At 56.2% G+C, this 116955-nt stretch overlaps 1 protein-coding gene across 1 annotated transcript; it reads right to left on the bottom strand.

Annotated features, from left to right (window-relative positions):
• Positions 1–1844: 1844 nt before the first annotated feature.
• ZFYVE28 (zinc finger FYVE-type containing 28) lies at positions 1845–113815 on the bottom strand (the record flags this gene model as incomplete). Its single annotated transcript, XM_082838349.1, has 13 exons — positions 1845–1976; positions 2552–2655; positions 4824–4928; positions 5973–6089; positions 7654–7787; positions 35969–37255; positions 44099–44200; positions 50355–50444; positions 52049–52138; positions 53266–53468; positions 54763–54900; positions 63341–63481; positions 113777–113815. 13 exons carry the CDS (start codon positions 113813–113815, stop codon positions 1845–1847), a joined length of 2682 nt encoding a protein of 893 aa, XP_082694475.1.
• Positions 113816–116955: the final 3140 nt, after the last annotated feature.

Here is a 116955-nt window from a genome sequence, read left to right on the forward strand (position 1 = left end):
TCCTGCAGGGGGCTGACTTCCTGAAGGCACTGCTGTCCAGCCAGTGACACAGGCACCGCCATCCACAGGAGTGGGAGGGACTCTGTCCAGGTGGGCAGGCCTGGTCTTGGGCAGCTAAGGACACAGGTCTCCCTGGATGCCGCTTCTCTTCTGCTCCCAAAGGACTCAGCGCTGCTCAGAGGAGCCCCTGGGCTCTGAAACACTTTCTCACCTACCAGAAAGAAAATGGGTGTGCTGGCCACTGGGGCCTCTTGCAGCCACGCCCCCATTCTCTGGCCTCCCAACGCCCACCTCAGAGGGACTGGACACCCAAGTCCCAAGGGAAGGCCCCATCACCTTGGCAACCCCAGCGTTTGGTCTGCCCTCCTGTATTCTCTCCAGGGCCCCAGGTGGGGTGTCCAAGAGCACTGTCCACCCCAATGCACACAGACGCCAGGGGTCTGAGCTGAAGACACACGAGGAGAGGAGCTGGGCAGGGTGGGCAGGCAGTGGGGAGGCTGGAGCCATCGCAGGCAGTGGGAGCTGGGGGTGGGGGGCGGCCACCCCTCTCCTGGGGGCTGGTGGGAAGTCAAGTCCTGCCCTTTGACTGTCCCAGGAGTCCAGAAGCCCCCAGCTTCCTAGAGGACAATGAACTTTAGCAAGAGTCCCGTCACCTGCCAGTTGGAGAAAAAGAAGTCCATCCATGTTCACATGAGGAATAAGAGTGTCTGCAATCCTTAAATAGATTTATGGAAATGGTTTTGAATTACAGCATTTAGAAAATAAAAATAATCTGCATACATAATATACCCTCCATTATATGCTTTTCTTCTCCCACAGAAGCTGTTTTTGTGCGTGTGTATTCCAGTGTCAAATAGTAATTGGATTTTATCCTATAAAAGAAGCAGTAGGTATGTCATCTCTCTAAAAATAAAACTGCAATCGTCATTGCAATGTGAAGCCTGAGATTTAAGCCTGAGGAGGTGTCTGTGCTGGGGCCCGGGGCCACTCTAGGGTCTGAGGAGGTGGGCCAGGGTCCCAGGGGTGCAGAGGGAAGGGGAAGTGGCAGCCAAGCTGGCAACATCCGGGGGTCCTCAGCCCCCTGGAGAGCCCTGGCCTCAGAAGCTGGGAAACCTCTGCCCGCCGCCTGACCCCGCCATCGGCTGGTGGACCAGGGTGGGCAGACCGCAGCAGGGGCGCGCCTGCTTGCCCAGAGGACCACCAGGCCTGCTTCTGCATGTCCCCTCTCCGACAAGCAATGAGACTCATGTTGCTGAGACAAGGTCCTGAGGGGAGCAGGGGGCGGGCAGCTGTGGGCTCAGGGCCCTGGAGAGAGAAAAGCCTAGTCTTTCTGGTTTGGCCAGCGTGTGGCGAAGCCCGGCGGTGCCCCAGGCCCCCCCACCCCCTGGCCCCCAGAGGTGTCCACCATCTCCCCAGACTCAGCCCCAGGGGCCGAGGCTGCCCTGAGCTCAGACACCATCCCTACTTTCCCCTTGCAGGGCGGACCTTCTGCTACGGTCCAGCCTCAAGGCCGCATCTCAGCAGGGCAGGGGGGCAGGCGGATGGGCGGGAGGAAAGCCCACCCTGCCCAGGCAGCCGCCTGGCACCCCCAGGTCCCCCCACTGGCTGAAGCTGACCTCCTGTTGGCCCCTGCGGCTGGCCTGGGGTCCCCACGGGTGCGGAGGCCAGGGCGGGTGGGGCGGAGGCCCTGGACGTTCTGGAAGTCAGGGCGGCCTGCAGCCCTGGCAGCGGTGATGGCGGCAGCTGGATGAAATGCGGTGAAGACCCTCCCGTGGCCGGAGGCCTCCTCCTCGGCACCTCCTCCCTGGCGTCCTTTGGGGCCCTCGCGGGCTTGGGGCACCGTGTCAGATGCCCGCCTTGTCGCTGTAGAAGGGCGTGACGTGGAACATGTAGCAGTGCGTGCACACGCGGACGGGCTTCACCTGCCCGTAGCGGGGCAGCGGTGCCGAGTGCGAAGAGCAGCGGGAGCAGAAGATCTGGAAGGCGAAGGGCGGGAGGCGGGGCCAGTGGGCTGGGCAGGGCTCCCAGCAGCCCCTGCGCCTCACCCCTTCCTGACCTTGGCCTCTCAGGGGCGCGCAGCAAGGACAGGATCGGAGACCCGGGTGCCGCCGGCCTTCCTACCCTTCCTCCCACCCAAAGCATCCCGGGCGTGCGCGGGTGGGTGTTTCCCGCCCCCCCCCCCTCCCGTGGGGCTGGAACCTTCAGGAAAACCTGGCGCAGGTCTTGGCCAGGAGGCCGGGCCGACGGAGGGGGTCCTGGCCCCATACCCAGGCTGCCGCAGGCTCCTACTCAGACCCTCCATCCCCTCCCCGTCCTCAGGTCTGAAGTGGCAGGGACTGGGCACTGCACCATCACACCCAGTGGGCGGAGTGCCTGGAGTCCACACCCTGTGCCAAGGCAGAGCAGGGCCCAGGGCTCAGGCGTGTCTGCACAAGGACCCCGGGGCATCGGTCCGGACTTCCGGACCTCGGCGCCACGTCTGTGCCGGCCCCTGGGATGCCCGCAGCGACAGCCCGAGGGGCCGCGGGACGACGTCGGCCGCCCCACCCACCTTCCCACAGCTCCGGCAGTGGTGCTTCCTGCGGATGACGGTGAAGGGGGCTTTGCACGCGGTGCAGAAGCCGCAGGCCTCGTCCGGGACCCACTCGGGCGGGTCTATGACAACGACAGGGGGGGACACGTCAGCCAGAGGGACCCGTGCGGTGGCGGCAGTGGGGACCGGTGACTGGGGTGGGGGTCGGAGGCTGGCGGCTGTGCAGGAGCCTCCGGTGGGGCAGCCTGCCCCCCACTCCCCCCCTCCGGTCCTCCCTGAGGCTCGGTACCGGCTGCGGTTTCAGGAAACTGACGGTGTCCGATGGACGGGTCAGTCTTTGCAGCTGTCGGCCGTGCTCATCGATCGGACCCCAGCTGCGGCCTGCACCTCGCCCCAGGACTCGGGGCACGGGCAGGGAGCGTCCACCCGGACAACCCTCTCCCGGCCGGCACCCAGCCTGGCAGGGCCCTTGGGCAAAAATGGGGGCTGGGAAATGAAGAAATCAGCCCCCTCTGTGGACCCCTCCGTCAATCAGTCCCGCCCACCCCAGCTCCAGGGCTGTTCTCAGGTTCCTGAGGAGAGGCGCCGAGGCTGGCCCTGGCCTCTTCCGACACCTGTGCAGCCTGGCAGCTGCCTGTGGGCCTGTCCCATGTCACTTCTCCAGGCGATCACGGGGGAAGCCTCTGGGCCTCTGCTCTGGAATTTGGGTGGGAGGGTGTGTGTCAGCGCTGGGAGAAGCCATCTTGCACGGGGGGACATGCCTTTCCCACCCCAGACATAAGATGCCCACTGCATACCAACCCCAAGCCCAGTTCAGCCGCCCAGAGGAAGAACGAACACCTGGATGGCTCCCTGGGGCCAGTGTGGGCTCAGGGGTCTCCCGTCCACTCTCACACAACCCCCAAGGGAACTCAGCAAGGCCGCCTGCCCACCAGAGACCGGGGTCTCCTCGCCTCCCTCTCGCCCCCTCTCCTCACCAACCTGCACCAGAGGACCTGCCCCCCACCCCCCGCCCCGCGCACAGAACCGCCCCTCCCCCCAACCCCTCCCACCCAGCTCTCCCGCTTCTGCTCTGGACCCCATCAGCTCACCCCCGACTGCAGGGAGATGGCTTCTCATGCTTGCCACCCTCCCCCGCCCCCGTGTGAAATCCTTGGCCGGCCCCAGTGACGCCCTGGACGGCGCCCGGCAGCTCCGGGGCCACGCCGGGCCACGAGGCCAGCTCCAACACACAAGTCGAGACCCCCGCCCGAGGAGGATGGTGAGGGTCCGGAGGACTTGCTGGGTCCAGGCCCTGCCCTGCGAGCCACTCCCAGGAGGGGGCTGGACTGGCGGCCCACGGGGGGACATGGCCCTGGCAGTGGACTGGGCCCCTCCAGACCTCACAGTTCACCACCTGCTCGCTCCTCGAGCAGGGGGTTCCGAGTTTCCGGCGGGCGTTCTAGTTATGGCCCTGTGTGCGATTTTCACAGGAGGGTAGAGAAGACCAGGGCTCAGGGCGTTTAGGAAGCAGGGAAGCTTGTGCGGCCGCCCCCAGGGGATCCCGGCCAAGGCAGCCCCACTGCACACCTGGGTCACCAGGCAGTGCGAGGGAGGCCCTGAGCCGGGACCAGCGGGGACCAGCGCCGCCGGCCTGGCACACCGGGGCCAGCCGCCTCCTCAGCTCCAGTCGCATTCGACACTCGTTCAGGCCCGTCTGCCGCTGCCCGTCTGAGCACCTCTCCAGGCCTCCGGCCCCTTCCAAAGGCCTTGGGCGGCCCCCTCCCCACAGATGTGTTGCCAGTGCCCCCAGCCCACCCTGAACGCTCCTTCCCTGACTGCCAAGCCACCGGGCCTGCAGCCGGCCGACCTCCAGGCTAACGGGGGAGCAGGCCGCTAGGGGAGGGCTTTCCTGCGGGGCAGGTGAACGCTGGGGGGTCGGCAGTGTGCCTGTGGCCTGGGACCAGCCACTTCCAGCTGCGGCCAACGGCCTGGACCCCGGCATCTCAGTGCTCCTCACGCCCTCCCTCTGCCCCCCAGGCTGAGATGTTCAGTAATGGGCCTGAGGTTAGGTGGCGGCAGCCCAGAGGACCTGTGCCCACCCTGGGAGCCCAGGAGGGAAGCTGGAGTAAGAGGCTGCACCCCCTGGGAAGCGGCACGTCTAGGTGTCTGGGGAAGGGCCCCCGCTGGAGGAGCGCTGCCCGCCCCGAGCCTGCAGTCCAGGGCAGAGCGGTGGAAACATCCAGACAGGGCTCCTGCTCTCCGCTCGGCACGCAGTGCATTGGCCCCCGGCTCCCGGGCCCTCACGCACCTTCCAAGTCTCCATCTCGGGTCTTCGCTGCGAGTTCGGAGGATGACAGGGTCTCCTGGCACAGAGCGCAGTCCTCCAAGGCCGCGCTCCGCAGGGTCTGGGTGACTAGAAGAGAGAGGGTGGCCGCTGGGGTCAATGGGCCACCACCTGTCCCTGGGAGGTGCCGCCAGCAGGGAGTAGCCCCCGAACAACCCCCAGTCCCGCGTGTGGAGTGGGTCACCGCAGCCCTCACCCACAGTCCCCGCAGGCTGGGTGCTGACCCCGCAGGGGGCCTTCCCATCCGAGTGCCCTCAGGTGTGCAGCTGGTCCTGCCTGTGGGCCCCCGGCCCCAGGGCCCACCGTCCTTGCTTGCAGAGCAGGAAGCCAGCCCCAGAAGGCAGCCCTGCCCAGAATCCCCTGGCCGATGGGGGCAGTGTGGTCCAGTGGTGTGGACCCTGGGGGGCACAGCTGGGTCGGCACACAGGACAGACTTCTCCTCCCTGTGGGTGAGGACGTGCCCTCCAGGGCTGGGCCGGCTGCCCCGTGTGTCCAGACGGTCTTGAGCAGAAGCGCCTATGATGAGAGGCCGCTCGCCCAGAATGGGAGCCTCAGCCCAGCAGAGGGTGGGCAAGCAGGGGTCGGGCCCCTTCCCCACGCTCGGACCCTGCCACCTCCTTCCAGGGAGCGAGGGGCCAAGCTCCCTGTGCCTTAGCATTCCCTGCCTGACACCTGCTCCCTCACCAAGTAACTCTGTTCTGCGTGCGCGTGTGTGTGCACGCGTGTGTGAGGCAGCTCACAGACGGCCACTCCCCCGAGCAGGGGACGCACGTCCCCTCCTTGGCTCTGGGCTGGCCCCTGGCTGCTCTGACAGATGGAGTTTGGTAGAAGTGACAGTGTACCGCTTCTGGGTCCCGTCTCCAGGCCCGTCAGCTGTTGGAAGTGGGGTGGCCTGGCTGGGGCGTGGGCACGTGGGGCTGTGACCCCCATGCGTCCCCAAGCCCACCTCTCGGGGTACCCAGGGCCTGTGCCCCTCTGCCCACAAAAGCCGGGTGGCGGTGCCGGGCCAGGTCTGGGGGTGCAGATTTCCGCAGGCCCCCCACATCGGGGGGGGGGGTGTGTGGGCACGACGGTCAGCCTAGGCCTCAGAGCCTGTCCCGAGCTGGCACTCACCCTTCTTTAGCTTTTCCTTGTCGTCCGTTTCCGGCTTGGTGGCCATGACCTGGAAGAGGGTCTTGAGAATACTTCTGAGGTCGCTGGCGTAGTTGGTCTGCAGCTGGTCGGCCACGCCTGGGGGAGGACGCCCGAGGAGGGGGGGTTAGGTCCTGGCAGCTGGTGAACCCAGCCGGGGCTCGTGGTCAGAGACCAACGTGTCCTCGGGTGAGTGGGCGCGAGAAGAGGCTGCCCCGCCCCCGTGACGCTCTTTTGGCAGAAGCAAAAGCTCAGGAGTCAAGGGGAGGTGGCGGAGGGGGGCAGAGTACCCAACAGCCCTCCCCCGGGGGCCAGTTATTCGCCTTCGTGCTCTTATCCTGGCCCCTCACTGAGGGACAACCCCAGAGCCCCCAGCTGTGCCCACCTGCGTGGCAGCACCTTCCCCTCACGGCCACCTCGACTGCGGGGATGCAGTGAGGTTCCACGTGGCTGGGGGGCCAAGGGTGGACCCTGCCCAGACATGGGGCCCAGCGCCGGCTCCTCGGCACCCCCTGCCAGCCGGCCCCCGCTGCCTGGCCGGACAAGGCTTCTCCCACCCTCACCTGCAGAGGTTTCCTCTGTCTCTCAATTAGGTGGACTCGGCCCTTCTCAGTGAAGAGCGCTGCTAGCTCTTCAGGGGCACAAGGGGCTGCCGTTAACAGCAAAGCCAGGGAGTGACCGTGCACATCCCAGCAGCACATGGGCGCCCCGGGACCCATCCCTGCGCTGATACCGTGGCTGGCACTTCTGGGGGCTTCCTTGCGTGCCAGCAGCTGTGTTGAGTACCAGCTGGCATGACGTTCCCCAGACCTCTAAACAAACCCGTGTAGTGGATTCCGGCAGATGTCTGAACCGAAGCTCAGAGTCACCCCGAGGTCCTCGTGCCCCTACCTGGCCTGGCTGGGGGCTGTGCCTGAGGGGCCCTCGGCAGTGCCGAGTGACCCTGGGCGATCATGATCCTGACTCTGCACTGTCCGCCAGTCCACAGGCTGCCCCGAGGCTGCCCCTCCCCCCGGGGGCCCGGGAGCGCCGCGGAAAATCCAGGCCAGGGGAGCTGGGCTGCAGGACGGGCACTGTGTGAACCCAGCTGCCCCGGGGAGGTGTCGGGGAAGGGCAGGCAGGAGGCCAGGAGGGTGAACTTCACTGCACACTTGTCATACTTTTAAAACATGAGAAAGCGGCAGCTATTCAGAACACACAAATCGAGGGAAAGCGCTGCTACGAAGACACCGCTTGTGCTCACTCCCCTCACTGAACTCCCCAGGGAGACAAAACAGTCATCGTCCTGTTGTCTGCCACCCCAAGAGAGGAAACATCAGTCGGGACAGGACGCACAATGAACTCTGACCTACACATTGAACAGAGCCTCCCTGTGTGAGCAGTGAGGGGCCACTGGGACCAGAATGGGGTCCTCCACCCCCCACGGGAGGGCCCGGCGAAGCACGATGCCCGCCTCTTTACCGGGCCGGGCTCATGGCGGGGCTCACAGGCGAAGGATGAAGTGATGCGCTGAGGAAGGCCCAAGGCAGGGCTGACACCCGAGCAGCCCAGCATCAGCGGGGAACCTCCCGCACCTGGGCCAGCCGCTCCGCTAAAGCACGCCCCCCCCCCCGCCCCTGTGTGTCCCCAAGCCCACGCCCCGCCCCAGGCCCAGAAGTGGCACCTGAAATGCAGACAAACAGGCGGTGGATGAGGTCGTGGCTGCCGTGGAACCGGGACCGGATCTTCTCTCTGATGGCCACGGGGCCTGCGTCCGGCCCCATCTCGTCTGAGGGGCAGGAGCCGGCCGTGAAGCCGCTGTGCAGAGAGGGAGACACAGGAGCGCAGGTGGAGGGACGAGGGAAGGCCAAATCTCTGCCCGGAGGCCCCCCGTTGCGGGAGCGCGCTGGGGCCAACGCCACGCGCTGCGCTCCTCCCGTGGGAGAGCCACCGCCCCTCCTCACACCCTCTGCAGGGGGCTGATGGGCTCCCAGAAGACGTGTCCACACCCTAACCCCTGCACCTGCCAGCAGGACCCGTTTGGAAGAAAAGTCTTTGCGGCTGCAGTCAAGGTAAGGATCTCGAGAGGAGACACCATGGTTTACCTGGTGGCCCTAATCTAAGGACAAGTGTCTTTGTGGGAGACGGGAGAGGAGACACAGACACACGGGGGAGGGGAGGAGGCGAAGTGGCCACGATACAGAGATCAGGGTGATGTGGCCACAAGCCTGGGGGTGCCCGGAGCCACCGGAAGCTGGAAGACGCAGGAAGGACCCTCCCTGAGAGCCTCCGGAGCGGGGGCAGCCCTGTCAGATTTCAGATTTCTGGCCTCCCGCCTGCGAGAGAAGAGATTTCTGTTATTTTAAGCCCCCAGGTCGTGGTGCTGTTTTACTAAGACTGTCCTTCGTCCCCACCATGCACTTCCCTTCCCACGGCCCAGGGGTCCTGCTGCAGGTGCTGCGAGCTCTGCTGTTCAGGGGTCACCCTGCGGCCCTAAGTAGTGGCCGCAGTTGAGCCTACACTGTTAGGGCGTCCACTGACCGTCCTGTTCTTAAATCATTTATCTCCCATCTTCTATTTCTGCCGTTTTGTCCCCCTTTCTGGGAAATTTTCCTCTTTTTTCTCCGACTTTCCCCTCGACATTTTTGCTACCAGGTTTTTAATTTCCTGCTCTCTCTGTTGTTTCATGGATGTGAAATATTTTATCTATCTAGAAACATTAATTATATTTTTTTTCTGATTTTTTTTTTTTTTTTGGCTGTGCCGCGAGGCACGCGGGATCTTAGTTCCCCGACCAGGGATTGAACCCGTGCCCCCTGCAGTGGAAGCGTGGAGTCTTAACCACTGGACCATCAGGGAAGTCCCTCATTATAATTTTTTAAAAGTTGCCTTTGGTGGTCTGCACTATCTCTGTTTCTGCTTTTCTGTGGGGGAGTTGGTTTTTTTCATGCCTGCCTCAAATGCAGAGACCCCTGTCACAGAGAGGCCCTGGCGTGGCCTCCTGGCATGGCGGAATAGCGGGCGCCCTCGCATCACTGGTGGGAGTGTAAACTGGTGGATGACTTTGGGGAGGTGCTCTGGCATCACCTCAGAGAAGCTGGCACACTCCTCAGCCCAGGGGCCGTGGTCGGCACACACCCAAGACCCTGCCCTGTGCAACTGCAGACGTGGCAGAACCTTCAGGGCCGTTCTGGAAGTTCCAGTAAAATCCACCAGTGATGGAGGAGGAGAATCCACTGTCATCTTGTCATGCTGTGGCCCGCCTGATCGTAGCGGGTGAGCAGCCCTGGCCCCTTGTGGACGTGGACGACCCTCGCCGACACGGCAGAGAGACGCGCACAGCCGCCCGATATCTCACTTAGGGGCACGTCCCTTGGTGTCAAACCATCAGGAAGCTCGGAGATGTGACGCGCCTGAGAATTCAGTGCAGGGGGCGCTGGGGCTGGAAAGGGCCCCAGACTGGCTTCATGGGCTCCCCCTGCTCAGACGAGTGCGCGTCTGACTGGCACACTCCAGCGACGTGCACATTGGTTTATAAGTAATATTTCTTTTAAAAAACTTTATTTATTTTATTTATTTATCTTCGGCTGCATTGGGTCTTCGTTGCTGCACGCGGGCCCCTCACCGCGGTGGCCTCTCTTGTTGCGGAGCACAAGCTCCAGGCGCACAGGCACCAGCAGCTGTGGCATGCGGGCTCAGCAGTTGTGGCTCGCAGGTCCCAGAGCGCAGGCTCAGCACCCGTGGCGCACGGGCCCAGCTGCTCCGCGCCATGTGGGATCCTCCCGGACCAGGGCTCGAACCCGTGTCCCCTGCCTTGGCACGCGGATTCCCAGCCACTGCGCCACCAGGGAAGTGCCCTTATCAGTACTATTTCACCAGAACGTGGAGGAGCGGTGGGAGGCTGAGGGCGAGGCTGGGACCCTCGTGATGATCTACAGCTCTGCCCTCCCAGACCCCCTGCCAGGTTTCCAGAGACGAAGCCCCTGACTTTCTGCCTGGGGGGTGTGGACTTGGCGGCCCCTGTCCTGGGAGCTGAGTAAAGAAGGGGGATGCAATATCACTGTCCGGGGTGTCAGCTTCCATCAACACTCCCGGTCTCCGTTCACAGCCTCACCCAAAAGACTGGGAAGCAGGAGCCCAAGCAAACGTTTACACACACTATTCGCAGCAGCGTTATTCACAAGAGCCCAAGGGGAAACAACCCAAGTGCCCATCAGCAGATGACGGATACACAAAACGTGGTCCCTCCATACGATGGAATATTATCCAGCCTTAAAACGGAAGAAAATTCTGACACCAGCTACCATATGGGTGCACCTGTAGGACATTAGGCCCAGTGACAGAAGCCGGTCACAAAAGGACAAACACCGTGTGACTCCGCTTACGTGAGGTCCCTGGAGGAGTCACATTCACAGAGACAGAAAGCAGATGGTGGGTGCCGGCTGCTGGGGAAGGGGGCTTGAGTGGGGACAGAGTTTCAGTCTGGGATGATGAAAAGTTCTGGAAATAAAGAGTGGTGGCAGTTATACCACATTGTGAATGTGTACAATGCCACTGAACTGTACACTTAAATATGGTTAAAATAGTAAAATTTATGTTAGATGTATTTTGCCAAAATTAAAAAGTAGGGGAAAAAAAGATTTAGGACAGGGGAGGGCAGAGGAAAGGGAACTGAAAAGGCTAAGTAGCGAAGAGAGCTGATGGATTTGGCATGAATACAACAGGTTAAGAGTGAATACATGCTAAAAACCATTAAATTATACACTTGTATAGTAGATATTTTTAATAATGAAAAAATTGAAGTATAGTTGATTTACAATGTTGTGTTAGTTTCGGGTGTACAGCAAAAATTAATCACTTTTCAAGGGTGAACTGCATGGTATATATACTATATATCAATACAGCAGTTACTGTTGAAGACCCAATTATATTAAGATAGAGTAGCAATAAACAAACTGAAAATGAAATTAAGAAACAACCCCATCTGCAATAGCATCCAAAAGATTTAAATATTTGGAATAAACTTAACAAAAAGGTGCAAGAGTGACACACGGAAAACTACAAAACGTCACTGAAATAAATTAGACCTAAATAAATGGAAAGACACCCTATGTTCATGGTTGAGGACTTAATCTCGTTAAGATGGCAATACTCCCCAAACTGGTCAGTAAGTTCAATGCAATCTGTATCAAGATAGCCGCCTTTTCTTTTTCCATGCAGAAGTTGACAAGCTGATCCTAAAATTCGTACGGAAACTCAAGGACTCAGAACAGCCAAAACAATCTTGAAAAAGAAACAAGCTGGAGGACTCACACTCATGACGTGGACTTTAGCATGAAACGCCAGTACATACGATTGAGGCACTGGCATAGGACACGTGACGACGGAAGAGAATTGCGAGTCCAGAGATAAACCCACACGTTTGTGGGCAACTGATTTTCCAAAGGGGTGCCAAGATCATCCAACGAGGAAAGAAGGCTCTTTTCAAAAGATGGTGCTGAGACAGAGAAAGACCGTCTCTCCAATAAGTGCTGCTGGGAAAACTGGAAGCTGCACGTAAAGGGATGAAATTAGAACGTTTTTTCACACCACATATAAAAATAAACTCAAAATGAATTAAAGACCTAAATGGAAGACTGGAAACTATAACACTCCTAGAAGAAGACACCGGCAGAACACTTTCTGACATAAGCCATAGCAATGTTTTTTTTGGATCTGTCTCCCAAGGCAAAGGAAACAAAAGCAAAAATAAACAAATGGGACCTAATTAAACTTAAAAGCTCTTGCAACAGCAAAGGAAACCATCGACCAAATGAAAAGATAACCTACTGCATGGGAGAAAATATTTGAAAAAGATATGACCAATAAGGGGTTAATATCCAAAATATATAAACAGCTCATACAACTCAATAAAAAAAATAAAAAAATAAACCAGATTAAAAAATGGGCAGAAGACCTGAATAGACATTTTTCCAAAGAATACATACAGATGAAAAGCACATGAAAAGATGCTCAACTTCGCTAATCATCAGAGAAATGCAAATCGAAACCATGAGATATCACCTCCCACCCATCAAATGACCATCATCAAAAAGACCAAAAATAACAAGTGTTGCTGAGGATGTCGACAAAAGGGAACCCTCCCACACTGTTGGTGGGAATGTAAATTGGTGCAGCCACTTTGGAAAACAGTATGGAAGGTCTCTCAAAAAACTAAGAATAGAATTACCATATGATCCAGCAATTCCACTCCTGGGTATATATCTAAAGAAAATGAAAACAGAAAAGATCCATGCACCCCAATGTCCATAGCAGCATTATTCACAATAGCCAAGACATGGAAGCAACCTAAATGCCCATCAACAGATGAATGGATAAAGAAGATGTGGTGTATACATACAATGGAATATTACTTAGCCATAAAAAAGAATGAAAATTTGTCAATTCCAACAACATGGATGGACGTGGACGGTATTATGCTAAGTGAAATTCGTCAGACAGAGAAAGACAAATACTATATGTTATCACTCACATGTAGAAATCTAAAAAAACAAACAAACAGATGAATATAACAAAACAGAAGGAGACTCACGGATATAGAGAACACACTAGTGGTCACCACTGGGGAGAGGGAAGGAGGGAGGGGCATGATAGGGGTAGGGGATTAAGAGGTACAAACTATTAAGTATAAAATAAATAAGCTACAAGGACATATTGTAACAGCACAGCGAATATAGCCAGTATTTTAGAATAACTTTAAATGGAGTATAATCATTAAAAATATTGAATTTCTATGTCATGCAACCTGAAACTAATACAATATTGTAAATCAATTATACTTCAATAAAAAATTTTTTTTCTGGGAGAACTGCATTTCCACACACAAAAGAATGAAGTTAGACCTTACCTTATACCATATACAAAAATTGACTCAAATAGATCAAAGGTCTGTATCTATTCTAAAATTCTTAAACTTAGAAAGAATTTTAAATTCTTTAAAAGAATTCTTAAAAATTCTTAGAAAAGAACAGGAATCTTTGTGGTCTTGGATTAGGAAACAGTTTCTTAGGTGTGAAACCAAAAACACAGCAACCAAAACCAAATATCTCATTCAGCAGTTCCTCAGACAGTATGACACAGCAGCTCCACCCTGAGGTATCTACCCAAGAGAACTGAAACACATATTCACACAAAAATTAAAATTAAAAACTTCTGTGCTTCAAAAGATACCTTCAAGAAAGTGAAAAACCCCACAGAATGTGAGAAAATTTTTGCAAATCATGTATCTGTCAAGGGTATAGTATCTGGAATACAGAAAACTCTTGCAACTCAACAATAAAAAAAATAAATAACCCAACTAAAGAATGGACAATGGATTTGAAAAGACATTTTTCCAAAGAAGATATACAAATGGCCAGTAAACACATGAAAAGATGCCATCATTAGTCATTTAGGAAATGCAAATTAAAATGATAATGTGCTATTTTATATCCATTACGATAACTGTAAGAGTTTAAAAAGGAAACAGAAAATAACAAGTGTGGGTGAAGATACGGAGAAATTGGAACCTTGTACATCCCTGGTGAGAATCTGAAATGCTACCGGAACTGTGGGAAACAGGTCAGCAGCTCCTCGTGCCGTAGGACCCAGCAATTCCACCTCAAGGTATCTACCCAAGAGAACTGAAACACAGATTCACACAAAAGTTTGTACGTGAATGTTCATACCTACTAGCCAAACATGGAAGCAACCCAGATGTCAGTCAACTGACAAACGGATAAACAAAATGTGGTCTAGCCACACCATGGGATTAATTTTTGGCCATAGAAAGTGTGGATAGGTGCTACAGTATGGATGAACCTCGAAAACATGTGACAGGCTATGTGACAGGGTATGTGACAGAATCCAGCTACAAAGGTCACTTATTGTATGATTCCATTTCTTTGAAAAGTCTAGAAAAGTCTAGGCAAACCCAAGAGACAGAAAGATTAATGGTTGCCAGTGGCGGAAGGGAGGGGAGGATGTTTGGGGTTTCTTTATGGGGTGATGAAAATGTTGAGATTAGATACCGGTGGCGGTTGCACAACTCTGTGAATATGCTGAAGACCACTGAATTGTACACTTTAAAAAGAATAAAAGGATGTTTTCCTTGTAATCATCTAGCGACTCATATTCAAGAAAGAGCTCAAGCTAAATGCCCGTCAATAGTGGGTGGATTCAGTAAATTAGCTCATACAGTTTCCACAAAGGACAGTTAATGATGCTGGAAATTCTAAAATATTAAATAAAAAGGTAGCATTTTAAAAATTAGAGCTATCATATGTACATAAATGAGATTTGGGGACATACAGTCAAGGCAAAGCATCAACATTACATTTATTTGCATAGTAGGACTACGGATTATTTTCTGAGCATCTTCTAAGATTATTACTTCTATGACCAGAAGAATAACTGTTAGGCTGAGGAGAGGCAGTGCCTACAGCAGGAGCCACTGCAGCCCTCCTGAGGCACAGAGTTTGTTTCTTAGTGGAGGGAAGGCATGCGCTGGGGCTCAGCCCCGCAGCCCCTGCCCCTCAGATAAAGCCCTGGAAGCGGGGAAGCCTTTCTGGACAAGGCGCTGCAGCTGGCAGGCAGCTCGCCTGCGAGAAACCAGAGGAAGGGCCCTGACTGTCAGCTGAGCGTTGAGAGCTACGAAGCCTGCGGTTCATGTTGTGCCTTAAAAGAGCAATGAACCCTCCCAGCAGACTGAGACCGAGGCTGGCCCACAGGTGGCGGGTGGGTCAGATGGCAACCATGGTCTCAACCCCAAGCCCTCAAGCCCTCTCCTGCTGCTCCGCAGAGTGGGGCGTGTGTGTGTGTGTGTGTGTGTGTGTGTGTGTGTGTGTGTGTGTGTGTGTGTGTGTGTGTGTGTGTTGGGGGCGGGTGTGGATGGAAAGAGCGCCAGAGGCTCCATGAAGAGCCTGGTCCTCGGCAGAAGAACCAGCAAGGTGCTGCCCACGGGCAACCCAGCTGGGCTTGGAAGGGCCACCGGGAACAAAAGAACAGAACACTGGGAGTGGGGCCTGGGACGTCACCTGGGGCCTGAGCTTGGGGCCCGGCTGGGTCAGCCCAGTCCTAGGGGCCACATAGATGGGCATTGTTTGGGCACCGGGGGCCCCAGGAACACTGCCCAGGGCCACCCTTTTGGAAGGGTGCTAGTCCTCCATGGGCAGCTGCTACACAGCAGGCTGGGAACACGGAAGAGGGTTCCAAGGATGAATCAGACCCTGTGTGTGGCCCCCAACAGCCCAGTCTAGTGGGGGAGCCACACGCTTTAACAAGACAGAGCTGAGAGGCCGGCTGGCGCCCAGTGATCCAGGTCTATGGTGAGGGCAGGAACAGTGAGGGTGAGACATGGCCAGAAGTTGAGACGCAGAGGAAAAGTGGGCGAGAGAGGCTAGGGTGAAGGCGTGAGGGGCGCCCACCTGCCAAGGGCTTCCTCTGCCTCACCAAGCAGTCTGAGCTCCTGTCACCAGCCGTATCTACCCAGGCACTCAACTTCAAATCTGCATGGTCACCTGGATGCCGAAAAATCCAGCACCTTCTGTGACCGATGCCCAACTGGATTCTGTTTCCTGCCACTCTCTTTTATTGAAGGCAGCACATATTCCCCGTAACAATTCCACTTAGGTTTGAATTACTAGGAAGTGTCAATTTTCTAGTAGCAAAAGACAATGCAATTCTAAAGTTACATTAATACCAAAGGTTTTGTCCAGCCTGTGTCTTTGGCCACGGTCCATAGTGGCAAACTTTCCAAAGGGCACCCTTGAAAGGCACACATGGAGAAGTATCTGATTCCATGGTCAGAGTAGAAAAAATGGCCTTTTGACAGGAAAAGGACTTTGTCATTTTGAAGTTCTAGGGGTCTGTGAAATAAGAGAGAATACAACTTGGAAAAACTAATAGCATCACAAGGTGTTTCTGGCTATGACATCACATGGATGAATCTGTGAGCCTCTGAAACCCTTTGTAAAGGCCTCAGTAAGAGAAAAACAAGGAGGAGCAAGACGGACTGATGGAATCCAGAAGGAAGGTTTATGCTTGGATGTGGGGACATGGAAAGTCTGGACATCTGCACAGCCACATACCAATTCTAATGAGCCAGCTTGGGCCCTGCTAGCTCCTCCTTACGAAATCCATCCATCCATCTATCCATCCATTTGTCCATCTATCTACCCAACCACCCACCCATTCATCTATCCATCGACCCATCCATCCATCCAACCATCTATCCAATCATCCATGTATCCATCTGTCCATCCATTGATCCATCCATCCATCCATCCATCCATCCATCCAACCATCTACCCAATCATCCATGTATCCATCCGTCCATCCATCCATCCATCCATCCAACCATCTACCCAATCATCCACGTATCCATCCGTCCATCCATCCATCCATCCATCCATCCATCCATCCATCCAACCATCTACCCAATCATCCACGTATCCATCTGTCCATCCATCAATCCATCCATCCATCCATCCATCCATCCATCCTTCCATCCTTCCATCCATCCATCCATCCATCCATCCACCCATCCACCCATCCACGTATCCATCTGTCCATCCATCAATCCATCCATCCATCCATCCACCCATCCATCCATCCATCCATCCACCCAACCATCTACCCAATCATCCATGTATCCATCTGTCCATCCATTGATCCATCCATCCATCCAACCATCTACCCAATCATCCACGTATCCATCTGTCCATCCATCCATCCATCCATCCATTCATCCATCCAACCATCTACCCAATCATCCATGTATCCATCTGTCCATCCATCCATCCATCCATCCATCCATCCATCCTAGTATGGTGAGGATTTAGCAGGGAGGTATGTGTGTGCTGATATGGGTCAAACTGTGTCTCCCCAAATTCATATGTTGAAGTGCTAACCCCCAGTACCTCAGAACGTGGCTTTATCGGGATATAGAGTCACCGCAGATGTAATTAGTTAAGATGAGGTCATTAGGGTGGGTCCTAATCCAATATGACTGGTGTTCTTCAAAAAATGAGAAATTTGGACACAGGTGCACACAGAGGGAGAATGACATGTAAAGAAAAGGCAGAGATCAGAGCTTAGCATCTACAAGCCAAGGGGCCCCAAGGATTGCCAGTATCCATCAGAAGTGAGAGGGCAGAGGCCTGGACAGATCCTCCCTCATGGCCTCAAAAGGAACCACCCTGCTGACACCCTGATCCAGGACTTCTGGCCTTCAGAACTGAGACAATCCATTTTTACGGTTTATCCCGCAGTTTGTAGTACTTTGTTACAGCAACCCTACAAACGAATACAAACGTGATGGCACAAAGCTGACAGGCCCAGGCTGCCCATGGGGCGTCAGCACAAATATCTTTGGGGCAGCAACTATGCTAATTTATTGTGAACAGACCAGATCTCCCTGCTTCCTCTACTCTCCAGCCACTTGCAAAGTCTTTCTTCTAGTGGTTTTAATGAGTGACTCTGCGTTTGGAAGGAAGACAACTTACTCCAGTGCAACCACCCCTTGGGGTGAGCACAGGCTGGGAGGGAGGGGGAGGAAGGATAAACCCCTCTCCCAAAGGAGACCACAGCACACGGCTCAGGTCCACAGAGGGAACAAGAGAACAAGAAATGACTGGGACCGGGAGGGCTGGCGCCGACCCAGGAAACAACCCAAAGGGGCTGTTTCAGTCTCTTCTCACCAAGGGATGGCCAACAGAAACACCAACAGCTCTAGACGGGAGCGCAGCCTGGCCGACGCCTGGCTGGTGAGACTGAGCTGAGAACCCATCTCGCCACACCGTACACCTGACCCACCGGCACTGTGAGATGATGAACGGCTGCTGTCAGAAGCCACTAAGTGTGTGGTAATTTGTTACGCAGCATGGCTGACTAACACAACTGGGCAGATGTTGTAACTGAGTGACCAAGTGGAGGCCGGCACCCTGAGTCAGGACTGAAAGCAAAATGAAACCGCTTTGGTGCAGAGAAGGCTGACCTGGCGGGTACGTCCAGTAACAGCTCCCGTCTTGGGAGGCTCGGGGCATCCCCGGGGCTCACCTGAGTCTGTGCAGGTCGCCACACCAGAGCCCAGGTCCTGTGGAGCAGCAGGAGGAAGTGTGGCCGCCACCCAGCACCTGTGCCTGACGCTCTTTGCTCAGCGTGAGGCTCCACAGGAGCCTGTGCAAGTGGACAGTAAGTGATGGGTCCCCCAGGCAGGGGCAGCCACATACACTGCCCAGTGAGACACCCTCTCAGCGCACTGCAGGCTGGTGCTGGGGGACGGGGGCTGGTCTCAGAGCCACCCCCACTGCTGACCAATGGCAGGCACAGGACTCTAGTGGCCACCACGCAAGCTAAACCCAGAGGGGCGCTCACATCCACAGGGAGACGCCCAGTCTCCACACGTGACACCATCTGCCGCGGCCCGTCCCCACCCCCGCCGAGGCAGGAGGCTGATGAGGGCTGCTGGGGGTCCAGGCAGCCTGGGGACTCTGGGGGTGCGGGCGTGTTCACCTCTGAGCAGGGCCTGAGGGTGGGGAAGGCCCAGGCAGCCTGGGGCTTCACTTCTGACCACAGACCTGGACTGAATGCCAGAGGGGGGAGCTGTTCAGAGGCCAGGCCCCAGGGCTGCTACAGAGCCCCTCCCGGTGCGGTGTGCACACGGGGCGGCCCCTGGCGGGGAGCCCAGCACCCAGAACCCGCCAGGCACAACTCCCCTGACCCTGTCAGGGGCTGCCACAGGAACTGCAGCTCCTACCAAGACCCCGCAGGCCCCGGATAGAAAACCTTCTCAACCAAAATTCAGACCATATCCCTCCTCCGCAGACACGTCTCACTCCCTGCTTCCCAGGTCACTTGGAGTAAAAGCCAGAAAGCCTTCCTGAGGCTCGAGGGGCCCGGCGTGCTCTGGACCTCTCTCTGTCAACCTCCTCTCCCACTCTATGCTTGTAGGCGCCTCCCAGCCGTGCCCCTTGCTGTCACAGACAAGACAAGCACGCTACGGCCATAGGGCATGGACATTACTAGGCCCAGAATGCATTTGTCTGGACACCCCCAGAGGCCCCCATTCTTTTGGTATCCATCCCAGCACCCTCTAACAGAGACGCTTTCCTTGGCCATCAACAGAACCTCCATTTCCTTCCCCCACCCTGCGTTACTGCTCCTGGGGTGCTTGTCTCCCTGACGCAGCACGCGTGTGCCGACTAGCAGTCTCACTCCGGAGAACGTGGGGCCGGCCACGCAGCGACTTCCGTCTGTCTGTTCACCGCTCTGCGCCCAGCATCAAAGACATTCCACCCCCCGCCCCGCGAACCTCCCAATCTGTATCCACTGAACACATGGCACAAATTCATTAGACACAGAGGAAGACTAGGTGCGGGCTGTCTGTGGGAATAAAGGCTTTCTCCTGGGATCGAGTGCTAAACGGATTCAGGAAAAAATCAACCCGCAGGGCCTCCTGAAACCTCACAGCTTTGGAGGTTCCTGTCTCTGCGTCCTCTTCCTCTCCTGCTGCATCCAGAAAATGTGTCTGACGGAACGACTCCTCGCGAGGGCCCCCCCACAAAAGATATGTCCACATCCAATTCCCACGACCTGTGACCGTGACCTTATTTGGAAAAAAGGCCTTTGCAGATGTAAGTAAATTAAGGATCTTGACATGAGATCACCCCAAATTATCTGGGTGGCCCTAAACCCAATGACAAGCATCCTGACAAGGGAAAGGGGAGAAGACAGAATCAGGGAGACTGCTGCGTGAGGAGGACGAAGAGACTGGGGTGATGCAGCCACGAGCCCAGGAGCCGCCGGAGACGCCAGGAGCCGGAAGAGGCGACGAAGGACCATCCCCTAGAGCTTCCAGCAGGGCTGCAGCCCAGCCCGCAGCTTGACCTCTGGGCCTCAGGACTGTGGGACTACACATCTCTGCTGTTGAAGCTGCCCAGTCTGTAGTGCCCTGTATGGGACCACAGGACACCAGTCCAGAGGGGAGGCTGTGGTCCAGTCCCGAGTCCACCTCTCATCCGCCGGGCAACCCAGGGGGTGACGTGGCCCAGACCCTGCTGCTCAGGCCCAGAACGGGCAGGAAAACCATCGCGGGTGGGCGCCGTGAGAACAAGGGCGACCACGTCTGAAGGGCGGGCGCATGGCGGACGCCTCGGTGCCCGAGCGCTGGTGGGGCAGCGTGAGGCCACAGTGAGGGGGCCCGAGGGACGGAAGCGTCCAAAGAAGCGGGCACACCGACGTAGTTCACAGACGGGGCACCTTCAGGGTTCTCTGGGAGGGAGACGGCCCTTCCCCGCCTGGGTCTTCCCTCAGCCGGTGGGCCCCGAACTGGCAAGGGGGTGGGGGCCGCTCAGACCCGTGATGACAGCCTCCCAGAAGATCACAGCTGCATCTTCCCCAGAGTTCCGAGCAGAGACCACAGGGCTCATGAGGACCACCCCGAGGTCTCACCCCCCCAGGAGCGACCCGATACGTATTCTGCCCAGACAAGCCCTGACTTCCATCTCATTTGAGGACCGGCTGCAACCTCGAGTTCACATATTCCAGTCCTGCCTACCTGTGACCAGACCTGGTTCTACGGTGGTTCTCAAACCCATTTCTAGAACACGTTGCGCTAGAGCTCATATTTTTAGAAGATATGATCTATTTGCATATTATCTGTGCATCCCTTTAAAAATGAATCCTGTCATGTTTTAAAAGTGAAAAGGTTTTTTCTGGCAGGGGGTGCCCACTCTGTGTGGCTTGCGGGATCTTAGTTCCCTGACCAGGGATCGAACCTGCGCCCCCTGCCATGGAAGGGCGGAGTCTTAACCACTGGACCGCCAGGGAAAGTACCAAAAAGGACTTTAAATGAAATCCCAGGTGTGTTACGTGCTAAAGAGAGACCGTCGTTATGGGAAAACATTGTAGCTTGTCAGGCTGGACCATCCACTTACTGTGCCCTCAGCCATCTCCTCCCCGCGGGCCAGCGCCATCTGTCCTGGGGAGGGCAGGGCAGCCAGGGGCCTGCACCACTGGGGTCCCCCACCAGCCCCCTGGGAGGCCCAGGGAAGGAGCCTGGCCCTCACTGGTCAGTCCCTGTGGCCACGGGGTGGGGGCCAGGACAGCGACATGCACACAGAGAGAAAGTGGGCAGGCCCCTAAGGGTGGAGGCCTGCACAGCCGTCGGGGCACGTGTGGGTGTGGGGACGAGTGTGACATGAGAGCACACACGCTCAGGCTCCCGTGACCACGGGAACAGCAGCGGTCTCCACGTGCCGCACTCATGCCCACCGGGGTCTGATTCACACGCTGTCCCTTGAGGGATGGTTTCGGGCCTCATCATTTTCTTCTATAAAATGGGAATAATTACACCCACGTGGCAAGGACTAGGGACAGTGCGTTGAAAGCGGACGTGCCTGGCCTAAGACAAATGCCCCGGAAGCTGCAGTACTTTCCCACTGGATTCCCACAAGACTGGAGATTAAGGAAACAGAGCATTGAGTCCACAGTCAAAACAACAACACAGGGTTTTAACGAGGCACCGTCACACACAGATCCGCACTGTGGGATCCCGCGGCGCTCGGGGTGCAGTCCACCCCCCTGCCTCACCTCCCCGGGGCCCTCACGGCTGCTGTTCCCATTCCACGAGGTCAGCAGGACCTCTGAGGGCCCCCAGGGAGATCACTGAAGGACAGCAAAGACTGCAGTTTGGTTCCAAATACTAAATGTAAACAAGACACTGAAAACCAGCTCATTTCCCGTTTCCTCTAGTTAAGCAGCACGACCACTGATGTCCCGTGAGATGAGCCGGTTGTAGGGAACAAGCATCCTTTGTGCTCTCCAGACTGTCCCCTGCCCACCTCTGTCTGAGCCCACAGGCTCCTGCCCTGCCCAGGCCCATCAGGGCTCCCATCTGGGGAGACAGAAGCAAGTATCGTGTCATCAGAATCCCACCAGTGCCTATGCCAGATGGGGGCAGTCACCAGGCAGCAGGGAGGGCTTCCTGGGGGAGGAAGCACGGCCTGGCAAGAGGCGTGACTCTACCGTCTGTAAGTCCATGAAGACCCCAGCCGGGGGCCACACGCGGGGCCCACAGTGCCCGAGGACTCCGCCTCCCCAGCCTTGGGCAGACCAACCCGGCGCCTGCCACCTGTAAGTTCCGACCTGGTTCTGCTGCCTGCTACCCCTGCAGAACCGGAACCCTCACGGCTCCCCGCCTCCCCGCCTCCCCACCACCTTCCTGGCGCACTGCTTGTCCACCGCACACACGCCCCGTAGCCCTGCCTGTACCCGGGTGGGGCATTTCTCGCAGATTCTGGCCTCAGGGCCCACTTCCCCACAGAGCTGCTGATCACAGCATCTGAGAAGTACCGGCCTACCTCCCCAGGGGCAAGGGCTTCTGCCCCCATCCCAGCCCCAGGGCCAGCGCCCAGGAAAACCAACCGGGAGCCTGGAAGAGGGCCTGGCGCTAAGGAGGTTAGGCCCCTGTCTGTGAAGTCAGGTGAGCACCTGCTATGGGGTTGGGGATGGGGGCACATGAGGCCCTAGCTGGGTGCACCTGCCCTCGATGGGCCCTGGGCTGGTGGCAGGGAGGGGAGGCCCTGCCGTGGGGAGGGCTCCCAGGGTGGGGCTGGGAAGTTAGGAGAGGTCAAACAGCTCAGGCTGAGGGCCTTCGGGCATCACTCCCCTGCTGTCTAGGCAAGAGAATGTAACCTCCCAGAACCTCAGTTTACTTGTCTGTAAAATGGGAAAACAGTAACCACCACCCACGGTCCTCTGGAGAAGGACTCACAGTGGGGGTGGGACGGTGGGTGCGCGAGTCTGCCTTGTGCTGTGTGGCCCTGGGTCTGTAACACGGGGCTAATCACAGCCTCTGCAAAGGGCCGGGGGTGCCAGCTGTGAGGCTCGGGGTGGGGGAGTGGCCTCAGGGCCACAGGCTCCCACCACCACCGTGGTCCAAGAGGCCAGCCCCAGAAGGTCATGCAGGAGCTGGGCATCAAGCAGGGCCCAGTCCAGGAGTGCCCGAGGTCTGCCCCAGGCTGGTCTGTGGGCACACGTCCCACTGTGACCACCTGGAGTCTCTGGTCATCACTACGGTGATCCAGAAGGAACGTTCCCTGCGACACTTGTGGGGAACAGCCAGGGAGCCGCAGCCAGCCCCTCGTCACCAGGGACACTCTGCAGAGCCCTGAGGGGCTGTGGAAGTTCTGGGAACCTGCGGCTTCGCCAGACAGAGGGGACAGACAGCAGACACCCTGCCTGATGCCTGCTGTCTTCACTGAGCCATCCTGGCCTGGCAACTGACTGATGGCATGGCCTCAGCCAGCAGGGTGGACCTGGGCTCCGTCAGAGCCACTTCCCCTGTCACAGGCCACAGGCTGTGCTCAGAGGAGGAAGGCCACCCAGGCTGGTCCCCCTGGAGTCCAGAGGCAGGGAGAGCCAGCGGCTCCCAGGTCCATCTCATCCGCCGGCCACAACCCCCAGAGGTGGGTCTGTGAAACAAGGGGCAGCTCCTCCTCCAGAGCTGGGGAGGGCCTGATGCAATGGTGCCGTGTGAGGGAGGGTGGCAGCCCCAGCAGGTGGCCTCCTGTGTTGCTATGGCGACCCCTCCATGGATCCCACAGCTGCCCTGGCAGGTCCTACGCGTCCACATCTGGACACACCTGGCACATCTGCCTCTTCCAGCTTTGTTCACTCATGAGGTTACAGTGTTGCCAGGGCTCAAGGGGGTGGGGGGTATAGCAGAGCTGGGCAGGGCCCCAAAGCAGCTGCTGACACCCACCACATATATCTAGTAAAGAAATTGAAATTGTAGTTAAAAACCTTTCCATAAAGAAAACTCCAGGCCCAGATGGCTTCACTGATGAATTCTAACTAATATTTAAGTCAGAAATAATACCACTTATACAAAAAGTCTTCTGGAAAATTGAATAAGCGGGAATGTTCCCCAACTCATGTGAGGATCTCAGCATTACTCTGATACCCAAACCTTAAAAGGACATTACAAAAAAAGAAAAGTACTGCCCAACATTCCTCACAATCAGATGCAAAGTCCTTAACAAAATTTTAGCAAATTGAAGCCAACAGTACATGAAAAGGATAATACCTAGTGACCAAGTAAGGTTCATCCCAGGAATGCAATGGCTTAACATCTGAATATCAACCAATGTAATTTATCACATTAACAGACTAAAAAATTAAAACTATACGACAATCCCAAAAGATGCAGAAAAAGTACTTGAGAAAAGTCCAGCAAACCGGGAATAGAAGAACTTCCTGAACCTGAAAAAGGGCATCTATGAACATCCTACAGCCAACATCACACTTAATGGTAGATACTGAATGCCTTCCCTCTGAGAACAGGAACAGGGCAAAAATGTCCTGTGTCAACTCTTCTGTTCAACGTTGTACTTGGAGGTCCTCCCCAGTGCAAAAATGCAAGAAAAGGAAGTAAAAGACATCTAATTAGAAAGGAGACATAAAACTGGCTTTATTCACAGATGACAACATCTGTGTAGAAAATCTGATGAAATCTTCATAAAAACTACCATATCTAATAAAGTGAGTTTAGGAAGGTTGCAGGAGATAAGATCAATATACAAGAATCAAGTATCTCTATATAAGCAATGAACAACTGGAAACTGAAATTATAAAGCAATACCATTTACAACAGCATCAAAAATATAAAATACTTAGGGATAAATCTGGCAAAAGATGTGCAAGACCTCAACAACACAAACTATAAAACTCTGCTGAGAGAAATTAAAGACCTAAATAAATGGAGAAATACACTGTGTTCATGAATTTGAAGATTCAGTATTACTAAAGTGTTAATTTTTCCCTAGTTGATCTATAGATTAAACACAATTCCAAGCAAAGTCCTAGCAGGCTTGTTTTTTTTTTATTTTTTATTTTTTTGGTAGAAATTGACAACCTGGTTCTAAAATTCATGTGAAATACAAAGGACCCAGAAGAGCCAAAACAACTTTGAAAAAACGGAACTAAGTTGTAGATTTATACTACCTGACTTTAAGGCTCATTTTAAAGCTACCATAATCAAGACAGTGTGATGTTGGTGTCAATATAGACAAACAGATCAATGGAACAGACTAGAAAATCCAGAAACATATGGTCAACTGATTTTTGACAAAGATGCAAAGGCAATTCAGTGGAGAAAGGGTAGTCTTCAACAAATGATACTGGAATAATTGGCTATCCTTATGCAAAAACAAAATAAAACTTTGATCCATACCTCACACCATATACAAAATTCACTCATAATGGATCATAAACCTAAAAGTATAAAACTTTTAGAAGAAACAGAGGAAAAATCTTTGTGACTTTAGGTTATGAAAATAACCCTTAGATAGGACTTCAAAATCACAATCCATGAAAGAAAAATGGATACATTGGACTTCCTCAAAATTAAGAAATTTTCCTCTTCAAAAGCTACTCTTAGAATGAAAAGACAAGCCATAGACTGGGAGAAGCGATCTGCAAATTATATATCTGATGAAGGACTTGTATACAGTATAAATAAAGAACTCTCAAAACTCAATAAGGACACAACACAATGAAAAGAAACAGCAAAAGATCTGAATAGACACTTCACCAACGAGTATAGGCCGATGGCAGGTGAACACATGAAAAGGTGCTCAATGTCATGAGTCCTTAAGGAAATGCACGTGAAAACTGCAATGAGACACTACTCACACCACTGGAACAGCTAAAGGTAAGAAGCCTGACCACGCTGAGGGCTGGCAAGGCTGTGGAGGAACCGGAACTCTCATACGCTGCAGTTCATCGTACGACAGTTATATTTCCATAAAGCTGTTTAAAACAACTTTAAGATACCAGACTGTGTTCTCACCGTGCTTACATGCTACCGCCTCGGATGCCGGACCTTCCTCCCAGAAAAACATCACTGCCCTGCTGCCCTCCAGAGCTCTCTGGGGTTCCCCACCCCTACCTCCTCTTGCCCCCTCTGCTCCTCTGGCACCTGGGCCCCTCTGTTCAGGTCTCAGTGAAGTCACTGCCAGGGCAGGTGCTCGCTGAAGGAGCCGCCTGCACCCAGCCGGCACTCTGCGTCTTAGGAGTCAAGTTTATCTTCTCCGGGACCAGGGGCCTTGAAGGCCGGCACTGGGTGGGATCGTGAGGTGGGGTGGGTACGCTGGGGGGCAGCCGGGCCAGGAGCTGTCCTGGGTGCTGGGCTCAGCGCCCCTGCACCTGCCTCTCCAGCCCAAAACAGTGGCTGCTGCCCCGGCCAAGCCGTCCTCCCGGCCCAGAACACAGCAGCTCAACACCCAGCTGTGAGTTAGTTAGAAAGACTCCAGGTGCTGGGGAGGCCCATCTAGGAGGAGGGCAGCACCCCTCCCAGGACCCCCAGACCCAGCCCTGCCCTCTGACCCCAAGCCGGTACTCAGCCTGGCTTCTCTCTCACCCCGCGGGAGCCCCATCATCTGATGACAGTCATTAGGCCTAATCTGTTTTTCAAGCGTCTCATTAATTCCAAGTTCTCCTCTATTTTTAAACCGCTCAGTCATTCTCGTTTTTCCTTCCTGGGGCAGGAGGTGGGTGGGAGACCCCGGGTCTCTGCGTGGCAGCTGGGACACCTGCCACGGGGACAACGGCTTGCGCCCACTGCCCGGCCCCAGAGAGGCTCTGGCGACACAGCCGCGATGTGTCCACCCCGACACCGGCTGGGGGCGGGGGTGGGGCAGGAGCTGGTGCCCAGGGTCACACAGCCACCAGGAAGGGGTTAGGGTTAGATCCAGCCCCACCCTGTCCCCGCATCCCGGAGGTGGTCCCCTGCGGAGCCCCCAGCGGCCCCCAGCAACGGGGCAGTCCTGAGTCTCGGCTCACTGAGCAGTCAGTCAGTCCAGGCCGTGCTCCGTCCCTGTCACTCCCATGCCTTGGTTCACAGCCCCTTTCCCTGGGGGGTGCCAGCTCAGGACGTGCGCCCCAGGACACCCCACACAGTGCTGACGGCCAGCACCAGAGGTCGTGGGTGTTGATCATACACTGGAAAAGGACGCACATCCTTCCAGGCCATGGAGGCTGGTGGACAGCACTGGCCCTGGGACAGGGCAGGGGCTGACCGGCCCCTGACGCCATCTGCTGGAGGGAAAGTGGATTCAGTGAAGTGCGGACAGAGCAGGTCAGAAGTGCAGCCCTGGGCCTCTGGGAACGTTTCCCAGTGACAGAGACTCGCTCACCACATGCTGCTCGAGGAAGCTCAGCCGTGCCAGTGCATCCGGCCTCCCCCCGGCTGGGCGGCAAGGCCGGGCTGAGGCCCACAGGCACTCGTGGTGCAGCCTGGAGGGACCCGGGAGGATCCCAGCAGCCCCTCCGTACAGGGAAGCAGGCAGTGGCCTTGGGGGGCCGGGGCCCTGCTCCAAGGAACAGAGGATGTGGCCTCCTCTCTGTAGCCCCAGCTGCTCGGGGCTGGACCCAGGGTATCCCCAGGTCCCTGGGGTCCCCACCCGGCAAAGCGCAGTGGAGCCTGCGTGGAAGCACCGGAGGGCCGCGGCTAGCAGGAAGGCGGGGCGTCCACCGGAGTCGGAGCCAGGCGGAAAAAGAGCAAAGTCGGCGAAGCACAGAGCTGTCGGCCCAGGACTAAGCGACGCTGCAACGTCTGCGACCACCCTGTCCAGCTGCCACCCCACCCGTGGGGAGTGAGAAAGCGGAGGTGAGGCCAGGAAGCAGTGAGACCGGTGATGGGGCAGCGACGCGGCTCAGGACTGGGAGCGGCGAAGGCTGAGGCAAGTCCCAGCCCCGAACAGCAGTGGTGAGTGAGGGCCAGGGTGGGGGCGACGCGGAGGAGCCGCAAGGCACGGAGGCACGCGCTAGCAAGAGGCCCTTGGCCCTCCTCAAGTGGCCGCCAGCCCACGGGCGCCCTTCCTCCCCTGGACCCCCTCCCGCTGCGTTCGCGCCGCAGGAACACACGCTCCAGTGCCGCCACCCCCCAGGCAGGCGAGGAAGCACCGCGCGTCGGAAAGGCCCCTCGAGGAGATGTCCCCAAGGTCCACCCTTTGCCATTACCACCACGCTCAGCAAGGAAGGAGCGCGTGGTCGGGGCACAGGTCACCAGTTTAAGGGCAGAAGCTCAGAGGCCTGTGCTCTTCCAGGTTCCTTTCATTCTAACCAAAACGACGGCCAGGGAGGCCCACCGAGTGGGGAGGCAAAGGCACCGCCAGCCGCGGAGCTGAGTAACACAGAGCAGGCCGAGCCCACCGCGGGCACAAGCGGTGACGGTTCCTGAGCCCTGAGCCAGGGCCCGGGGTGGGCCTGCCCATGCGTCACGATGGCCCTCGGGCCCGGCCCCCTGGCCCCCTCCAGTGGCCGGAGACAGCCTCAGAAGGGAAGCCGGCCCGGGCCTCTCACTACGCACCAGGGCAGAGCAGAGTTAACGGCAAAGAAGGAGACCCTGGGACACCAGGAGGCAGTGAGGGGAATGTCCCCCGGCACCGCAGACCCACCGGAGGGAAAGAGAGGCAGAGGACCCGAGTCTCTAGAATGCTCACGAATTTGATTACACAGAACATAACTGAAGACACGTCAACAAATGAGACCAAAGGGCAAATAACAACTTGGGGAAAGCGACCTGCAACAAAGACACCAGGCAGAAGGAACATTTCCAAGGCAGCGAGAAAGACACGAAAACCCAACTGGAAAACAGGCAAGAGACAGGCAGGGTCAATTTGCAGAAGAATCAGGAGGAAATGCTCAGGGACACCATCACCAGAGAAACACAAAGCAAAGCAGGGAACTCCACCTTGCTTCCCAGGTGAGTCAGTGCCGACAGTGCTGCGGGGAGGGGGGGATGCGGGGGTGTGGTGTGGGGGTGGGGGGTGGGGTGTGGGTGTGGGGTGTGGGGGTGTGGGGGTGTGGTGTGGGGTGTGGGGGTGGGTGTGGGGGTGTGGTGTGGGGTGTGGGGGTGGGTGTGGGGTGTGGGGTGTGGTGTGGGGGTGTGGGGGGTGGGGTGTGGGGTGTGGGGGTGTGGGGGTAGGGGTGGGGGTGTGGGGGTGGGGTGTGGGTGTGGGGTGTGGGGTGTGGGTGTGGGTGTGGGGTGTGGGGGTGTGGGGGTGTGGGTGTGGGTGTGGGGTGTGGGGGTGTGGGGGTGTGGTGTGGGGTGTGGTGTGGGGGTGTGGGGGGTGTGGTGTGGGGTGTGGGGGTGGGTGTGGGGGTGTGGGAGTGTGCTGTGGGGTGTGGGGTGTGGTGTGGGGGTGTGGGGGGTGGGGTGTGGGGTGTGGGGGTGGGGGTGGGTGTGGGGGGTGGGGGTGTGGGTGTGGGGGGTGGGGGTGGGGGGTGGGGTGTGGGGGTGTGGGGGTATGGGGTGGGGGTGGGGGGTGGGGGGTGGGGGTGTGGGGTGTGGGGTGTGGGTGTGTGGGGTGTGGGGGTGGGTGTGGGTGTGGGGGTGTGGGGTGTGGGGGTGGGGGGTGGGGGGTGGGGGGTGGGGGTGGGTGTGTGGGGGTGGGTGTGGGTGTGGGGTGTGGGTGTGGGTGTGGGTGTGGGGGTGGGGTGTGGGTGTGGGTGTGGGGTGTGGGGTGTGGTGTGGGGGTGTGGGGGGTGGGGTGTGGGGTGTGGGGGTGTGGGGTGTGGGGTGTGGGGTGTGGGGGTGGTGTGGGGGTGTGGGTGGGGTGGGGTGGGTGTGGGGTGTGGGGGTTGGGGGGTGTGTGTGGGGGTGGGGTGGGGGGTGGGGGGTGTGGGGGGGTGTGGGGGTGTGGGGGTGTGGGGCTGGGGGTGTGGGGTGTGGGGTGGGTGTGGGGTGTGGGGGTGGGTGTGGGGGTGTGGGGGTGTGGTGTGGGGGTGGGTGTGGGGTGTGGGGGTGTGGGGGTGGGTGTGGGGTGTGGGGGTGTGGGGTGTGGGGGTGTGGGGTGTGGGGGTGGGTGTGGGTGTGGGGGTGTGGGGTGTGGGGTGGGTGTGGGTGTGGGGGTGGGTGTGGGTGTGGGGGTGTGGGGTGTGGGGTGGGTGTGGGGTGTGGGGGTGGGTGTGGGTGTGGGGGTGTGGTGTGGGGGTGGGTGTGGGGTGTGGGGGTGTGGGGGTGTGGTGTGGGGTGGGTGTGGGGTGTGGGGGTGTGGGGGTGTGGTGTGGGGTGGGTGTGGGGTGTGGGGGTGTGGTGTGGGGTGGGTGTGGGGTGTGGGGGTGTGGGGGTGGGGGTGTGGGGTGTGGGGGTGGGGGTGTGGGGTGTGGGGGTGGGTGTGGGTGTGGGGGTGTGGGGTGTGGGGATGGGGGTGGGGTGTGGGGGTGTGGGGGGTGGGGTGTGGGGGTGTGGTTGTGGGGTGTGGGGTGTGGGGGTGGGGGTGGGGGTGTGGGTGGGTGTGGGGTGTGGGGGTGGGGTGTGGGGGTGTGGGGTGTGGGGTGTGGGGTGGGTGTGGGGGGTGTGGGGTGGGGTGTGGGGGTGGGGGGTGGGGGGTGGGGGTGTGGGGGTGTGGGGTGTGGGGGTGGGGGGTGGGGTGTGGGGGTGGGGGGGTGTGGTGTGGGGTGTGGGGGTGGGTGTGGGGTGTGGTGTGGGGGTGGGTTGTGGGGGTGGGGGGTGGGGGTGGGGGGTGGGGGTGTGGGGTGTGGGGTGTGGGGTGTGGGGTGTGGCGTGTGGGGGTGGGGTGGGGGTGTGGGGTGTGGTGTGGGGGTGTGGGGGGTGGGTTGTGGGGGTGGGGGGTGGGGGTGTGGGGTGTGGGGTGTGGGGGTGGGGTGGGGGTGTGGGGTGTGGGGGTGGGTGTGGGGTGTGGGGGTGTGGGGGTGGGTGTGGGGTGTGGGGTGTGGTGTGGGGGTGTGGGGGGTGGGGTGTGGGGTGGGTGTGGGGGTGGGTGGGGTGTGGGGTGGGTGTGGGGGTGGGTGTGGGGTGTGGGGGTGTGGTGTGGGGTGGGTGTGGGGTGTGGGGGTGTGGTGTGGGGGTGGGGGGTGGGGGTGTGGGGGTGTGGTGTGGGGGTGTGGGGTGGGGGTGTGGGGTGTGGGGTGTGGGGATGGGGGTGTGGGGTGTGGGGGTGGGTGTGGGTGTGGGGGTGTGGGGTGTGGGTGTGGGGGGTGGGGGGTGGGGGTGTGGGGGGTGGGGTGTGGGTGTGGGTGTGGGGGTGTGGGGTGTGGGGTGGGTGTGGGGTGTGGGTGTGGGGGGTGGGGGTGTGGGGGGTGGGGTGTGGGGTGGGTGTGGGGGGTGTGGGGTGGGGTGTGGGTGTGGGTGTGGGGTGTGTGGGGGTGTGGGGGTGTGGGGCTGGGGGTGTGTGGGTGTGGGGTGTGTGGGGGGTGTGGTGGTGGGGGGGTGGGGGGGTGGGGTGTGGGGTGTGTGGGGTGTGTGTGGGGTGTGTGGGTGTGGGGGCTGTGGTGGGGGTGTGGCAGGTGTGGGGTGTGGGGTGTGGTGGGGGTGTGGGGTGTGGTGGGGTTGTGGGGTGTGGGGGTGGGGTGTGTGTGGGGGTGGGGTGGGGTGTGGGGTGGGGGGTGTGGGGGTGGGGTGGGGGTGTGGGGGTGGGGTGTGGGTGTGTGGGTGTGTCGGGCGGGGGGGCGGTTTACCGCTGAGGAGGGGAGTGTGACGGCGAGGGTCATGCCTTTGTTGGGGCGACTCTACTCCTAAGGGTGGATTCCCAGAGACAGACACAAAACCGTAAGGAGAGGGACCACAAGGCTAATCGACAAAATATGGAAATGGGAAAACGTACAGCAAGTTAGCGTTAAGTCCTACGAATACTGTGTTTTAATGAATTTTGCAGATAAATGATCATTAAATAATATTCAGTGAAAAAAATAATAAAAGTGAAAAAAATAACAAAACTGCTCACCAGATTTGGAATGGTTTTTATTTCCTTCTTTTACTCTTCTTTATGTTTTCATAAGTTTCTACAATGAGTGGGGACCACAATTGTAATTAGAAAAAAGCAAGAGTCCGTGTTATTTTTTCAAGAAGGTTGGAAACTCACTTTACTAAAAGACCCAAGAGGGGGCGAGTTTCCGTCCTCCAGACAAGTGAGCTCTCCTGCCAGCCTCGAGAGTGTGGACAGTTCTGATTGATGAGGTGAGTCTAGGCAAAAAACAGGAAGCTTTTAAAAATGCTAAGTTTTCCCCAAAAAAGTTTAATCTTCAAGCACAGAAAAGGTAAGAAAGAAAAGATCTGAAGGACACTGGGTTCTGAAACATTCTGCCCACGACTGTGCTGGGGCGACGTCCCCTACCCCGGGCAACAGCACGGCTGGAACCGGCCTGCGTGCGGCTGAAGACAGGGCCTGGGGGAACGTGCAGGGCTCTTCCCGCCCGGGCCCCTGCTCCAGGACCCACCTCCGGCCTGCGCCGTACCCCCGGCAGCCCCGTCCTTCCACCCGGAGGCTGTGCGCCGCTTGTGTGGGAGGTGACACTCCAGGCGTCCTCGGGGAACGTGGCCCCAAAAGCAGACTCGTGGTCGCGGCTTGGAGCGTCCCCTTCATGGCACCCGACTCAAAGGTGGCACCGAGGTCTGAGGCTGCACCCGTCTGACTCACGCACGGGGCCACACACGCGGTCACTCCTACTCCCGCGCATGGCAGGGGCCACAGGGGGACCTGCTGGACAGGCGGCCTCATGGTCAGCTCAGGATGTTGGCTCGTCACGGCCGAGTGATGACCAAGCACGTCACCAGACAGACGGGCTCTCGCTCAGTCAGGTCAAGGGTGATGCCAGCCCCTTTAGGCACTTCGAGCCACGGCGGGTGCCAACCTCTCTGGCGTCCGTATCTCCGGCTGCCAGGGGCGGGGGGGTCACCTGCACCCGACACAAGCCTGGCTGTGTTCATGGGAGGCTGCGCACAGATGATACTAACAACGCCAACCAACGCCCGGGATCTCGCCGTCCGAGTTCCGGTGAACTTGCTGCCTGTGTGAGGCTGGTCTTCTGTGTCTGTCTGTTTCAACAGGCTGCTTTGGCCCCTCCATTCGTGTTAGGTCACGCTCTGCAAGGTTGGGCCGCCTCCCCCGCACCCTGCTCAGCCACCCAGGAACCCACGTGCGATGCGAAGGGATGACGCTCCCCATGTCTGCGCTGCCCGCGGAGGGCACGGGCGCCACCTGCTGACCTGATTCTCAGCTGCTCCTGGCGCGGTGCTGGGCCCCGGGCGCCGCTGTCCACGGTCCTGGCCCAAAGGCCTGGCTGCCCTGATCCCCCGGCCACGCTCAGACCCTCTGCACCTTGTGGAAATGCTTCCCTGGGAGATGGGAGCGTCTCCCGAGGCCTCCACGGAGGCTGTTTCCTTTTCTCAGCTCAGCTTCTGCATTTGTGCTAAGCCAGAGGAGGCCTGGGAAGCTGCCGGACTGACGTGAACAAGCAGTGTCCACGGCGGGACACGTCAGGAAAGCAGGAGGGGGTTCCAGACAGAGTAAGTGTTCACTGACTGTCACCTGGACACAGCAAGAAAAGGGGGGCAGGTCAAAAGCTGGAAAGTCCACGTATCTGGTCGAAGAATTTGTGATGGCTTCATACCAGCCTCGTAGGAAAATGATCCCCTTACCAATCAACTCTGGGCCACTGAGCTGGAGGCCCTGAGGGAGGAAGCCGCTCCTCAGGTTGTGGACAAGAATTCATTCCACTGGACATTATGATGTTGGGCTTGAACCTAAAAAATGGCCTCATCACAAAGAGCTGCTCATTGGGACTTCCCTGGTGGCCCAGTGGTTAAGAATCCACCTTCAAATGCAGGGGGCACAGGTTCGATCCCTGGTCAGGGAGCTAAGATCCCACACACCATGGGGCCACTAAGCCCGCATGCTGCAACTACTGAGCCTGCACGCTCTGGACCCACGTGCCACAACTAGAGAGAAGCCCACACACCGCAACGAAAGATCCTGCGTGCTGCAAGGAAGATGCCGCGTCCCGCAACTAAGACCCGACGCAGCCAAATAAATAAATAAATAAATATTTTTTAAAAAAATAGCTGCTCATCACAGCGCCGTCTGTAAGAGCAAGACTGGAAACAGCCACAAGGCAGGTGGCAGGGCCTGACTGCACGGTGGTCCAGCCACACAGTGCGGTCCCACGTGGCTGAAACTGACAGTGGAGACACCTCTAGAAACTGTCATGGACAGGCCACAGGCCTTCAGGCTAGCAGGTCAGGAAAGCAAGGCAGAGAAGGACGAGGTCCTCTGCCAAAGAATGGGAGCGGAAAACATGTGCCCGTGTGTGTGTCCGTGTGTGTGTGCCCGTCCGTCCGTGTGTGTGTGTCCGTGTGTGTTTCCGTGTGTGTGTGCCCGTGTGTGTTTCCGTGTGTGTGTGTACATCCTTGCTTCTACTTTTTAAATTGAAGGATAAATTATAAAAAATTGGAAAACTGTAACTTTAGCAGAGAAGGAGAATAAGGTAGAAAGACAGATTTCTCTAGATATATCTTATTTTGTAGATTTGGCCGGGAACCAGGCAAATTTTTCACATAATCATAAAGTTAAATTAAATGCAGATGGAAATCTCTGTACAGCTCATGGTAAATGGAACAAATTAACCTGCTGTGGGTAAGACTTGGGCACGACCTCAGACACAGAATGATTTCAAGTGAGTTGAAAGCAGCCACTCAGCTGTGTATTCTAGTGGGATGCGCCTGGAGATCAAAAGAACTTAAAAAAATCTCAGACGATGACAAGTATTTGCGAGGATGTGGAGAAACAGGAGCCTCGCACGTGACCAGGGAATGAGAACTGCCGGTGACAGCTCCTCAGCACGCAGAGGCACCGTGTGAAGCACTAATTCTCTTCCAGAGACACCCAAAGAACTGAAAACTCACAACCACACAAAAACCTGTACATAGATGTTCACAGCAGCATTACTCAATGATAACCAAGAAGTGGAAACGACACACCCGCCCATCGACAGATGAACCAAATGTGGTCCATCCGTACAGTGGAATATTATTCAGCCACAGAAAGGAAATCCTGACACCTGCATGAAGGTGGGTGAACCTTGAAAACGTGATGCTCAGCAAAAGAAGCCAGACACAAAAGGTCACATAACGAGGGATTCTACTTCTATGAAACGTCCATTCACGGAGCCAGAAAGTAGATTCGTGGCTGCGAGGGGCTGGGGGGTGCCTACAGAACCCACACAGAAAAGGCTGCGGCGGAGCCTCGGAGTTCAGCTCGAGAAGAAAGAGCGGCCCTGAACCCCACGGGCTCCCGGCCAGCCCCTGCCCACTGCTGGAGGAGCTGGCCACACGTCGCTCCAGGAAGAAGGCGGCAGTGGCTGCACAGGCCTGCAAGGCGTCTGCCCCTGCACCCAGATGGCCCCTCCCTGCTGACCTCTGTGCACAGCTCCCATGGCTGCGGGCAGGGGCCTGTCCAGCGTCCGGGCTGAGCCCCCTCCTCTCTCCATCCTCCCACCTCCCTTCACACACAGTGAAGCCAGGATGGGAGCCTGCGAGGCAGGGTCTGGTGAGAGGACAGCGCAACAGCCGCGTGTGAGGCCCCAAGGCTGAGCCCGGCTCCTCCTTTCCCACGTCCAGGATGGGGGTCGGGGGCATGTGGTGGGCACCGGGGCAGTGCTGGCTGAATCTGCTTCATTCAGGATAAGTCCCGGGTGTGGGGCGGGGGAGGAAGAGCTGCCGTGAGCCAGATGTGTAGGAGCCAGGGTGTCACAGCACCCTGCCCGCTCAGCTGCCTCTGGGGGAGATAACAGGGTCCTGGGGGCCCTGCCCGAGAATCTGCCCCAGGGTGGTCTCGGGATCCCACCGCTGCCCCCGGGGCAGGGCTGAGGGTCTCTGTGGCTAACCGCGGCCCACGGGAGCCACCACGCCGGTCAGGTGGGTGCTGGGGCCCAGCCCCGGCCGGTCCGCACACGCCGGCCACACCACAGCAGTGAAAAGGGGCGAACCGAGGGCCCGGAGCTGCGCCCACTCACCTGAAGGCGCCCGTCACGCCAGAAACGGGGCGGTCGGGGCTACGAGGGGCGCTTCTCGGTTGGATGTGGCAACTGGGTCCAGGAGGGCCTGACCAGCAGCTAAACCGACTAGAGGTGAGTCCAGGGGCCAGAGCGGCTCTTACCTGGAGCCCGGCAGGTGCTGGGCCTCCTCCCCGGCCGCCCCTCCACGCCGACTCTCCTCCCCGGCCTCCGAGGGCTGCCGGGCCTCAGCCTCCTTTTGCTCACTCGCTCCGCCGCCCCCTCCAGGCAGCCCGTCTGCCGCGTCCACCTGGGGCCCTGAGGTGTGTGCCAGGCACTTGTCGGAAGTGGGGGCTTTGGGCTCCTGCCCGCCGGGGGCGTCTTCGGAGGGCCCGGGGTCTGGGACGCCCAGCGCCGTGGGCAAGGCCTCCGGGGCAGGCCGGACCTCCAGCAGTCCCGCGGCCGAGCCCTTGGCGCAGGCCTTGGCGGAGCCCACGTAAGAGGAGCGGATGACGCTTCCCGAGCCGCACTTGCCGCGCAGGCTCTCCGCCGCGTCCTCCCTGCTGCCCGCACAGCCCCTGCAGCACACGCAGGAGTTCAGAAGGCTGTTGGCAGCCGTGGCGCTGAGTTTGTGGGGGCCGCCCTCCGTCCCCTCGGCCGCCGGCTCCCCCGGGGAGACGCCGTTTCCGAGGACTTCTGGGTTGGCGAGGGCAGAGTCCAGGAAGCCGGGCGACTTGGGGTTGAAGATGACCGTGGCCGAGAGCTTCATGCCCCCCGTCCGGTGGGCGATCAGCTCGGCCGTCTGGGCGTCCTCCGCACTCGCCTCCCAGCCATCCAGCTGCGGCTGGGAGTCCGGGCAGCTGCAGGAGCCAGGGCCCACGGCCCGCGTCTGGTCGCCCTGCACGCCGTTGCTGCCGCTCAGGTCCTCCGCCGTCTCGGCTGCGGCGGCTGCTCCGGCCCCCGCCCCTCGGCTCTCCCCGCCCCGCCCTCTCTCCTGGGGGCCGCCCGCCCGCCCACGCCGGCCGCCCGGGGGCTCTGCCGCCCCGTCCACATCCTCCATGAAGAACACCCTCCCCTCCTCTTCGTCGCTGCCCGGCGGCAGCCGTGGTCCGCCCGGGGATGCCTGCCCGAGGGCACCGCGCTCGGCGCCCGGCCCGTGCGCGGGGGACTGGCAGGCATTGGGCGGGGACAGGAGAGAGGACATCGCGTCCCCAGCCCTGTGCACCATGCGGCTGAGCTGCTCCAGCTCCTGGTCGTCGTCCTGCACGGAGCACGCCAGCTCCGCCTCTGCGTGCCTGGGCCCCGCCGGGCCGAGGGGTGCGGGCAGGGCGGGCTCCAGGGCAGGGGGCACCGGGGTGTCCGCCCGGATGGGGAACTCCACGTCTTGGGAAATACAGAGGTTCCGTTCCAGCGTGTGAAGCTCCTCCTCGGTCAGGGTCCGCAGCAAATCCCTACAAGCGTCAAGACAGAAAGGAAGAGCGTGGGTCCCAGAGGCCACACCAGCCCCCAGGCCGAGTGGGCTCGGCACCAGCAGGAGAGCAACACGGTGTCCACTGCCTGCAATTAACCTCCCACCATGTTGCTTCCTCCACCAAAAGAGGTGCGTCTCCAGGGGTCCCCCGGGCCGCAGGTCAGGACAACAGCCGTGTGGGTGGCTGACGGTGATTCTAGAATGTGCCCTTGCTTAAAAGTGAGACTCTGAACTCTCTTGCTGAAAACCCTGATTCTTCGTGATAATATGTTAATAAATTAATAAAATAAAATTGTATTAATAAAATTATAAATTATTCATCAATACATCAATTAATAAAAACTTTCAGGAGTGAAAGGATATATATTGGTTTATATATAGATTTTCATCCTTTGCTTCAACAAATATTACTGAGCACTGCCTATGTGCCAGGCCCTGGGTGACACAGGAAGACTGGCATGGTCCCTGCTGAGCAGGTTCCGTAGGAAGAGACAGATAATAAATATTTACGAGGGAAGACTGAAGTACAATAATGACCACGGCAGCCAAGGAAGGAGCCACCAGAAGGGGGCACAGCAGGGCGCCTTCCCTGGGGGGAGCGGCATTGAACCGACACCCAAGGTGGAGTGACTCTAATGACCACGACGGGGATGAGCCCAAAGTGGGTCCCACAGGCCGGTGTATGCTGCTCTCCGCCGGGAAGAGCTCAGGCCTGAGGTCTCAGCGCCTGGTTCAACATCCCAGTGCAGTCGGGGAAACACGTGGAAAGGTGCTCAGAACCGCTCAGCTGTGGGTCTTCATGAACTGAACACACCCTGCAAACAGCACCCAGATCAAGAAATACAGCGCTACCTGGGCTCCCCAGCGCCCCCCACGTGCCTTCCTGGTCACTCCTCGCCGTGACCACGATCCCGACTACCACAGCGGTGGTCTCCCCTGTTCTCCTTCTCTAGATAGACGGCAATCTGCGGTCTGCACGCCTCCGTGGCAGGCATGTTTGCCAGTGCTATGTTTGTGCAGAGGTGCCAGACGAAACACAGGACACCCAGTTAGACTGGAATTTCAGATAAACAGCAAATACTTTTTAGAGTAAGTATGTCCCAAATGGCCCCCACTGGGGACATATTTACACTAACAAAGTATTATCGTTTATCTGAAATCTAAATTTAATTGCACACTTTTTTTTAAACCTTTATGTGCAATTACATTTTATTTTTCCTATGCCTTTGGTTTTTTTTTTGTTGTTGTTTTTTTGGGTGCTCAGCTTGTGGGATCTTAGTTCCCCCTGACCAGGGATTGAACTTGCACCCTTGGCAGCCGAAGTGCAGAGTCCTAACCACTGGACCACCAGAGAACTCCCCTTAATCGCATATTCTGTTTCCCTGTGCCAGCTCTGACAACCCTCTCTGGTGAGATTCGCGGTCGTTGTAGATCACTCCGTCTCCTGGTGGAAACGCATCACAGTTCACCTCTGAAGCTGTCCCACCCCGGAGGGGCCCTGGCTGCCAGGGACCCACATCTTTGAGCCCCTGTCCTGGGGAGCATGGGGTGTGTTTCTGCAAGCACGCGTGCTGAGTGCTGGTGAGGGGTGTGTCCCCGCCGACAGCTCTGCATGCCCCACACCCTCATGGGCACTTGCACTTTTCCACTTCATCGTCTCTGGTGAGCGTGCAGTGGTATCTCGTCGTGGTTTTAAACTGCTCTATCCTGCTCGTTCAGGAGGTCGTGCACCCATTTATACGCTGACGGACCCTTAGCCTCTCAGAAGTGCCTGTTCAGGACTTTCACCCATTTTTTATTGGGTTAACTGTCTGTTTCTTACCGACAGGAGTTCTTTATGTATTGTGGATTTGAGTTCTTTATTGGATGTTGTGTCCAACTCTGCGGCCTTTTCACTCTCTCAAAGGTGTCTTTTGACAAACTGAGGTTTTAAATTCCAGTCAAGTTCGAAATGTCATTTTATTCTGTGATTAGTGCTTCTGTGCCCTGGTGAAGGAATCTTTGCCTACTCCGAGATCACAAAGATGTACTCGATGGTTCCCTCTGAAAGCGTTCTTTTACTTTTCACGTTTGTATCTGCAGTCTACCTAGAACTGACGTGTTCATAGGAGTGTATCACAGATCTTTGTCCTCACACGGATATTTGCTGATTCAGCGATTCATTGGAAAAAGCGAACCATTCTCCACTGTTGTGCTGTCACCTCTGTCATGAATCATGTGCTGGTCGCACCAGACCCTCTGTTCCGTTGAATGCCCCGTGCACTACCTCTCTGCCAGTACGACTACAGCTATACGGCAGGAAGTGTCTCCAGCTCTGCTCACGTTTTTAATGAAGCACACCCAGCAGAAAGGCACACATACGTTCACAAGCTCGGTCACACCAGCACTGTTTGGAAACTACCCAAAAACCATGAAGAGCAGAACATATAAATAATATTCTTCTCCTCTGTCCTTTTTCTCCAGCAATCTTTTTCTTCTTGGCTGTTCTAGGCCCCTTGCCTTTCTACAGGACTTTTAGAATTAGTTTGTCAATTTCTGCAAAAGAAAAAACCTCCTGGGATTTTGATTGAGGTTGCATTGAATTCATAGATTAATTTGAGAATCACTGATATCTTCTCAGTATTAAGTTTTCCACTCCCTGAATATGGAATAGCTATTTATTTAGGTCTTTAAAATTTTGTATCAAAAACATTTTGTAACTTTCGGTGGAGGTCTTAGACATCTCACATTTATGCTAATTAATATTTATTGACACCATTGTAGATGATATTTAAATTTTTTTATTGTGATAAAATACTTATAAAATTTACCATCTTAACCATTTTAAGTGACAGTTCAGTGGTATTAAGTACATTCATATGGTTGTGCAGCCGTCACCACCATCCACCCCTGTAACAATTTCATCTTGTAAAACTAAAACTCTGTCCTCATGAAACAATAACTCCCTGTTCTCCCCTCCCCCAGCCCCTGGCAACCACAGTTATGCCTTTTGTCTCTATGATTTTGAGGACTCCAGGGACCTCATGTAATCGGAATCGTACATTATCTGTCTTTTCGTGGCTGGCTTATTTCATTTAGCATGTCCACAAAGTTCATCCACATTGCAGCATGCGTCAGGATTTCCTTCCTTTTTAAGGCTGAATAATATCCCAGTGTATGGCTGGACCATGTTTTGCTTACCCATCCATCTGTCAGCAGCGGCTTCCATGTCTTAGCTATTGTGAACGATGATGCTATGAATACGAGTGTACAAATATCTCTTCAAGATGCTTCTTTCAATTCTTTTCGGTATAAACCCAGAAGTGGAACTGCCGGATCATACGGTAGTTCTATTTTAAGTTTTTGAGGAACCTCCACAGCAGCTGCACCATTTTACATTCCCACCAACAGTGCACAAGAGTTCCAATTTCTCCATATCCTCCCCAGCACTCGTTTTCTGTTTCTTTGATAGTAGCCTTCCTCGTGGGTGTGAGGTGGTGTCTCATTGTGGTTTTGATTTGCGTTTCCCTGACGATCGTGATGTTGAGCATCTTTTCACGTGCTGGTGGCCATTCACGTATCTTCTCTGGAGACACGTCTATTCAAGTCTTTTGCCCATGTGCATCAGATAGTTAGGCTTTTTGTTGTTGAGTTTTAGGAGTTCTCTATATAGTCTAGATACTAACCCCTCATCAGATATACGATACGCAGATATTTTCTCCCATTCTATGGGTTGCCTTTTTACTCTGTTGTAGTGTTTTTTGATGGACAAAATTTTGAAATTTTCACAAAGCTCAATTTGTCTATTTTTTTCTTCTGTTACCTGTGCCTTTGGTGTTACACCCAAGAAGTCACTGCCAAAATGCAATCTCATGAAGCTTTGTCCTATGTTTTCTTCTAAGAGTTTTATAGTTTTACCTCTTACATTTAGGTCCTTGATTTTGAGTTAATTCATATTTATATGGTGTTAGGTAAGGGTCCAACTTCATATGTGTGTGCATATGTGTGTATCTCTTATCAGATTAAGGAAATTCCCTTCTATTTCTAATTTGCTAAGAGATGTTTTCATCATAAAATAGGCATTAATCTTTCAAATTACTTTTCTGTAACTTTCAAAATGATTTGGTTTTTCTTCCTTTTTAAAAAATATAGAAAAACGGATTTTCAAATGTGAAACCATGATGTATATAATTTAAACTCCACAAGACAATTATTGTTTTGTACAGCGCAGATTCATTTATGTTCATTCACATCAGGGTCTTAAGTCTCTCCTGTGCTTCCACATTCCCATCTGAGATTTTTTTCCTTTGCAGGAATAATTCCAATTAGTTTTTCTTTATGTGCAATCTGCTCATAACCGATTTCTTCAGCTTCGTGTTTCTGAATAACCCACTATATCACCTGCCTTTTTTTTTTTTTTTCCCGGTACGCAGGCCTCTCACCGCTGTGGCCTCTCCCGTTGCGGAGCACAGGCTCCGGACGCGCAGGCTCAGCGGCCATGGCTCACGGGACCAGCCGCTCCGTGGCATGTGGGATCCTTCCGGACCGGGGCATGAACCCGTGTCCCCTGCATCGGCAGGCGGACTCTCAACCACTGCGCCACCAGGGAAGCCCCACCTGCACTTTTGAAGGATATTTTTCCTGGTTGTAAAATCCTGACTGGCAGCTATTTCCTTTCAGCACTTTATTATACTTTTAAAAATATTTACTTATTTATTTATTTTGGCTGCGCCAGGTTGTGGCACAAGGGGTCCTCGTTGCCACATGTGGGATCTTCGTTGCGGCATGTGGGATCTTCTTCTTAGTTGTGGCATAGGGGATCTTTAGTTGCAACATGGGGGATCTTTAGTTGTGGCGTGCGGGATCTTTAGTTGTGGCATGCATGCAGGACTTAGTTCCCCGACCAGGGATCGAACCCGGGTCCCCTGCATTGGGAGTGCGGAGTCCCAACCACTGAACCACCAGGGAAGTCCCGCTTTCAGCACTTTAAATATATATCATTTCATTGCCTCTGGCTTCCATCGTTTTTGAGAAGACAGCTGTTGATGTACACTCTTTTCAAAGTAATATGTCCTTTTCCGCTAGCTGTGTTTAAGCTTTTTTCTTTGTTTTCAGCAATTTTACTGTGATATACCCAGATGTGTCTGTGGAATCTGTGGACAGAGACTTTTCTTCAATTTTGGAAAATTCTTGGCCATTATTTCTTTGAATACTGCTTCTGCCCATTTTCTCCATTCCTTCCTTCTGATTCCAGTTATGTGCGTCAGCCTTTTGAGTACGTCACACGTCTCTGACGTTCTGGACTCTTTCCCTGCCCAAGTCCCCAGCATCTGGTGTCTCCCCCCTCCCCCTCCCCCTCCCCCCATGGCCACTCCCAGCCGTGGCCCAGGCCACACGCTTCCCTTCCTGGCCCAGCATCTCCATCCTCTCCCCTCCTTCCTTGTCTCCTCTCCCAGCCAGACACCCAGAGAGGGCAGGAGCCTCGGCCTCTGGGTCCAGGGTCAGGTCCTGCTAGAGACACTCAACTGTGGCTCGCCCACCCTGTGCCCACTGACCCTCCAAGGACCCCCCGGTCACTCCTCACTGGATTCAGAGCACGTTTGGCTCGCGATGGGGCAAAGGGCAGTTTAGAGCAGGCTTCTGGGGCTCGCGGCGCGTCGGCGAGCGAGCTGGCCCCCAGAAAGGACAGGCACCAGCAGAGGAAAGCCACCCTAGGCTGGGAAGTCCCGCCAGACCCAGGAAGGGCGTGGCAGGGGTCCACGGGGTCAGCCCTGGACCGACAGCCTGGGAAGGGGGCTTCTCGGAGACCAGGGACCGTGGTAGGAAAGACCTTGGCGTCTGAGGCCACGGGGCCAGGGAGGTGCTCAGAGGACATGCGGCCACAGCCCCCTGCTGTCCCATCCCCGCAGGAGCCGGGCCCTGTCAGCTCACAGAGGTCACCAGCAGTGAGGGCTCCACACAACCTGACGTGAGGTTTCTCAAGGGAAGGCTGAGGTCAGGGGTGCTGGCTGGAGGGCCGGCTGCTGAAGGGCAAGGGAAGCCCTCAGGGCAGAGCTCGGTTACCCAGGCCAGACGTCACAAGCCCACAGGACAGCACAGATGGTGCCAACGCCACCCAGGGATGGTCGGGGGGTGGGCAGGATGAGCCACAGCATGCGGGCATCCGCTGGTCACTCAAGAGAACTGAGCACTTCACCCCCTAAACTAGTCAAAGAACTAGTAACAGCCCCCAACCTGGGCGCCAGCCCCAGCCAATGTGCAGGGCATGGCCTGGCCCAGGGGGATGTCCTCCCCTCACAGGCTGCGTGGCCCTGGTCCGGCCCACACCACCCTGGTTTCAGGGCCTCGCCTGTAAGACAGGCCCCGTCTGTCTTGCGGGGCCACGGAGACGTTTCTGTGAGAAACCAGAAGAGGGCCTAGCTTCCAGGCCCTTAGCCAGGGCAGCCGCTGTCTTAGGACCGGACATCTGCGTAAAGGTCTTAACGCTACCGGCCAAGAACAAAGAACTTGTTCTGTGAGGGAGGAAGGGTGTGGGGTTAAAGGAGCTCCAAACAGTAGAAACCAGGAGCCGACGACAGAGACCAAGGTCCCAGCACCCCCGAGGTGGACAGAAGGTAAAGAATTAGCTCACACAGAAGTGTGAGGTTTACCACCCTCTGAAGCTCGGCAGGGACAAGCTACCCACCCTTGAGGTGTCCAGTAAAGGCAAAGCAAGACCAGCCTTGTCCAGAGGGGTCATTGCCAACCCCCAGGAGCAGTCACAGAAGGGACGGGGCTCAGAGGCAAACACCACCCTCCCCTCCCCTCCCCTCTCTCACCCCCCACCCCCCCACACCCCGCCAACCTGATTTTCCGCAGCAACGTGTGGAAGGGCCGGAAGAGCTCGGACATGTCCTCTGCCTTGCGGTCCAGGTTCAGGGGTCCATCCGCATAGACCACGAGGCCACTGCATCCAAGACAGAAAGCCAGCCTGACGTCAAGTCCTGCAGCCGCGTGGCCAGCCCAGACCACACCCCGCACATGCTTCCCCTCTGCGATCGAATCGTAAATAAGTTTAGAGAAAAGCAGTGAAAATTATGACCCAGATTTTATCCTCTTCCGAAGTTGATGAGCCTACGTCTGTTTGAAGGATCATAAAATAATGATAAAAATATGGCTGCACACCTCCCAGCCGCAATCAGCTAAATCAGCATCAAGGTTTGTTGCTAACATCTGCCTCCTTGAAAATGGAAACACTGGATTTGTGTTTAAATATACCACAAATGCAGAGGTTGGTGAGAACTGGCCCTGGAACCGTCTACTCCAAAAGGGAAACAGGAGTTGGAGGTGAAGCCCAGCCCCCCACCAGCGTGGAGCCCTGACCCCAGGGCTGGCCCCTGGGGGTGTGGGTCCCGCAGGAGCGCGGCGCAGACAGGGCGAGATTTTTCCAGACAGCGCCCCGCAGGCTGTCCTCCCAGCTCTCCCACCTCTCCCTCGTGCCGTCCACACGCCCCAGGTCCGGGGGCTGCCCAAGACTTTCCGACTCACACTGGCCACAGGCTCTCGAGGTTCCCGGCCCCGCCAGGCTGTGAATGTCGTGTCCCGGCCGCTGTCTCCAAAGCCCCCTTCCCCTCCCAGCACTCTGGCCCACGGTCAGGCACCCTTCAAGAGGGGGGCAGCCCCCTGTCACCCCTCAGGCAGGATGGACCCTCCTGCTGGGCGTCCCCGTGCCTCGAGAGGACCCCCTTCACTGGACTGGGCCCCACGGCCCATCTGACGCTGCCCAGATGCCAGCTCCGGGCGCCCCGACTCCGCGGCAGGGGGTCCCGTGTTCACCTCCGTAGCCACAGCCCCACCCATCTCCAGGCGCGTGACCATCATTCCAGACCCGTCTCTCGGAGAGAGGACCTATCCCTGAGGACCCTTCTCTGGATGCCTCCTGCACCTCTTGGGTGCCCAGGGACCGTCCACCCGTGAACACGGGCCTGTCCCCTCGCGGCCCCATGGAGCGTAGGTCGGCGCCTCGGGGGCTTGTCTGTGTAAATGAGGAGCCGCTGGCACGTCTCTGAGGACGAGCAGGACCTTATTTCAGGCCTCAGGGTCTGGCCGCCCATCCAGCTGGGAGCCCCCATTACTTCTGGAAAACACCCAGTTCAGTGAGAAAAACAAGGTTGAGCGAGGAGACTGTTTTCCCCTAAAAAAGGGCTGGTTTCATGGGCGAAAAGATTTCCTTTTTTTCTAAAAACAGGAAAAACACGGGCTGTGAGGCCCCCCGGGGCACACCTGGCCGTGACCAGCATGACCAGCGGCCTCCAGGCCCCGAGGAGAGACCAGCTCGAGGGCCTGTGTCCTGAGCCAGCGGAGGGCAGCGGGCACGGCCGGGCCTCCGTTCCTTCTGGGCTGCTTCACGGATCTTCCATGAGCTAACGGTCATGGTTCAAGTCACCGTGTTTGAGGGACGATTTCTCAAGGCAGAGCCTTAACTTGCTGGGTAAATGCGGTGGTCTCAGTGCAAAGGCAGAGTGAAAACAGGCAGAAGAAAGAGTTTGGGGAATCCTGGCCATCTCCTCTTTCAGAAAGCAGCGACGGGGGCAGGGAGGGACCCTGTCTCCTCTCCTGGGTCCTGGCGAGGCCTGGGCTGCCCCCCAGAGAGCAAGCAGGGTCCCTCCCGCCCAGCACGGCCTCCATGGAGCTGCGAGCCCCGGAACAGAATCCATTCAGCAGGAGAGGTCTGTGCACAAACCCCTAAAGCCACCGTGCCCACCCCCTTGGGTGGGAGACTGGGGGACCTAGGCCATTCCCGCGGCTCTGTCCAGCGGTGCTCGCACGCGCCGGAGCACCCAGGGTTCCCTCCCGCTCAGCAGCTCCGGGAAGTGACGCCAACCGCCAGGACAGGCAGAGAGGAGGTCGTGGGGCGGCCACGTTTCTGCGTCCCCATGACGGGGCACCCCTGCGGACAAGGGTGAGGCTGGTCTTCGTGTCCCAGGAGGAGCTCAGCAGACACCTGTTCCGTGTCCAGCTGGCCCGGGTGCTGATGCAACGGCCGGGGGTGGGAAGGGGAGATGGGGGGAACCAGGCCTGGAAACAAGCCATCAGAGGGAGAGCTTCACCCCACAGGGCTGGTGACCCGGGCATCGCGCCCGCTCAGCCCACGTCCATGCAAGGCAGCCCCACGGTGGAGCCTGGCAGGCACGTGGCTGGGCCCGGGGGGACCCCGGCATAACGCGGGGGATGGTGAGGGGTCGGCCCAGGTCCAGCTCGCGTGGGCCGGGGGAGCACGCCCACCATGGAGGGAGGGCCCGCCCCACCCCCACTCTTTAGGTGTCTTTCACTTTCTTGGTAATGTCCTTTGATGCACAGATTTTAAATTTTGATAAAGTCCAATGTATTATTTTAAAAAATTTGTTGCTCATGCTTTTGGTGTCAAATCTAAGAATTCACCACCAAATCTCAGAAGACAAAGATTCACCTCCTCATACACACACTACTATATATAAAACAGATAACTCGTAAGGACCTACTGTAGAGCACAGGGAACTCTACTCAATGCTCCGCAATGACCTATATGGGAAAAGAACCTAGAAGAGAGTGGACATATGTATATGTGTAACCGACTCACTTTGCTGTACACCTGAAACTAACACAGCATTGTAAATCAGCCACACTCCAATAAAAATTAAATTAAAAATAAGAAAAAGAAGAAAAGAGAAAGATTCACCTGTGTGTTGGTCAGAGTTCTCCAGAGAAACGTGACCAGCACACATGCGCGCGTGCACGTGCTCACACACACACACACACACGCGGTTGCGTGAGGTGAATGTACTTAATGGCCGTTGTGCACATTCAGAAAGGGTTAAAATGGTCAGTTTTATGCCATGCATATTTTATCACAATAAAAAAGTAACATTTATTGCTTTGATTTCTGTTACAAAACTTATACCTATCACGTTCCGAAATTTAGTAGAGACACTGGTGACGATGTTTGTACTTGATACACTAGGAATTCTTCCCTGACATTTGGGATTCATCCTTAATGTTGTTTAAATAGCTAGAGTATCATTTTTAATCAATCCCTTAATTCCGGGTCTATACCCCCCCCCCCGTCAAATTTTTATGATTAAAACTTCAGTGAAAAACTTTACAAATTCATATTTGTGCCCTGTCAGATCAGCACAACAAAATTCCGCGGAAATTCACTGTGCTACCACCTGCCGGGCACTAAGGACACATGAGTGAGTGCAGGTGAGCACCCCTGCCCCGTGACACTCATAGGCCCATGGGGGAGACACAAGTCACCCAAATATCCCGAGCAGGCAAATCTACAGAGAGATGGGATTACAGGGGTGGAGGTGATGGCTGAGGGGTAAGGGGTATCTTTTCAGTGACGACGATGCCCTGAAATTAGTGGTGACGGTTGCACGACTCTGCAAATTGACTGAAAACCACTGAATCGTACACTTCAAATGGGTGAGTCATAAGGTATGTGAATTTTATCTCAATAACATGGCTTAGAAGTAATCTCCTGGGAGGAAACGTGGGAACACCCTGTGCAGGAAGTGGTGAGCACCAAGGAAGGGAGTGGGCGGCAGGGAGGCGGGGAGAGAAGGTTGGAGGGGACCCTGAGATTGCGGAGGGCCGGGCAGGGGGCCCTGTCCACACTCGCCTTTGCTCCCACGGGCTGGAGCCACAGGAAGGCCCGAGCCCTCGGCTGCCAAGAAGCAGGTGGGCCAGGGGACTGGACGGGAACCTTCGCTGGCCCGGGAGAAGAGATCCACCCCAGAGGGTCCCTGCACCAAACCCCCAACCGCACCCCAGCATCCAGAATGCTCCACGGCAACTGCTTGCCTTGTGTACGTGTGCGCCTCCCTCACGGTCATCCCCATACCTCTGGGGACAAGCACAGGGCCGGCATGCAGTAGGTGCTTAATACATGCTCACAGGTGAATCCAGGAAGGAGTGAGTCCTGGGCCCCAAGCTGGGCAGCAGTGGCCTCTGTGGACAGCGAGGAATTGAGAGAGGGAGCCGGGTGGCTGCACTGTGGGTCCCACAGGAACCCTGTGAGTGTCCCTAAGGGGGCGGCTGGCTCCAGGACCAGCTGCTTACAAGCCAGCTCTCCCCGCCCCTTCTGGTTAAGCCTGGCGCTCCTCAGATCCTCAGACCCACAGCCTGGCTGCGACGTGGGAGACCTGCTTCTGATGGGGGGCTGGGGGCTCTAGGGGGCCTGAGGGCTTCTCAGTGGCTGCTGTGAAGCCCCCAGACTCTGGGCTCCTGTCCTGCCTCCACTTCAACTTCAGACCCAGCCTCTCCTCGCTGCGACTCAGAGCCTCCCCTCATGACCTCAGAGGTCCCGCGGCTCCGCTTCCAGGCCTCCCTCCAGCCTAAGCTGGAGAGGACCCCACGCAAGGCCTCCAGGAGGTGCCCGACAGGAAAAAGGCCCTGCCCAGGGCACTCCCGAGGCAAGGACCCAGACAAGTTCAGGTGTCAGAAGGTGGCCTGAGGTCAGCAGAGAGGGCCCAGTGACCCCACTCAGGGAGAAGTGGCCTTGGAAGGCCAGCTCAGTGAGCATGTGAGGCTGGACAGCGCCACCCTGCACACCCTAGCCTTGGGCCGCCGGCAGCGGGGAGCCGCAAGGAGCTGAACACACACCACGGACTTGAGCACAGAAACCCAGAAACATGTGTCTGTTCAACGTCCTTGCTTTTATCTTAAGACGGGCGTGCTGTCTAAGAGTCTCTGGCCCTCCCCCGAGATTTAGAACAGATTCCCTCTAAGACAGTGGAAACTGACGGGAGGTTCTGGAAAGGTTCTGGTTCCTCCCAAGACCACTGCAGAGACCTCCCAGAGGGAAGGCAGCTCTGAAGCACAGTGAGGCCAGGAAGAGCGAGGTGGGGGCCAGGCCGGTCCCCAAGCCCAAGGCAAGACTCAAGTGTGGGGAGCTGACCCTGCACACCGGAGGCGGCCGCTCAGGCTTCCCCGAGTGCTGGGCACTGGCAGCCCCACCCCGCCTGCCCGCCTCCCCAGGCCCTCCTCGCTAAGTCCGCTCTGCGCTTCACGGCACGTCAGGCTCCCCGCCACAACACCTCCACAGTCCCGGGCAGTGGAAGCCGCTTCTGGCCCGGCCCAGGGTCGTCTGCCCGGCCTGCTCCCCACCCCTCCCGCACGCGGCACACGACTTGTCCAGCTCCCTGCGGTCCAGGGACGCCTCTCTGTCCCAGAGGCTGGCCCATCCTGCAGCGCTGCCACCGCCCCACGGACCGGCCGTAGGAGGTGCTCGCCCGCACTGAGTTCTCCCCAGGGCCTGTGCCTCTGTGTCCCCTGTACGCTCCCCAGGCCAGTCCACTGACATCCACACCTACGACCGGCTCCCTGCCTAGCTGCACCCCAGCTGCCCCCCGGGCGCCCGTGCCCACCCGCCCCAGGCTCCCTCACCTGGCGGGAGGGAAGGTGGTCTGTGTCTGGGAGTCCGGGTGCCGCTGAACAGTGTGGACCAAGCCCAGAACAGCTGGGCTCTGACCTTGGCTCTGAGAGGCTCCGCAGGGCTCAGCACATGACCGAGTACTTCCCGTCAAGCGCGCTTGACGACCGAGCCCACGTGCTGCCATGACACCTTTGAGGCCACAGACCCCAGAGGCCTAACCCAGCGCTCCCCTGCTCTCAGCAGCCGTGCTCCCCCCCCATCGCAAGGCCAGCTGCCGCCCACCTGCCCCTCACCCAACAGGCTCCACCTCCCTGCCAGCCCATGAATCCTCCAAACACGCCCACCACATCCTCCGGCGGGGATCGGGGCACCTCGCCTCTCGTCCCTTCAAAGCCGCTCCCACAGCCCCTGATGGGGCCCCTGTGCCTGAGCGTGGGGGCCTCTTCCCAGGGCTGGGGTGCACGTGGCTGTCATGCTCACCCATCCTGCACCATCTAGGCTGGCTGAGCGGGAGGCACTCGGAACACCTGGTTCCTCGTCTGCCGGGACAAGGACAGGGCCACCTGGCAGCTGCTCTGGGGCTGAGCAGCCCCCTTCGGGGTACGAGTACCACCTACCACCACCCCGAGGGGCCTGGCACCACGGACCCGACCATCCTGCCAGGTTTCTGAGAAATGGCGGCCCCAGGCAGGGGGACACTCACCACACGATGGCCAACCTGGGGATGGTGAACATGAGGGCTGGCTCGTAGTCGTCAATCATGTCCTGGGTCAGGTACCCGAAGTCCAGGGCCCTGGCAGGGGAGGGAGACAGTGAGCAGGGGCGACCCACGGCCAGACGGGGGAGGGCAAGGCAGCCGCGCAGCCCTCACCCACGTCGGCGCTTGGCGGCCAGCTGCTGGACGAGTCCCGCTCTGCAAGGTCCGGCGCAGGGGGCCGACGCTCGGCCTGCCCCATCTTCCCACTTCCCGACCCCACCGCTGGCGGAGGAAGCAGGGGTGAGTGAGAGGTGCTCGCCAAGGGGAGCTAGTGAGGCCAGCTATGCTGTCAGGCACCCAAAGCGAAAGGATAAACGAGGAGTAGAAACACTGCTCTGAACCGTTTCACACCGCCAAGAAACCCGAATTGCTCTCCCGGATGTCTCCCCTCTTGCAGGTAGACGAGACGCTTTCTCTGCGAGCGCGAGCAAATGCTGCTGGCATCGCCGTGTTCTGAATGGACGGTACTTCCCGTCTTCTTACTCTTGAGTGACTTGAAACATCTCTCGGCGTACAACAGTGAATAAATCGTCTTTAAAATTAACAAACTGACGATGTGAGATTAGACAGCTTCAAAACTTACCTACTACTAAAGCACAAGTCACATATAAGGAACATTCTGGGCTAAATCTTAGTCCCAAAGTCTATTCAGAAAATCTGACTTCAAACCTGACCCCACACGCCCCATACGAGCCATGATGAGAACAGTGATGATTCACCTCCAAAACCCAGATCAGAAAAGGTTCCATCCTGGCCTGTAGGGAAGAAGAGTGGACGAAAGGAAAGCAGGAGGTGGGGAGTGAGGGCCACCGGGTGTCTCCCGGAACCAAGGGGAGGAGAGGAAGAGGTGAGGAGATGGGGAGGTGGGGAGCTGAGGAGAAGAGGAGTGGAGGTGAGGAGGTATACAGGTGATGAGGTGAGGAGGAGGGAGGAGAAAGGAGGGGAGAAGGTGAGGAAGTGATGAGGTGAGGGAGGTGAGGGAGGTGAGAGAGGTGAGAACGTGAGGAGGTGAGGAAGGTGAGGAGGTGAGGAGGGGAGGGAGGTGAGGGAGGTGAGGAGGTGAGGGAGGTGAGGGAGGTGAGGAGATGAGGGAGGTGAGGGAGGTAAGGAGGCGAGGGAGGTGAGGGAGGTGAGGGAGGTGAGGAGGTGAGGAGGTGAGGGAGGTGAGGGAGGTGAGGAGGAGAGGGAGGTGAGGGAGGTGAAGAGGTGATGGAGGTGAGGGAGGTGATGGGGGTGAGGAGGAGAGGGAGGTGAGGAGGTGAGGGAGGTGAGGGAGGTGAGGGAGGTGAGGAGGTGAGGAGGTGAGGGAGGTGAGGTAGGTGAGGAGGTTTGGTTGTGACGGAGGTGTGCGAGGTGAGGGAGGTGAGGAGTTGAGGGAGGTGAGGGATGTGAGGGAAGTGAGGAGGTGAGGTAGGTGAGGGAGGTGAGGAGGTGAGGGAGGTCAGGAGGTGAGCATGGAGCCCTTCTCAACCACGTCAGCTCCTCCTGCAGGGTCTGGGCCCAGAGAAGGGGACACTGGGGCTGAGGAACAGTCGTGTGAGTGGAGGCCCTGTGGCACATGCACATGGTGCCCCTGTCCCGGTGCAGCCCTCACCCAGGCCCGAGGCAGCAAGAGCTCCGCCATTCCCGGGTGGCCTCACCTCTCCACCGTCTCACAGAACAGCACGATGACCTCCTGCTGCACGTAGTACTCCCGCGGGGACTTCACGGGCACCATGGCCGACACGTAGCTGCAAACAGAGAGAAGGGAGTGAGGGCCATCTGGTACCTCCCGGAACCAAGGGTGTCTTAACTGACAACCAAATGAGGTCCCTCCAGCTGGAGCCCAGCTGCATCTCAGCAGCTTCATAAACACACACCCCCAGCATCACCGTTTATATTTTGAGCCAAAGCTCCTCCCAGGGTCAGGCCTCAAGTAGCACCTCCTTGGGTCCCACAGCCCTGCCCACCCCGGAACCGCCACTGCCCACTGCCCCGACGGTCCCCAGCCTCGAGGTAATGAATGACCCTGTGCAGGGCGGACAGACAACCCCTGGGCCCCCACGCAGGGCAGGGCCAGGGGGCTCCACCCACTCCCCAGGTGAGAACATTTTTCTGTCACTATTTTTTCTTGTTACGAAAGCTCAGTTGGAAAGATGTGGAGCAGGCAGAGCCGGCCGAAGCTATTAAGCTCATTTGTGGCGCCCACTCCCTAGAGAACCGGCTGGAATGCCTGACTTCTTTCTGGGGCCCACACGACACAGGACGGACAGTTTTCATTAACCGGGCCACCGTGGACGGGCTTTGGGGTCCTGCTTCTCATCTACCTCCAACGTCTCTGTGTCTGTGGACACCGCGCAGGCCCCTCCCCGCAGTCCCGGGTCCTCCACAGCCCGTCCTGTGAGGGCCCCAGGGACCACGCCATGTCCTTTGCCGCGGGCGGGCGGGCGGGAACGCCCCAGGGAGCTAGTGGGGGTGCGAAGGGCAGACCCGCTGAGCTGGAGAGGCGCCCCCCTCACCCCACGGAGCTGGGGGCCCCAGCAGGCCCCCGAGTGGCCTCCACTTCCTCCTGGCTCCTGCCGCGTCCCACGTCTGGGCACAGAGACGTGCTGGGGGCGGGGCGTTGTGCTGACCATGACCTTCACCCGCAGGACCACCAGCGGCAGAGGTGCTGGGCGGGACCCGGCGTCCCTTGCGCCCCTGGGTCGCCTCTGCCCGCCTCCGCCCCTCCCCGTACGCCGTGCCCCCGACCCCCGCGACGGCCCAGAACCAGCCCGCGCCTCCCTCCGCGGAGTCTTCCTGCTGCACACGCAGAGCCGGCGGAGCTGCCCGCCCCCAGCCCTCCCCACGGGGCAAAGGGTTAGGGTTCCTCGGTCACCTCAGCTCGAACTCGGCGAACAGCACGTCGAAGTGCCTCAGCGCCTCCCGCATCTTCTCCGTGTAGGTGTTGAGGTCCCGCAGCGCCTGGTCGCGGAGGGCGCCGCGCACGTCCTCCAGGCTGCGGGTCAGCTCCTTGGCCAGCGGCCGCATGGCCATGCTCTCCAGCTCGCGGTTCATGATGATGGAGCCAGCGGCCAGGCACTGCGGGCAGCAGAGGGCGTCAGGGAGGCCCCACCCGCGTGTCCTCGGCGCCCGGAGCGTGCGGGCTTCCGGAACCCACGACAGCGGGCGCTGAGCAAGGCCCCCCCCCCACGGCGCCCAAGAAGACTGTACAGCCAGAGGTGGGACCGGAGGGCAGAGCAACGGTGGGGTTGGGGCGCCTCATCCCGGAGACGCCTCCCGGGCCTCCCTTCCGGAAGCTCCTCCCTCATATTCCTGCCCCCCTCCCCCCTCCGCTCTGGGGCGCCTGCTCCCTCCTGGTTTCTCTTAGATGCAGAGCCATCATGGCGGTGAGAATAAGTGCCCTCGGGTTTGGGGGCTCCATGCAGGGGCCTCCGGGCCATGTGACTCCTGTCCCCTCCCCACCCGGTCCACAGACGCCAGGTTCCGGCCGTACTCCAGGTCCACCGCACCGGGACTGACCGCGACTCCCCAGGAAATCCAGGCGTTCTAGGAAGCAGACGCCTCGTGTCCATAAAGGCTCCCTGCATCACCTCATGGCTTGCACAGCTGCCCCTGACCCTGGGACCCGCTTTGCAGAGCTGAGCACTTAGGCTGGGGGGAGAGACTGCCTACCCAGGGCCCCAGCAGGGACGCCCAACCAGGTGTGGCTCAGAGGAGCCGGGTGGAATGGGCTGAAAGAGGGGAGCCGGTGGGCACGAGGGCCCGGCAGCGTGGGGGTGGGGGGCATTCCAGGAGTTCTGCAGAGCTGAGGCGGGGAGGACGGGGCAGCGCACGCCCCTAGGGTCCCGAGAGCAAGGCCAAGGGGTCGTCTGGGTGTCCCACGGGTCACCACTGGCTGGGGTGAGGCTGGTCCTGCCTCCCCGGGCAGACACCTCCCTCCCGTGCCTCAGGCTCCTCCTCGGGAGGTGAAGACCAAGATCGGAGGGGCTCTGTGAGTGGCGGCTGGAGTGTGGGCCAGGGCGCAGCTGCCCCGCCCCGCAAGAAGAAACAGTCCTGTGGGTGCAGGACAGGCAGTGCTGTTCCGAATACCAGCATTATTGTAATAAGAACCGCTTTTAGGCCCTACGTGCCTGGGGGCCTGAGAACCTCATAGAAATCACATGTGAGGCCTCGTGTCTATATTTGCTTGTGTATAGTTTCCAGGGAGCATGTTCTCGCCTCCCCGCCACCCTACAGGCTCAGCACCATCTGTAACCCTTGGAGGAGGAGAAGCCGGGCCCTGCACCTGCAGATGCACACAGGTGAGCATCGCAGAGAAACAGCTGGACAATACCCAGCACCGTGACCCCAGACCCCGGCGGCCACCCACTACCTCGGCGCCAAACCAGAGCTGGCCGGCCAGGTTGTCGTGCCGGATCTCCTCGGGGAACTTGACACAGAAATCCCGTGGGGCGCGGTCCTGGGGGATGCACACATCCATGATCTGGTTAATGATGTTTAACACGTTGTCCTGAAACAGAAACAGGAAGTGCGCTAAGACGCAGCTCCAGCTGGCGGCTGACAGGACTGCTTGGAAAGTCGGAGAAGCAAGCCCAGTGCAGGTTAGGGTGACGAGGTGATGTGGTAGCACACGTGGGCCTGCTCTGCAACTGCTACAAGGAGCTCAAACTTTCCAGAAGTATCCAGAGTGAAGAGCACACCCTTCCCCACGTCCAGGTGTCTAGAGCACCCGCCACGAGGGCTGAGGGCGCGTCCCACGTCAGTCACCAAGTTCATGGTGCATCGCCCTTTGTGACGCTGTACCTTTCCCTGCGGACCCGCGCACCTGGGCTCCCTGCAGCCTCAGCCACGATGACCGCCCCGAGCATCTCTCTGAACTCCTGTACACAAATTTCTTAGGAGAGAGCTGGAGGAATGGAATTGCTAGGTGGACAGACACACAAAAAGTGGATTTTCACCGCCCACTTGCTGTGCTGCTTTGATTAACATATAAGCCTGTGTCACCCTGGGCATGATCGCGACACAGGCAAGACCTGCTGTCGGGACAGACACCACTAGGAGACCACGTGTAAGACTGGTCTTCTCAAACCTGTTTTACTGCATCTTAAATTACATCCCATTCTTTTCTCAAAACTGTCCTGTTCGTTAAACGTCTACTATCCATTCAGTAGAACTGTAAGAATGTTGAAAGTTTAGTTTGTTTCTTTAATTTGTTAAAGGTAAGATTAATACCCATTCATCCCAGAGAAACTGGAAACATGGGAAAGTGGAGGGGCAAGGAATGTCCTTAGGACAGTGACTGCAGATGGGGACAGTGACTGCAGGTGGCACGCCTCCTTCCGGTTCTCGTCCCCGTGGGCTGCTTCCCATCAGCAGCACGGTTGGGATCATCTGTGGACGTTATTTTGTACTCTGCTGCTGTCATTTACTGTTGGGACGTGTTATCATCACTTTCCACAAATCCAGCTTGTGACAGGGAGCCACGTAAGATTCCAGCACACGGACCATCCTTTTAACTCCCTGCTTCCTCTTCTGCTGGACATTTACGTCATTTCTAATTTACCGTGAGTAAGGCAATCACCACGGCGGTGCCTGACGCTGAATTCTGGGTTAGTCCCTCAGAATCCACTCATCCCTAGAAGCACCATTACAAAGTCAGAGTGTGAAGTGCATTTACAGGCCCTAATTACATTCCACCAAGCTGCTTTCCAAAAAAAGACAGCACACCCTCACCCTCAGCAGTTTCGTATCTCAACAGTCCTCCTCTCCACCCTCTGAGGCTTGAGTTTCATTTTTCTTAGGCAGTAGATGTGAGCGGGAAGCATGACTTTCTAATGCAAACAACTGATGCACTAAACTCTGAAGGAAATTCTGCACCATAAGGAAATCGCACAAAACATAAAAATAAATCCAACCAACATCAAGTGGTCCTACTGTCAGCTCTGTTTAAAAGGTTTTCTGGGTGGGCAGGTCTCTTTCTCACGATTCAACAAAGTAATGAACAAACAGTGGCAAAAATAACAGCAAGGTCTCAGAAAACGTCAGCTGGTATTGAGAGCCAGGAATCTTAGCCCAGCAAGGTGGCAGGGCTTACCCAAAGCTGTGTGGCCTTTTAGTGGCAGTGATCCCACCCTGCCCAGCCCAAGGATGGCAGCTGCCTGAGGGTGAGGGCTTTTTCCCTGCACTGATGGGTCCCCAGTGATAGAGCAGTGCTGAACACACAGTGTCCCTCAACCACGTTTACTGGGGCGTCTGATTCCACCCAAGGTGGGGCAACATGCATGAAATTTACCTCTTCAAACAACAATAATGGAAGCAAATGAGACAGCGGTTGTCCAGACACTGGACGTCAGGCAATAAGTGATCCCAGAGAGAAGAGAAACAAATGAGGTGGGAGCTATGACTGCCCAGCTCACTGCCTGGAGGAAATTTTCAGGTCGTGGCACAGACAGAAGGTACCCACGTGGGACCCAGCAAACTCCCTAGTTGAAGAGACAGAGCTGAGAGCCCGGGGAGACCAAGGCAGCCAGAATCCAGAGGACAGAGTGGCAGACATAAGTGAGCTGCCCAGGGAGACAGCCTCTGGGGAGGCCCCTGAGTATTCATTCAGCTGGGCACAGGGCCGAAGAGTAGAGAAGTTCACGGTTCACAGGGCGTTGGGTAGATACCGAAAGTGTCTCGCCTCAGTAGTGGACTATTCTTAGCCCCAGACTAAACACAGCTCTGATCCTGCCTAACACCTTAAAGAAACAGGATGCAAAAGGATCAAACCATTTCTAAGTAACCAAACGGTATCACAGAACAAAGCTCAAAAAAGTTTATGGAAAAAAAATATTCAGCTCTCAGCAAGGTAAAATTCCCAAGGTCGGGCATCCAATTAAAAAATTACCAGGCTTGGGCTTCCCTGGTGGCGCAGTGGTTGAGAGTCCGCCTGCCGATGCAGGGGACACAGGTTCATGTCCCGGTCTGGGAAGATCCCACATGCCGCAGAGCGGCTGGGCCCGTGAGCCATGGCCGCTGAGCCTGCACGTCCAGAGCCTGTGCTCCACAACGGGAGAGGCCACAACAGTGAGAGGCCCGTGTACCACAAAACAAAACAAAACAAAACAAAACAAAACAAAAATTACCAGGCTTGGGCTTCCCTGGTGGCACGTGGTTAAGAATCTGCCTGCCAATGCAGGGGACACGGGTTCGAGCCCTGGTCCGGGAAGATCCCATATGCCACACAGCAACTAAGCCCATGCACCACAACTACTGAGCCTGCGCTCTAGAGCCCGCAAGCCACAACGACTGAAGCCTGTGCACTGCAACTACTGAAGCCCGCGCTCCTAGAGCCCGTGCTCCGCAACAAAGAGAAGCCACCACGACGAGAAGCCTGCGCACCGCAACGCAGAGTAGCCCCTGCTCACTGCAACTAGAGAAAGCCCGTGTGTAGCAACAAAGACCCAACGCAGCCAAAAATAAATAAATAATTTTTTAAAAATTATTTAAAAAATCACCAGGCTTGCAAAGAATTAAGAAAATCTGACACATGATGAAAAGAAAAAGCAACCCATCGAAACCAACCAGACCTGACAGAGGTGATAGAACAGGGGATGAAGGCAGCTGTCATAACTGACTTGTGTGTGTTCAGAAAGTTACGTAGAATCAATGAAGAAACAAAAGGTCTCAAACTGATCCAGAGACAAAACTTACAGTATCTGAGGTGAAAACAAAAACACACTGGATGGGATTAACCTCAGATTAGACAGGTCAGAAAAAAAGAACAATAAACTTGGAGACACAGCAATTGAAACTTCCCAAATTTATCAGAGAGAAAATACCAATAATAATAATAGAAGAGACCATCAGTGAGTTCTAGGACAACCTCAATATGTCAAAATATGTATAATTCAAGACCCAAGAGGAGGAGAACTGAAACAAAAAAATATGTGAAGGAATAGTGACTAATTTTTTCCCCAAATTTAATGACAACTATAAACTCACAGATCCAAGAAGTTCAATGAACCCTAAGCACAGGAAACACAAAGAAAGCGATACAAAGTCACAGCATAATCAAATTGATGAAAACTAATAAAAAGAGAAAATCTCACAAGTAGCAAGAGAAAAAATTGTACATACAAGGAACAAAGGTAAGATGACATTAGCGTTCTCACTGGAAACAATGCAAGTGAGAAGAGTGGAAGAACATCTTTCAAGTATTGAGGGGAAAATGATAACTTAGGATTCTAAACCCAGCAAAAATAGCTTTCCAAATTGATGGCAAGATAAGAATTCATGACCAGCAGACTCGCACTACAAAAAATGCTAAAGAAAGTCTTTCATGCAACAGGGAAAAGACACCAGATGGAAATTGAGATCTTCACGAAGGAACAGAGAGACCAGAAAGGGCGACCGCACGGGAAAAATGCAAGAGCCTTTATTATTGTTTAATTTTCTTTGCAAAACATTTGACTGTTTAAACAAAAACACTGACAATATAGTGTGAGTCTAAACACATGTAAGACAAACACGTATGACATAAAGACATACGACTACTTTCAAAGAGTTCGATACCACCTCACACATACAGTAGGAACCTTACAGGGGCTGATCCCATCTGTCCCTCCCGGATCAACTGCTGTTACTGCTGCTGTTGCTGTGGGTGATGGGGTGGACAGTAATAAAAATAGTTAATAAAATCTAAATGTAATTTACCATATCAACAAACTAAGAGGAAAGGAAAACACACGATAACCTCAACAGACACAGAGCATTTGAAAAAAATCCAACATCCATCCATTCCTGATAGAACTCTCAGCAAGCTATGAATAGATGGCAACTTCCTCAGCTTGAAAAAGAGCATCTATGAAAACCCTACGCTAGCTAACGTCACACTGAATGGTGAAAAACGCAATGCTTTTCCCAAAATTGATCTATAGATTAAATGTGACCCCAATCAAAAACTCAGACTTTTTTGTAGACATCTACAAGCTGTTTTTAAGTTTTATATGGAAATGCAAAGAACCTAGAACAGCCACAACAACTTTGAAACAGAAGAACAAAATTGGAGATCTGACGCCCTCTGATTTTACAACTTACTTTAAACCTACCATAATTATGACAGTGTGATACTGGCCTTAAGACAGATCAGCGGAACAGACTAGAGGACCCAGAAATAGACCCACACAGATATGGACAAATGATTTTCAACAAAGGTGCAAGAACAATTTAGGACAAAAAGGACAGTCTTTTCAGTGAGAAAGGATGGTCTTTCAACAAATGATGCTGGAACAATTGAAAATTCATTTGCAAAAAAAAAATATGAATGTTGGTTGAAAGCTCACACCATATACTCAAGTTAGGTCAACATGGATGAGAGACCTAAATATAAAACCTCACAACTACTGAAGCCCGTGTGCCTAGAGCCCATGCTCCGCGACAAGAGAAGCCACCACAGTGAGAAGCCCGTGCACCACGAGGAAGAGTAGCCACTGCTCGCCGCAACTAGAGAAAGCCCGCGCGCAGCAACAGACCCAATGCAGCCAAATAAATAAATAAATAAATAACCTTTCTTTCTTTCTGAAAGAAAATGAGAAAATTTGATGACCTTGGGTTAGACCAAGATTTCTTAGATATGACACCAAAAGGATGATCTATATAAGGAAAAAATAGGTAAATTGGGCTGCATCAAAATTTGAAACTTAGGCTCTTCGCAAAACTGCTAGGAGAATGACAAGCTACTCCACAGACTGGGAGAAGACGTTCGCAAGTCATCGTCTGATAAGGGATTTAGTGTCCTCTTGTGGTCGTCCCTCTGTGCCTGTCTGTGTCCTAACTGCCTCTTCTTGTAAGGACATCACTCAGATTGGATCAGGGCCCACCCCGGTGACCTCATTCCACCTTAATCAGCTCTTTAAGGGCTCCACCTCCAAATGCAGTCACACCTGCGGCGCTATGAGTTAGGGCTTCAACACATGAATTGGGGGCGGGGCGGGGGACACACTTCAGTGCATAACAACAATCCAGAATTCATTTCATCCTACTGCGCCATCAGCATGATTTCTTAAATCCTTTATGATTTTCTGAAGAAGGAAAACGAAAACCCGTGCAAACGTCATCAGAAACCACCTGCATACTCATGTGTGCCCTAGCCCACAGTTTTCCTGAAGAAAGTTCAGTTTACGCAAAGGCGCATTACTTAGATGCCTTCTAACTGGGATGAGAGTCAGCCCAGCGGAGGCTGAACCGCAATGCACCTGCCTCACCCTCCACAGTGCCACATGGGAGAAGCTGCGGTTCACTGGGCCTCTGCTGCGTGCCTGGTCAGGCTGGAGACTTAGCTAGAAGACTCCATCTCGGGTCAGAAGGTTCAAAACACCACACCCAACCAGCCTGTCCGGCTGACCCCAGACAGAAGGTATGACCTGAGCGGCACCGAGACCAACGTGAGGACCCGCAGGGGCCCCCGGGAAGCAGAGCCGGGCCAGGCTGGCGTTGCCAGGCGTGCTCTGCACAGATGCCCCCTGCTCAGCTGAGGGTCCACCTGGTCTGATGGGACCTGGGAGGCCTGAGGTGCCCCCGACAGGGGGCTGAGCCACTACCCAGGGCCGAGAAGTTCGTGACCTCTGGGTACTTGGCAGGGGCGTCCACATCCTCTAGAACTGACTCACAGGTGCTGGGAACTTCAGGGGATGGGGGACCAGCTAAATCTGGAGTTGGGTGACCTCCCCAGGGCAACCGTGCTCTAAAATCAAGGCCAGCAAGTGGCCCGGCAGAGTGGGCTGCAGCCAGCCGCGCCCGTCAGCCCTGCGTGTTATCGGTTCTCGTGCTGGGGCCACACACGTCACCCCATGCTCTCGGCCTTTGTCGAAGCCCCTCCCTGACCGCAACGGCCTGCCAAATGCCCACCTCCCCTGCGCCTGCCTGTGACATCATCCTATGTCACACAGGATGTCACCTCCTATGGCATCATCCACCCTCTGCCCAGGGGCACCTCTGCAAGTGAGCGCTGTTGAATGAAGGAATGAAGGAATGAATGAACAAATGAACTGGCAGCATCATGAAGGTCAATGAAAATTAGAAATGGCAAAAATGCCTGTTTCGGGGAGTTCCCTGGTGGTCTAGTGGTTAGGATTCCGGGCTTTCACTGCCATGACCCTGTTTCAATCCCTGGTTGGGGAACTGAGATCCCACAAGCCGATCGGCACAGCCAAAAAAAAAAAAAAAAAAAAAAAGTACCTGTTTCAAGAGAGATGTTAGAAATAAAAGTGACTTTCCAACCTACATAGCTGAGCTTTGTAGAAATTCACTGTAGTGCGAGCCCCTGACAAGACAAGGAGCCCCAGTAACTGGCCAGTGAAACAAATGTGACAGTGACAAGCCTTTATAAAGTCTCGGTACACACAGGGAGGCTCACTTTGGCGCCTCTTCTAAGTCCGTTTTCCTGGGGCGGGCAGCTGAGTACAGAGCCAGCACCCAGGATGCCTCAGCCATAACTTTCAGCCACGCGTTTGTGGGGAGAGGAGTCCTCCCGGCAGGCCTGGCTGCTGCCCTCTGCGAGGCCTGCGTGCGGGGCTGGCATCCGGGAGCTGGGGTGTCGGGATGGGGGGCTCCCTGGGCCTCCCCTGCTGTGTCTGTGCTGACACCCTTCCCCCCTCCCCGGGGCTGGAGTTCGGTGTGTGCCCGGCAGAGGGGCCTGCGGAGCCTGTGGGCCCGCAACGAGAGCCCCGGTTCTGCGTCTCTGACGAGCTTCCCTGGGGACAGCGTGTCGCTGGGGGTGGAACGCGGCCCGCGTGACTCCACGGGACGGGGTTCTGGAAGCTAGCGCCTGTTTCCTCTGGACCTCGCCCCCAGGCCCTCTCCCTTCGGTGGTTCTGCTTCACAGCCCTTCACTGCGATGGATCAGAGCCCTGAGTATACGTGAGCCCTGCGTGTCCTCCTGCTGGAAGCCCAGCGTGGCTTTGGGGACCCCGACACAGGGGTCTTCAGAGAGCAGTGAGAAGTGAAAGATGCTTGTGTCGCTATGTGAGCGTGAACTACTTTGGCTGATTTTTATGCTTCGTTTCTCGACCTTTTTAGAGCGGCCTCACGCGCATCCACTCCCAGGGCCGTCCCCCCTCTGATTTTCCCTGCCGAGGCTCTCAAGGCACAAGCCGAGTTGCACCCCACGCGGCCACTCTGTGTAACACGCAGTTACAATAGCCAGTGAGCAGGCATAAGCGGCCTTGGGAGTAAACACAGCCCCCTGCAGGGAGCCCCACCCTGTGGGGGGGGAGGGGGCAGAGAGACGCCTCCTCGCTGCCAGCGGTGGGCGAGCTGAGGGCACAGGAAGGACATCCTCCGGTGGGGAAGCAGGGCATCGACAAACCAGCCAGTCGGGAGACCCTCCTGTCCCCTTGGTCCCTGGACCCTCCTGAGAGATGGGAATGGGATGGGGTGTACTCTTCCCGCCCCCTCAAGGATTCTGTAAGAACCCTTGATGCTTGAAACACACGATGGGACATTTGCTTCCCCAGACCCACCCCTGTGATCTAGGACGCACAGCCCTCACCTCCCCGGTGGAGACTCAGACTGGTGGGCTGAATACACCGAGCAGGTTCTGGAACTTGGTGAACGACCCAGACGGTCACTTGACAAAACTTGCTTCATCCACGTGCTCTTGTGCTGGTGAAGCCTCCCGGGTTCAGGGAACCGAGAGGAATTCCCAGCATGGTGTCCAGGACCAGCTGAACCCTACAGCAGGAGGTCGCCACCCTGCCAGCTCTGCGGCGGCCCCGCGGGCCGTCGTCCCCTTCCCCGTGCCGGCTCCTCGTCCTCCCACGTTCCTCTCCGAGGGTGTCCCGCGAACCCGCCCCTTCCAACCTGCTCTTGTCCCCGGGATGTCCCCCCGGCCCCACTCCGGTCCGGTTTCCCTCCCTGAGACGGCTCCCCCGGCCTGCGCCCTCCTTCCCCTCCGTCCCGCCGCTCACCTGGCAGGAGCGGAACTGGCTGACGAGCAGCGTGCAGCGCTGGGGGTCCTTCCGCCCGTCCAGACTGTCCAGCTCGGCCGCCACCTGGCTCAGCTCCTCGTCCGCGTGGTAGAACTGCGCCAGCAGCTGCGGGTCCGACCGCTGCGGGGAGAGAGGGGGTGAGCGCCGCCCGGGGGGGCGTGGCCTTGTCACCACCGTGGGCGGGGCCCGTCGCCCCGCCGGCTCCCCTGAGGCCCCGAAGGCGGGGAGAAGCACCCCAGACGAGGGCTGGGGAGGGCCGGGGCGCGGGACGGTGGAATCAGCGCTCAGAAAGGAGTTTTAGTCCTAAACTAAACTGAAGTGATGAAGGCGGCCGCTGAAGGAAGGGCGCGGCCCGCTCCCCAGCCTCCTCCCAGCGCTCAGCCCAGTTTCCACGACCCAGGAGGTGCGGGGCTTTGTGGCGGGAAACGCTTCTCTCAGAGGCTCACCTCCCACGAAAGGCACGGGGCGTTCTTCTGATTCTGGGTCTTCAGGCGTAACCCCACCCTTGGAGCGAAGGCCCAGCTCCGTGCGCCTCCGCCCGTCCTGCCGGCCACGTGACCGCCCAGGTCTGTCCCCAGCTCCAGCCCCGCCGGCCACGTGCTGTCCTGTCCACACGCTCACGCCCACCCCAGGCCTCGGCGCTGTGCTCCCTCCAGCCGAGGTGCCAAGGGCTGTCCCCTTGGATCTGAGTCTCCAGGATTAGGACAAGCACACGGGAAGGGTTGCAAAGCCCTCAAACATGTTTTTATAAAAGGTGCCCTTCAAGATGGGACAGAGAAAGACAGAAGAGAAGGAAAGACAGCCAATCAACCCTCGGTTCCCTCCTTCTTCTACCTAAGAATCAGCACATGGCTGTCTTTACACCCTACATTTTGTTGAACATAAGGTAACTTATTTTTGTAATTTCTCTCAGCTCTCTGCTCGATGGAGCCCGTATTCCGCCCCCTCCCCCTACGTGGCCCGTCCCAGGGTGGTTCTTTCCTCCGCTCAGGGGACTTGGTCATTCATCAGTGCCTGACTCTGGGTCACTCGGGATGCTGGCCCAAACCCCTGGGGTGGTGAGTAAGCCCCTCAGGTAGGCTGAGCCGACCTCAGGCAGGGGGGAGGGGGGCTTCAGTGATTGGCCCAGGAGGCGGACATGTGACCCAGGCAGGGCCAATGGGAGACCTCCCTGGGACTTTTCCACAGGAGAGTGGCGGGGATTCACCGATCCTTGCACACACCCAGCAAAGGCACCTGCACACCCACTGCCAAGGATGCAGGGCTGGGGACATGGCCAGGAATGGGGCAGGTCCAGACCCTGGCCCCCGCCACGGGCTCAGCTGACTCACGCCCAGGAGGGCCACCAGTGACCCTTCTGTGATGAGACAGGAATCAGGTTGGGGTCAGGGGCTGGCAGTACATTTTTGCCCCTTTCCTGTTGTGCTGACCGGAAGGAAAGACGGAAGGAGAGGGTCTGGGAGGTGGGGAGCCGGCTGACTCTCTGAATGGTGCTCTCACCCACTGTCCCTGCCACCCTGAGTCAAGCTCCCCCCACCCCGACCCACATCCCTCCATTAAGGCCCATCTGGACCCACTTCCCACCCTGGAGCCTCCTCTTAGTTTCAGAAGCTGGGAGGAAGGAGCGACACCCTTGCCCTCTGACCCCCCAATCAGGGTTCAATCTCGTGTCTTCAGGGCCTGGCAGACACCTACATGGGGGAGAAGACAAAAGGGAGCAGTGGGGCTTGTGGAGAACTGGAAAGGGCCTGCCTGCCCGGGGAGAGGCCAGGGAAGAAAACAACAGCACCCAGTCCTGGAGGACCCCAGCCAACCCCCACAAGCCTTGCGTGGGCTAAACGTCTCCGTGACCACGAACAGCCTCCCGCTCTCCCTGCGAAGGGCACGGGGTGGGCGTGGTGGAATCTGCCACCTTGGAATCGATGCACAGAGACAAACCCTTTGGGCTCACCTTGCTTTGTTTTCAGTAAATCAAAGACCTTAAGAGCACACCTACGAATGTGTCGACCATTAGCAAAAAGAGAGCTGAGCACACACACACACACACACAGCAGAAGCTAGAGAATAAAAAAAATTTTTTTTAACCTAACAATTATCTTTATTTTGTTGAGACACAAAAGATCTGTGTGATTTTTAAATTTTTTTTGATTTTTTTTTTTTGATTTTTAAATTTTAAGTGATATTCTGAGACAGCTTTCCAGCCCCCTCAGGACTGGCATTTCCAAAGAAGAATCCAAAGTTCCCTGTGTCTCCCGGGGATGCCAAGGAGCAGCAGGAGAATCTTAACCGAGTGCGGCCGCCATACTCACCCGGACACCCCAGACGCTAGGGAGACAGAACCTCCGGGCAGAAGTCCAGGAAATGAATGAACACAACTTACAAAACTCAATCTGTGCTGATTAACAGAATCCAAAAGAAAATTTTGGTGCTACATTTCCATTTCTAAGTATGCAGAGAATGAAGCAAACACAGCAGTCTCCAGCCGGCTCATCACTCAGGACTAAATCGGTCCAGCAGGGCAGGGTCACCCTCAGGCCAACTCGAAGGCCTGCCGACTGGAGGAAGGTAAAGATTCGGAACAGGAACTCTCTCTCTTTGGTTTGAATCAGGAAGCCTCGTTCAACAACATTTAAAATCAAATTATAAATTAGACTTTTATTTATTTATTTATTTGGCAGCACCAGGTCTTAGCTGCGGCATGCAGGATCTTCGTGGCGATGTGTGGGCTCTTAGTTGCGGCATGTGGGATCTAGTTCCCTGACCAGGGATCAAACCCGGGCCCCCTGCACTGGGAGCGCAGAGTCTTAACCACTGGACCACCAGGGAAGCCCCTAAATTAGACTTTTAAATGTCCCTAAGTAAAATGTCCACAGCAAAGAAAATCAATTGATATAAATACGAAGAAGTACTCACCCAATTTTGAAATAAAAACTATAAGAGAATAAAATAGAGCCCAGTAGGAATGTCTTTTTTGGCAAACGACGTCAATATTTTCTCACAATAAATTCATAGCAATGACAGATTCCAGTGTTACAAGACAAAAATAAAATTAATGAAGGTAGCATTTAGCTTAGGAGGTTAGAAGAGTAGTGAACAAGCAGCCCCAAAGAAGCCTCAAACACCCCAAAACACAGCAGTACTGAATCAGTCCAAAGTGCAAAGGCTGACTAACTCAGAACTAATTCTGTTAAGCTGATGAAATTATCCATTCATTCAAACACCTGTCCTGCGATGCAGGATGGGGATGCGGGATGCAGATGTGAATGCAGATGTGGGATACAGGATGCAGGTGGGTGTGAGCTCAGGCCCCGCCCTCAGGAGCCCGTCTGAGCCAGGCGTGTGACAATGCTGGAGGGACCCAGCCTTTGTGAGGCTGGCCAGCTGGGCTGCGGCAGAATGTGGCATGAACCGCGAGTGTCCCTAGCCCGGTGCGGAGCACTGCTTGTGCCTCAGGGGGTACCAGCCAGACCCCTCTGTGAGGTGGCCCAGTGTTGACCCAGATGAAGAAGACTAATGGCCAAGGTCACATCAGTGGACACGGCAGGGCTGGCAGCCAGCCCAGGTCTCACTCTAAGGATACTCAGGAGCCCATGTGGGAGAGAGGAGGAGGTGAGAGTGACCAGGGCAGGATCCCTCTCGCGCCTCTTGCTTCCCAAATAGGAAGTAAACACTGCAGTGGAAGAACCTTAGAAGGATGCCTTGTCACTGCAGGGCAGCAGCGCAGTCACAGCCAAGCTCCAGGAAGGGAACAAGAAGAGAAGGCAGATGGTGGGACAGGTGGGCGGGACAGATGGCAGGACAGGCAGCACGGCCAGGTCAGAAAGGACCAGCCCCCTCACACCCGCCTCGCAAGCTCAGCAATGGAGTGCAGCCCCGGTTGTGCAGAGTCCCAGCCCCCTGCCCCGCCAGCAGCCCCCCAGCAGCTGTCCCAGGACACGACCTGGGCTCCGAACGCTGGTTCCCGAGACGTAATACCCCACGGGACCCCCACCACCCTGACACTCAGCAAAAGAGAGCCCTGCGGATCTCGCTGGACCCCCAGGTGGGCCTTTCAGCTGGACAGAGCGCAGGGAGCGCAGGCGTGAGGGCTGGGTGCCTAAGAGCCCAGCCCAGGCCCTGGGCCTCGCTTGGACCAGTTTTCCAGTAAAGCCTCAGACTCCCCACTCCACACCCAAATCCAAGAGCATCGCAGAGAAACCAGCGAAAAGCCTCAGGTCACACACTCTGAACCTGGCTGCTCCCCATGCTGTGCGTCCGACCACCCGCTGATCCTCAGGCCCTGGGCGCGGGAGAAGCTGACCAGGCCACACTGGACTGCCAAGGAAACCCACTGACCACTGGTCACCAGGGCTGGGAGCCCTCACTTCCTCCAAACACTCACCCAGATCCTCCTGCGACTCTCCACCACGCTTCTGTCCCCTCTGAGTTCTGCAGGGCCCGGCTGGCCATGACCCATATCCCCAAGGTCGGCCTTGTCCACAGAAGTGCGTCGGTACACCGCGCTGACCTGGCGGCACCACCAGCCACCATCAGCGGATCTGGCGCCCCAGATAGGCACACACTCCTGTGGTCACATGGTGGCAGCCCTGCCATCTGGCCCGTGGATGGCGGGTGGCTGGTGACTCCCGCCCCACCCCCACTCAACTGCCCCCTCCCCCCTCCAGGCTTCTCCACCAGGGCTCCCAGTGGGTGCCCCTCCGGCCCCTGCTCTCTCTCAGGACTCGGGTACCTGCCCTCCCTGTGGCCTTCAGGCCTAGGTACGGGACCGACCAGAGGCACATCACCATGCCCGTGGTTCGCTCAGGCTGCCCCTGAGCACCCCCCCATCAGGGAGCCCCTGGGGCAGCCAGCGGCTTCCTACCAAGACTAGAGGGGGGCCCATCCCTGGTGGTTGTAGGAATGGGTGGGCAGGGTTTGCGTGCAGTTTAATCACAAAGATAACCACCCAGCGCTGAATGTGTGTCATCTAACTCCCCTAATCCAACAATTTACAGAAGGAAAAACTCAGGCTCAGAGAGCGAGATCCACAAATCCACCCAGTATCCCACACCCAGTAAGCAGTCTCACCTGTCACTTGGCCCCCCGACAGAGGAAGGCCTTTTCCCGTGACTCAGTTTCCCTACTGGCTCCTGCTGGGTGATGGGGACAAGAGAGCACAGAGCCATCATCCCGGCTGGCACCATGTGGCCCGGAGGGTGAGCCAGCAGGTCCCAGCAGGCCTCAGACTCTGTGGCTCAGGGTCCAGGCTCGCGGGCCCACAGGGGGTCAGCCTGCACAGACACCACATGTCAAGTCTGTATGCCCAGGGAGCATCCCTCCCCCCGGGAGGCTGGCCCTGTCCTGGGCTGCAGACTGGATCACTGCCGAACCCCAGGACCCACCCACCCTGGGCAGGTGCCAGCGGACAGTCAGCTGGCCCCACACGCGCCTACAGCCCGACCTGGCACCACAGGTGGCCTGTCCTTAGCTGTGCGGAGGCCAGCCAGGCCGCTGTGAACCCTGCTGCCTCAAGGGCGCAGCCCTTTGCCGCAAAACACTGCCAAGTGCTTGCCCAGGAAAGGCTGATGGCTTTACGTTCGAGTTGCATCAATAACTATTTTACCCCTATGGTAATAATAACAAAACAAGCCATTTCGGTTAGAGGAATCAAGGGCCCTCCAGAGCATGGGAGCAGAGTCTGAGGCTCAGGTGGCAAGAGGAACCAGGTGGGCACCGAATGTAGAGGATGCGTGCTGGACACGGGTCCAGGGTGGGCTCCAGGTTCAAGTCCTGCTCAGTACCTTACCGGCCGTGACCTTACCCCAGCCTCAGTTTATCACCTGCAAAGTGGGCTTAAAGCACACGGGGTACCTCGCACGGCGCCCGGGGGGTCTGCACCTGGTGCAGTCATCGCGGCGGTGGAGTCAACTGACCGTGATAAGTGAGAAATGAGACGCTAAGGAACCACGTCATTCCTGCGAGCATCGCTGCCACCCCCAGCGCCCTGTCCCGGAACTCGGCTGAACACGCCCCGACGTCCTGCTGGCAGAGCCCCACGGGGGCCTCAACCCCAGGAGGAGGCGTGACCCACAGCGAGGGTGAGAGCAACCCCTCCACCCGGAGTCCCAGGTCGGGGACAGGCGCAGCCACCGCGCGTGCCCGCTGCCCACGGGCCCCTGGGTCCTTCGAGTCAGGCAGAAGGGGGCGCCCAGAGAAGGGCGGGGAGGTGGGCAAGGGCGCAAGGGCCGGGGTGCGGAGAACCGGAAAGGGGAAGAGGGCAGGGCACGCGGAGGGGCCCTGGGGCGCAGGTGTCCAGGTGAGCCCGGAAGAGCGAGCGTGCGGAGGGGAAGGAGGAAGACACTGGGGCCCCAAACGCGGGGCCCCCCACATCTCACAGCGCAGGACCAAGTCGCGACGGCCAGGAGGGCGCAGCGAGGCTGGGCCTCGGGGCCGCTGCCCCTGAAGGTGGGGAGGTCGCAGTGTTAGGCCGAGGACCAGCAGCCCCAGAAACGCAGGCGAGCACGAGGGTAAGGACGCCGGCGTCTCTCCAGGGCCCGCCAGGAGGCGCTGAACCACCCACTGCCCGTGTGTGCACCTGCGGGGTGTGTGTGTCTGTGTGTGTGTGTGTGTGTGTGTGTGTGCGCGCGCGCGCGCGCGCGCCGGCGCGGACTTGGGGGTCTGGGCCGCTCAACCGCCCGCCTGCAGAAGTGGACCTGGCCCCTCGGCCTGCCAGCCCTGGCCCACAGTCCAGCACCCAGAGCAGGCCCAGCCCTAGTCGCTGACCCTTCAGAGCCCCGACCCCTGGCCCCGACCTGAGGACACGTGGCCAGCGCCAGGCCTGGCTGGTGGGAAGCACTTCTCCAGACTCAGGCTCAAAAATGGCGCAGCGCTGGCTATGGGCTTGGTTCCCAGTGGGCCAGGGGAGGCCCTCCCCAAGCCCTCCAGCTTGGGGCCTGGGCTGGAGTCTGGGTTAGGGGGCTTGGAGAGGCACCTCCACTCCAGAAAACCTCCACTGAGCCAGCTGTGGAATGAATTCTGGGAGGAAAAGTGGACACACATGGTCCAGACACAGAATGGAATGCTCCCCCCTACTCCACAGGAGGGGTGCCTGTGAGAGGGCAAGTCCCTCTCTGGTGGGAGGGGCACCTCCTCCTTAGCACAGCAAGGCAAGGACTGAAACACCACACCAGTCGAGTGGTACTCAGGAAGCCCGGGTGAGTGGACGTAACCCAACCTCACAGTGAGCTCAGACAGTGCCCGAGGCCACTCCCCCAACACAGCCTGGGGCTGAAAGTGGACACCCAAAAACAAGGCACCACATCCCAGAGAAATCTGGAGGGACGGGGGAGATGCAAAATGTAATTACACCTAGGGTCCAGTTACCCCAGCAAAAAATAGTCCTGAAATCTTTTTTTTTTTTTTTTTTTAGTCCTGAAATCTTATCCACACCTGAGATTCACCTGAATTCTGAGACAGAGTTTTATTTTATTTTAATTAATTAATTTTATTTTTGTTTGGTTGTGTTGGGTGTTCGTTGCTGCCCGCGGGCTTTCTCTAGTTGCAGCGAGCAGGGGATACTCCTCGTTGCGGTGCGCAGGCTTCTCATTGCAGTGGCTTCTCTTGTTGCGGAGCACGGGCTCTAGGTGGGCGGGCTTCAGTAGTTGTGGCTCGTGGGCTCAGTAGTTGTGCGTCGGCTCTAGAGCGCAGGCTCAGTAGTTGTGGCGCACGGGCTTAGTTGCTCCGCGGCATGTGGGATCTTCCCGGACCAGGGCTGGAACCCGTGTCCCCTGCATTGGCAGGCGGATTCTCAACCACTGCGCCACCAGGGAAGCCCTGAGACAGTTTTAAACCTCAGCAAATTTTTGTTTCAAATACTTTTATCTCTATAACCAGTGTTGTCCAAAATGATGTTTTATAAGAACCTTGTTACGCAGAGCTGACCGTGGATTGCCCTGAGGCAAGCCCAGGCTTCTGCAGCTTCCCAGATGGTCTGCTAAATTAGTACCCTCAAAGCTTTAGATTCTGGGACCAGTTTAGACATCCAGTAAGTCAGTTCCCTGCACCTGCTGTCTCACCGAGCGGTGCTCCTCCCAGCTGACTTGGTCTCAGTTGTAGTGAAATCCACAGCCAGCTCCGAGGGGGCAGCTTCCTCACTGCCGGCCACTCTGGAGAGCAGCCCAGCAATGGCTCAGGAGAAAACCCTCTGACTGCAGAGGGTCCCTGCCCGTGGGGCACAGCGAGGGGCCCCTTTATAATTCTGCTGTAGTCTCATCTGGAGATGGACCCCCACCATGGGAGGAAGTTCTCTGGAATATCAAGCCCCCAGCCCTGGGAGGAGGCTGGACTGGCCCCGTGAGGATGAGGTATCCCCTATCGGGCTGGACACCCCCCTTCCAGGGGAGCACCTGGGCTCGGGGTCCTGCAACATCCCAGGTGACCACACTTGCCTTGGCCGCAGTATTTGCAGACACGATGCCTGGAGGTAACTGAGCAGCTAGTGAAGGGTTTTCAGAAGGAAAGTGGCTTCTCAGATAAAACTCTCAATCAAGTGCTGTGTGACGACATGCCAAGAGCACTGATTGCAAGAAACTCAACGCAGCAGCTGCCGTGGGTCAGAAAGAAGCTCTTCCGTAACTGCAGAGGAAAAGAGCCCAGGGTGGCAACAGACCTCGAGGGGGAGTGTCACCGCAGCACCAAATGGAACAAATGGTATCTGACAGTTGGGCTTTCACACTGCAGGAGATCTTGTCTTTGAATTTCAATAGGCTTAAGATTCTTTAAAAAGCATGTTATTTTTAAGACTATTACATAGTAAACCTGTTAGGATGCCAATCAATTCTGTTCACATTCTGCTAACAGCCACAGGACACTGTCCCAGGGGCCCTGGGCCTTTGGGGTGCCACTGGCCATGCCCCGTTGCGGGGACAAGTCCTGGGCTTGGCCCGGCCTGGCGGACAGCAGCCCAGGAAACAGCCCAGGGGAGGTCGCAATCCTCTCAGCTTCGAGGACGGATGGAAGTCCGCTCGTGGGAAGTGGAAATTTAAATTGCTTATTGTGAATTATTCCTCTCCTTCAGAAAGGATTTGAGTGACTTAATCAGAACGCATGTGAACTGAACTTATTTGTTTAATCAGAGAAGCAATCAAAAGACCCAACCAGGGGTCCCGGGTTCCGGGCCACGTTGATCACTGCAGGTGGTCACCCTGATCTCTGCTTTGCCGACCCAGCCTGGGGCCCATGAGGGTCCCCCCACTCCTGGGCACATCACCCCACCGGGCTGGGATGAAGTGGACTGGCAGAGGCCACTCCTGGGTCCTAGGGACACGCTGGTTGGGGAGGAACATGGAATCCCGAGGGATGTCCCGCTGGGAGGACCTAAGAGATCGGACGTCACCGGAAGCCACCATGAGGGAGGCCCCTGGTGAGCAGGAGGGGGTGATGCATAGTTCCAGACCCCTGAGGGACCCAAGGACTTAGAAACCCAGTGTGGTTGCTGCCACCTCGGGCCCAGACCCTCTGACAGCAGCTCACCCGGGGCCACCTGGGTGGTGCTGACCTGTGCACAGGCGGCTCCAACGGGTTGGGATGAGCCCAGCCACCCTGTCTCCAAAGAGTGTAATCCTGGCTTCTAGAAACAGTTTTATTGAGATGTGACTTACATCCCGTAAGACCCTCCCGGTTAAAGTATGCAGTGCAGAGGGTTTAGTATATTCACAGAGTCTGCACCGTCACCGGGATCTAACTTTAGAGCCTTTCCATTGCCCCCAAAAGAAGCCTCACACCCATTTCCAGTCGTCCCTCCCCCAGCTCCTCATCTACCGTCTCTACGGGTTTGCCTAATTTGGGTATTTCAAGTAAACGGAATCGTACAAGATGTGACCTTTCATGTCTGGCTTCTTTCACATAGCGTGTTTTCAAGGTTAATCCATGCAGTAGCATGTGTCAGTACTTTACTCCTTTTTATAGCTGAATAATATTCCACCATGTGGATGGACTGCATTTTGTTGATCCGTTCATCAGGTGGTGGGCATTTGTTTCTACCCTGGTTATTATGAATAATGCTGCCATGAACAGGTTTTTGTGTGGATATGCTTTTTCTCTTGGGCATAAACCTAGAAGTGGAATTCCTGGTCATGTGGTAACTGCGTTAAACTTTTCGAGGAACTGATTGTGTTCCAAAGTGGCTGCACCACTTAACAATCATATAACAGCAAAGCTGCCATATACAAAATTAATATACAGAAGCCTATTGCATTTCTATACACTAACAAGGAACTATCAGAAAGAGAAACTAAGAAAACAATCCCATTTACAATCACATCAAAAAGAATAAAATAACTTGGAATAAATTTAACTAAGAAGGTAAAAGACCTGTACTTAGAAATCTATAAGACGCTGATGAAAGAAACTGAAGATGACACAAACAGATGGAAAGATATACCGTGTTCATACACTGAAAGAAATAATACTGTTAAAGTGACCATACTACCCAAGGCAATCTACAGATTCAATGCAATCGCTATCAAAATACCAATGGTATTTTTCACAGAACTAGAACAAATAATTCGAAAATTTGTATGTGAACACAAAAGACCCTGAAGAACCAAAACAATCTTGAGGAAGAAGAACAAAGCTGGAGGTATCACACTCCCTGATTTCAAACTATACTGCAAAGTTACAGTAATCAAAAAAGTATGATATTGGCACAAAAACAGGCACACAGCTCAATGGAACATAATAGAGAACCCAGAAATGCACCTACACTTATATGGGCAATAAATCTACGACAAGGGAGGCAAGAATATACAGTGGGGGAAAGACAGCCTCTTCAATAAATGGTGTTGGGAAAAACTGGATAGCAACGTGCAAAAGAGTCAAACTGGACTACTCTCTCATACCATCTACAGAAATAAATTCAAAATGGATTAAAGACTTAAATGTAAGACCTGAAACCATAAAACTTCTAAAAGGAAACCTAGGCAGTATGCTCTTCGGCATTGGTCATAGTAATAGTTTTTTGGATTCGTCTCCTCAGGCAAGGGGAAGAAAAGTAAATATAAACAAATGGGACTACCTCAAACTAAAATGTGTCTGTACAGTGAAGGAAATTATTAACAAAATGAAAAGGCTACTTACTGAATGAGGGAAGTTATTTGCAAGCGATATATTTGATAAGGGGTTAATATCCAAAGTGTACAAAGGACTCATACCACTCAACATCAAAAAACAAACAACTCAGAAAATGGGCAGAGGATCTGAATAGACATTTTTCCAAAGAAGACATGCAGATGGCCAACAGGCACATGAAAAGATGCTCAACATCGCTAGTCATCAGGGAAATGCAAATCAAAACCTCAATGAGATATCACCTCACACCTGTCAGAATGGCCGTCATCAAAAAGAACACAGATAACAAGAGTTGGCGAGGGTGTGGAGAAAAGGGAACCTTTGTGCCCTGTTGGTGGGAATGTAAATTGGTGCAGCCACTGTGGAGAACAGTATGGAGGTTCCTCAAAAACTTAAGAATAAAACTACCATATGATGCAGTAATCCCACCTCTAGGTATTTATCTGAAGAATATGCAAACACTAATCTAAAAAGATATCTGCACCTCCGTGTTCATTGCACCATTATTTACAACAGCCAAGATATAGAACCAACCTAAGAGCCCATCCACAGATGAATGATAAAGAAGACGTGGTACATATACACAATGGAATATTACTCAGCCAGAAAAAAGAATGAAATGTCGCCTTTTGAGACAACATGGATGGGCCTAGAGGGTATAATGCTTTGTGAAGTAAGTCAGACAGAGAAAGACAAATACTGTATGATTTCACTTATATGTGGGATCTAAAAAAACAGAATGAACTAACATAACAAAACAGAAACAGAGTTATAGATACAGAAAACAAACAGGTGGTTTCCAGAGGGAAGGGGGATGAGGGGAGGATAGAAATAGGTGAGGGAGATTAAGAGGGACAAACTTTCAGCTGCAAAATAAATGAGCCATGGGTATGAAATGTACAGTGTGGGGAATACAGCCAAGAACTACGTGATATCTTTGTATGCTGACAGATCATAACTAGACGTATCCTGGTGATCATTTTGAAACATCAAATCACTGTGTTGTGTAACAGGAACTAACATAGTGTTGTAGGTCAATTATACTTCACAAACAAACAAACCCATAGAAAAAAAGATCAGATTTGTGGTTACAGAAGCGGGACAGTGTGGGGAGGGGGAACTGGACGAAGGGGGTCAAAAGGTACAAGCTTCCCGTTGTAAGATAAAGAAGTACTAGGGATGTGATGTACAACATGATAAATATAGTTAACACTGCTGTGTGTTATATGTGAAAGTTAAGAAAGTCCTAGGAGTTCTCATCACAGGGAAAAAATGTCGTCTATTTCTTTAATGTTGTATCTATATGAGAAGATGGATGTTCACTAAACTTACTGTGATGCCCATTTCGGGATGTGTGTAAGTCAGTTCCTCATGCTGCACACGTTAACTCGTGCAGCGCTGCACGTCAATTACATCTCAATAAAACTGATCACGTAACAACAGTGTTGAAGGTCCAATTTCTCCATGTCCTCCCCACCACTTGTTGCCATCTGGCTTTCTGATTCTAGCCGTCCCGGTGGGCGTGAAGTGCTGTGTCATCTGGACTTGCGTTTCCCTGGTGACCGAGGCCGTAGAGCATCCTTCCGTGTGCTGCCATTCGTCTATCTGTAAGTCTCCTTTGCTCCCGCCATCTTTCCACACGCGCGTGAAGTTGCCGAGGCGCTCTCGGGTCTGACCAGATCTACTCGTCCACAGCCCCGTAGACAGACACACGGTCTACACTGGGCCTTCTGTCTGCAGCGGTGAGGGTCGGCTCTGCAACCGCCATATGACCTCACCAAAGCCGTGGGCAGGTGTGGACTGTGCAGTGCGGCAGCATCGCCAGGATCAGGACCCAACTTGCTGTACAGAGACTCCCTGGGACAAGGCGAAGGGGCTCCCCATCACCTGCGCTGGGACCCCCGAGGTGTTCCCTACTCACCTGTAGCAGGTGGGATAGGTGGCCCTCAAAAGTCCACGTGGAACCTGTGAATGTGACCTTCTTTGGAAAACGGGTCTTTGCCAATGGAAGGAAGGTAAGGGTCTTGGCATGAGACCCTCCTGGATTACCCGGGTGGCCCCACCTCCTATGACAAGTGTCCTTACGAGGGAAGGGGACATACACACAGAGGAGAGGCCACGGGAGAAACAGGCAGAGATCCGAGTGACGCGTCTACAGGCCGAGGAACGCCTGGAGCCCCCAGAACCTGGAGGAGACAAGGGCCAGACTCTCTCTCAGAGCTTCCAGAAGAAACCAGCCCTGCCAACACCTCGCTTTCAGACCGTGGTCTCCTGAGCTGTGAAAGAATACATTCCTGTTGTTCTCAGCCACCTACCTGTGGTCACAGGAGCCACGAGAAAGGAACGCACCTTCCCTGCTCCCCACCCTGACGACCAGGTGCCCCACAGCACAAGCAGGCAGGAGAGGGGACCACCGTGTCTTTTTCCAGCTTCTTTCCACTTACTGTGTGAACTTGCCCTGGGCAGCAGCTCCGCCCAAGGCCCTACGGACACACGGAGGTGAAAATGCCCACAATTCTGGGTCCTCCAGAGCATGCCCGGACGCCCCAGGCCGCAGACAGGGAGTCAGGTTCACGCGCCCTGGGTCACACGAGGGGGCCGCGGGTTTCCCCGCTCGCATCCTGTGCTTCCGAGAACAAGCCTCACCCCGTGTTCTGGACACTCTCTTCCCACAAGCCTTCCGTCAATGCAGGGGACACACCTGCAGGACGGAGGCGGTCCCGGACCCGAACGCTGCTGGCCGAGTCCGGAGGGATGCGGGAGGGGCCTGGTGAACGGCTCGCCCAGAGGGAGGGCACGATCCGGATCCTGCCTCTGTTCGTCACAGAGGTGCTGCCGTGGGCCCCCCGTGGTGTGCTGCCCAGGGCACCAGCTCGCATCCCTTGGAGGCTGTCCCCCTGCCCCGCCCTTGACTCTGATGGCCTCCCTCTGACGGCCCCACGGAAGCAGGATGGGCGCCGCGCCCTGGCCTGTGTCCGTGCAGGGCTGGTGTCAGTACTGCCGACCTTTCTGTGTGATGCGGAGGGTTCCAGATGGTTCCACAAGAGGACACGGTGCCCACTCCACCAAAGTGCTGCACAGGAAAGGCGACAGGGTCTTGACGTGGAACACGACACGGGGGGAAGAGTTCGCAACACGGATTTGGAGTCTGGGTCTTCGTGTTCAAACCTGTTAGGTTTGGGATTCTGCTCCTTATGGGAGAAGCAGGGGGGCGACTTGGAGCAGAGAGAAGGGGGAGGGGCCTGGTCTGGGGTGTTGAGTGGGGAGAAGGGAGTGGGGAATGGGGTGGTGGCAGGGAGAGGGCAGAGGGGCCCTTGGACCCGTGGGCCCAGCCGGTTCCAGGCCGTCCAGTCGGCTTGCAGATTCGCTGGGGCCCACACCAAGCTCCCTTGGCAAATTCTCCTTTTTATTACACTTGCTGCTGAGTTTATCAAATAAAACTTAGAAGCACTTGACTCACAGGTTGCTCGTCACTAACAGCACGGATCAGAGACAATGAGCTCTCACCATTTAAAGACAGCCATCCCAACAGAACGCCTGTTCTCACCAATGTGCCGTTTCCCCAGAGGATAAAAGTTACCTGCAATACAGTCCAGCAAGAGCCTGTATTTGGTTTTTATGCATTTTTAGAGGAAAAACTACAGGTGGATGTTCTGACATATAGCAGAAGAGAAACAACTGGGTGTCTGCTCAGAGAACAAGGACAGGGTCTGCGGCGAAATAATTCAGATGCAGGTTCTCAGGTCAGGGCAAAACCACACGCCACACAAAATAAAAAGACTCCCTTCAGCAGTAGTGGACAGATAATTAAAACTTTTCACGTGAATCCGCAACAGTGGCAAAAGCTGAACAGCCCGTGGGCTCCCGCTCTGGACGCCCCACCCCCGCCGTGTGCCCACCCCGACTCCCTCGAGGTGGGGAGAGGCGGGAGCCTGGGCAGCTCCTGCAAACAGGCTGGCCCCCGTGCCAGTCAGCGGCCACCTCCTGAAGGTCTGGGCTGAAGTGGGGGCCCGGGCAGGGCAGGTCCTAAGTGCTGGGCCATCTGGGAGGCAGGCAGGGTAGAGCATCTGAGACAAGCCCTCAGCCTGTGTCCACAAGGGGGCCACCTGAGGGCTCAGGTGAGAAGGTGGCCCAAGTCGGGGAGGAAGGGCAAACAGGGCCATCCAGACCAGAACGGTTACCCAAAGGAGAGTCCTTTTCTCCTTGGATGCTTGGAATATTCTTCCTCAAGGGCACAGACTTAGTGTCACAAGGCGGTGTTCCCTCTTCTCATTACCTGGTTACATCCTCCCAATGGTGTGAATGCTGCACTTTGGGCTCCCGTGTTTAGAACCAGCCTACAGTCAGTGCCCAGCCAAGCGGGCGTTTGGGCATAGAGAGGGATGGTCTTGGCTGTTACCGTGCCTGGGGATGCCACGGAATGGAGTCCAGAAATAAACCCACACACACACGGCCAACTGATTTTTGACAAGACACCGCAGAAATGCGATGGAGAAGAAGAATCCTTTCCACAAAAAGTGCTGGAAAAATCGGACAGCCATGTGCAAAAAAATGATCCTGGAGCCTCGCTCATCACACACACAACCGTCAACCCCCAAGCAGAAAAATCTTAGTGACCTTGGGCTTGGCAACGTTTTCTTAAATAGCTCACAAAGAGCATGAACTAGTCAAACAAACAAATAAATAAACTGGACTCCACCAACATTCAGAAGTTTGCTCTGCTAAGAAAATGAAAAGTCAAGCCACAGACCTGGAGACGATATTTGTCAAACATGTCTATTTCAGAGGACTTACACCTGAGATACAGAAGAACTGTTACACCTCAGTCAGAAGACAACTGGATTTTAAAATGGGCAAAAGATTTGAACAGACACAACTAAAGAAGACCTAGGTGGGAGGAAGGGAGACGCAAGAGGGAAGAGATATGGGAACATATGTATATATATAAATGATTCATTTTGTTGTAAAGCAGAAACTAACACACCATCGTAAAGCAATTATACTCCAATAAAGATGTTAAAAAAAAAAAGGAGACCTACACGAAAAGATGCTCAACACGTGGTCATCAGGCAAGTGCAAATTCAGGCCACGGTGACCTACCACCTCACACCTGCCAGGATGGCTAAAGTTTAGAACCTGAGCACACCAAGTGCTGGCAAGGGTGCAGGGCGACTAGAACCTCGTACAGCTGGTGCCGATGCTAAGTGGTCCAACCTTTGGAAAACGGTTTGGCAGTTTTCTCAAAAAGTTAAACATTCACCGACCGTATGAACCCGCCGTTCTACACCCAGCTGTCCCAAGAGAAGTGAAAGCCGCCGTCCACACAGAGACTTGCGCACGCACGTTCAGAGCCGCTTTATTTGTAACAGTCAGAACCTGGGAACAACCCACACGTCCATTACATGCGATGGACAAACAAGCTGCAGTCCGTCCACACGGCGGAACCCACCTCAGCAATAAAAGGGAGGGAGCTACTGACACCCTCCAACGTGGGTGAGCCTCAAAACATGTAGGGTGACTGGAAGCCGACCCAGGTAGACTGATTCCACTTATACACAATTCTGGAAAATGCAATCTGTACGTAATGACAGAATACAGATCAGGGGTTGCCTGGGGACAGAGGTGACGGGCCAGGGCACCATCTCAGGGAGGGGCTGGGTGTCCAGCCTGGGGTCAGCGAGGATGCCCAGGGGCAGAGTCGGGTGAACCCAGGAGGCCCAGGGAGCGGACGTGACAATGTGGCCAGAGGCCACCCACCCACTTCCCCCCGTGCTCTTGCCAGCCCTCTGCCGGGGACGCCCCCAGCTCTGGGAGGAAGAGGGCCAACCCCTGTGGCAGTTATGCCTGGAACGCCCCTGGGGGTGCACTGGCAGGTCCCTGGCCATGGCCCAAGCCCACCACGGGCTGACCACCAAGGCACAGGGGGCAGCACTGGGCAGGGAGACAGGCAGCTGTCACCGCCTTTCAGGGCCCACGGGGAAATGGGATGAGGCTGCCCTCGAGCTGCTGACGGTCACTCGGGAAGGCCGTGCCAGGAGGCTGGTCCTCGACCCAGCAGCTGTCAGCCCCTGCCCGTCCCCCAGGGTGAGGAGCCAGGAGCCAGGCCTGCTTGGTGACAGGGCCACAGGTGGGGCTGCCGGGCCAGCAGCTGAGGATGTCCTGGCACGGTCCAGAGCAGGAGGCTGTCCAGGACTGGGCAGCCGCACGGGAACCCAGCGACCACAGACCCCAGCCCTTAGCCCACTGGGGCAGGGGGACAGCAGGGTACAAAACCACACACAACCCTTTGGTCACCTGCAGCAGAAGCCTGGGGGGCCTAAGGAGGACGGGGGGGAGGCTCTGAGGTGAGGCCTGTCCTTGGCGGGACGCTGCCTATGCAGAGAAGGAAGCCCAGGAAAAAGGCCATGTGTCCTGTCAGAACACGACATGACCGTTTCATTTGCTGTCGTGTGTTCTCGTGACCAAGAGGAAACAAAAGAGCTCTCCAAAGCACAGCGATCTCAGACTGGGAAGCACAGCCTGGTGGTGTGTCTGGTTAGAACAGGAGCCGACAGAAGGCAACAGGAAACAATTGGAACCTAATTAAACTTAAAAGCTGTTGCACAGCAAAGGAAGCCGTAACACAATGAAAAGACAACCTACTCAATGGGAGAAAATATTTGCACATGACATGACAGATAAGCGGTTAATATACAAAATATATAAACAGCTCATACAACTCAACACCCAAAAAACAAACAACCCAATCAAAAAATGGGCCGAAGACCTGAATAGACATTTTTCCAAAGAGGAAATGCAGATGGCCAAGAGGCACGTGAAAAGATGCTCAACATCACTAACCATCAGGGAAATGCAAATCAAAACCACAGTGAAATATCACCTCACACCTGTCAGAATGACCATCACCAAAAAGAACACAAATAACAAATGCTGGAGAGGGTGTGGAGAAAAGGGAACCCTTGTACACTGTTGGTGGGAGTGTAAATTGGTACAATCACTGTGGAAAACAGTATGGAAGGTCCTCAAAAAACTAAAAATAGAACTCTCCTACGATCCAGCAATTCCACTCCTGGGTATATACCCAAAGAAAATGAAAACACACTAATTTGAAAAGATACATGCACCCCAATGTTCATAGCAGCATTATTTACCATAGCCAAGATTTGGAAGCAACCATTGACAGAGGAATAGATAAAGAAGATGTGAAATAGATATAAAATGGAATATTATTCAGCCACAAAAAAGAATGAAATCTTGCCATTTGCAGCAACATGGATGGACTTGCAGGGTACTATGCTAAGTGAAATAAGTCAGACAGAGAAAGACAAATACTGCATGACATCGCTTATAGGTAGAATCAAAAAAGTAAAAACAAACTAGTGAATATAACAAAAACGAAGCAGACTCACAGATACAGAGAACAAACTAGTGGTCACCAGGGAGGAGAGGGAAGTGGGGAGGGGCAAGATAGGGGTAGGGGATTAAGAGGCACAAACTATTATGTACCAAATAAACTACAAGGATACATTGTACATCACAGGGGATACAGCCAATATTTTATAATAACTGTAAATGGAGGATAACCTAGAAAACATGTGAATCACTGTGCTGTGCCCCTGTAACTTATATAATATTGTACATCAACTATACTTCAATTAAAAAGAAGAAGCAGGACTGGCAGAGGAAGGCCCACTGCCCTGTGACCTCCTCTCGTGCCCACACAGCTGCCCCTCCCTAAGCAAACCCGAGGGGCTATGTCTTCAGAGCGAAGGCAGTGTTTTCACCCTACAGTTACGAGATATGCAGTCACACGTAGCCCATCTTGTTCGTAGTTCAGTCCCTTCAGTTTAGAAAAAGCCCCAGGGATAACCGGAGTGCAATTACACAGAAAGAGCCAGAACTGATGCAAAGATCTGTCAAAAAAGAAAAGCCTTCTAATTTTTTAGGAGCTGAGAGCTGCTAAGACAGGAACAGACATCTGTCAGAAACCTATGTTTTAAAGTAACTCTTTGTATGCTCAGGAGGAAAGACGGCCAAAGTATCTATGCACAGACCTGAAATTTAAATATACCCACATAAACCCAGACGGCAGACGCAGCGGCTGTACTCACATCCCGGCAGGCACTTGACCCCCTTTCTGTCAAGGGTCTCGGGAACAGTCGGGAGCGGACGGCCACGTGCACCGAACACGTGGGGCTCTGAAGTGTCTGCTGAGCCGGACAGGCTTCAGGTGGGAGGGTGGCCGAGGACGGGGCCCAACTCTTCCCACAGGAGATTCTGGGCTTCCAGAACGGAATTCTCCTCGAGAACCTTTGTCTTTCTCTATTGCTTATGAAAACGCTAATTCAAATGACATGAACATGAGTTCAGACGACCAGTATTCATCCACAAAGCGCATCTGTCCCGAGCTGTCTGCCGGGTGGCCTCTCCCTGGCACTGCCGTCCGCGCCAGGCCCCTGGCACGCAGCCCCTGCCCTCGCTGCCGCGGTGGCAAAGCAGGAGGAGGGGTTTGTCCCGGCCTTTTTCCAAAGCCTCCAGGAAGGCGGCTTTCTCTTCTCATCCCCAAGCACTGATTTTACAGGAAGATGTTAGAATCAAGTCGTTCCTACTCATTTCAAGCAACTTGGCATCAAACGGAGGGTTAAGTTCCCACAAGGCCTGGTCACCCTGGCTGACCTTGAGGGAGCACCCCAGGGCCACCTCCCAAGGGACCCGCCCGACTCTCCCCCGAGCTGGAGAGCCAATGCCCAACCCCCGGGCCCCAGATGGTCACGGCTTGGAGGCCGTGTGGAATGAACCCCCCCCGTGGGTTGAGGCGCCACCCCAGGCGGGGCACGGCGGCCGCCCCAACACTAGACCTTCAGCTCTGCCTGGAAATCCACGAGGTATGAATAACACCTGTGCCCCCATCACCTGCTGTCACAGGCCGAGGCCAGCACATCCCCAGGCTCAACGGCAGCCCGCGGACAGCCCGGACCCCTCCCTCTGGTCCTGCCGTCCAGGCTCCCCTTCCACAGCGGCAGCCACCACCCCAAGGGCTGGCGACCCCTCTGCAAAGGGGCAGTCGGAATTGAGAGGTTTCAGCGCGGAAAACACTCTGACATCAAAGCCTGTGGCGTGAAGGTACTGGGTCCCGTAGTCTGCATGTTGATTATATGCTGAAAGCACAATATTTTAAATCTAGCTGATTAAATACAATATATTATTGCAGTTAATCTCACCTGTTTTCTTTAAAGTTTTTTATCATGTGGACCATTTTTAAAGTTTTTATTGAAGTTGTTAACAGTATTGCTTCTGTTGTTTAAGTTTTGGTTCTTGGCAGGGAGGAACCCGGGATCCCAGCTCCCCCACCAGGGATCAAACCCACACCCCCTGCGCTGGAAGGCGAAGTCCTCCTCTCCTGTTTCTTTTTACTGTTTATTTTAACGTGGATACTAGAAAATCTACAATTCATACGTGCTCGTGCCCGGAGCTCACACTGCTTCTAGAGCTTTACTGTCACCTCTGCTTTAGACACACATGTTCTCAAACCATGAACACCTGATGACACTTGTCAACACGTTGCCAGTTTCCATCCTTGTGGCCGCTTCTGCTGTCCCTTCCGCTGAGGGAGAACCCTGAGTTCTCTTTTCCTCTTGCCGACACACATCTGATGATGATAAGTCTTATAAGGAGGGTCCACAGAAGGTGAAACCCACCCTTCGCAGGAGTTCATCAGCATGAAAGCCGGGCTGCAGTCACCGTCTCTGCACTGAGGCTCTTCCTCCCTATGTCCTGTGGCACTTGGGGTCGTTGAGAGAGTCCACCCGACTTTCCCTGTCTCTGGAGCTACACTGTCTTTTAACTTCTAAGATTTCCTCTCTACCTCGATGTTCTGCAGTTTTCCCACACATCTCAGTTGGATCTATTTTTATTCATCCCACCTGGAACTCACAGTCTAGGACTGAGGTCTGAGGACTGTGGTCCCCCTTCCTGTCCCGATTCCTCTGAGACACTCCCTGGAGCCTCTCTGTTCACCCGAGGCTCCATCTCTCCATGTCCACCTTAGGGCGGCCGCCGACCCCAGGCCCGTGTACATCCTCAGGAAGGCGCCCCCCCGCCGCCGCGTTCCTCTGTGCTCTCCCCAGGGCTGACTGCAGCACGGGTCTCTGCCCAGCTGATGGCAAGGTCCAAGAAGGCCGGGCTGCCCTGTCTCGGGGCTGGGCACGTGGCAGGAGCTCGGGAAACGTTTGCTGAAGGAGCAGGTCCAGCCAAGGCCCGGCAAAGCTCCCTCAGCCCCTCCCCACCCCTCCTCCGTCCCTTCACTCAGCCCTGCATCCTGGGACCAGCCAGACAATTGCCTTTTGGAGCCGCAGACTCTACGCCCAGCCTTTCAGTCCCGCGAGAGCGCCATCAATCCCGAGTGTTCAACAAGCTGTATCAAGTCCGACTGCCTGGCCCACCTGCCCCTGCCCACCCCATCCCGGGCCCCCACGAGGGAGGGAGCTGGTGCAGGGGTGCTCTGAGCAGAGGGCTTTTCCTGGGGGCAGGGGATGTCCTGGTGAGCCACTGGCAAGATGGCCTGGCCCACCTGCCCCTGCCCACCCCATCCTGGGCCCCTCGAGGGAGGGAGCCGGTGCAGGGGTGCTCTGAGCAGAGGGCTTTTCCTCTGGGGGCAGGGGATGTCCTGGTGAGCCACTGGCAAGACGGCCTGCCCGCCTGCCCCACTTGCTTGGCAGGATCTGGCCCATGTCGGGAGGCTGCGGAGCTGTCCCACGAGGACAAGGGGCTGGATGAGGGCTGGCCATATGGATAGAGAACACCTCAGGGTGGCTGAGATCCAGAAACGCACAGTCCCGCTGGAGATCTACGCAGAGAGCGGGCAGCTGTGCAGGTGGGGGAGAATTCCAGGGAGAGGCAGGACCCTCAAAATCATAGAACAGCCACAATGGGACTATCGTTTCCTCGCCTACCAAATAAAGATAATCTCAGAACCCCAGGTTCTGTCCAGACAGGAGGAGCTATGAGGGGCAGGTGCCCCCCATCCCAGGGCCTCAAACTTGAAGATCTCTCCTCTCAAGAGAATCAGGAAAAACCAAGCCGACAGCTAAAACTGCAGCTACAGTTTACAGGAGTCCAGAGGTCGGGATTGCCAGCACAGTGTAACTGTGGACATTCAGCAATAAAACGAGCCCATCACTCGTGGCCTCCAAACAGCTCTGCCTTGACTGCCCCGGTCAGCAGACAGACAGACCACTGCACAAGAAACGGCTCCTCTGCCTTCCTGAGTTCCCATTTCCACGCCACTTCCTCGTGTGATGTATCCTCAGGGACTATATTTTTATGCTTCAGAGTCTTTTATTGATCACCCATCAATATTTATTTATTTATAAAATTTATTTTATTTTTGGCTGCGTTGGGTCTTCGTTGCTGCACACGGGCTTTCTCTAGTTGCGGCGAGCAGGGGCTACTCTTCGTTGTGGTGCACGGGCTTCTCATTGCGGTGGCTTCTCTTGTTGCAGAGCACGGGCTCTAGGTGCATGGGCTTCAGCAGCTGTGGCACTTGGGCTCAGTAGTTGTGGCTCACGGGCTCTAGAGCGCAGGCTCAGTAGTTGCAGCGCACAGGCTTAGTTGCTCTGTGGCATGTGGGATCTTCCCGGACCAGGGCTCAAACCCGTGTCCCCTGAGTTGGCAGGCAGATTCTTAACCACTGAGCCACCAGGGAAGCTCCACCCATCAATATTTTAATATTTGATCTCAATTGTTCGGTATTATATGAATTGGATTTAAAACTTTTTAAAGAATCTCCTGTGCCTGAGAGGCTCTGAGTGTTAAAAGTTTCTTCCAGACGGAGTCATCATTGTGATAAGTATTAGCATACAACTGAGAAAACAACATAAACATGAGACAAAGCCTGGTGAACGATCGTTTCATGGTAAAGTTCTATTAGAAATGCATTTCTTTTTTTCTTTTTTCTTTTTTTTTTTTTTTTGCCTGTGCCGTGTGTCTTGCAGGACCTTAGCTCCCCAACTAGGGATCAAACCCGGGCCCCCTGCAGTGGAAGCAGCTGAATTGAGCTTCCAACCTCACCACTAACGGGCTTTCCAAGGGAAGGCTGTGCCGGTGTTTCATCCTCGTGAACAAAACTGCATTGAACAACCTGGTACGTGTCCTCCCACTCGGGCACAAGAGTATGTTCTGATACAGAGTTATGAGACAAAAGGGGATGCATTTTAATTTCCAGACGTGGGGTTTGCAGGACTGAGCAGGGCCCATCTCCCCAGGGCAGGTAGCCCTGGTGTTAGCGCTTGTGTCAGGCAGGGTCCCGTGAGGACCTGGAACAGAGGGGCTTTGGTGCAGGGAACTAGAGGGAGTGACAGAGCTGAGAAGTCAGTGGGGACTGGCCACTGGCCAGGCTGGAGGGACAGCTCAGGGGGTGGGGGTGGGGCGGTCACTAGAGGAAGCCGGGAGGAGGGGATGGGGGCTGGAGCGGTGGCAGGAACCACAGCAGCTTCGGCCAGAGGCGGAACCCAGACAGGGGCACACGTACCCTCCCCACCAGCCCGTGTCCCGCCAGAGCCTCCTGCTGGCTGAAGCCGGGTGGGAGCCCACCAACCCAGGAGCCTGAGAAACACAGTTGATGCTGGGTGGTCAGCATCCCCACCCAGACGCACAGCTGGGCAGGGGGCAGGCTGAGAAGGGGTCAGAGGACACGGCCCGGGACCCACACAGTCACCGACAGGCGAAAAGGCTGCTGTGCCTCTGTGATCCCCCGCGTGCTGGTGAGGTTGACGGTCGTCACCGTGTACTACCTGCCTGTTTGTGTCTATGACAGAGGCCACACTCGCCCCATAACCTTTCTTCCACACTTCTTCCTGTGGGAGCAAAGCCCTCCAATCTTCAGAGGCTCACATGGTGCCCTGGAAGAAACACAGCATTTCCCACCTTGAGATGTAGGCTCTGGCCAATGGGTTATAAGCAGGGAGAGCAAGCCTGCCTTCCTCTCTCCTCCTCCCTGTAGGCTGGAGTGCAGATGTGATGGCTGGCCCTCAGCAGTCATCGTGGTTCAGGAAGTGTAAGCCACAGACTGAGGATGGCTGAGCCGGGCCACCACGTGGGCCTCACTGCCCGACTGCCCCTGGGTTACATTCCAGTGTGGTGTGCCCCTCACACCAACCCTAATGGGTGCTGTGTCCCTTGTCCATATTTCCCTGGAGCAATTCTCTTCCTCTAAGTGATGTGTGGTAAGATTTTGTTTTTGTTTGTTTTGTTTTATCATTCAGTATACATTTTATTGTGTTAAAACACATACAACAAAATTTACCATCTTGACCATTTTAAGTGTACAGTTCAGTGGTATGAAGTCATTCACGTTTTATGCAGTGATCGCCACCATCCATCCACCCCCATAACTCTTTTCATCCTATAAAATGGAAACTCTATACCTATTAAACAGTTAACTCCCCATTCCCCCTCCCCTCAGCCTCCTGCAACCACCAGTCTGCTTTCTGTCTCTGTGAATTTAACTAAGTACCTCATATGAGTGGAATCATACAGAATTTGTCTTTTCACGACTGGCTCATTTCACTCAGCCTAATAATACCTTCAAAGTTCATCCACGTTGTAGCAGGTGTCAGAGTTTCCTTCCTTTTAAGTCTGAATAAAATACTCCATCACGTGGATGGACCACATTCATCCATCCAGGGACACCCAGGTTGCTTCCACGTCTTCGCTGCTGTGAACATGGATCTACAAATGTCTCTTTAAGACCCTGCTTTCAATTCTTTAGAATATATGCCAGAAATCCAATTGCTGGATCATATGGTAGCTCTATTTTTAGTTTTCTAAGGAACCTCCCTACTGTTTTCCACAGACGCTGCACCATTTTACGTTCCCACCCACAGCGCACAGGGCTCCACTTTCTCTGCATCCTCGCCAACACTTGTTGTCTTGTTTTTTGATGGCGGCCGTCCCCGTGGGTGGGAGGTGCTGTGATAGCTTTTGTATGTTACCAAAGCCAACAAGCTGCCTGCCGTATCATCACCGACACTCCCCTCTTTGGCACCTGTCTTTTGACTCGATGGTAGTCTTCTCCACGGGGAAATGTGTTAGTTCTTAAGTTGCTGAATCTCACTTCTGCAGCCGCCTCTGCCTCCTGCCCCTAATGCCACACCTTCCAAGGCCTTCCTTACTGCAGGATACAGACACATCTGTCTACACTCCGCATCTTTATGGTCTCTTTCATACAGTAAAATGTTTAACCTTCCTCGAATTTATTTTCCTTTAAGGAGCTTGGCAGGGACCCATCTCACCTTCCCAAGCAGCACCCAGAGTCCAGTCTCGTCTCAACAGAAACTGTGGGGACCACGAGCCAGAGGGAGCTTCAGAGTCTTGGAACAGACACAGCAGAGCTGAGGCCACCAGCCGTCCCCTGGGACCTGCGGCACAGAGCCGGGAGGGCTGGACAGCTACTGGCAACCGGGCAGAGGAAGAACCAGGCCAGGATGAAGCAGCAGCAGCCCAGCATCTGTACATCCTTGCTGGGGGCGGGGCTCACCTCTCTGAAGGCTCCCCACAGCGCTGTGCCCCACCTCAGCATACACCTCCCCTCCCCCTCTACCCCCAGGGCTGCCCCCAGTTCTTTCCCCGGGTCTTCCTGGCTTGGCCTCCTCCGAGTCTGCCCCTCAGCCTCCCTTCTGCTCTCCCCTCGTCCCGTCCCCTATGGCTCTTCCCCCTTCTGCCCCCTGAGTCATTCCCCCTCCCCCTCCCCTTCCCCCTCCCCCTTTGGGTCCAACTTCCCCTGGGATGAGCCCTTCTCTGGCCCCCCCTCTGCTTGCCCCCTGGGTCTACCCCAGGCCCACTGGGGAGGGGTCTGCTAGCATCGTGGGAGCACCCGTCAGGGTCTTGGTCAGGGTAGGCCGGCCGTCCTCAAAGAACCCCACACAGCAAAGCACGGGGGCCAGGACCCCCCCTTGGGCTGACAGTTCCCACATCTGCTACAATAGGAACGGCTCTGTGAGTGTCCCTCATGACAGGCTGTCATGTCGGGGCCACCTGGCTCCCCACTCACCTCGGCCTCAGAGCTGCCCAGGAACAGAACTGGGGTGTTGGCGTCAGCAGAACCAATGTGCCCACAGGAGAGAGGCCCCTTGGACACCCACCGCCTGGACGCAGCTCTGCTGCAGTGTGAGCTGACGGCCGCGAGGCCGCCCCGGGCACAGCAAGGATGGGACCCCCAGAGGACACGGCACCCAGCGACCCGCCTGGGGGCCCCCGTCCTCACTGCAGGCCTCCCACAATTTATCTGAAACTGCTGCTCCCGTAAATTCTCTCCAAAGCCCAAGCATAAAGTTAAGTCATCGAGACACATATAAACTGGCAGTTACGACCATATTAGACACGGAGCCCACTGGGAGAGGCGAATTAAAGGCTTTCAAAACGTCCATTTCCCAATTCGCTTCTCAAGGTCACTCCTAGTAACACCGACCCCAAGTGCAATCACCCCACAGGAATCAATCCTAGAGGCAAAGGAAAGCCACAGACTCGCCTGCCGACGGGCAGCTCCCATGGATGCTTGGAAACCTCCTTCCCAATCCCCGCCATGTCGCCACACGGAACAGAAGAGGCAGGAGGGACAGCCCAGAGCATCCCCGGGAGGCGTCACGCCAGAGCTGGCCCTCTGCTCACGGGACCGCTGGAGTTTATTGAGAGGAAAGCTTTGGAGGAAGGAACGCACTTAGGAAACCAAGTGCCGCTGCGGCTGAGATGTGCCGGGATGCGGACGCATTGCAGTGGAGGTCTCAGGGCTCGGCTTCCCGGGGCCCTGCCCGGCCAGAGGATTCACCCCGGTGGGAGCAGGGAGCTTAGGGTTTTCAATTTGCAACTTAGGAAAGGGACTTATCCTGAGAAAAGATGCGCGGAGAACAAAGGAAGTGGCCACAGAGCGAGGAGTGGGGGCAGGCAGGCCCCAGGCCCCCTCGGGGAGCCGTGCTGCTTCCCTTTCTACAGTCTCGCTCTTACAGGGAGGACCCGGGAGGCCACGAATCCCTCCTTGGGGATCCCCATTATCTCCCGCCACCAGCACTGTCCCCTCCCGCAGAGCATGGCTCCCGTGCCCCACAGTCCCGGTGGCCAGAGCCAGCCCCCACTCTCATCCACGCCCAGCCGGGCCATCGGGCCAGGGGCTGCCCACACGCCTACCAGAGGGCGTTCTGGCCTGCACGGCTCTGGAGCACCCAGGGTCCACTGGGTCTCATGCCAGGCTGCCAGGTCAGGGGGCAGCATCGTGCAGTGTGTGGCCAGCCCACCTGAGGCTCCCTGTGCTGTGTGCCTGCAGACTCACTGCCTGACCTTTCCCTGGCCTCGGCGTCCAGCCCCACGGGGAGCCTCAGCCCGCGAGATTCCCACGGTCTCCCACGACCCAGAAGAAGCTGCAGGCGGCTCCCTGCAACGCTCACAGGGGACGCTGGCCACCGGCAGCCCTGGCGCAGACACACCTTCCCCATCTGGATCCTCCATCCTTCTCAGGGTGTGGCTGCAGCTGGGAGCCCCCTCAGGAAACCTCTGTTCTGCAGAGGACCCCAGCAACTGAACCAGAGTGACAAAGCAGCCGGAGTCCTCACGGAGACGTGGCACTGAGACACCCGCATTGAGCACTGCAGGCCATGCACTGGGACACCCAGCCCCTCTGCCCCTCCAGCCTCAGATGTGCACCCTGCCGTCCACAGCAGACTCCCCTCTCCCCGCCCCACCGTGGTGTTGTAATGGGCTGAATGGTGGCCCCCAGGACGGGTCCACCCGGAACCTACAAATGTGACCTTATTGGCAAAAGGGTCCTTGCAGATGTAATTAGGTTAAGGATCCAGTGATGAGATCCTGCATTATCAGGCCCCCCCCGGGGGGGGGGGCTAAATCCAGTGACAAGTGTCCCGAGAGAGGCAGCAGAGGAGGCCACGCGATGACAGAGGCAGAGGTTGGCGCGATGCAGCCACGAGCCCAGGAAGGCTGCCGCCGCCCAGGAGCTTAGGAGAGAGAGCTCAGGTCCCCTGTGGCCCCAGTGTCAGTCTTCCGGGCTGCAAACAAGTTAGCCCAAGCTTAGCAGCTCAGAACCACAGCCTCCAGCTGTGTGATCAGACATCCAGCCCAGCAAGGCGCTCTACCCAGGGCCTCTCCAGGCTGGAACCCCGACGTCGGCCTGGCTAAGCCTCTGCCTTGGGAAGAAGAGGCGCCCCAGCTTCTCGGGGTCTGGCAGATCCAGGCCCCGTATCCTTGCTGCCTGCCTCCCTGCTCCTGGACGCGCACATCCTTGCCGTGTGGCCCCCGGCCCCTCCATCACGGAGGCGGCAACAGCGCGCGGAGCCCCATCTGAGTGCTTTTGTCCTGCCACCAGCCAGAGAAAGTCCTACTTCGAGGGCTGCCGAGACCAGCCCAGGCCTGCCCGGATACCCCCCTCCTTGAGGTCTGTGAGCCACACTCACAGCCATACACACGATCGAGGCCGTGAAACCCACCATATCCTGGGGGTCTGGGACCGGGAAGCTTAGGGGGCCATTCTTCGAACCAGGCTACCAACCCCCTGTGACTCAGCTCTCCAGCCAAGAAGAGGCCTGGCTGCAGGTTCTCAGTCTTCACGCTGCTGGGCTGGGCACCTAACAGTGTAGGTTTATCCACATCTCAGCCACAGTCCTCGCGCTGAGCTCCCTGCCACTGCCGTGGGTAGGGCTCCATCCTGCTCCGCAAGCACCATCCCCCCGCCTCTCTCCACAGCCCTGAACACCAGGCCAGCCTGCACCGTCCGGAGGACAGAAAGCTGAGGCACAGAGAGGCCAGGTCCAGGTCACAGAGCAGCACGTGATGCTGCAGGCCCCAGCGCCCAGCGCCCTGCACCTTCACTGTCTTAAATATGCTGCTAGCGATGAGTCATCACAAAACCGAATTGAATCACTGAGAGCAGCTCCGTGTGCACCTTCCATGGCAGCTCCCCAGCAGACGGGCGTCTGCGGGGGCAGGAGTGCAGGAGGGGGGGTGGGCACAGGGTCTCCTTGGGATGACGGCAAGGTTCCAGAATGAGACAGCAGTGGTGGCTGCATGACACTGTGAAGGAACAAAGTGCCACTGGAGCGTTTGCCTTAAAATGGGGGATTTTATTTTTAAAATAAATAATATTTTTAAATATTTTTAAAATTTTTTTTAAATTTTTAATATTTTAAAATATTTAAATATTTTTAAAATTTTAAAAATATTTTAAAATATTTTTAAAATAAATTTTAAAATATTTAATATTTAAATATTTAAAATTAATAAATATTAATAAATATTTAAAATGTTTAATTTTAAAATATTTAAATATTTTTAAAATTTTAAAAATATTTTTAAAATAAAAAATTATTTTAAAATGGGTGATTTTACCTGTATTTCACCTTAAGTTATAAAAAAAAAAAAAGGACCACCCTGAGGGAAAAAAGCAGCCCCTCGGCACAGTGCATCCTGGGAGAAGCCCTCTCCCGCAGCCAGGCTGGCCCGGCACCGCACGCGCCAACTCGAACGCTGCAGACCTCTAGCTTCTCCCCTAAGTAACCGGGACCCAGCGACTGCTTTCTGGCCAGACCTAGAATCTAATGCCTAAGTATCTCCTACACTGGAAACAAATGACCGTTAAAAATGGCTGAAATGTATAAAATAGGCAGGACTCTCAAAAAAAGTGCATTAAGTTCATATTATTTTTTTTCTTCATCAGGCTTATCGTGTGTGTAATTTGGGCAAGAGGTTGTTCAAAGCCAGTGTTTACAAGCCAGTCTGGATAGACTTATCCCTTCCGGTGAATGAAGGTAAATTAGGGCTGCTAAGAGGACCACACTGGGCGTCATACTGACCCTTCGCCTTACAGGGTCACTTAAATACAACTCCATTTTGCCGCACACAATGCATCCTTTATAGCCTTTCTTCCCTTCACTTAACTCCTCAGTAACTCAAAGCAAACGTTATCAAAGGGAACATCACGCTCTCCTAATTCCTCTGTCACCCTCCCACCCCCTCCTCCCTACCCGCCGCTGAGCCGACACCGTGGAGAAGGCTTTGGCCATGAGTGTAATGAGAACCGCCTGGCACACACCTCAGCCGTGAGGAATTTCCAGAAACGCAGCAAAGAATCGACCCTGCTGTTCCCGGAAAAGACAAGGCTTTATCCCTTTCCAGATCCAGGCAAAACAGATGGGGTCTTTTGCTCCTATCCTGGAAGGAAGCAAACTTGCAAAGCTTGCACTACAAGGACCAAAGTCTGTGTCCTTCTCGCCACCAAAGGCATCTTCCCGACCACAGGAGTGGATGGGTTCTCGTTCACAGAGTCTGGGGAGACCGCGCAGCTCCGGAGGCTGAGGGCGGGCACTCAAGTCTCATAGCCCTGCTGCAGAAACGGGCCCCTGGTTCACCTTGTCCTCTGCACCCAGAACACACCCTCCCCTCGTTGGCACAGACCATCTGACCAAGCCCGCGCTGTCCCACACAGAATGCTACTGGCAATGCTATGTGACACTCCTGGGCTGGGATGCTCCAGAAGGAGGCAAGCCACAGGCCACACAGGCCCCAGAGATGGGCTGTTTCTCAACCACGCACAAGAGGTAAGCAGTGCAGTAGTTACTTTGAATCGTGCAGGAGGCACCCAGGAGCCCGACGCCCGACACGCAGGTAGAACCCCGCCAGTTCCGCAGCCCCATCGCCCTGCCTCCCCACAAAGCTACCTGCACCCGGCTGCTGACTCACAGGGCCCCTTTAACACAGCTTGTTGTTGCCATACGTTGTCCTAAAATGTATTTTTGGTTGTTCTTAACTCTATAAAAAGGACGTCACGCGTATGTGATATTTGGGGACTGGCTTTTGATTTGTCACATCCTGTGCGCTCTGCCCTTCCGTGGACGGTCCCACCACGGCCCCACGTGTGGAGTCTGCCCCCAGGGTCCTCAGCCGCACGGATTCCTCTGGGTTCCGCTTGGTAAGCAGAGTGCCCCGGGCCGGGTGGGCACAGCCCCGGGACACAGGGATCGGTGTCCTGCAGCTGCTCTAACCAGTCCACAAACTCAGTGGCTTAGAACAACAAAGCGTAGTATCTTACCGATAATTCTGGAGGGCAGCATCCCAGCGTGGGGCTCAGTGGCGCCCAAGCGGAGACAGAAGCCCAGCGCCGGTGCTAAAATCAAGGGGTCAGAAGGGCTGTTCCTTCTGGAGGGTCTAGGAGAGAATGTCTCCTTGCCTTTTCCAGTTTCTAGAGACCCCGCTTTCTCTGTGGCATTTCTGGGTCGCCCCAATTCACGCCCAGCAGCCGAGTCTCAGATCCCAGGACCACCTTGTCCAACCCCCCGGGCGGAGGATGCCTTCACGGGGCAGCTGAATGGGGTGAGTGGCATCTCGCTGTGGACGTAACTTACGGTCCCAGGACCCCTCAGTGCTGAGCTTCCCCTCACAGAGTGGTTGACCGTCTGAGCAGGTCAGACCTGCGCGCAGGTCACGGGGGCTCCAGCTGGTACACCTGGGGTTCTCAACGTACCAACACCGTCTTTCTAACAAAGGCGAGTCTTTCCAGCCCGCGGTCCACACGCAGAGGGGCCCGGTGTCTGGACGGTGGCACATGGGATCTGCAGTCATGGGGACAGTCACACATTGGGTGTCCCGGCTCTGACATCAGCCGAGGTGCCAGCGTGCGGGCACTAGTCAATGAAGTGATGAACTAGTCACCTCTGGGGCCTGCAGGATGCTGAGTGGCATCCCCGCTGCCACCCACTGGAAGCCAGCAGGACGTCCCCCTCCCAGATGTGACAACCAGACATGTTTCCAAACATCACCAAACGTCCCCTAAGAGTCAAAATCACCCCCGGCTGAGAACCACCGGATTAGACAGAAAACAGGCATCTCCAATAAGGTGGAATTGAAAGGGCAACCTGATGGGGAGGGGCCGTCCTGGCAGAGGGGACCCCGAGGAGGGGCGTGACTAGGGAGCAGCACAGAGCGCAGGGGGGCTGCAGCAGGGCGGGGAGGGCGGAGGTCAGAGGGGGCGCCTGACTCTGGGTGGGGGTCACAGGGGTTCTGGGCAGAGCGACAAGATCAGAATTTAAAAGATGATTCCAGCTGCTGTGTTGAGACCAGCCTGGGGTGAGTGCGGGGCAAGGGCAGAAGGTGGGAGACCAGTTAGGGGGCTCCTGCAATAACCCAGGGAGATGATGGTGCCTGGGAACGTGGGAAGCATCAGAAAGGGTCATCTCCCAGAAATGCTTTTTTATTACTTATTACTTTAAACTGCAGTAACAGGGACTTCCACGGCAGTCCAGTGGTTAAGACTTCACGCTTCCACTACAGGGGGCATAGGTTCGACCCCTGATTGGGGAATTAAGATCCCACATGCTGCACGGCATGGCCAAAAAGAAAAAAAAAAATTAAATTGCAGTAACGTACACAATAAGATAAAATCTGCATTTTAACCACTTTTTTTTTTTTTTTTGCGGTACGCGGGCCTCTCACTGTTGTGGCCTCTCCCATTGCGGAGCACAGGCTCCGGACGCGCAGGCTCAGAGGCCATGGCTCACGGGCCCAGCCGCTCCGCGGCATGTGGGATCTTCCCGGACCGGGGCACGAACCCGTGTCCCCTGCATCGGCAGGCGGACTCTCAGCCACTGCCACCAGGGAAGCCCTTAACCACTTTTAAGCGTACAGTTCTGGGGCATCAAGTACATTCACAATCTTATACAGCCGTCACCACCATCCATCTCCAGAACTCTTTTCTTGCAACACTGCAACTCTGTCCCCATCACACAGTAAGTCTCCATCCCCTTTCCTCCCTACCCCTGGCAACCACCCTTCTCCTTTCTGTCTCAAGGAATTAGGCTGCTCTCTGTACCTCACGTAAGTGGAATCACACAGTATTTGTCCTTTTGTGTTGGGCTGATGTCACTTAGCATAACGTCCTCGAGGTTCACCCATGCTGTAGCTGGTGTCAGAATTCCCTTCCTGGTTAAGGCTGAGTCATACGTGTACCTACCACATCTTGCCATCCATCCGTCCAGCGATGGCCACTTGGAATAACGCTGCTGTGAAATGCTGCAGGGCGTGCCTACCGGGTCTGCTGCTGGCGGGGACAGACGGCGAGAAACCAGGAGGGTCAGGCCTGAGCTCCGTGTGAGCAGAGATGGGAAGGATGTGGGGAGGACGGACAGGCAGGGAGCAGCCTCATCTCCAGGAGGTGCGACGGAGGTGCTGAGTGGGCAGCAGAGTCAGGGAGGCCAACACCCAGCAGAGATCAGGGCTGGAGATATACGTGTGAGTGAGGTCGGGCACCGAGGGCTCACAGCTGGACTCTTCACGGGTTGCCTGACACGCAAGGGGAGGAGCAGCCCGTGAGACAGGACATAAACCAAGAGAGCAGGGTCCTACACGCCAGGGGAGAAGTGCTGGGGAGGTGAGGACAGCAGCGGTCTACAGGTTCTCAGTACTCGGAGTCAGGTCTTCTGCTGGACATTATGCAGGAAGGGCGGTGACCCAACTGGTGTTCAGACACAGGAGAGGTCACGGCAGGGGTCACCTCTAAGGGGTGACCTAGAAGACTGGGGGAGACCCGGACAGGACAGGCCACAACCCTGAACAGGCAAAGGGGGTGACCATCCAGTGCACAAGGTGCGGGTGAGATCCAGTGGTGGGGTGGTGAGATCCAGTGTACAAGGGGGGGGCGAGATCCAGTGTACAGGGGGGGTGAGATCCAGTGTACAAGGGGGGGCGAGATCCAGTGTACAAGGGGGGGTGAGATCCAGTGTACGGGGCAGGGCGTGAGATCCAGTGTATAAGGGGGAGATCTAGCGTATGGGGGGTGAGACCCAGTGTACAAGGTGGGATGAGATCAGTGTACAAGGGGGGGGTGAGATCTAGTATACAGGGGGTGGGGTGAGACCCAGTGTACAACGCGGGTGAGACCCATTGTACAAGGGGGTGTGTGAGATCCATTGTACAAGGGGGGGTGAGATCCAATGTACAGGTGGGGTGAGATCCAGTGTACAAGGGGGGGTGAGATCCAGTGTACAAGGGTGTGTGTGAGATCCAGTGTACAAGGTGGGGGTGAGATCTAGTGTACAGGGGGTGAGGTAAGACCCAGTGTACAAGGGGTGTGTGAGATCCACTGTACAAGGTGGGGGTGAGACCCATTGTACAAGGTGGTGTGTGAGATCCACTGTACAAGGGGGGGGTTGAGATCCAGTGTACAAAGTGGGGTGAGGTCCAGTGTATGGGGGGGTTGAGATCCAGTGTACAAGGGGGGTTGAGATCCAGTGTACAAGGGGGGTTGAGATCCAGTGTATAAGGGGGTTGAGATCCAGTGTACAAGGGGGGGGTGAGATCCAGTGTACAAGGGGGGGGTGAGATCCAGTGTACAAGGGGGGGTGAGATCCAGTGTACAAAGGAGGGTGTGAGATCCAGTGTACAAGGGGGGGGGCAAGATCCAGTGTACAATGTGGGGGTGAGACCCAGTGTACAAGGTGGGGTGAGACCCATTGTACAAGGGGGGATGAGATCCAATGTACAAGGGGGGTGAGATCCAAATACAAGGGGGGGTGAGATCCAGTGTACAAGGAGGGGTGAGATCCACTCTATAAGGGAGGGTGTGAGATCCAGTGTACAAGGGGGGGCGAGAATCAGTGTACAAGGGGTGGGCGTGAGATCCAGTGTATAAGGGGGGAGAGAGATCTAATGTATGGGGGGGTGAGATCCAGTGTATGGGGGGGTGAGATCCAGTGTACAAGGGGCGGTGAGATCCAGTGGGGGGGGAGGCAGACTGCCTACACAGATGCACATGGAGCCCCACCTCCCCTGTGGCCAGGCCTCTCCTCCCACTGAAGTGGGGTCTCTTTCTCTCCTTGGACCTGGGCTGGTCCATGACCTGCCTAGGCTGAGGGAACGCAGCCAGCGCTCCTTGTGAGCACTCAGGGCTCTCCTGCACCATGTCCCTCTCTTGGACCACTGGCCCCTCCGTAGACAGAAGCCCAGCGCCGGTGCTGAAAGGTGGGTGGCCCCATGGAGACAGAGGCCTGGCGGTCCCAGCACAGGGAACTCGGAGACCGTCCCCAGATGAGCCTGCCTCCCTTACGGGGGGAGTGAAATCACTCAACAACTGTAACGTCAACCCCCGCCCCCCAGCCAAGAGAGAAGACCACAGACCTGGCGGTTTAAATACAGACATTTATTTCTCACAGTCTGGAAGCTGGACGTCCAGGGTCAAGGTGCCCAGGTGGCCGTTCCCGCGAGGCCTCCCCGTCACCGTGTGCTTCGCGCAGAGACGGTGCTCCTCAGGCAGTAGCCTGACGGGATCAGGGCCCCTCCCTATGACCACATTTATCCTTCATTGCCTCCTAATCTCCAGACACAGTTACGCTGGGGTCAGGGCTTCATGTGAGTTCGGGGGACACATTCAGTCCACGGCACCCCCGACCATGGTCCCACCGCTGAACGGACTTGCTAGAAGCTTGTTTTGTTCCGCTTTGTAAGTCCCCACAAACCCCCGTGGCAGGGTCAGGGGCCCTCGTGGTCGTCCTTAGTTAAACATCCTTTTTTTTTTATAGAAAGTATAAACTGATCTATAATGACGGCAAGCAGACCAGCATTAGCCTGGGGGTGGAGGCGGGGGGGATGCGGGGGGGATGCGGAGGGGATGCGGGGGGGGACGCGGGGGGACGCGGGGGGGACGCGGGGGGGACGCGGGGGGGACGCGGGGGGATGCGGGGGGGATGCGGAGGGGCCAGGGCGCATCTGGGGGGACACTTATGCTCACTGTCTTCATTGTGGTGACGCTTTCACAGGTGTCAAACCCTAACCTGTCCACTTGAAATATGTGCCGTTTACTGTACATCAATTATACCTCAATGAACTTGTTTAAAGGTTATTCTCATTAAATGTTTTACTTTTAGGTAGTTGTAGATTTACACGCAGTCGTGAGAAACAGCACAGAGGGGTCCCGTGCACCTTCGCCCACTCGTTCCCCTCGACGGTGACATCTGGCAAAACTGCAGGACCGTATCGTAACCGGGACATTGACAGCGACAGGAGCTGCCCACCTCAGCCAACGTCCCGTCTGCTCCGCGCACTGCGCTGTGCGTGTGATGAGTGCCGCGCAACCGTATCCCACGGGCAGGTCCCTGGACCCACACCCACAACCAAGACACAGAACTGCTCCATCACCCCACCGGCGTTTAAAAAAAACTAATTGTGGTAAGAGGCACATAACATAAAATTTACCATCCTAACCTTTCTTAGGAGTAGAGTTAATCGGCATTAAGTGCTTTATGCCTCAATAACGCCATTTAAAAGGCTGGGTTTTTTTTAAAAAAAGAAAGTTTTCAAAAACCTGGACTTGGTGAGCAGGCTCCGTCTCGCAGGTCCTGAGTCACTGCCCCTTTTCCAGCCCCACGGGATGGAGGAGACTCCAGCTGGCTCCCATCTGCTGTGCCCTTAGTCCCTTCTGTGTCGATGACTGTCACCCCCAAGACCCCCTGCTGGTCAGCATCCCGTCCAGAGAGGCGGCTTCCCAGGGTCAGTGTCCCCTGAAGAAAGACCCTGGGCTGTCACACCTGCAGGGTGACTGCACAGGGTCACGTGCAGAGGGGGCGAGAGGTCCCGGCATCTCAGACACGCCAAGTTCCACACGCAGACCCATTTGTTCCATGAAGGCCCTCAGCCCAAGCCAATGCGGGGCGGCTTCAGGAAGCCCATCTCCCAGACTGGACAGCCTTGTTCTGTGCGTCCTGCAGGCCTGGGAGCCAGAGAACATGCCTGGGGGACGCTCTTGGTGATTTCCAACCTCCTGGGAGATGAAGCTATCGTGTGGGCAAGCCAGGATCCCGCAGGCTCACAGGGAGGTGTCCCTGCGGCTTTCGGGTCACTCAACTCTCCCCCCGCCACACCCGTGACCATGCTGCCCTCTGAAACCGCTACTTTGGCCACTCGCTCCGGGCACCCAGCTTTATCCCCCATGAGAAAGTCCCATGTGAGGCCAGGGCCTCTGCTGCCTTGGTCTCTGCCAAAGTCCCAGCCCAGTGCCTGGAGCAAAGTACCTACCCAAGCACTGCCTGTTGAATGAATAAACGATTACCTTAACTGCCAGTCCTGAGATGGGTAGGAGGGGCTCAAGGCTTCCTTTCATCACACCAGACGGCTTACAGGGAACAGCCACAAGGAAACCGTCCCCCTCCTTCCCTCTCTCTCCACAGCGAGACTCCACCCCACGTGCACATCTGCGTAGGGTCCTCTCCCCCGTCCCTGGCACTGTCCCCTTACCCGGAGGAGATCTCAGAGCAGGGCCAGGCAGTTGTCTGGAGCCCAACCCAGCTGGACGTGAGCCACGCCAGCTGGTGCCCACAGTCACCGGGCCACATGGAGCTGGGTTCTCCATCACGCATATCAAAGCTTCCTCAGCACAGGACGGAGGGAAGCAGGCCAGGCCTGCGCCCACTGAGACGCACCATCACCTACATCCTCCCCAGAAAGAGCCCGAGGGAAACGCTCGCCACGCACAGCTGGGCAGGCACGCCCTGCAGCGCACAGGGCTCCGCTTCCGTGCTAGCTGTCTACACAGGGCCCTTCCCCGCGGAGGTGGCCGGAGCCTTTGGGTTTTTCGGCCACTCCACACAAGCTTGCCGGCTCCTCCGGACGGGCACACAGCCCTGACCCTCCCTGGTTCCAGAGTTTCAGTGACATCAAGAACCTCCCAAAGGCCTCAGACAACCACAGGTAGGGTGGACACGTGTTTTTTTAACTTGACTGCACTTCATTCATCTACGTGAAGGGCCTTGTGGCTAGTGTTTTTTTTGTGGCTAGTGTTTTTATGTGTTGTTGGTTCATCACAGAACATCTGGCAACATCAAATGACAAGGGATGACTTCCGTTTACATAAAGCGCGCACACAAAGCGAATCTCTTGGCTGTTAGAGCACAGGTGTTTGAGCAGTAGTGACAGTGGCCCCATTCTCCACCCTCCTGAGGACACGTCACCACGTCTGGCTCCTCTTCAGAGACCCCCACACCTGGTTTGCACGGGCGCTTGTGACGGCGCAGAGCTCTCTTCTAAGAGGTACGTCACCCACCTGCAGCCCCGGTACCCGCACCTGCTGCAGGGCCAAAGCCTCTGCCTGAGTGGACAGTCCGTTCTGGCTGGAACCCAGATGCAGAGCGAGGACTCTGTCCCTCACCAGGGCCCAAAGTGTCCCAGTGTCCGAGAACCACCAGAGACAGCCACTGCCCTCAGCAACAGCTCAGGGGCAGCCCCACTCTCTGCTCAGCTGCGACCAGCTCCTGGGACCCAAGACAGACAAAGAACACCACCACCTCCATCCAGGGGACCTCGCCACTGCGACCGCGGGGGGTGTGGGGATGCCGTGTGAGAAAGGCCCAGTCATGCAGAGGAGTGTTGGCACACGCTACACTAGTCCTCGGAGGACTCCTGGAGCATGGGCACGGCTCCCCGTGAGCCTGGGGGTGTCGGAGGAGAGGGCACAGCCCATTTCGGAGGACCGCCAGGCCTGCGATCTCAAGTGGGGATCCCATCGGGACACCTGCTCACCAGGGTTGGGGCAGCCCAAAGGCCAGAGCACACAGGCCTGGCAGCCGTCAGTCCCCCGTCTGGACGCCTTGTGGCTCTCACAGGCCCTGCCCCCCTCCTCCACCACTCACCCTGCATTTGTCAAGAACCACAACAGGGAAAGAGTCTGGAAGTTCCTCACGATGTTAGGCACAGACTCTGCTCCTGGGTACCTGCCCAGGAGAATGAAAACATATGTCTACACGAAAACGTGTACATGAAGGCTCACAGCAGCCTTACTCACAAGGGCCAGAAGGTGGAAACAGCCGAATGTCCGTGGATGGATGAATGGACAGATAAAGGGCGGCCTATCCGTACAGTGGAATATGACTCATCCTTAGAAAGGAAAGTCCTACACGTGCTACAGCGTGGATGAAACACACGTGAAGAAAGTCAGACACAGAAGGCCCCATACTGTGGGGCTCCTTTTATACAAAACGTCTGGGAGAGGCAAATCCACAGAGACAGAAAGCAGACTGGAGGTTACCGGGGGCTAGGGGAGGGGAGAGCGGGGAGAGATTACATCAGGGATACAGGGCACTTCTGCGGCTGCTGGAAAAGTTTGTAAACCGGGGGAGACTGCGCTGAATGCGCGCTCTGACGTGGTTCACTGTGTGTCACGTGAATGTCACCTAGTTCTTCTAAAAAACAAGATATATAACAAAAAACCAGAAAGCGACAACAGGCCTCATCAACAAGCCGGATGTGTGCCCCAAAGCACATCCTTGGGAAAGCGCTGAGGGGAGCTCCAGACAGCGGGGCACGGGCACCGGTCCACCCGCACCGGGTCTGAGTCTTTGGAGCAGAAGCCACGATTCCCCAGCCCCCCACAGGCCATGCTGCACAGGGAAAACAGGTGACGTGTCACACGTGGCACTGCCATTTGCCTTTCCGGTTTTGTCCCCGTGGGGAGGCAGGGCGTCCACTCAACAGTCCTTGACTCTATAATACTCTGGAGCACGTCTGCATAGACCAGTCAGACCGCCCCAGGGCCCCAGCGCCCGTCAGAGGCCGCACGCCGACCACGTCCCTCAGCTCATAGTGGGGCCCTGGGGGCAGAGGTGGGGAGCGGGCCAGGCCCGAGGCTGTGGTCTTGGTCAGAGGGAAGGTGCCGGTGGGCAGGGGGGTGGTCCCAGTGCCGTCGGTGCCGGGAGGGTAAGGAGGGGCAACCAGGCGGTTGCCGCCATGTGACAATGGAGCCCAGCATCGTGCATTCGAGTCACCGTCACTCAAGGGGGCCCCTTGGTTCTCTCAAAGCAGTTTCCAAATACCCACAAGACAGGCTGCCAGTGATCTAGGGTTCCGCCGTGATGGGGCCCGCGCGGTGGGACGGGGCGCCGGGGAGGCCTCGGACACTTGGCTGCCCCCGCACCGTCCCTTCTGGGTGTCCCCGACTGTGAAGGGCTGGTAGGTGTGCTCACGGTCCCAGAGAGCCCCAGCCTGCTCGCCCAGCTGGCCCAGTGCTGGCCAGACACGGGCGCGCTGCCGGCGCTCAGGTGGACGATGCCCGGGGCACTGGCGTGGCTGATGCGGGGAAACGGCCCACCATGAGCGCCTTGTCCGGCACCTCGAGTGTCCCTGATCAGCGACATGAGCGGCGGGCGTCCGGGCGGGGTCCTCTCTGCCAGCCCCGCACGACCGGGTCCCCGGGAGCCGGGTCACGGGGCCGCGGGGGTGGGCAGCCAGCCCTGGGGGCTTCCGAGGGCCTCCCGTTCGGCCGAAGAACAGAGCCCGTCAACACAGGGAGCACATCTGTCACCCTCTCGGGTGAGGAGACCAGAGCTGACCCGGGGTCCTGAGCCCACGTCCTGGGCTTGTGAGCAAAGCCACCGCTGGGCCTGGGTGTGGGGCAGGGGACAGACACCTCCTAGCAGCCTGCGGGCTCCTGGCGCAGGGGGCGCGGGCTACTCATCACCCCTCTCCACACGGAGACAAGAGCCTAAACCAGCAAGACACACAAGGACGCGAGAGACACCCAAAGGGGTGGAAGGTCCCGGGCTGAGACGTCCTCCACGTTCAAGGGTCCTGTCTGGGGGCAGCGGCCGCAGGACCACGTGTGACCACCTCCTCCTCTGACAGTCAGGGACACCTGTGCACGACCTCAAATGCGGGGAGAAAACGGCCCTGCACGGACCTCCAGTTACACAGTGCCGGCCAGTCAACCCAACAGACACAGCCCTTCTGCACGAGGCTCTCGGCCTGACCCGGAAGAGCTAAGGGATGGAAGTGAGGAGAGGGGACGCTACGTCCCTGGCCCAGACGCACCCCAGGACTGAGGGGCCCACCCCCAGCCCCCAGGATGGCCCCTGGCTGAGGAGGGCCCTCCCCGGCCAGCCCCATCCACTACCCGTCCAGAGTGGTGGGAAGGCCCCCCTGAAGGGCCAGCCCGTCAAGGCCCAGCTTCCTACCCGCCCCAACCCCGTCCCTCCCAAAAGGCCTCGCAACACCCCACCTGCAGGCAAATCCCCTGGAGCGTGCTTCCCGGCTCTCGGTGGGATGGGTGGGTTACCTTGGCCCAGCTTACAGCGCGGGAATAGAGACCCCTCCCTGGGGTTGCCCCTCCTTCAAGCTGCCCCGAGGCACCAGCTGGCAGGCTTGCTCCACCTGCATATCTGAGAATAGCAGTGCATTTGCCACGACTGCTAAAGCTTTATTCCTTGCTTTTTATCTACTGTGCTTGGCTTTGCTGCCTTCTCGCCCTCCTCTCCTGCTTCGACTGCATTGGTTACATCTTCTTTATTCTTTTTTCCCTCTCCTGGTCTGGAACTCACCCTTCTGTAGCTATTTTCCTAGGGTTCGCCTGAGTTAACTCACACTCTCAGCTCAGGGTCTGAAGCCGGCCAACACCTCCGGCCTCATCCTGAACCAGCGAGGCCGTCCCGGGTGTCCCGGGCGTTCCGGGCATTACCGTCCAGGGCGTTACAGGCATTACCGTCCAGGGCGTTCCGGGCGTTACCGTCCAGGGCTTCCATCCCGGCTGGCTCTTGAGGCTCCTTGTCGCCAGCATCTCCGCTCCCGGGATCTGCCCCCACGCTCACTTCTGACTGCTTCTCGCCTCCCACTCCCTCCTCCTGACTTTGACTTGGCTTTTGGAGAACATTCCCCAGTTCCCTTCAGCAAGGATTTGGGGGCGGTTACTTTTTTGTCTTCGTGTAAAACTGTCTTCATCTGACTCTCCTCTGCAGATGGCAGCCCAGCCCCGCCGGGGACTCTGCGTGGAGCCAGGTGCCTCCTCCCGGCAAGATCCCTCGGCCCCCAGAGTCTCCAGGCCTGGAGGCCGCAGCCCGGCCCACTGTCCTCCCTCGAAGTCCCCACATGCCGTGCATCCAACGTGCCTGTCTACTTAGTCCCGTTTACTCCGTTGAGGACTTGGCCTTCACTGAACCTGAACATCCAGCAACACAACTGACAAAAGCGTCCCCTTCTCTCTGGCCTCTCATCCTGGAAGCCCTGTCAGATGCACCTTGAACCCCTCATCTTGTCCCCCGTGTCCCATCCCCCCTCAGGTTGCCTTTCACCACCCTGGCCACCTGCTGGGTAATCTCTGCAACCACCTTCCAGGTCAGCGACCCCTTCCAACGTTTAACCCATTCCTCGGGCTGGGTTTCAGCTTTGAGTTTTTAAACCCAGTGACTGTCTTTTTCATTCTGGGAGCTCCATTTGGCCTTTGTTTAAAAGAGCCTGGGTGTTGCCTTGTGGTCTCCTTTCCCCCACGTCTCGGACTGTTGTAAACGGCAGTCCCCTTAGCCTTTGATGTTTCTGATTCTTGCTGAGGGAGAACCACTTTCTCGGGACTTTTGTAACTTTTTACTGTGAATTCCACCACAGAGGTGCTGCCTGGGGGTGGGGGGGTGCCCTTCTGGGGTGGTTTTGCATTTTATTCCGCCAGGCACCCAGGTGACTCTTAGCACCAAAGGTGGGGGGGTGGGGAGACTTTCCCAAGCTCCCTGCCACTGAGGGCGGGGCTCCACGTGTGAATCCCTCCAACCCACCCAGCCGGCACTCAACGTCTGACCCAGCAGGCCTCTGTCCACTCACCCCTCTTCGGGGAGCGCTCGCCAGGCTGCAGCATCCCCACGCCTACACCACCAGGAGGGAGAGTTGGCAGCCCCTCCCCCGATGGGGCGCTGGCCCCGTGGGGACCAGGAAGCAGCTGGGCCTCTGAACGCCAAGTCCCTCAAGAGATGCGGCCCCGAGCATCTTTTCACTTGTTTATCTCAAAAAAACACTACAATTCGCAAAAAAAAAATCTCTCCCAAAATGCTGAAATTCTTTTTTTTTCAATTGAAGTGAAATTCACATAACCTACAAGTAACCATTTTAAAGCGTGCAATCCAGTCCCGTTTAGTGCATTGGAAATGTCGTCCACTCTCCAGTTTTAAAACTTTCTCATTGCCCTCGCCAAAAGAAACCCCATACGTTTTTGCTATCGTTCCTCATTCCACCCCCCACCCCCGCGGCAACCACTGATCCACTTCCTGTCCCTGTGGATTCGCCTTTCCTGGACATTTCACATAAATGGAATCACACGCTCTTTGTCCTTCTGTGTCTCGCTTCTTTACACGGAGCATCAGGTTGTCAAGGTTCATCCACGTTGCACTGGGTACTTCATTCCTTTTCGCGGCCGAATAGTATTCCGTTGTGTGTCTATACCCCATTTTATCGATATTTACCTGTTCACTGTTGATGGACATCGGGGCTGTTTTCACCTGGCTATTCATGTTACTGTGCGCATGGGTGTACAATTCTTAAATGCATCTAACATCTAGGTGGTTGAGTCTGCTTTTAGACTTTTTTATAACTACAATATCCCTAAAAACAATTGGAAACATTTTCAAAAATTGAAAATGCAAGAAAAGAATTACTGTTCTAAAGACATCACCCCTACAATGGGTATGCTAACCCATCTTCCCCAAGAACCCAGCCAGTGTACCCCCGTGGTTGGAGGGTGGTTTGTCAAGGGGAAGGCATTAGCTGGAGTAAACCCCACCACGGCAGAGACTTACAGAGCCCCTCATGCAGAGCTCAAAGGACCCCCTCAGCCATGAAGGGAGCCCCATGTGGAGTGCCCCCAACATTCCCCTGTCCCCATCCAGCACGAAAACTATGAGAAAATGGAAGGGCTTCAAAATACTTACTGTAAGAAGGAAAAAAACATTCCATTCATCTTAAGCAACTACTCTACATAAATTACCATAACATGAAATGTTCTGTTCTACTTTTGCTTAATCTATTCAGATCAGTGGGAAAAAATCCATTCATTTTTGTCTTCCTCCTTCAAACACTTGAATTGCCCATCAATATCTAAGTTTCTTTGCAATCCAACTGTAAAAAGTACAAAAGTAATTGTTTCACCAAATGGAACTCATGTAAAACCTGATAGCAGCGACAGCTCATTCCCGCAGGACGTGCACAGCTCAGGACGGGCTCCTTACGGATTCCAGCTCTGGGGTCAGACAGACCTGAGTTCAATCCCAGTCCTGCCTCCCCCTGCCTGTGAAGGCTCCAGCAAGTTCACCTCATTTGTAAGACAGGGTGCATTCGGATAATCCAAATGTTAACAAGCACCCCCAAAGCCTCAGTGCCTTAAGCAACAGAGATCTCTCCTAAGCTGTCACTCACTCCCAGCCCCTTCCCCAGCTCCTTCACTCCCCCATGGCCCTGGGGTCCTCTACTGGATCCGGAGCCTCCTGCCAAGGAACCAGGGACGCAGACCACATCCACAGGAGGACAGCTCAAGAGGTCTGGTGTTGGGCCTGACATGGTGGAACCCACTGTTGCCCACACTGGCTAAAACTCAGTCCCAGGACTTTCACTTGGGAGAGGGTATCCAGATGGTAGGCAGTGTCTCTGCCACAGGGGAAGGCGCAGGTAAAAGGACCCCCGGGACGCCGGAGTGCCCTGAGTCAGGGTCTGTTCCCAGCAAATGAGCATGAAAAGAAGTCGGGGGGGGGGCACCCGTCGAGACATTTCATTCTCAAAATGACCCAGTAGGAGTAGCCGGCAGCCACGATGGCCTCTGGGACTTCAAAAAGTCCTCCACACACGGTTCTGTTTCAACCCCACACCTCCGGCCCACCTGCAAGTTCCACTGATAGTGACAGAGGGCATTTCTTGAGCCATCACTGTGAGCCTTTGACAGACATCGTCCCCTCAAATTCCAGGCAATGGGTCCCCTTACCCCCGCCTGGCAGACAGAGCTGTGGGAGGGGCGGTCAGGGTTCCCACCCAGGCCCTGCTGCCCTGTCTGTGGCTTCAACACCATCAAAACACATAAGCCATGTGGGCCGCAAAGACTTAGGGCAATAAACACGGGAGAAATGCTGACAGCCCACAACATTCTAGACATGTATTTGTCTTTGAACTGGAATCAGCTCCTCTTTGTCCACCTTTGTGTGGGCACACGGCACACACTTAAGGGCTGTGGCTACTCGATGCTGTCAACTCCAGCAAGACTCTGCCTGCAAAACCAGCAGATGACCGTTCAATCACTTATGGGCTCTCAGATGTGAATTTTCACACTTATAAAACAAGTGTATCTGGTGTTCTGGGAATGTCTGGCAGCCTTATGGAGAGGCACTAAAGTCTCCTGACATCACCACCTCAGAATGAAGGGTCAAATGAAGTCGCCCAACACACTTCCCGTTCAGAGGGGGGCAGTACACCGAGGGTTCCTTCCCCGCCATGCCACCGCCTGCTGGACGCCAAGGCCAGATACCAATTAGGCGAAGCTTAAGCCTCCCTGCCTATGACTCACCCATTTAACAGAAACCGTATCATACATTTCCCATAAATACAATGCACTGATGGTAAAGCACAGACCCCTAAGTGATGACATCAGAGTTGGCACAGAGCTGGCACAGAAATTGATGCTCGCAGCCTGTCTGCAGCTCAGCCTCTCCCCTCCCGGCCAGTGCCGGCAGCACAGGCTGGGCGTGTGCAGCCCCACGAGCTCCCGCAGCCCCAGACAGAAGTACAGCAAAGCCTGGGAAAGGAGGCGAGAGCTGCCCCTGAGTCTAGCAAAGTGGACTCTCGGGCCCTCCCATCTGCCCAGGCCTGACGATGCTTGTGTGTCGTAAGGAAGGCTCTCTGGGGGAGGTGGGGCGGCCAGACCCGGCAGCAGGGAGCGGGGCCCAGCGCTTTCTGAATTCAGGGACAAAAAACAGGTGCACTAGGCCAGCCAAGCCCACTCTGACTCAGCACAGCGGAGCATCCTTCCCGGGGCTTCCGAGCCCCGCTCTGGGCCAGGCACCCGCTGGCAGAGGGAGCTCGGCGCTGGCACAGCCTGTGCAGTAGGCGTCCGCACCACTGGCTTTGCTGCAGCTCACCTCGGAGACAAACGTGCAGCTCCAAGGACAGCCTCAGCCGCAGCTGGGAACTCAGAATTTATCGGCCGAGAAAGAACTAGTTAGCAGCCTGGCTAGAAGTTAACACTAAAATCCCGAGACCCTGGAGCCGTGTCTGTGCCCAGCGAGGGCTGCACTCAGTGCTCTGAGGACAGCAGCTCGTTTCCCGCTCGAGCGAGCGGGGAGAGTGAGGCCCGTGCTGCTGCTGTCGCGTCCCAGTCACGGTCACGCTCAGGCTCCCGTGCAGAGCCCAGGGCAGCAGGACCAGGTCGTGGGAAGACCACCGTCTCACTCGCCTCCACCACGACCCCTGCCGCCATGCTCCGAACCGGGGGCTCTGCTGACCGTGTGGCTGAGTTTCTCTGGGTCCCCGTCATCCGTGTCGTCACCGCTCACCCTCGGCCCCCGTGGGGGAGCCCTGTAAGGACAAGTGGGCTGTTCATCGTCTGTGTGTGCCGGGGGCCGTGCAGACACAAGCCCAGGCCTTTCCCCAGCCCCGGGGGCCGCTCATTTAACACCTGAAGGGCTCCCAACTGCCGCTGCACTTCCAGGGTATGGCCCCCTCCACCCGGTGGTCAACGTGCAGAGTGCCAGCCACCAATGGGCAACTCCATGCCCACTGCCCACGGCCGGGTGTACCAGGACTCTGGAGAGAGGGAGGGGCCCTGGGCACGGCTCTGGATGCCCAGCTGCTGACTGAGGCTGGGTTAAGTCAACAGCCACGTGGGAAGCTCCACACACATCCCCCCACCCCCAGCCCACAGCAGGCAGAACCGAACTCTGCAAAGATCAAAGGGCTCTTCGGTCAAGAAGCGCACACACGCAGCAGGTTACGCGGCTTCTCTCTGAGAAGGTCATTTCATCCCTAATCGGAACCCAGGATGCTGACAAAGTTTCCAGATAAACATCACTTGGTAAAGCCCTGTACTTACAAGGAATGCTTCCCCACAAAGAAGGGGGACAAGGAAGATCAATGACCCACCTCCCAGAAGTGGTTTGGGGGTGCAGACAAGAGAGTTCTTCATGAGGTGCACATGAAGCGTGGTAATTACCATGGTAATTACCATGAGCGTGGTAATCGCCATCCATCTGGACAATGCCACCTACCCGCCAGTCAATTCTTCCTCAAAGATGGAAAACACAAGTTCATCCTGTACCATTACTAACATGCTCTTTGATGGTGGCCAAGAAGACCTGGTGGGGTCCGGTCTGGGTCCTCCAACCCCCGCACCAGCATTTCACCCCTTAGCACAGTCAGCAGGGATCAACGAGAAAATTATAACCCAGCATGAAACACAGGTATTGAGACTTTTGTTTCAAATGAAGACCCCGGTATTCCAAAATGTTTCCCCTCTGAACGTTAACTCTTTTTTGGAAAGCCTTTCCCTAAACAAAAGCAAAGACACTTAGAAATCCTGAACACTTTCCATGGAAAAAAATCATAATACTGTTTAAAAGACTGCCTTAAAGAAAATAAATGGAAATACGAGAGTCTGCAAATAATTACTGCACACATCAGGTTGGTCTGTTTGTTACTCAACTTCAGTAGTTGTTAATGATTCAGATATCAAAAATTCTAAGTGTCATATAAGAATGTTTTAAAGCATTTCCAAACGCTTTTTAGAACTACAAGAACAATGAATATTTTTGGTTTCAGAATGTTTTCCACTGCACTGTAATGAACAAGAAGCTCAGTGTTCAGTTTTAAACCAAAGCAGGGATTAAATCAAGAATTCAGTTGAATTGTGTATCCATCTAAATACAACAGTGGAAAACATCGTAACTACAGGCAACGATCTCCCTCAGACACATCCTCCCACAGCTAACATTTAACACTTCAACTCTTCCAGGCCCGGAAACCTCCCAGAACTGACTCCTGCTCTCACTTGTGCCAAAATGTGTTAAATCAGACAGGAAGGGGAAGCATAAAATTCAATTTATAACCTGAGGCCAATATATGAGCTCTGGTTTGAAAAATGAAAAGCTACTGGGGTGACCTAACCCACTCCAACCCTTCAAGTAATTAAGACATTTAACCCCAAAGATAGATGTCCAACAAGGAACTACCATGCTCAGACTGACCGCTGGGCAAACACACAGAGATGTGTCTTGAGTCCAGGGGTCAGACAGCAGGCCAAGACACCACAGTGAAGGAAAGGAGAGGACCAGATGAAACGCTATCCCCTCCCTTCTCCTAAGGCGCACAGCTCTGGGCTGAGTCGCTGGGATTGGCTGACTCACCAGCTCTCCACCTTGCCCTGGTCAGCCCGGGGGCTGGCTTTGGAAGGGCAACTGCCTGCTGAGAGGGAAAATTAGGAACACGACTCTCAATTCTGGGGCACAGTCTCATGGGTAGTATCATTTTCCACTTTTAAAGACTTTTCCCTAAACTGAAACAGGCAGGGCCACTGAAATCATTCAGCTGCAGATGAAACAGATTCCACATTGCTTTTCCGTCCCTTCCAACAACGTATTACAGTTAGGCAATCCTAGAAGCCAGTCCTCTTCCACAGCCACGTCTGGAAAAAGGCATGCGGAGCCCTAGTACCCTTGGCAAATGTGTTTTCAGAGACACCAGAACGTTACTATGATACATTTCTCTGCTGGCCCTGCCGTTTATCACTGAAGAACTGCTGCTGCTGCTATAACCCTCACAACAGCCTTCTGACAAGTCCCCTTGGTCTTTAACTGGTGACAGAAGTCACACAAACAAAAAGCCACTCCTCGTACACACATCGCGTGCACAGGCTGCCGCCCTCCCCTGGCACCCTACCCAGCACCAGCAGGTAGGATCAGAGCCGCCTGGGGGGACTGCAGCAAGGAGAGGGCTGGGCAGGAGGCTGCCAAGGGCAGGGAGGCCCCAAACCACAGGCAGCTCCGGGAAGCACCAGGGTCACACCAAAACACCACTAATAAGCAGCTGCTACAAAGACAGGGAGGTGCGAAGGGGGAGCAGGGCTGCGCAGCTGCACCGAGCAAGTAGGAACCCGTATCCCCTCTGGGCCAGGCCAAGGCCGAGCAAGGGGCGGTCCCAGGCACCCTAAGCCCTCGACCCAACACTGGGAGAACTCTCCGACCCCAAAGGCGATGAAGTACGAGCCCTTCCGGTCCCTGAACTCGCCCCAGCACCTCGGGTGCCCATCCTCCAACGGACCTGCTGCAGGAGAGCAGAGATTTCAGGAACACCTCCCCCCCCCCCAGCCCACCCCGGGAGATCACTCACGGTGGGGGAGGGGAGCAGAAAAGCCAGACCCAGAGAAGTGGTCAGCCCTGGGCAGGGGGCGGAGCGGGGGCAGTGTTCCTTGGGTCGCTCAGGCACACTGTGGATGTCCGAGGCGCCTAGACGTGACGACTGGCCCCACCCCGGCCAAGACGCCCCCCCAGCCAAGACCCCAGCGCCCCAGCCCTACCGCGGTGCCAGCCGCCAGGGTCCGACCCCCGGACGCCTAGGGTGCCCCCAGGACTCTGCGCCCGGCTCCTGGGCACCGCCGCACCCAGACTAGGACTAGCTCTGGCCGCAGCGGACACGAGCCCTGGGCAGGCGGCAGGGACGCAGCGCCCGCAGTGCGACTGGCGCAGCTGCCGAGGAGCAGGGCGCGCTGCCCAGACCCCGACCCCACGGCCGGGGAGGGGCGCAGCGCCGGGAGGACCGCACCTCCGACCCCGCTGAGCCTGCGGCCCCGGGCGCACTCACCCCGCCACCGCCGGGCAGGGGACTGCCCTGCATTTGACAGCACGCGGGTGGGCACGGGAAAAAATGGGCACGGGACAAGGATGGGGACGCGAACTGGGCCGAGGCGCGGATCGGTCCTGGGTCGGGAAGGCAGGGCCGGGACAGTGGGATGGGGACCCGCTCTGCACACAAGGAAGGAGGGGTCCGTCCGGGACCCGGGAGAGGGACATGGGGGTCCCCCCTCCAGAACCTGGGGTAAGTGGGGAGAGGGTCTGTTCCGGATTGCGGAGGGAGGTTAAGAGGTACATTCCGGGTCCAGGATAATGGGGGGGGGGAGGCAGAAGAGGAACGGGAGAGTCATCCCTGGTGTAAGGAGGGGGGATGGAAAGGTTTTTCCGGGACCCAGGAGAAGTAGGAGGGGGTCTGCTCGGGCGACCACGAGGTGTGAGCAGGGCACCACGCAGGACCGGAATGAGAAGGGAGAGGGGCCCATCTGGCAGCGGGCAGGCGTGGGGAGGGAGTGCACCCCGGCCCGAGGGTAAGAGCAGCAGGGGAGGTTTGGGACCGGGCGGGGTGGGGGGACCCGTGTAAGGGGGAGGGCGACGGTGTGAGCAAGTCGCGGAGTGGAGGGTAGGATGTCGGCGGCACCACGGAGAGGCCGGTCCCGACCGGGAAAGGGGGTCTGCCTCGGCAACGAGGGACGGGTCCGCTCACCTTGGGTTTGTACAGCCACTTTCGGAACCTGTTCATCATCGCCGCGCCGGCCCGGCCCGGCCCCGGCGGCCCTCACCTCCGCAGCGCTACGCCTGGGCCCGGCTGCGGCGCGGGGCGGGCGGACGCGGGGCAGGGCCGGGCCGGGCCGGGGTCCCGCGCGGACCCGGGGCGCCGGGCGGGCGGCGTCAGGTGCGCGGAGCAGGTGCGCCGCCGGGAGATGCTCGGAGAGCTGCGCGCGGCACTGACCCGCAGACCGCGGTGGGCAGGTGGACGCGCTGACTGACCAGGCACGGGGGCGCCGGCTCCTCGCGGCTCACTGACACCAGGTGCCTTGGCCGGCCACCGCCGCCCGAGCCACACATGCGCCGACGCGCCGCGAGCCCCAGGCCAGCCGCAAGCCACCGAGGCTGCCCAATCCGGTCGCTGCGCCGCGCCGCGCCCCGCCCGAGGCGCGCTCCCCCGCAGGCGACCCGGCGCGCCCGGAGGGGCCGAGAACTACAAATCCCGATGGGCATTGCGGGGAAGAAGGGGCCCTGGATGTGGCGACCTTCCTGGGCTGCGGACGCTGTGCATTCTGGGGGTTGTAGTCTCCCCTCGGACGGCTCCGGAGCGTACACTGGTTGCTAGGTGACAAAGCCCAAACTGCGCCCCAGCACCGCCCCTGCCCTGAGGGTTGCCGGGGTTCCGGCCGAGCAGAAGTGGAAGGGGAGATCCACTGCTATTCCCCAATCCCCTCGCGCCCGCTAGCCCTGCAATTTCTGTGCGGCGGGCGGTGGCGAGAAGGGAGGTTCCGGAGCGCCTGCGGAGCCCGCTGACAGGTACGGGGGGAAGGGAAGCAGGCGAGACCCGAAAGGGGGCCGAGGCGCGTCCCCTCAGCACCAGCACCACCCACGTGCAACTTCCCTAGCTCTGCGGGCCAGTTCTCGTCTTTCTTGTTTCCCATCTTCTTGCTTTCGCTCACCACCGTTTTGGTCTTCTTCCCAGCTCCTTGACTAAAGTTAACGGTGCTTTTTTTTTTTTTTTAATCGCCACAATAAACGATGCTTTTTAAAAAGATATTCTCCCGTATTCACTAGTTCCCCTAGCCATGCCCTAATTTGGACCCATAAAAACAATCAACAAAATCTGAGAATCTATTAAGTGCTAAGCAGAAAGCTAAAAACAAGTGTGTGGTCTCACTTGAAACTCCCTCTGGTGCCTGAAGAATCAGGGACAAAGAGGCTGCTGCGCTCTGGCTGCAGGAGGGGACCCTCCCCCAACCGCCTTGCGCTTTCCCCTGCCCCCACCCAGCAGCACTTCGGGTACGTGCAGATTTAGGGTGCACAAGAGGGTGCACAGATTTAGGGTGCACTCTCTCTTGATAGAGAATTTATTCTCTGCTGCTCATGTTATCACTGGCCCAGCGTCCAGGTGCTCAGCTGGGCTGGACTCCCTGGCCCCTCTATTCCATTAGAGTCAACGTGAGTCTAGGCACCGGCAGCCGTCTGAGATTTCCCTGAGTGTTGGCAGTCCTCCGGGTTCGTTTTTGAGTACCTGATTGATCCTCCCCACTCCCCTCCAGCTACCACCCAGTCACTGCTCCCCTAAAGAGCAAAACCCCTCCGGAGTTGCCTCTTATCTCCAATTCATTTCCACCTTTTCTCTCCTGAGCCTGCTCCAATCAGATTTTCACCCAGCCCCTCCTCCCAGGCTCTTTAACTAAGTCATACTTGACCTCCATGTTGCTAAATCCAACTATGAGAGCTCAGCCCCGCCTCTTCCAGGAACAAGTGTCCCAGCTGAGTACCCCCCTCCTGGACACACTGTCCCTACTTGGCTGGAACAGATCTCACTCTCTGCCTCTCCTCCTGTGGCTGCTCCTCTTGAGTCTCCTTGGCTGGCATCTCCTTGCTCCTCAACATCCTGACACTAGAACCCCGGGACTCGGTCCTTGGAAGTCCCTCTATCCACCCTCTCCCTGGATGACTTCCTGCGGTCACATGGTTCAATAAACAACCGTTTTCTCCTGACCTTCCCAAACCTGCATCTCCAGCCTGAACCTTGCCCCGGGACTCTAGACCCCTTTCCCTGTTCTTTGCCAGTTGGATGTCTTGGGTCGCTCAGGCACACGGTGGGCTGGGCAGGAGGCTGACAAGTCTACCAGATTCCCCCAAACAAAACGTGTCCAACTGCACTCCCATTCATCCCCCATAAATCCTGCTCTTCCCCCAGCCACTGTTTCCAGTCTGAGAACTTGGGTAGACTCTCTGTGGGTGTGCCCTTGGCCTACTCCAAGTCTGGGACTGTCGTTGCTGCTCAGAGCCTCCCTTCCTATGCTTCCCAGTTTGAAATTGTGCTCAGGATGGAGGCTGACCTCAGGGAAATGGGTGTATAGTTAGGATTAGATTCAACTTTATGCAACGAAAAATTTCAACATCATAGTGACCCAAACAAGATTATCGGTGTGTCCATAAAATAGGTCCATGGGGAGGCAATCTTGGGAGATATGACACCCCCAAAAGTCATCAGGGATCTGGGCTCCTCTAGCTTGCTCTTCTGCCATCTTTGCTTGTTTCCTTGTGGTCCAGAATTGCTGCCTAAGTTCCTCCCATCACCTCTGGAGTCCAGGCAGCAGGGTGGAAAAGAGAAGAAGTATATGCTCCTCCCTTTCAAGGAGACTTTCTGGAAGTCTCAAACTCTTCCACTTCTTGGCATACCTAGATGCCAGGAAGGCTGCCGTCCCCCCACCCCCACCCTGTGCTCTGGGGCCCTTGGCCTGCCACCGGCTGTCACCTTCCTGGAAAATCTCCGGCTTCCCAGTCCCAAGCCTGCCCCTTTCTGGGCTCCCTCCCCGGGCCGGGTGCAGGGCCCACCCATCCACAGAGCCATCATTCTTCCTGGTTGGAGATGGGTTCCCTGAACCCTGGTGCCCAGAGTTACCACTGGGGAGCCCGAGGCTACCCTGCACCCCTCCTGTCCCTTCCTACGCGACCTGCTTCAGGGCGCCTCAGGAACCCTGTCCATCGATTCTGGGATATTCCCTTGCATTGTGTCTCTCGCATTTTCTGGAACTCCTGTTAATTGGAATTCAGATCTCTGGAGTGGTTCCCGATTTTCTTGGTGTGTTTCTCCTACTTCCTACATCTTCATCTTTTTCTGCTCTCTGGGAGATTTCCTCAGCTTTATCTTCTGCCTCTTCT

This window comes from Leucopleurus acutus (genome assembly GCF_964270905.1).
Source record: "Leucopleurus acutus genome assembly, chromosome: 4".
Taxonomy (NCBI): Eukaryota; Metazoa; Chordata; class Mammalia; order Artiodactyla; family Delphinidae; genus Leucopleurus; species Leucopleurus acutus.